This window comes from Lipophrys pholis (assembly GCF_963383615.2).
Source record: "Lipophrys pholis genome assembly, chromosome: 18".
NCBI lineage: Eukaryota > Metazoa > Chordata > Actinopteri > Blenniiformes > Blenniidae > Lipophrys > Lipophrys pholis.
The window spans coordinates 7,172,461-7,316,639 of record NC_137646.1 but is presented as its reverse complement, the minus strand read 5'-3'; the positions used below and the strand labels follow the sequence as shown (position 1 = coordinate 7,316,639).

Below are 144,179 nucleotides of genomic sequence, written 5' to 3'. Positions count from 1 at the left end.
TTTTCATTCACTTTGGTCAGGATGTGGTCATTCCAGGAGCTCTGTCAAGGCTGTCAGGAGTCCTGATCTCCTGCCTTATTTAGGACAATCAGTTGCAGTTCAATTCCCGGATGAGCCCTTGGAGTGACCATGTCGTTCCATGATCAGTCCCCAAATAGCAGGTTGAACCCACACCAGAACGCTCCGAGGAATTTATTTCAGATTGTGTCCATGTAATAATAGAGATTAGACATAAAATGTGGTTCTGATAGGTCCAGATCTAGTCTCCTACCCCGCCTCGCTCTACTCTGGCCTCAAAACTTCATTTCATCAAGGATTTTAGAAAAACTGTTGCTTCCCAGCTCATTTCTTTGATGGATTGAAATCAAACCTTTGGGACATTTCAGTCTGGTTTCCTGCACATCATAGCTCTGACACTGTGCTGGTTAAGGTCACCAACCATTTTAACAACCTTTGCTCTAGTCTTGGTAGCTCATTGAGAAATGTTTGAAAAGAGGCACACAATTTAGGTGTGGTGTTCGACTGCGACCTGTCCTTTGACTGTCAGGTGACCAAGGTAGTCCAATCCTGCTTTGCTCAGCTGAGACGACTAGTCAAGACCAGGTCATTCCTCTCCCCAGCAGACCTGGAGAAAGTAATACATGCCTTCATCTGGTCCAGGCTGGATTACTGTAACTCCCTTTATTCTGGCATCAGTAGGCTCAATGTTCAAAGACTGCAGCTGGAGCAGAATGCTGCTACCAGGTTTTTAACAGGCACCAGGAGGAGGGACCACATTTCACCAATCCCTTCTTCCTTTCACTGGCTGCCTGTCAGTTTTAGAAGAGATTTTAAAAAGCTACTGCTTGTTTTTAAAGCCTTGAATGGTCTGACTCCTCCATATATCAGAGACCTGTTATGATAATAATAATTACTAGATGTTTGTATTTCCAGAAGGAAATGCAAGTGTGAATGCTGAAGATTGAATAAAGCTGATTTCCTTTGATCTCAGCGTCTCCATGGCTCCAGCGCTGATCTCTTATCAGATCAAAGGAGATCAGTGCCTTTTGCCATGGAGATGCTCAGATCAAAGATTTCCTCCCGCATTGATCTCCGTTGATCTCCATCCGGTGCCTCTCCCATCCACTTTGTAATGAAAGTTTTGTTATTGTTCTTTTTCACAACCTTGGTGATGATGTCATCATTAGATTCAGGTATGCTGAAGCAGGCAGAGAACTAAAACATGCAGGACACTGGCACTCTAGGACCCAGTTTGGGCACCCTGATGTAGACCATCAAGAGACAGGTTAGTTTTATCCTACTGATGGTGTGTTGCTGTAATAGTCATCCTGCTCAGTTTCAAGTTTGTTCCCACAAATAGCCTGAACAGGGACTTGAACCCTGGACCCTCAGATTAAAAGTCTTATGCTCTACCGTCTGAGCTACCCAGGCCTGCCAACACAGTGTTGTGTCTCCATATGATTCTCACTTCTGAGTGAGACGAAGCAGACACTGATCCTGACCACCAAGGTGCAGAAGTGGAGACTCTTCTTGCTCGCTGTTTTGAAACTCAACAAATTGTAGTCCATTGTTCCTTCCTGAAGATGCTTAAAAGCTGGCTGTTTTGCATCATATTTTCTCACTGCCTGATTGGCTGCAGGTGAGAAGTTTTGCTTCAGGAAAACAAGTATTACTTCTTTATTTACAAAGTGACTCAAACTCAAAGTTAGGCTTCCTCCTGTTCGGTGCACATGGCTAATTTGCATAATGCAGGACTGACTCCAGCAGACTCTAACCTTCAGTTGTGGATGAAGTTCATCTGCAGATACTTCTGGACAAAAAAAAACAGAAGTGGTCTGAGTGAAAGCACTTTGGTGTCTGTTCACGCTTGTCTTCAGGACTCGCCACTTGTGATCTGATCACCTGAAACACAGTGGAAGCCTGCTGGGCCCAGAACCCAGAGCTCCATGGATCCAAACCTTCCTCTGCTACTGACACTTTCTCTACTATGCCTTCCAGAACTTTACGAGGGAGGCTGTGAAGTGTGATACCCTGATGGTTCTATCTGCTAACTCTGTCTGGTGATGTCATAGTGATGTCATAAAAGATGAGAAAAGATTAAAGTGACAACATTTCTTTCTTCACTTTGATCTCTACTCTCTCTATCTCAGCAACAACATTTCACAAATATGGTACAAATCCATCTTTTATACATTTTACACCTTACTTGGGTTTGAGGGAATCACATCCAGAACAGGATGGATCACAGAAGCCATCTTGGATGGGTCTACTGTCCTTTACAGAGATCTGGAACCTTTTGAATTACCAATCTGATTCTAGACAGACCTGAAAGCTAAAGGAACAAATCATAATGCTAAAGTCCGAGTCAAAATGAAAGATTTGCTGAAGTGCTTCAGTTTGGTTCAATCAGTTATAAAGACACAAACTGTAAATTACAACGAGGTTTCTCTGATAAAAAATCCATGAGGTGAAGAGCAGAGATCAGCCAAGCCTCCAACACAAAGTCTCAGTCTCTTTTAAAATTTAACACAAAGAGATCCTGGTTGATGACCAAAGTTAAAACCATTTGTAGGAGAGGGTGATGGTAACTCCAAGGGCTCATCTAGGAGTCGAACCCAGGACTTCTGACACCCAAAGTGAGAATCATACTCCTAGACTAACTAACCAACATGTTTAAGAAGCTAAAGGACTCAACTCAATTGAACTGCAACTGATTGTCATAAATAAGGCAGGAGATCAAGACTCCTGACAGCCTTGACTGAGCTCCTGGAATGACCACATCCTGACAAAAGTAAATGAAAACATTAGTCATGGCCGACCTTGAAGAAATGAAGCTGAAGGTTCAACTGCGATTGGAGGATTTGTAACTTTATGGTCCATTTGACCTGAAGCAGTTTTCAGGTTTGTGAGTGAGTTCTGTCAGAGCCTCTGAAGCTTGTGTGTCTCCATCAGGATTCATTTTAATACATGGCTTACTGCCATGAGGACAAGTTCTCTTTGACATTTAAAATGGAGACGGTCTGATCTGATGTGTCAGCATTGGTGCTTCAGTGGTAGAGTTGTCCCCTGCCACTCTGGAGGCCTGGGTTTGATTCCAAGTCAATGCAACTAAAAATTACAATACAGCCATTTATAATAGTGGTGCCTTGCTCATGCAGTGTGAACAATCCACCACAACAATCCCTTAACTCCATCAGGAAAGTGAACCCCAGTCCCCTGTGTGACAGGTGGAGATACTCACAAGTAGTGATGCTAAATGAAGCCTGATGAACCACATTCTTAATTTTCTCACCACCAGATGGCACTGTTGGTTTGAAGATAGATTCTGAAGGACTGGCAATGAAGTGTATTTTAAATGTTTGCTGAAGAGACAGTGCCATTAGAAAATGAAGACAGTGGTTCATGAAGCTTCGTTTGGCCAGTATGGGGATTGAACCCATGACCTTGGTGTTATTAGCACCACACCCTGTTCAACTGAGCTAACCGGCTGATGCTGATGAAAACATCTACTTTCTTTCTTCCAATATTTGTGTTGAATGTGATTTGAAATGTTTTCTATACAAGAGCAAAACAAGATGTGAAACATACAAAGAAACCATCAGTCATTCATCCAAATCTTCTGCCTCATGGATCAACCAGCAGCAGAAAACTAGTCAAGACTTTGTCTTCATGGGACAGCTTCATTGTTGACAGCTTTTTAATCACATTTCAATGATTTTGCTGCATATTTGGCTTATTTATTGTGTTTTAAGTTGCTGTGATCTTAACCAGGGGTGTTTTTACTGTTTAGTGTTTCTTACATGCAGTGGTTTTATTTCCCATTGCCCCTGAAGGCAACACACACACTCACCACTAGACCACAGAAGAACACACAATCATGTCCATACTCCACTTCTGGGTTAACTTCAGTGTTCGTTACATAACGTAACGTAACAATCCTGAAAATATCTCTACTTCTAGTGGCGGCGTTCTCCTCCTTTCCTGAAGTACTTTATGTTTCACTCCAGGAGTTCTGATCCATCTGCAGCTTTATTTGCTTTTTAATTGCTCATAGTGGAGGATGATGATTTCTACATCATTTGGACATCACTTTAATTTGAAAAAAAACCCTCGTATTTTCCCTTTGATAGTCACTTTGATTTAAAAAAAAATAAAAAAACATTTTCCAGGTGATGTTTGATTTAATTAGAAAGAAAAAATCCTATTTTCACTTTAATTTTAAAAAAATTTAATAAAGCCTCCTATCCTCCAATAGAGATCACTGAAGAATTCAAACCCATCATCCAGGACAAAGCAACACTGTTGCTGCAACAAAATCCAGGAAGGATTGCTGCAGAAAATGAGCGACTCTGTTAATGAGTCACTTGGTGAGATTCTACAATATTAATTCATGGGACAATTGAAACACTGTGATCAGTCAGTTTCACTTTATTCCAGCACAGACATTTCAGGCAGAGCTTCCTCACTGCTCTTCCTTTACTTTAGATTTTCATTGAGTTCTTTTGAGGCTCCGCCCCCCGTGTGAGCCTGTTTGTTTGTTGGAATATTAATTCCTCACTGTGACGGCAGCTTTTGTTGTCCTGGTGTTACTATGTTGTATCACTGGATCAAGGTGACTGTTACTCAATACTACACTTATTATACAGTTCTTTACATGTGTGATCAGAGTCCTGCCCTGATCAATTCAATAGACCAATATACAGTCTCAGTGATAGCGCCACCTAGTGGATGGACAGGAAGTTCTGCAGAATGATGCAGTATTTCAACTTTGTTATCATATTGTATGATGAAAAAATATCTCAACATTGTTTTTTGACTTTAAATCAAATTGCATGAAAAGAAACAAACTCTTATTTTATTTTGCCATGAGTGGCCCTAAAACTCTTCTGTAGTAACAAGTTGGTCTGAGTTTCTTTAAGAAACAAACATATCCAACAATGTTTTTACAGTTTGGATGTGATATTATCAAATAGTTCTGTCAATTCTTAAAAAAAAGAATCTAATGATGATGTCATCACCAAGGTTGTGAAAAAAAACAATAACAAGCCTTTCATTACAAAGTAGATGGGAGAGGCACCGGATGGAGATCAACGGAGATCAAAGCCGGAGGAGATCTTTGTTGTGAGCATCTCCATCGTAAAGGGAACTGATCTCCTTTGATCTGATAAGAGATCAGCACTGGAACCATGGAGACGCTGAGATCAAAGGAAATCAGCTTTATTCAATCTTCAGCATTCACACTTGCATTTTCTTCTGGAAATACATACTTCTGGTCATTATTATTATCATAACAGGTCTCTGATATATGGAGGAGTAAGGCCATCGAAGGCTTTAAAAACAAGCAGTAGCATTTTAAAATCTCGTCTAAAACGGACAGGCAGCCTGTAATGATTCTACCAATATAAGAGCCATAATACAGCTGAGCAGGTCTGCGATGGATTTCTTTATTTCTCTGCCATGTCTAGTGAACTAGAAATCAAGCTCAACACCACAGAAGCTGTTCTGCCCTTCATCATCTGCAGCCATATGGAAAGGACATACCAGTCAGTCACGAGTGCAAATGCAGAACTCAGTTTCAGCCTGAAATGAATTTAAAACTCTCTCTGGGCATGAAGGAGGCCAGACTCTCAAACCTCACTTTGCTCTCCATAGAGAGACGTTGTGCTTGATAAAAAGGAGGTGGCTGAAAGGTTTGTGAGGATGAAGGAGAGGAAGATGGTGCTATAAAATATGAGGCCACATTACTGTACATAGTTCAGAAATACCTTGGGGCCAGTTGTTCAAAGGTAATCTGATTGGATTTTGGTTATGGGATTGGATCAAATCTTGAAAATGGGTTGTTCAAAAGGGATAGGAATCAGGGTTTGGGGAGCACAGAGTGAATGCGTGTGTGTTTGCTGCCCCGTGTGGCATTAACAAGTATTGTTGCGTTGGAGTAGATGGAGGCGTGTGTGAGCGCGCTTGGGGGCGGATACGAGGCTTGAAAGGTGCACTCACCTCGGGGTGTGGTAAGGAGAGGGACAGTTTGGGTAGCCGCCAAATATTCTACAAGTCGACAAATATTCAAGCCAACTAAAAATGTTGCCAAAATGACTCTTGCACACTTTGTGTTTTGTAAAAGGCCTTAAATAGGCGCGGCTCAATGTCCGACTGGGACTTGTGGTGACTGTGCATCCAGTGCTCCCTTTAGCTCAGACCCATTGTGGTATCGCTTCTCGGCCTTTTGGCTAAGACAGCGGTCCCCTCCTTTGGGTGGTGAAATCGTTTTGCCTGTGGTGGTAGTGATTTCCTACTTGTATAGGAGGACATCTATTTTTTTCAGGAATATTATTTCTCTTTTGCATTTTGTTTGTAGTCGAGTATTTTGTCCTGAAAAAAACTGTTGTTGTGCAGACTGAGGGGAGCTGTTCTAATAGCTTTCTCTCTGTCTGCTCGACCTTTTATTGCTAACTTTTAAAGTTTATTTATATTTTTAACTATTTATTGTATTCTTACTTGGTTTTTTTGTACCTTTTTAAGCTGGTGGTGCCTCCAACATGTCGGCCAGTCATGCCGGCATTAGGAGGCACCACAGCGTACGTTTTACCTTTTTAGAAAAAGAAGGGAAACTGGTATGTATGTCACGCCTTGATTTTTCCAGGAAGCTCGTTCAAGGTGTGCTCAACTTTTCCCCGACAGACCTGAATTGTGTCCTGACCCTGCCCTTCAACAAGGGATTTGATGTAAGTTTTTGCTCTGCAGCACTCCTGCGACAGTTCTGGTTACGCTTTGAAAATGTAAAACCCCAGTTTGCTGTGTTCAATGTGGAGAAGCTTTCTGACAATGCGCTTAAAACCGTTATTGTCAGAATGTTCAATGAAACAGTGAATGCAGAAGACATCTGTGCATGGCTGGGTAGATACTGCACTGTTAAAGGCCAGGCTACCAAGGTGAGGGATGAGGACGGCATCTGGAATTGCGCTTGGAGGGTCCCCATTCAACAATGGCAGGACCCCCAGGACTTCCAGGGCCTGAAACATCTCCCACCCATGGTAGTCCTGGGTGAAAACAGGGGCTATATTCACTACCAGGGCTAGCCCAAGCTCTGCCGTAAGTGTGGTCAGCACGGCCACCTGGCTGAAGCCTGTGAGCTGGTCGTTTGCAGGAAGTGCCGAGAAATTGGTCACACCTTTGAGGAGTGTACCAATGGCAGAAGGTGCAACCTCTGTGGAGAGACCAACCACCTCTTCAGAGATTGCCCCAAATCCTTTGCCAACAAGTTGAAGGCAGCAAAACAGACGGAAAAGGAAGGAAGTGACGGACACGAGGAACAGGTGAAAGAGATAATTGAAGAGGCGGGTATTGTGAACCCTGATCCCCCACCAACCACTGTGGTTGGAGGAGAAGGATCAGTTGAGGCAGAAGGGGAGGGGCCTGCAAAGACCTCCTCAGGTGAATCCACCGGAGATGAGAGCAGGCAGGCAGGCAGCAGGTGGAGCTGTTTCCAGTGGTGAGGAAAGCCAGGGATCCAGCAATGATGCCTCCCTCCCCAATGCCCAACTCCCCAAGAGACCGGCATCAGAATTGTCCTCTGAGTCTCCCCAGGGCTCAGAGAAGAGGGGAAGAGTTGAGGTGTACTCAGACAGTTCGTCTGTGGAGGAACCCAGAGTCTTCCCCTCCAATTCACCCAATGAGGTTTCTTTTCTTTCAATTGCTCTGCAATCAACCCCAAAAGGCTCAAAAATGAATAGGAGGTTGCAGGAGAGACCAACTCCCAGAGCCCGAACGGGGAACAGAGCTCAAACCCTTCACACCTCACCTATGGAAGTGAAGGAAGAGCTCAGTTCACAAGTGATAACTTAGTCACTGTTTTTAACTGATTTTATAGTTCAAACTTTGTAGTCTTTTTAAAATGTCCTACCTGTTGTTTTTAACCATACTCATGACCCTCACCTTCTCTACCATCAATGTGAGAAGTGTGAAGTCGAGAGTTAGAGCCCAGAGTGTTTTATCCTTTTTAAGTTCATTTAAGTCAGATGTGTTTTTATTACAGGAGTGTGCTATACCGTTTTTAAATTCTTACAAACAGTGGGAGGAGGTGTGGCCACTCCCGTCAGTATGGAGTGGCTCCAACGTTAATAAAAATGATGGAGTGGCCATTTTAATAAATAACCCCCGGATCTTGGTGAAGGGCAGCACTGTGGTGAGAGACGGTAGGGCACTTTTAATACATTTGACTTTTATGGACCAGGATTTTAAGCTCTTGAATATGTATGGTTTTAATGAGAAAAATGATCGGTATGACCTTTTAGAGGACTTGCAGTCCCACATGCTAGGACGAGTGCCACTTATTTTAGGAGGTGATTTTAATTGTATTTTAACTAGAAAAGATAGGAGAGGAGCAGGGGAAGATTTTAAAGTCGACAAGACATCGGTTTTATTGCAGAATCTATGCAGGGATTTTAAACTCCAAGACTGTTTTAAAACCATGCATCCCAGAGAGGAGGGCTTCACTTGGTTCAGTAGTGATGGCACCAGAGCCTCTCGCATAGACTACCTTTTTACAAGAGACTGCCCACCAACCGATGGTACATTAACCCCTGTTTTCTTCTCCGATCACCTCATTCTGTCCTGCACCCTTTCACTGTCCTCTGGTGTGACTGTAGGAAGAGGTCTGTGGAAGCTCAACTGCTCCCTGCTGGAGGACAACAATGTTGTCAGCCAGTACAGGGAGCAGGCTGATAAAGTAAGACTTCAGTGCAGCCCAAGTTTGTAGTAGCCGGTTTATGGCTGGATTAAGGGACAGCCACCTGGTTGTGACATGTCGTAGAATTTCCTGGAACTCAACATCACAAAACCAGCAAAACTCTTTGAGTGATTCCCTCCTTTTGGCAGATGTGGAAAAATAGCCAAAGACCTTCAGTACAATATTTTCCACATCCACAGTGAGTTGGTCAAGCGCCTGCTTTACTGTATTGTGTACAATGTGGGCATGGCAGTTTCCTTTTAACAGATGTTTTTGTTTCTTCTGCAAGTTCGTGAAGACAGAATTGTGAATTCCATAATTTACATTAGTATTGTCTGCACTAAATGCTGTAACTTGATCAAATGACAAGCCACATTTGTGCAGTGACTGCTCTATGAGAGCTACAATCCCAGCAGCAGACTCATCGGGATTCTCTATGAAATCGAGCATTTTGTTGGTGACCCCACATTGTGGACTGAAATATTGCACAACAAGGGGAAACATCTTCCTGTTGCCTTTATTTGATGCATCCGTTTGTATGGAGAATGGGAGGGGTTTATCCGAAACCAGGGTCTTGAGAACATCACTCACTGCCTTTGGAGCCAGGACATCCTTAACCACTGCCTCTGCTTTTGTTCTTCCAATAGTCATTTTTTTTAGAATTTTGGAATCCGGTAGAATCTTTTGATTTAATTTATGTGAGCAGTCAGCACTGTTGTAGCTTAGGTTGTGTCTGACTGTGTGGTACACTTGTGTCACCTCGGCTGCAGTTACCTAGCGGGGAGGAGAGAGTGCCACCATTAATAGTGGTTGTAAACAATATTTTTCTGCTACCTGTCTTATGACTGGAAAGAAAGTCAAGTCATCCAAACAATAAAACCACACTAAAAAACTATATATTTTACATTGAACAGTATTTCACAAACTTTATTGCCCCATGTACCCTTTAGCTAAGGTTTTACATTATTTATTTGTGTCTGCAGGCTCGTCTAAACTCTTTCCTGTGTCTTGTCCAACCTTTAACATTCAATTGAGGCCTTTTTTATTAATTTATTGCTGATGTTTTGCTTGTTTTAGAATTTGAACATCACCTTTTGGTGTATTTTTAAAAGTTGTGCCACAATTTGTTATTGATGGATGAGGGAAAAGTATGTGCATGTAAAAAACAAAAAACAAACAAAAAAAAACAACAACTACTACTACTACTAATAATAATAATAATAACAATAATAATGTTAAATAAAATAGAATAAATATGATTATTGTATAGACACATTTTTCTGGGTACCTCCTGAGAGGTTTTAGTACCCCCAGAGGTACACGCCACTTACCCCAGCTTGGGAACCACTGAATATACAGAAATCTCTACTACAAACATTTTAACATTTTTAATCTAGGGAATATATCTATAGATGCATTTATTTATTCAATGTTAACCTATCACTATGATTAATTGATTAGTAACCCTGTAATAATAATTATTATTGTCAGACTCGAAAACCTCCACATCCTAAACATTAAATGAAATCCAAGTATATCTTATTTATCAATACAACCATGATGGTCCTTACTGTATCAGCTTCAGGGGATGCTTGAGGGATGAAAAACTGTGACACTGATGCTTGGGTCTTCTCAGACTGAATATATCGGCGGTGCTGTTCTCCTGAGGCATGCTGTTTGATATCAGACAGTCCACCGTGTGACACTGAAAACTCTCGCCGGCACACCTTGCAACTGGCTTTGTAATCGCTCCCAATGACGCTATTTAGCCAATGATGCGCCTCTTCCCACTCTCTCCTGTACTTCTGCAAACGCTTTCTTTTTTGAGGAGGACGAGGTGAGGCACTGGGTGTGCAAGACATCTTTAAAATTCGGTTTGTGCAGCGCAGGATCGCTGGTGTGTGTCATCGCTTTCTCTCTCTCTCTCCAACACTCCGTGACAGCGCAAGACGCTCTCAGTGTCCGCGTCCGGTGAAATTAGGGGTGGGGCAGACGCGCCGGAGGAGCAGGGGTCCTACGTATATCCCGCCACAACAATATTGCTGGCCTTGGCATTCCCTGCGTTTTATTTTGTTTACAATTCTCATATTTAGTGGTTTGTGTGTGTGTGTGTGCGTGCGATTGACGGCCTGATGGACATGTCTGGTTAAATTTATGCAAATACGGAACAAACAACGTTCCGTTTTAGCTCAATACGGGACGCACCATTTAATGGCCAAATACGGGACGAATCCGTATTTTAAGGGACGGGTGGCAACCCTAGGTCCTACGTATATCCCGCCACAACAATATTGCTGGCCTTGGCATTCCCTGCGTTTTATTTTGTTTACAATTCTCATATTTAGTGGTTTGTGTGTGTGTGTGTGCGTGCGATTGACGGCCTGATGGACATGTCTGGTTAAATTTATGCAAATACGGAACAAACAACGTTCCGTTTTAGCTCAATACGGGACGCACCATTTAATGGCCAAATACGGGACGAATCCGTATTTTAAGGGACGGGTGGCAACCCTAGGTGTGACTGTAGGAAGAGGTCTGTGGAAGCTCAACTGCTCCCTGCTGGAGGACAACAATGTTGTCAGCCAGTACAGGGAGCAGTACAGGGAGTGGCAGACCCTTCAAGACATGTACGATTCACAGGCACACTGGTGGGAAATGGTGAAGGGAAAGACTCAGACTTTTTTCAAACAAGTTGGCAAAAATCAAAAAGCTAAAGAAAACAGACGCATGATGGGACTGCAAAAAAGACTACAAAGATATTTTAAACTAACACAATATGGGTTGGATTTTAATGATGAAATCAAACAAATCAAAAAAGAAATGTCGGTTTTAGCAGCAGTCAAAAGTAAAGGCATCATTTTAAGAAGTAGGGAAAGGGAACTAGAGGAAGGGGAAAAATGCTCAAGATACTTTTTTTAAAAAATTATAAGTAAAACTGGCACCATGAGAAAACTGAGAAAAAAAGATGAATCCACTACTAACTCAACAGAAGAAATGAAGGAGGAAGTAGAAAGTTTTTATGAAAACCTTTACCAAAAGAAACCCGTAAATATTGATGCCATGACAGAAGTTTTAAATTTTATTGAAAAAACGGTAGAGGACAGTGTGCTTTTAACCCAAGATTTTACATTTTTTGAGTTAAATAAATGTGTGAATAGTTTTAAAAAAGGCAAGTCACCCGGACAAGACGGACTTCCTTTGGAATTTTATTTGACCTTTTGGGACCTTTTAGCACCTGACCTGCTCACCGTTTTTAAAGATTTTGATGAACATGAGCAACTTCCAGACAGTTTTAAAGTAGGGATAGTGACTCTCCTTCATAAAGACAAAGACAAGACCGACCTAAAGAATTGGAGACCTATCACGCTTTTAAACTTTGACTGTAAACTTTTTAGTAAACTTTTATCTTCACGAATGTCGTTGTTTTTAAAGGACCTGATTCACCCGGATCAAGCCTGTGCCATCCCGGGGAGGAGGATCACCGACAGCCTCCTGCTGATCCGAGACACCAACTGTTTTGCGAGAGACAGAAACATCCGGCTGGTAGTCCTAAATTTAGATTTTGAAAAAGCTTTTGATCGGGTCTCGCACCAGTACCTTTTCAAAGTGCTGCAGAAAATGGGATTCCCAGAAAGGTTTCTAGCTTGGGTGGGATTGCTGTACCGGGACATCAGCAGCAGATTTGTGGTTAATGGGCATCTAACAAAAGCAGTCAAAATCAACTGCGGTGTCCGTCAGGGCTGTCCGTTATCTGCCCTCCTGTACGTAACATGTGTGGAACCTCTGGCACAGATCTTGAGAAGGGATAAACGAATCAATGGGGTGAGTATCCCGGGGAGCGGGGGACTGACCACTAAATGTGTCCTCTACATGGACGACGTGAACATTTTATGCACTGACCTTTTATCAGTCAACAGGACATTGGACGTGACTGACTTTTATGGACAGGCCTCTGGGTCAAAGCTCAACCGAGACAAGACCCAAGCCCAGTTTTATGGACCATGGATGGAGACTGAGAAGACTGGACTTCCCCTGACCGTGACCCAGACTGAGCAAAAAATACTGGGGGTGAAATTTGACAGGGAGGGAGGGGGAGGGACAAACTGGCCGGACGTGGTAGGGAAAGTAAGACAAAGACTGGGATTCTGGGGACTTAGAGGACTGACCATGGAAGGAAAGGTTTTAATCATCAAAGCTGTGATTTTACCGTTGCTTTTATTGATCAGCTCTGTGTTTATGCCTCCTAGGAGAGTGCTTTTAGACTTGGACCGGGCCATGTTTTATTTTTTATGGGGATCAAAGTGGGACAGACTAAGAAGGGAGGTCATGAAAAAGCCTAAAGATAAAGGAGGGAAGGGAATACCGGATTTTTATCTAACACTGGGAAGCTTCTACACAGCACAGCACATGGCTGTTGCCACGGACCCCTCCAGGAACCCAAAGACGACAGCAATGGCTCGTTTCTGGATGGGGTCCTACCTTCGAAGGATTAAGATTTTACCCATTGATCTTAAAATACCAGTTTCTTTTAACCTGCCATCGGCCTATGATTTTATCAAGACATTTTTTAAACAGTTTAACCTGGAACAGGAGGAGTTGCAGATTTTAACTAACCACAAATGTCTCATTTCTGTTGTGCAGGAACGGGAAGCAGTGAGTCCAGTGCGCGGGCTTGCACTCGGTGAGCCCTCCACAGTTTGGCGCAACGTGAACCATCCTGTCCTCCCAAACAGACTCCAGGACCTGTCATGGCTGGTGGCTCACGAGGTTCTCCCAGTCAGGGCCGTCATGCACTCCCGAGGAATGGCAGCGCACTCAACTTGCCCCCGGCCTGGTTGTGGCGCTCCTGAGTCGGTGAGGCACCTCCTCTGGGAGTGCAGCGCTGCCGTAGACCAGTGGGCAACGGCCGGCTCCTTGCAATTCCCGTACTTACCAGCAGGGGGGGGTCCTTACAGCACAGCTGGTGCTATACGGGGTGAGCCACGGGTTCATGACAAAGAAGGACTTTGAAAAGATGTGGCTCACCCTGGCCGCCATCAAAGACGCCACCTGGACCTCCAGAAACCTGCTGGTGAGAAGGCATAGGCAGATCCCCCCCGTGGCTGTGATCCAGATGGCCGCAGCGACGGTCCGCGAGGTGGAAGCTGCAGGCGGCAGGCCGAGGACACAGCCACAAAGAAGAATCGCCTCCCTGCCCATTCGGACGAAGGAGCCGGAGCCTCACGAGAAAAGGTCAAGGCAGCGGCGGCCTGGCTCTCCGGGCGTGGACGGAGGGAAGGAGCAGGAGGGAGAGGACCTCCTCTGAGCACCATGGCAGAACCCCGAGAGACCAAATGTTTGAGAGAACAGGATGAGTTCCCCTTGATAGGGACTCACTGCTCTCCTGCACAACAGAATAGACCTTTTAAACTGAAGGCACTCCTATTTATTGACTTTTACAACGATGGACACTTTTTATTTCCTCATGTTTCTCATTTTACTCAACAGGTCCTGCTTTATTTGTAAATCTCTATTTATTTAAAGTACTGTATTTATGATATTTTAAAACAGAAATTTGTACCTTGTTTGCTTTTATGTTTTAAATGAGTGAAAACATCTGTGGAAGAAATGGAAGAAAATGAACTGTAAAATGTGTCAATAAAATCTTGTAAAAGAAAAAAAATCTGTTCTTATCAGTTTAATATCTGATATGTCCCCTATCTGGGGACTGTATATTAAATTGATTTTTGGAACAGGGAGATGGAATGGGAGCTTGCTCTGTCCACTCCACGCATCATCCTGGTATTGCAGTTCATCTGGGAATGGTGCACCCTCCTCTCCTGTTGAATGAAAACTAAATAGTTCTTTCTTGAAGGTCTGAACTCAAAGTTAAGCAAAGAAAGCAAGTTTCAAAAGAAGTGTAGAACAAAGATCCTGTCTGTGTCAGCAGGGGTGTGAGCCTGTCACTGTTGCTAACTTGGTGACTTTTTCACTAAATCTGGTGACTTTTCAGGTCCTGTTGGCAACTTGTTTTGTGCAAAGCGACTCGCGACAAATCTAGCGACTTTCTAGTGTGTTTGGTGACTCTGAGGTGAAAGCAGGTCTGGTTCTGCAGTCACTGTGGTCAACGAGCAGCAGGTCCTGCTGTGAGCCCCTCCCCCATCCTGAAGCATTGACAGACCTGCGGTCAGTCTGACAGTCCCTCCCTCCCTCCTGCAGTCAGACCAGAGGAGACCCTCACCACACTGCGTCCACACTGAGAAGGAACCGCGCATGCGCAAGGCCGCCGCTGGTTTACTGAGCGGCAAGTAAATCTAAATATTGTTTCAATCACACTGAGGCCTGTGGCCTGTACTAGGAACCCTGATCAACATATCCAGGATCTCTCTGTTTCCTGGGTTGACTGATCCTGATCACCGTTACTACCAAGCAGGTTATCAACTCTCTGGTTCAACCCAGACCTACGTGTGCTTGTTCACATGAAAGGGGCGGAGTTTGCAGCGTCTGACCAATCACAGACAGAGAAACTCTGCAGAGCAGTTTACAGATTACTGAAGGAGCAGTTAATCTCTGAGATTATGAAGAATTAAAACACATCCAGCAGCTAAAAGCAACACTGCTGCTGCAGCCAAAGCCAGAACATTCCTGACTTGTTAATGCTGACTTGGTGAGATTATACCAGATTAATTCATCAGACAATATAAACAGACAGCACTGTGATCACTCAGTTTCACTTTATTCCAGCAGAAACGTGTCGGGCTGAACTTCCTCACTGATCTTCTTTTAGTTTAGATTTTCCATCCAGTTGTTTTGAGGCTGAGTTTCTCTTGTGTTTTATGTGTAGGAGTTGAAAGCAACTTTTATCTTAGTGAGGAGGCCAGGTCGACCTCGTTGCCATGTATGACGCAGTCTGCTGAAAGCTGATTGGTTGTTAGAGAAAGGAAGAAAGAAAAAAGCCTCTGTGCTCCTCCTAATGAATGGAGAGTAAAATTAACCCATCAAATATCTTGGGCTCTATTAAAAATGTGTAATCATGAAATTTATTTATGTCTATTTTATGAAACTCAGACAAATTAATTGAATTTGTACACAGCTTAAGAATGATTGAACTTTCCTGGTTCACATGCCGATTATTACATTGATTTGATTCTTGTTCTCTTATTTTTACCACTTAATGTATTTGATATTAATGGTGGAGGCGACGCAGCGTCACCACTTCCTGTGATTTACCACCAATGTGGGGCTGTGAAAGAACCGTAACGGTCAGACTGACACTCTGCTGACGGAGGACTGGGACAAACCCCCGTCATCACCGCTGCACTGCTGCAGCCTACTTGTAGTGACGTAGCACAATGTTGTGATCACCTTCATCTGGGGCGTTACTGCGTTGCTTTGCTGTGGGAGAAATCAGCTTTCTCAGTTCTGCAGTGATACTTTGTGCAGATTTCATTTACCCTGCATATATTGAGTTTGTTCATAACAAGTCATTTATATTTGCCAACAACCTTTGTCCTGCATTTTATTATGGTCACAATCAACTGATAAAAGAATAAAAAGTCCCCAAATCTTTCAAATATCATGAGAAAAGCTTTATTTTTATTTTCATTCAAATTTGCATTTTGATGATGATTCGCTTCATAAATAATGAGACATTGTTCTCCCCCACATTAAAGTAGATGAGCTGCTTATCTTAGTAAAAATTATCAGTATCTACAACACTGGCCGTGTACTTCAAATACTCCTTTTCCCTCCTCCTACTCCTCATGTCTCCAAAGCTGCTTCATACTGACACCTACTGGATTTCGGGGGAACTGCAGGTCAGTATTTCTATTGCATCCATCCATTTTCCAATAAGTTGCAATAAAAGAAACTACAACTTCTTTCAACCACCTTCACAGTGTAACTATTTAAAGTGTAACTGTTCTACTGAGGAACATTATTCTTTGCTGTCAGTTTTTTAATGTGTAACTATATTCAACATTGCTAAAAATACATTTTGCTTCTCTGTATAAAATGAGTTTAAAAACTTCAGTTGTATTATCAATTATCAATTATTCTTTATTCAATTGAGTCATTTTTTTTCAGAAACATAATCAACTTATTTGATTTTAACTGGCCTGTCATTTCTGTCACATTTAGTCATAGTATTGTTGTTTGAAAATGTTTAAATTTTTGGTAAAATAGTCAATTTCCAAACAAATGATTAGCTGCAACCCTGTATTACAGTTTTAATTATTTGTGCTTTTTTGTATTATTTGTGTTCTAATATGTTCTACACTTTTGTTCTATTTCATATGTAAATATTCATAGAGGCTAGCTATCACTGCTTTTGCTCTTAATTATTATTGCAGATCAGGATGATTTAATATAATCAGCACAGAAATGGATCTACTGAGTAACACTTACTATCTTTTTGTAATACGTGGGAATGTTTGGAAATAGAACATTTTCTTGAACAAGTGATCAGGGGAGAGCGCAGAAGCAGTCCCTCACTACCAGAAATTATACAGTCGAGATTCCCACATTTGGGGAATTCACAGGGGTCAGCACAGCCAGAGTGCAATGGCTGAGCCTCGCCCTGGGTGAACCACCTTCTTGATCATGGTATCTCCCCTACCAGGTAAGTATGAATTGTACACGCTCCACACACACACTCCTTTCACACACACATACACCTCACTCATGGTCTCATTATTCACATGGGAAAAACACTAGAGTCTATCTGGGATGAAATCGAATTGTTCCTGTAGAGCAGTCATTCTCAAAGTGTGGTACGTGTACGTCATTTGGACTGTTTTCACTGCTGTTGTTTTTACGTTCATATCTCACTATATAAAGTGTTTTTCTTGAAAATTTGGTCCCAGCGTGTGAACTAATCAGTTGCGGGGTGACCAGCTGTGCCAGTCGGCGTTGTCATGCCCACCTGATGGTGGCACAGGTGGGCATCTCCGCCTATACAGCTCCGGACAACGTTTCTGAACATGAATTTCCAAGAGTTCCTCCCCTGTACCATGAATAACGACATATACAATCGAGTTCTTAAAAAGTTTTTCGTTTTTATGTGAAAACGGTTATTCAGCGGTGCTTTCTGTGGACTGACCCCGACAAAGGGACCTCATTACTGGGTTCGCGTCACGGCAACTCACGGTAGAGCGTTTATACCCGTAACTTAGTCTGTACTGCACCTGAAAACACGGGATTTAGCAGCTCTGTGAGAAAAGGCCTATCGAAGCTGATTCTAGTGAAAAAAGTGAAGTATTTTGTGTGTAAAATGACTTCACGTCGAGTCCCGGAGGTTAGCGGGTCGCTAAGCGTAGCATTACGGGCGATCGTGACACGAAGTGCCGCCACTGCCGTAACGCTGCCCGCTGATTACTAATATGGATGAATTGGACGGTGGAAGAGGAGTTACTTCGATCGCTTCTAAAGCCGTTATCTACTTCATAATATTTATCGTCTGAAATACTCAGTCCGTAAATAAAACATAATTTCCTGAAATGACAGCCATGTTTCATTTTGATTGGCTCAAGCGGGGCCATGTGACACGAGAAGGGAGGGGGGATCCCAGATCTATAGTAGAATGATGGAGAGACATTCGCTAGAATCCATTAACCATCTTTTTTATCATAGTTTTATTCTTAATCTTATTGTTCTTCCTCTGTGTGTGTGTGTGTGTGTGTGTGTGTGTGTGTGTGTGTGTGTGTGTGTGTGTGTGTGTGTGTGTGTGTGTGTGTGTGTGTTTCTGTTTCAGAAAGCAGCCATACAGCAGTGTGTGAAGTTCAGGCAGCCTGTTTAGATTATTTTTTAATCAAGTACAGTACATTGTTTACTTAACATTTAAGTACAGTACAGTTTTATTTAATCTTTAAGAACTGTTTTTTGTTTGTTTGTTTTTCATTTATTTAAGTACTTATGAGTAAGTATTTAACTTTTCTGCGCAATATATTTTAATTGAATCATCATTATTTAAGTACAGTCTTTTATTTTCCTATATTGCTGTGTAAAATGTGACAATGGCTGACAATATTAAATATACTTCTTTAGGCGTAAAACCTCTGCCTTGTTTTTGATGAATGCTGAGGCTTACTAGGCTACTGTATAGTGTTGGTCATTATGGTGGTACTTGGAGAGCCGAGTATTTTCTGAGTGGTACTTAGTGTGAAAAGTTTGAGAACCACTGCTCTAGTAGATCGTTTATCACTGTATGGTGTGAAAACTAGAGGCTCACACACATAGACATATACACTAGACGCCTCACCGACTGGCAGGAACATACGTCAGTGCGTCCGCCATCTTGGGAGGGGCATTTTTCAGGACTTCGGCAACAATACCGCATCACTGTTCTGCTTTTGGTTGTTCAAACAGACAAAATAAGGACAATGGACTGCGTGGGATTACCTTCCACAGGTAGGAAAACATATTTATTGTTGTTGTCGTTGTAACATTAACTTGGGACATAGATGAGCTGGAGCCGTGGGAAATGCTCTCTATTCCCTGGCTTAAGCTCGCCATCAAACAACAACAACAATATCAACGTCTATTGGGTTCATCTAACGGAGGCTATTTTAGTTGCAGTGTGTAGAATATTACATTTCAAAAGAAATGAGTTGCTCAGAACCAGTCAGTGTACTGTTCCCCGCCTGTTCCAGCAGGAGAACCTCAGCCTGATCCCAGTAGGAAGTACTGTCTGGCTGTGCTCAAAATGCTGAGCAACATGTCACACCTCACTCCTTTTAGACATACTAAAAACACACACAATGTGACATTTATCAACACATTGTGTGTAAATAAAGGCTTTTGCATATTTTTGTCATGGCTCCATCATGTTGCTGCTCTAAAAGGAGAGGACAGCGTCCCAATGTCCCGTCTGCAAACTTCTTCCATTTCCTCTCAATACTTTCTATTAGTATGCTACATTGAATCAATAAATAAATGAAATACTTTTTAATTTAATAAATTAAAAATGAAAGCAATGATTCGTCACAGTCATGTAAATGTATATTTGTGTGGTTTTCTTCAGAAAACACATCGCGGTCACAGAGACAAGTTTAGGCTGACTGGTCAGACTTGCCCCTCACAAGATGGCGGCCGCTCTGATGTGTCGGAGCGGTGGGCGGAGACAGGCTGCGCGGCGTCTCGTGTTTATGGTTCCTTAGCGATCGCGTGACGTCAGACCGGAAACAGGAAAGGGAGGAGCGGGGCAAGCGCGAGTGGAGTTCCAGGAGCGTGCAGAGCCACGGAGAATACGTCGATATTTTATCTCGAGCCGCCCTCCACTACTGTTTGGAGCTTGTTGGACTCTCTCGGCTGTGTTGTCGTGTCTCACAGAGGAAACATTTCATCTCGTGCAGCAACAATGAGTTCAGTTCAGGCTTTGGGAGAGTTTGAACAAACTATCGTCCAGCACGAGGAGGAGGTTGATCGTCAGCACAGACTGCTGGAAACCATCTGGAACCCTCAAATCAAGCTCCACAGAACAGGTCTGGAAAAGTGTGAATGAACACATGAATGTGACTGGAGCAGGATCTCCATTGTTCTGACTGGGTTTGGTTTATCCACCGCACACAGAAGCAGGATTTGTGTTTCTGGAGGGAAACTTGGATTGAACCCAGACTTTGACTCTTTTCCATGTTTCCAGGTTTTAATCAATACACAGTTGTAGTTGAAGTCAGAAACCGGAGAAGAGCGTCTAGAATCACCTGGAACTACCTGACAATACATTGAAACAAGGTTAAAATAATAATATGAGCAGCCATTGACAAAACATAGAGGCTATTTTTCTTAATCATTTCTGATTTCAGTGGATTTGCATTGTTTGCAACTTCCTGTGTTTGGTCACTTCCTGTCCTCTCCAGTCCAATCACAGCAGAGAATAGTCCCTCCTCTCTCCAAAGGCGGGCTCAAGCCTCCAGCCTCAGGATGCAGACACTTCCTGGCTCCAGGTTTCCATATTAAAAGACGATTGTCTCTGAGTATCAGTGAAACCAACATGGAGGAACATGGAGGCAAAAGCACCTGGAAGAATGTAAACCTCTTGTCTCTGGAACAGTGAGGCTCCAAATGGCAACATGGAAGAATTATCAAGTTAAAATACTTCAGCAACTAGAGTTTTATAAATATGAACATCTAAGATGTTTAAAAAGATTGTTGCACTTCCTTTTTTATTTATTTTTTTTCAAATAAGCATATGAGTATGGTACATGCAGTATTCTTATCTTCCAAATACATTTCCAATATCCGTTTAGAAGGACATAAAAACCAAAAGAACCAAACAACTAAATGACATCATCAACAAATGTGGGACCCTCCCTTCTCTTCCTCCTCTGTTCCTCCTATTAATCTAGTCTTTTGTCATTAAGTAAATGAAAAGATAAATAAATAGATTCTAGATCAATGAAACTTGTCTTTTCCATTCCTACTTTAAACAGCCGTCCCTCCATACAAACAGCCGTACTGAAGGTCTGTTAAAAAACCTTCCATCCAATCAAGAGAAGGAAAAAGAAAGAGAAAGATGGATGCCCTCCGTCTCCTTCCTAGAATGTCTGTCTACCTTTCTACCTCTTTATTCTTCTCCCCCTTTCACCATGTGTCCAGACACCCGCTTCTTAAATGTCTAAATAATGTAATGAAATGATCCTAAAACAAATCTGCTTAATGCAAACACAACAAGTAAATACCTTAGTTAGAGATGTTAATTCAAATCAAAACAAACAAAGCAGTAGATCTTAATGAGAGTGCTTTGTAAATAATGAAGTAAGTCCCTTGTGGGGTGATTCTGTTTGAATCCTCCTTTGTATATAGGGAGACCACAGGTCTTCACATTCCTTCACTTTGTTTTGGAACCTTGCTCTTACTTGTTCCATATTCAGCACATCTTTGATTGGGTCCCACCATTGCTTTATGCAGGGGGGGTTTGGTTCCAGCCAGCACACTCTAAGCTTTTACTTTTCTACAATAAGTAACATTCTAATCATTTTTGGCTTTAAAACCCAATAAAAATCATTTCAGGTCTAAATAAATGTTTTCATCCAAGATTCTTTTGATCTCTTTCTGTATATTTTTCCAATATTCTCTGAGTTTGGGACGGTCCCAGAATATATGTCTCTAGTCTCCTACTGGACCACAACCCCTCCAGCATTTATCACATGTTTTACTATATTAGGACATATTTAGTGGGAGCAGAAAATCTTGTGTTTTTAATTTCATTCACCTTCTTTCCATATAATGCTCCTAAACATTTGATGTCCTTCTTTAAATGATTCCCCCCAATTCTTCTTTCTTTCACTTTCCCATTTCTATTTAAAGTTCATGTTGTTGTCTTGTTCAGCTGCTTTCTAAAGCTTTGAAATGACTTTCTTCTTCTTCTCCAGCTTGGTCATTAGTACTTTCTCTACTTCATTTGGTTCTTTACCTAAGAATTCCCATCCTTTGTGTTTTAGAAGATGGCTTCTAATTTGTAAGAATTTATAAAAGTCTTGTGTTGGCAGATCAAATATAGTTTTAAGCTGCTCAAATGGTTTCATATTTTCCCTTTTTGAAAAGCCGTCCAATATAGAGCAGCCATTTGGATTCCCTCCTATGAAATCCCCCGTTTATGGTTGAAGGAAGAAAATCTAAATTCTTTCCTATTTTAGTCGCCCTGCAGATTGAACCAGACATTTTCATTCTCTTTTTTATTACTGCTCATATTTTCATTGTTCCTTTAACCCATTTGTTTTTCATCTTTAATTCATTCATTAGTTTTTGTAATAAAAAGGTAAACTTTCTAATATTACGTTCAGACATGAGATTTGTTCCATATCCCTCCATCCTGTCTCCTCATACTTATTTATGATTCTTAATTGTGCTGCCCAATAATATATTTTACATTAGGTAAATTCAAACCTTTTTCTTTAGGGCGCTGTAATAGTGTATACCTTACTCTTGGCTTTTTATTTCTCCAAATACATTTTGATATCATTTTGTCTGTTAAATGTTTCTTTTGGGAGCTGAATTGGTGAGGATTGGAACAAAAATGGCAGCTTTGGCAAAACATTCATCCGTATAGTTTCAATTCTTCCTATAAGAGAAATTTATTACATTATTCTTGCCAGAAGAGACAAAGTCACAGTAGAACCTTTGCATGATTGTCCAAGAGTTCTTCTTACTCTGAAGTCAGACAGCTCCTTCTTAAAGGCTGAATTGTTTTGAGTCTGCATTGAAGGTCAGCAAAAGTAGCACAGGGGTTCCAAAAGTGCTGACACAGGTCATCCTAGAACACAGACTGCAAAATTACACATCATTATTTATGAGACAAAACAAGATTTCTCTAACAATTAGTATCGTCTACAAAAAGGTCCTGCCAGTCGTGATTTATAAGATCTGCCTTTAATGCCATAATTGCCTCAGGTGATTTTATTGTAATCAAATTACTCGTCTGAGTCATTTTAAAGTGGGAACTGTAGAAGTAATGTAACTTTTATTTTGTACTTTTTTGTCTCTCCAGAGCTCCAACTGCACCGTGACTGTAGGGAGGAGCAGCTCTTTAAACTGGGAACAAACTCCAGTCTAGAGCAGGAAGAACCAGAACCTTCACAGATCAAAGAGGAACCAGAACAACCAGAACCTCCACAGAGCAAAGAGGAACCAGAAGAACCAGAACCTCCACAAATCAAAGAGGAACCAGACCCTCCACAGATCAAAGAGGAACCAGAAGAACCAGAACCTCCACAGATCAAAGTGGAACCAGAAGAACCAGGACCTCCACAGATCAAAGAGGAACCAGAAGAACCAGGACCTCAATGGATCAAAGGGGAGCCAGAAGAACCAGAACCTCCACAGATTGAGGAGCACCAGGAACTCGGTACCAGCCAGGAAGGAGAGCGGCTTCTACTGAAGTTTGAAGGTGATTCCTTTAGGGTTCCTTCAATTGAGGAACAAAGTTCCCTGAGTGAACCAGAAGAAGTACCAGACACTGAGCAGTTCCTCTCTCATGACTCTGAAGTCCACGATGTGAAAGAACTTGTTGACTCAGAATCAAGTAGAAATGCAGAGATGAAAAGAAGAAGCATGTTTCAGAGTGATTGTGTGGACAAGTTCCCTGTGTCAGAGAAGCAGGCTGAATGTGAAAAGCTTCTTTGTGAGGAAACATGTGGAAATATGGTCCAGAAAAAACCTCAATTACATCAGAATTTAACAACTTTCAATGATAAGAAGAAAAGTGGTGAAATCTTTGTTAAAAGTTCCACCGGACAGGATGGTTTGTTGGTTCAGAAGAGAACTCTCACAGGTGAGAAGCCATTTTCTTGTGAAACATGTGAGGAAAGTTTCAGAGGATCAAATGATTTGATGAGACACAAGAGAACTCACACAGGTGAGAAGCCATATTCTTGTGAAACATGTGGGAAAAGTTTCAGATGTTCAAATAATTTGAAGATACACAAGAGAACTCACACAGGTGAGAAGCCGTATTCTTGTGAAACATGTGGGAAAGGTTTTAGTGCATCAAATAATTTGAAGATACACAAGAGAACTCACGCAGTTGAGAAGCCGTATTCTTGTGAAACATGTGGGAAAAGTTTCAGGGGATCAAATGATTTGAAGAAACACAAGAGAACTCACACAGGTGAGAAGCCGTATTCTTGTGAAACATGTGGGAAAAGTTTCGGTCAACAGAGTCATTTGACGAGACACAAAAAAACTCACACAGGTGAGAAGCCGTATTCTTGTGAAACATGTGGGTGGAGTTTCTGTGATCGTAGTAATTTGTGGCGACACATGAAAAACCATAAAGAGATGAAATCATGAAAGACTCTATGTGAGATGTGTGGACGGATTTCACTTATATAGTGTTTTTCCAGCGTATAAAAGCCGATTCATCCTCCATAAGAACAAGAAGAACGTTGGGCACTCCAGAGTCTTGCCGTACTAAATGATGTCATGTTCTTCAGCCAGCTCCCTCTGGCCAGAGACTTTTTGTTCAGCAGTACCAACCGTCAGGACTGTCAGTTCCTGCAGTTAAAACTAGACCAACATCATGTCCTGGACACAAACTTTCTCTTTTCTTACTGAAACACTTCAGAGAAATGTATTTCTGAAAACGCTTGAAGTGAGAAATAAGCTGCAGTTGAAAAGTTAAAAGGTTTTCCAGAAGTGTCAGCTGTGAGGGGGTGAGAGTATGAACTCTCCTGCTGAACAAGCATTTTTTCCAGCAGCTGGCTGACGTCAGCGCTGAACTTTTCTTCTTCTTCTTATGGGAGGATGCAGAGGCCTTTAGCAGTCCCCAAAGTGCTTTACACTGTTAATCACATTCACCCATTCATTCACACACCAATGGAGGCGGCGACCATGCAAGGCACTCAGTCCATCCACTGGGAGCAGTTTGGGGTTCAGTGTCTTGCTCAAGGACACTTGGACATGTGGACAGGTGGAGATGGGAATGGAGCTCCAACAGATGTGGTTCAGGAAGTCCAGCTTGAGCCCAGAATCACAAGGTCTCCTCCAGTTTGAAGTCAACATTGCTGATTTAAACCCTGTTGAGACGCTTCAGGAAATCATTTAGTTTCTGGTTTGTCACCAAAATGAGAAGATTTCAATCAGTTTGGTTTCCATTTGTGTTGAACTGCACAGAGGCTGACAAAAGGTCCCTGCTTGATAATGAATGTTAAAGAAGCACATTTCATTATTAGTTCTAACAATGCTGCTTTCTGTGTTTTGAAAAATGTGAGGTTAAAAATCTTGTATGAGCAGATGTGAACTTTGAAGAAATGGAAGTAAAATGTTGACATGAATCCAATGGCTTTTGTTCTTCACTGTTTTTATTTAACATGAATGAGTCGTAATTTCATTTTTCACTCTTTTTACACTACGGAGGAAAAACTACTGTTTGTTTACCTGCAACACGTACTGAAGTACATATCATGAAAGTAAAACTCTTCAGTGGAAACATGCAATGATTTCCTCGTCTCAAACTATTTATTCTAACAACAACCACCAACAACAAAAAAATGTATGTGATGTGGAATATTTTGACTTGAGTGACATTTAAACTTCACGTTCCTTAAAGCACACTGTTGAGTGTTGAGACGTTAGATGAGGCTGTTAAGCTTGTTAAGAAACAGCAAGTTGTGCAAAAAGACCATTTTAAATGAGATCAAACCGTTAAGTTCTTTCAATGACTTTAATCTGGAAGTAACTCATATTTTAAGATTTCTATATAGAAAAGTTTCTGAATTGTACAAATCTCTCATTGATTACATGTACACTACTAAGTACCACAGTCACACCATGTTTCAGTAGATGACAAAGGGAATTAAACCTCATGTATGAGACTGTCACTTTGATTTTACATTTTAAAACAGTATTTCAATGTTTCTAGATGGAGTTTTTGAAAGTGATGTTTCAGAAGTGCACAGAAAGTTTAAAAGTCTCGTGATTCTAACAATTGATATGTCTTGTGTAAAAGATGTAATATATTGTATACTTAAGCAATTACTTATATATGCAATAGATCCTTTTTAACAGGTATTTTTCCTGACAGGATGAAAATAGCCAAGGTGGTTCCAAGCTATAAAACTGTAGACAAATACTCAATCTGATATTCTAGAATTTGTTTCCTCAGTTTGAGAAAAAAACAACAACTTTAAAACATTATATGTAAACAGACTGGATAATTTTATGGAAAATACAACTTACTGAATGATCATCATTATGAGTTGAGAAGAAAATGATCAACATCTTTGACATTAAATGGGTTTTGTTATCGGTGGATGGATGGACGCAATAGAAATACTGACCTGCAGTTCCCCCTATATCCAGTAGGTGTCAGTATGAAGAAGCAGCTTTGGAGACATGGGGAGCAGGAGGAGGGAAAAGGAGTATTTGAAGTACACGACCAGTATTGCAGATACTTTTTACTAAGATAAGCAGCTCATCTACTTTAATGTGGGGGAGAACAATGTCTCATTATTTATGAAGCGAATCATCATCAATATGCAAATTTGAATGAAAATAAAAATAAAGCTTTTCTCATGATATTTGAAAGATTTGGGGACTTTTTATTCTTTTATCAGTTGATTGTGACCATAATAAAATGCAAGACAAAGTTTGTAGGCAAATATAAATGACTTGTTATGAACAAACTCAATATATGCAGGGTAAATGAAATCTGCACAAAGTATCACTGCAGAACTGAGAAAGCTGATTTCTCCCACAGCAAAGCAACGCAGTAACGCCCCAGATGAAGGTGATCACAACATTGTGCTACGTCACTACAAGTAGGCTGCAGCAGTGCAGCGGTGATGACGGGGGTTTGTCCCAGTCCTCCGTCAGCAGAGTGTCAGTCTGACCGTTACGGTTCTTTCACAGCCCCACATTGGTGGTAAATCACAGGAAGTGGTGACGCTGCGTCGCCTCCACCATTAATATCAAATACATTAAGTGGTAAAAATAAGAGAAGAATAATCAAATCAATGTAATAATCGGCATGTGAACCAGGAAAGTCCAATCATTCTTAAGCTGTGTACAAATTCAATTCATTTGTCTGAGTTTCATAAAATAGACCTAAATAATTTTCATGATTACACATTTTTAATAGAGCCCAAGATATTTGATGGGTTAATTTTACTCTCCATTCATTAGGAGGAGCACAGAGGCTTTTTTCTTTCTTCCTTTCTCTAACAACCAATCAGCTTTCAGCAGACTGCGTCATACATGGCAACGGGGTCGACCTGGCCTCCTCACTAAGATAAAAGTTGCTGTCAACTCCTCGCTCAGAGTTGCTCTTAGAAACTTCCTGAATCACTTTGAAGCTCAGATTCCTTGCTAAGAACTTTGAGGCTAAGACAGGAGCTCCCTAAGAGGACTCTGAGACGCTTCCTAAATACGAGCACAGGAGTGGAGGATGGAGGCAATCGTGTATCACCCGCGGCCCGCCGACAGTCTCCGGACACGCAATGTGGAACGTATGGCGGGGCTGACGGAGAGGAGCTTCTCAGAGCAGCACCGTGCTGCGGGGAAGCAGCCATGATTCACATCTCAGAACTCATCTCCTGACACCACAAGGTCTGAATAATCCAACAATCGGGTCCAGCCCAAGTAGTTTGGCTGTTTTAGTGTCGCTCAGCTTGAAATGTCCCAGGACAACAAGTCCATTGTCCTCGTCAGGCAGGTTGTCCTCTCTTACCGGGTCCGCTCCTCAGAGGTTCTACTGTAGAGACATTTTGGATCATAAATGTAGTAAGAAACACATAAGAAACTGTTTTTCATGAAAAAAGAAGAAAAAGTCCCAGAGGAAAATCTTTATGGAAGAAGATCTTGACAGACATTGATTGGCAGAGAGCATGGTTATTACCATGCACACTTTGTTTTATCAATAAAATTAAGCAAGTACTTATTAATGTTTTGCACAACATATATAGAACAAATGTGTACTTATCTAAATTTGTAGAAATTGAAAATAAATGCAGCGTTTGTAACAGCGAAAATGAATCATTAAGTCATTTATTGTTTTACTGTTCTTATTCAACGACCCTATGATCTAAAAGTCAGAATTATATAATGTGTAAAACAAAAGAATAATCTTCAAATTGATTGTAAAAGTGTAATTGAATATTAAGATTACAACAATAGAATTTAGGGTTAATTTAATAATTCTAATTGGAAAATTTCACATTCAAAAATTGAGATTAGCAAAAGTAAACCCAGATTTTGTTAAGTTCTATGTTGAATTTAAAGAACACATTAAAACACTAAGTAACATGAACACAAACAAATAAATAAAACCAAAAGCCTGTTGTGTGGCCTGTACTACGAAGCTGGATTTTCTCTTATCCAGATAACTTCAAGGATTAACTCTGGGTTTCCTGTACTATGACGCTAGTTCACTTCTCACCAGGATAAATCACCATGGTAACTTACCCTGAAAGTCTAACCTCCAGAGCAGGTTATGTTCTGGATAAGAGGTCAAAGCTCCGCCTCCTGACCAATCAGATCTCTTGGAAAATGCCCCGCCCATTCTTAAATGATGGTGATTGGTGGGCAGGTTCAGCACTGAGCTGCAGCAGAGCGGAGATGAGAAATGAATTTAGAAATCTTTTTGACATAATAAAATAAATCCTGGTCTCTGAGGCTTTGAAGGATGTTTTTGTTCTTGACTTGTTCCAAGTCTGTTTATCTCCACGAGGGTTGATCTGGAATAAAGAGCTTAATGATCACACCTGACAGAACTGCAGGAACATGAATTTATGGAACCAGAACTACTCCTGTCATCACGGTGATGAATTAATATTCCAACATAAAACACAAGAGAAACTCAGCCTCAAAACAACTGGATGGAAAATCTAAACTAAAAGAAGATCAGTGAGGAAGTTCAGCCCGACACGTTTCTGCTGGAATAAAGTGAAACTGAGTGATCACAGTGCTGTCTGTTTATATTGTCTGATGAATTAATCTGGTATAATCTCACCAAGTCAGCATTAACAAGTCAGGAATGTTCTGGCTTTGGCTGCAGCAGCAGTGTTGCTTTTAGCAGCTGGATGTGTTTTAATTCTTCATAATCTCAGAGATTAACTGCTTCTTCAGTAATCTGTAAACTGCTCTGCAGAGTTTCTCTGTGTGTGATTGGTCAGACGCTGCAAACTCCACCCCTTTCATGTGAACAAGCACACATAGGTCTGGGTTGAACCAGAGAGTTGATAACCTGCTTGGTAGTAACGGTGATCAGGATCAGTCAACCCAGGAAACAGAGAGATCCTGGATATGTTGATCAGGGTTCCTAGTACAGGCCACAGGCCTCAGTGTGATTGAAACAATGTTTATATTTACTTGCCGCTCAGTAAAGCAGCGGCGGCCTTGCGCATGCGCGGTTCCTTCTCAGTGTGGACGCAGTGTGGTGAGGGTCTCCTCTGGTCTGACTGCAGGAGGGAGGGAGGGACTGTCAGACTGACCGCAGGTCTGTCAATGCTTCAGGACGGGGGAGGGGCTCACAGCAGGACCTGCTGCTCGTTGACCACAGTGACTGCAGAACCAGACCTGCTTTCACCTCAGAGTCGCCAAACACACTAGAAAGTCGCTATATTTGTCGCTAGTCGCTTTTCACAAAAAAAGTTGCCAACAGGACCTGAAAAGTCACCAGATTTAGTGACAAAGTCACCAAGTTGGCAACAGTGACAGGCTCACACCCCTGCTGACACAGACAGGATCTTTGTTCTACACTTCTTTTGAAACTTGCTTTCTTTGCTTAACTTTGAGTTCAGCCCTTCAAGAAAGAACTATTTAGTTTTCATTCAACAGGAGAGGAGGGTGCACCATTCCCAGATGAACTGCAATACCAGGCTGATGCGTGGAGTGGACAGAGCAAGCTCCTATTCCATCTCCCTGTTCCAAAAATCAATTTAATATACAGTCCCCAGATAGGGGACATATCAGATATTAAACTGATAAGAACAGATTTTTCTTTTACAAGATTTTATTGACACATTTTACAAGTCATTTTCTTCCATTTCTTCCACAGATGTTTTCACTCATTTAAAACATAAAAGCAAACAAGGTACAAGCTTCTGTTTTAAAATATCATAAATACAGTACTTTTAATAAATAGAGATTTACAAATAAAGCAGGACCTGTGGAGTAAAATGAGAAACATGAGGAAATAAAAAGTGTCCATCGTTGTAAAAGTCAATAAATAGGAGTGCATTCAGTTTAAAAGGTCTATTCTGTTGTGCAGGAGAGCAGTGAGTCCCTATCAAGGGGAACTCATCCTGTTCTCCCAAACATTTGGTCTCTCGGGGTTCTGCCATGGTGCTCAGAGGAGGTCCTCTCCCTCCTGCTCCTTCCCTCCGTCCACGCCCGGAGAGCCAGGCCGCCGCTGCCTTGACCTTTTCTCGTGAGGCTCCGGCTCCTTCGTCCGAATGGGCAGGGAGGCGATTCTTCTTTGTGGCTGTGTCCTCGGCCTGCCGCCTGCAGCTTCCACCTCGCGGACCGTCGCTGCGGCCATCTGGATCACAGCCACGGGGGGGATCTGCCTATGCCTTCTTACCAGCACGTTTCTGGAGGTCCAGGTGGCGTCTTTGATGGCGGCCAGGGTGAGCCACATCTTTTCAAAGTCCTTCTTTGTCATGAACTCGTGGCTCACCCAGTATAGCACCAGCTGTGCTGTAAGGACCCCCCCCTGCTGGTAAGTACGGGAATTGCAAGGAGCCGGCCGTTGCCCACTGGTCTACGGCAGCGCTGCACTCCCAGAGGAGGTGCCTCACCAACTCAGGAGCGCCACAACCAGGCCGGGGGCAAGTTGAGTGCGCTGCCATTCCTCGGGAGTGCATGACGGCCCTGACTGGGAGAACCTCGTGAGCCACCAGCCATGACAGGTCCCGAATCTGTTTGGGAGGATAGGATGGTTCACGTTGCGCCAAACTGTGGAGGGCTCACCGAGTGCAAGCCCGCGCACTGGACTCACTGGTTCCCGTTCCTGCACAACAGAAATGAGACATTTGTGGTTATTTAAAATCGGCAACTCCTCCTGTTCCAGGTTAAACTGTTTAAAAGATGTCTTGATAAAATCATAGGCCGATGGCAGGTTAAAAGAAACTGGTAATTTAAGATCAATGGGTAAAATATTAATCCTTCGAAGGTAGGACCCCATCCAGAAGCGAGCCATTGCTGGCGTCTTTGGGTTCCTGGAGGGGTCCGTGGCAACAGCCATGTGCTGTGCTGTGTAGAAGATTCCTAGTGTTAAATAAAAATCCGGTACTCCCTTCCCTCCTTTATCTTGAGGCTTTTTCAAAAGTTTGAACTATAAAATCTGTTAAAAACAGTGACTAAGTTATCACTTGTGAACTGAGCTCTTCCTTCACTTCCATAGGTGAGGTGTGAAGGGTTTGAGCTCTGTTCCCCGTTCGGACTCTGGGAGTTGGTCTCTCCCGCAACCTGCAATCCATTTTTGAGCCTTTTGGGGTTGATTGCAGAGCAATTGAAAGAAAAGAAACCTCATTGGGTGAATTGGAGGGGAAGACTCTGGGTTCCTCCACAGACGAACTGTCTGAGTACACCTCAACTCTTCCCCTCTTCTCTGAGCCCTGGGGAGACTCAGAGGACAATTCTGATGCCGGTCTCTTGGGGAGTTGGGCATTGGGGAGGGAGGCATCATTGCTGGATCCCTGGCTTTCCTCACCACTGGAAACAGCTCCACCTGCTGCCTGCCTGCTCTCATCTCCGGTGGATTCACCTGAGGAGGTCTTTGCAGGCCCCTCCCCTTCTGCCTCAACTGATCCTTCCCCTCCAACCACAGTGGTTGTTGGGGGATCAGGGTTCACAATACCCGCCTCTTCAATTATCTCTTTCACCTGTTCCTCGTGTCCGTCACTTCCTTCCTTTTCTGTCTGTTTTGCTGCCTTCAACTTGTTGGCAAAGGATTTGGGGCAATCTCTGAAGAGGTGGTTTGTCTCTCCACAGAGGTTGCACCTTCTGCCATTGGTACACTCCTCAAAGGTGTGACCAATTTCTCGGCACTTCCTGCAAACGACCAGCTCACAGGCTTCAGCCAGGTGGCCGTGCTGACCACACTTACGGCAGAGCTTGGGCTGGCCCTGGTAATGGATATAGCCCCTGTTGTCACCCAGGACTACCATGGGTGGGAGATGTTTCAGGCCCTTGAAGCCCTGGGGGTCCTGCCATTGTTGAATGGGGACCCTCCAAGCGCAATTCCAGATGCCGTCCTCATCCCTCACCTTGGTAGCCTGGCCTTTAACAGTGCAGTATCTACCCAGCCATGCACAGATGTCTTCTGCATTCACCGTTTCATTGAACATTCTGACAATAACGGTTTTAAGCGCATTGTCAGAAAGCTTCTCCACATTGAACACAGCAAACTGGGGTTTTACATTTTCAAAACGTAACCAGAACTGTCGCAGGAGTGCTGCAGAACAAAAACTTACATCAAATCCCTTGTTAAAGGGCAGGGTCAGGACACAATTCAGGTCTGTCGGGGAAAAGTTGAGCACACCTTGAACGAGCTTCCTGGAAAAATCAAGGCGTGACATACATACCAGTTTCCCTTCTTTTTCTACAAAAGTAAAACGTACGCTGTGGTGCCTCCTAATGCCGGCATGACTGGCCGACATGTTGGAGGCACCACCAGCTTAAAAAGGTAAAAAACAATTAAGAATACAATAAATGGTTAAAATTATAAATAAACTTTAAAAGTTAACAATAAAAGGTCGAGCAGACAGAGAGAAAGCTATTAGAACAGCTCCCCTCAGTCTGCACAACAACACTTTTTTTCAGGACAAAAATACTCAACTACAAACAAAATGCAAAAGAGAAATAATATTCCTGAAAAAAAAAAAAAGATGTCCTCCTAAACAAGTAGGAAATCACTACCACGACAGGCAAACGATTTCACCACCCAAGGGAGGGGACCACTGTCTTAGCCAAAAGGCCGAGAAGCGATACCACAATGGGTCTGAGCTAAAGGGCGCACTGGATGCACAGTCACCACAAGTCCCAGTCGGACATTGAGCCGCGCCTATTTAAGGCATTTTACAAAACACAAAGTGTGCAAGAGTCATTTTGGCAACTTTTTTAGTTGGCTTGAATATTTGTCGACTTGTAGAATATTTGGCGGCTACCCAAACTGTCTCTCTCCTTACCACACCCCGAGGTGAGTGCACCTTTCAAGCCTCGTATCCGCCCCCCAAGCACACGCCTCCATCTACTCCAACGCAACAATACTTGTTAATGCCACACGGGGCAGCAAACACACACGCATTCACTCTGTGCTCCCCAAACCCTGATTCCTATCCCTTTTGAACAACCCATTTTCAAGATTTGATCCAATCCCATAACCAAAATCCAATCAGATTACCTTTGAACAACTGGCCCCAAGGTATTTCTGAACTATGTACAGTAACGTGGCCTCATATTTTATAGCACCATCTTCCTCTCCTTCATCCTCACAAACCTTTCAGCCACCTCCTTCTTATCAAGCACAACGTCTCTCTATGGAGAGCAAAGTGAGCTTTGAGAGTCTGGCCTCCTTCATGCCCAGAGAGAGTTTTAAATTCATTTCAGGCTGAAACTGAGTTCTGCATTTGCACTAGTGACTGACTGGTATGTTCTTTCCATATGGCTGCAGATGATGAAGGGCAGAACAGCTTCTGTGGTGTTGAGCTTTATTTCTAGTTCACTACACATGGCAGAGAAATAAAGAAATTCATCGCAGACCTGCTCAGCTGTATTATGGCTCTTATATTGGTAGAATCATTACAGGCTGCCTGTCAGTTTTAGACGAGATTTTAAAATGCTACTGCTTGTTTTTAAAGCCTTGAATGGTCTGACTCCTCCATATATCAGAGACCTGTTATGATAACAATAATTACCAGAAGTATGTATTTCCAGAAGAAAATGCAAGTGTGAATGCTGAAGATTGAATAAAGGTGATTTCCTTTGATCTCAGCGTCTCGATGGTTCCAGTGCTGATCTCTTATCAGATCAAAGGAGATCAGTTCCCTTTACCATGGAGATGCTCACAACAAAGATCTCCTCCGGCTTTGATCTCCATTGATCTCCATCCGGTGCCTCTCCCATCTTCTTTGTAATGAAAGGCTTGTTATTGTTCTTTTTCACAACCTTGGTGATGACGTCATCATTAGATTTTTTTTTTTAAGAATTGACAGAACTATTTGAAAATATCACATCCAAACTGTAAAAACATTGTTGGATATGTTTGTTTCTTTAAGAAACTCAGACCTACTTGTTACTACAGAAGAGTTTTAGGGCCACTCATGACAAAATAAAATAAGAGTTTGTTTCTTTTCATGCAATTTGATTTAAAGTCAAAAAACAATGTTGAGATATTTTTTCATCATACAATATGATAACAAAGTTGAAATACTGCATCATTCTGCAGAACTTCCTGTCCATCCACCAGGTGGCGCTATCACTGAGACTGTATATTGGTCTATTGAATTGATCAGGGCAGGACTCTGATCACACATGTAAAGAACTGTATAATAAGTGTAGTATTGAGTAACAGTCACCTTGATCCAGTGATACAACATAGTAACACCAGGACAACAAAAGCTGCCGTCACAGTGAGGAATTAATATTCCAACAAACAAACAGGCTCACACGGGGGGCGGAGCCTCAAAAGAACTCAATGAAAATATCAAGTAAAGGAAGAGCAGTGAGGAAGCTCTGCCTGAAATGTCTGTGCTGGAATAAAGTGAAACTGACTGATCACAGTGTTTCTATTGTACCATGAATTAATATTGTAGAATCTCACAAAGTGACTCATTAACAGAGTCGCTCATTTTCTGCAGCAATCCTTCCTGGATTTTGTTGCAGCAACAGTGTTGCTTTGTCCTGGATGATGAGTTTGAATTCTTCAGTGGTCTCTATTGGAGGATAGGAGGTTTTATTTTATTTTTTTAAAATTAAAGTGAAAATAGGATTTTTTTTTCAAATTAAATCAAACATCACCTGGAAAATGTTATATATTTTTTTTAAATCAAAGTGACTATCAAAGGGAAAATAAGAGGTTTTTTTTTCAAATTAAAGTGATTTCCAAATGATGTAGAAATCATCATCCTCCACTATGAGCAATTAAAAAGCAAATAAAGCTGCAAATGGATCAGAACTCCTGGAGTGAAACATAAAGTACTTCAGGAAAGGAGGAGAACGCCGCCACTAGAAGTAGAGATATTTTCAGGATTGTTACGTTACGTTTTGGAACGAACACTAAAGTTAACCCAGAAGTGGAGTATGGACATGATTGTGTGTTCATCTGTGGTCTAGTGGTGAGTGTGTGTGTTGCCTTCAGGGGCAATGGGAAATAAAACCACTGCATGTAAGAAACACTAAACAATAAAAACACTTCTGGTTAAGATCACAGCAACTTAAAACACATTACATAAAGCCAAATATGCAGCAAAATCATTGAAATGTGATTAAAAAGCTGTCAACAATGAAGCTGTCCCATGAAGACAAAGTCTTGACTAGTTTTCTGCTGCTGGTTGATCCATGATGCAGAAGATTTGGATGAATGACTGATGGTTTCTTTGTATGTTTCACATCTTGTTTTGCTCTTGTATAGAAAACATTTCAAATCACATTCAACACAAATATTTGAAGAAAGAAAGTAGATGTTTTCACCAATGTGGGCCGGTTAGCTCAGTTGGTCAGAGTGTGGTGCTAATAACACCAAGGCCATGGGTTCAATCCCCATACTGGCCAAATAAAGCTTCATAAACCACTGTCTTTATTTTCTGAAGCCACTAGATGGTGCTGTCTCTTCAAAAAACATCTAAAAAACACTTCATTGCCAGTACTTTAGGATCTATCTTTGAACCAGGAGACTGTGGTTCACTTTCCTGATGGAGTTAAGGGATTGTTGTGGTGGATTGCTCACACTGCATGAGCAAGGCACCACGATTATAAATGGCTGTATTGTAATTATTAGTTGCATTGACTTGGAATCAAACCCAGGCCTCCAGCGTGGCAGGGGACAACTCTACCACTGAAGCACCAATGCTAACACATCAGATCAGACCCGTCTCCATTTTAAATGTCAAAGAGAACTTGTCCTCATGGCAGTAAGCCATGTATTAAAATGAATCCTGATGGAGACACACAAGCTTCAGAGGCTCTGACAGAACTCACTCACAAACCTGAAAACTGCTTCAGGTCAAATGGACCATAAAGTTACAAATCCTCCAATAGCAGTTGAACCTTCAGCTTCATTTCTTCAAGGTCGGCCATGACTAATGTTTTCATTTACTTTTGTCAGGATGTGGTCATTCCAGGAGCTCTGTCAAGGCTGTCAGGAGTCTTGATCTCCTGCCTTATTTATGACAATCAGTTGAGTCTTTTAGCTTCTTGAACACGTCGGCTCGTTGGTCTAGGAGTATGATTCTCACTTTGGGTGTCAGAAGTCCTGGGTTTAATTCCCAGACGAGCCCTTGGAGTTACCTTGACCCTCTCCTACAAATGATTTTAACTTTGGTCATCAACCAGGATCTCTTTGTGTTAAATTTCAAAAGAGACTGAGACTTTGTGTTGGAGGCTTGGCTGATCTCTGCTCTTCACCTCTTGGACTTTTTTTATCAGAGAAACCTCGTGGTAATTTCCAGTTTGTGTCTTTATAACTGATTGAACCAAACTGAAGCACTTCAGCAAGTCTTTCATTTTGACTCAGACTTTAGCATTATGATTTGTTCCTTTAGCTTTCAGGTCTGTCTAGAATCAGATTGGTCATGCAAAAGGTTCCAGATCTCTATAACGGACAGTAGACCCATCCAAGATGAAGATGGCTCCTGTGTTCTATCTTGTTCTGGATGTGATTCCCTCAAAACCCAAGTGAGGTGTAAAATGTATAAAACCTGGATTTGTACCGTGTATGTGAAATGTTGTTACTGAGAGAGAGAGAGAGAGAGAGAGAGAGAGAGAGATAGTGGAGATCAAAGTGAACAAAGAAATGTTGTCACTTTAATCTCTTTCATTCTTTTATGACATCACTATGACATCACCAAACAGAGTTAGCAGATAGAACCATCAGGGTATCACACTTCACAGCCTCCCTGGGAAAGTTCTGGAAGACATAGTAGAGAAAGTGTCAGTAGCAGAAGAAGGTTTGGATCCATGGAGCTCTGGGTTCTGGGCCCAGCAGGCTTCCACTGTGTTTCAGGTGATCAGATCACAAGTGGTGAGTCCTGAAGACAAGTGTGAAAAGACACCAAAGTGCTTTCGCTCAGACCACTTCTGTTTTTTTTTGTCCAGAAGTATCTGCAGATGAACTTCATCCACAACTGAAGGTTAGAGTCTGCTGGAGTCAGTCCTGCAATATGCAAATTAGCCATGTGCACCAGACAGGAGGAAGCCTAACTTTGAGTTTGAGTCACTTTGTAATTAAAGAAGTAAAACTTGTTTTCCTGAAGCAAAACTTTTCACCTGCAGCCAATCAGGCAGTGAGAAAATATGATGCAATACAGCCAGCAGTCTGCTCAGATGTTTCCTGATTGTTTTCAAATCCAGAGGGGAGCTTTTCAGCATCTTCAGGAAGGAACAATGGACTACAATTTGTTGAGTTTCAAAACAGCGAGCAAGAAGAGTCTCCACTTCTGCACCTTGGTGGTCAGGATCAGTGTCTGCTTCGTCTCACTCAGAAGTGAGACTCATATGGAGACACAACACTGGGTTGGCAGGCCTGGGTAGTGTGGTGGAGTTAATCATGGCACGTGGATCTGGGCCAGGCATAGTGCTGGATGATCCCACCTGCATTTTCTCTAATTCTCCAACTCTAAAGGTAAAAAACTTCACTCGTGAAGCAAAAAGCAGATGAGAAGTTGGACTTGGATGCAAAAGAGTCTTTATTCTCCAGAACAAAGACTCTGAGCCGCGGTTCCCACCGAAGACTGAACTCCTTTGGCTGTTTCTCCCTTTTAGAACCTGTAGTGTCCCTCTTCACTTGGTCCCCCTGTCTTCAGAGGACACGTCTCTGTCTTACCTCAGTCAGAGGTCTTCATATCACACACATTTTACCACACTAGTGCTCTGACCTTGTTCCATTGATCATCCATAAATGTCTGCTTATACAGGTCCACTACTACGTCTATGTGCAGCTGGTGTCTGTCTTACTTCTTTGTTCCATCAGAGGACCTCAGCTGATGTCAGGACATTGTCTGCAGGTGGTTGACCTCCGTTTGAACTCACTCTCTCTGCACTTCTCCTCACTGACTCTGCTCAGCTCTGTACGTCTCTCCAGGCTGTAGATCACATCAGCCGTCTTCACTCTGCTATGCTCTTTGTCCTTCTCCACAGTAGCTCAGACGCTGGAGCATCAAACTTTCAATCTGGGGGTTGAGGGTTCAAATCCTTGTTCAGGCTCTTTGTGTAATTGTCATTACAACAAGTACAATGAAATTTCTTTTAAGCTGAGAGAAAAGAGAGAGACAACGAGAGGAGAGGAGAGGAGAAGAAAAAGCAGATTCCAAACTGCTCTATAAGGGAGAACAGTGTGGAATTAGGAGAAAAAACACCTCCGCACATTTAAAGCATCAACACAGGTTACAACATGTCTCCAAGACAAAGCTCATGTGGGCAAAGGAGGGGAGAGTGAGAATTCTGAGCCGTACTAATAGGAGGACTCACATGTCCCCGGTTCTAAAAGAACTTCATTGGCTGCCAGTGTCCTATAGGATCCAGTTTAAAGTTCTGGTCCTGGTCTTCAGAGCCTTGCATGGTCAGGCTCCTTCTTATATCAGTGATCTGATCCAGCCTTACACCCCTGAACGGCTCTGAGGTCTGTGGATCAGAACCTGCTGAAGGTTCCACGCTCTCATTTTCTCACTAGAGGTGACCGATCCTTCCAGGCTGTTGCTCCGAGGCTTTGGAATGATCTTCATCCCTCTTTGTGCTCAATTGACTCTGTTGACACCTTCAAGAGCAAACTTAAGACTCATCTATTAGTTCAGGCTTTTAATTAACTCCCTTTGTGCTGCTAGGATTTTGTCTTGTCTTGGCCTTTTATATTCTGTGTACTTTCTGATGTTTTTGAACTGTGTATTGAAGTACTTTGTGGCTTTTTGTCTGTGAAAGGTGATATATAAATAGGCATTATTATTATGATATGATTATGGTTTGGGTGAGTGGTCCAAGGCTCTGGATTTTGGCTCCAGTCTCTCAGGAGGTGTGGGTTCAAATCCCACCACTGTCAGTTAAAAGGTTTTGGGTTGTTATATTTGCTTATGTAACAAGACGTCATTGTCCATTGTGCTCCTAATATGTTGGAAACTGTGTTGATGAATTTCAAAACCTTCTCTTTGTGTTTCCGCCCGGTTTCGAACAGGGGACCTTTTGCGTGTTAAGCAAACGTGATAACCACTACACTACAGAAACTCTGCAGGAGGTTAACAGGGTCGTGTGAAAACATTTGACTACAAGCAGCAACTCAATCCAGAAGAGACTGGAACAAGAACACAGCTCCTTGGACCGCTTGGTTTCCTCACTCAGCTCATCTCACTCTGAGGGAAAAGTTGTTTTTGATGATAAAGAAGCTCTTCTGAGAACATCAGTCCTCATCACTTTCTGCAGAGGAACATAGAGAGTGAGCTACCAGCAGCTGCTCTCTGAGGAGGAGAACATCAGTGTGTGTGTGTGTGTGTGTGTGTGTGTGTGTGTGTGTGTGTGTGTGTGTGTGTGTGTGTGTGTGTGTGTGTGTGTGTGTGTGTGTGTGTGTGTGTGTGTGTGTGTGTGTGTGTGTGTGTGTGTGTGTGTGTGTGTGTGTGTGTGTGTGTGTGTGTGTGTGTTCAATGACAGTTGGATCTATTTGATGTTTCACATTGTGGATTTGCTGTGAGATTCTCTGAACTTTAACACTTGAATTGTGAATCTCTTTGTTTAGTGTTAAAGGTAAGATCAGAGTCTTCAATAGATCAGATCAAAGTACTTTAATAGAATGTATTCAGTCCTCCTGACTGTCCTTTTGGAATGCCAACAGTTGCACCTCTTTGTGGATCAGTGAAGCCTGGAGCAGCCGCGGTAGAAAAGATGCTCTCTCAAACTGATGCTTCTCAACTTTATTGAGCCTTGCAGGTGAACACACCGTAAGAACTACAATGTACACAGAAAAATACCATTAGCAGCTCTTAACAGCATGTTTTACCTTTAAACTTTTACCATATTTACTACCTTTAACTCATGTGTGAGTAACAAACATGGCAGCCTCCGTAGTGCTGCTGTCCTGTAAAAGCTTCACTTTTCCTTAACGGACAAGTTGTTGTCACTTGGAATGTTGTGGTGTAAACGGAGCCGAAGACTCAGATCAAAACTGAGCCGTTAACATGTGACTGGGTTGTGAAAGCTCACACAGGAGGAGGGTTAAAAACTATATGCTGCATTGGCCGGGAATCAAACCCTGGACTCCTGCATGGAAGGAGAGAATTCTACCACTGAACCACCAATGTTACACTTCCCTTCATTCCAACCAGGAAATGTGAAGCGTTCCACCTTCAGTGCTCCATGAACCCCTCCCCCACAGTTTGAGTGATTCTCACTGTCGCTGTCACTCAAACTGAACCAGACTGTCAAACTGTGACCTGACAGTGTCAGAGTCTTGATCTCCTGCCTTATTTATGACATCACTGGAGTCCTTTAGCTTCTTCAACATGTCGGCTCGTTGGTCTAGGAGTATGATTCTCGCTTTGGGGGCGAGAGGTCCTGGGTTCAATTCCCGGACTTTGGTCATCAACCATGATCCTTTGTGTTAAATTTCAAAAGAGGCTTTGACTTTGTGTGTGAGAATCCTCCTCCCAGACCAACCAGCAACATCTTCAAGAAGCAAAAGGACTCAGCCAACAGTATCGGGGCTTTATTCACTTTGAGGAGCTTTCAAACAGCAATGCTGACACATTTTGTGATTTTCTCCTAAAAACACTCGATGCTCTGGGTCTGGATGTTAAACTGATCCTGGACCAGGAACATGATGGAGCCAGAACAATGTCTGGGCTCATTTATAAAGGTTGATTATGACAAAACAGGTCCTGAAAGATGTGTACGCCACTTTCCACACTAAGTTTGTGATCTAAAATGAACTTAGGAGGAGACTGTGCGTACTAGTATGACAACAATGGACCTGGACCAGGAACATTTTTGTTACAGGGGAAAACTGGTAGAGCTGATGGTGAAGTGGTGAAATGAACCAGATGATGAAGTGATGAATTGAGTCCAGATTCATCTCATACAGTGAATGTCATTACATATCTTGCGGTCTTGCTACATCTTGTATTTTGATTTGTTAATAGGGTTAGGAGAAATAAGTGTTTAACTTCAGCCTAAAACCTTTAGATCTGTAAAATTGTCCATTTTTGCTCTTGCTTGTTTTATTTTGTTTTAATTTGTTGACCACCGACCAAAGAAGTAATAATAAAAAAAAAAAAATAGCAGACTTATTGATCTAGGTAATAAGAAAGAGCCGAGCCTTAGTGTTCTAGATGTTCCTTTATTGAGCTGTAGTGTTCTCGATGTTCCTTTATTGAGCTGCAGTGTTCTAGAAGTTCCTTTATTGAGACTTTGGACTGAATCCTGAATTTGCAGCACGATGATCATCTGTCAGACTTTCATCTCCAAATGATCCAGAGCGGTGGATAGAACTGATTGACGATCAACTGTGACAAGGTGTGGAACAATCAGTCTCATTTCAAAGTGAGCACATAAATAGAGCGGTGACAGCCGTGTGTAAAGCTGCTCTGTGGATGCTCTGGTACCGGCATGCGCTCTGGACGCTCTGGTGCTGCAGACAGATGAGCTCCTCGTCACCCACCGCCTCCAACTCTAGTGACAGAGGATAAAACACAAAGTCCACTGAGCCTTTTTACAACTTCCTGTTGAAATATTTCATTTGTACATTTAATAAACAGATCAAAGTGTATTTTATCAGTCTGGTCTCCACTGTGGTCTCCTACAAATCTGTCTCCTTCCCTCTCCGACACTCTGACACACGCTGACCCTCACAACCATGGAGGCTGTTTTGATGTCCAGAGGTGATGACCTCATGATGTCGCTCTCCTCTGACCTCCATGATGTCGCTCTCTTCTGACCTCATGATGTCACTCTCCTCTGACCTCCATGATGCCACTCTCCTCTGATCTCCATGATGTCACTCTCCTCTGGGCCGTATGATGTCGCTCTCCTCTGACCTCTATGATGCCACTCTCCTCTGATCTCCATGATGTCACTCTCCTCTGGGCCATATGATGTCGCTCTCCTCTGACCCCCATGATGCCGCTCTCCTCTGACCTCCATGATGTCACTCTCCTCAGTGATGTCACTCTCTTCTGACCTCCATGATGTCACTCTCCTCTGACCTCCACCTTCAGATCAGGCTCTTCTTCTCCCACACATGATGGACCCAGACAGGACAACAAACCAGTGTTGCAGCAACATGGTTGCCTGTCGTTAAAGCAATAACCAAGCAGACACGGCGCTCCACCACACAGACAGCAATGAAAACAAGGCTCTTTAAGTAAAAGGCCAGACAGCCAGCATCTATGACAAGCTGAGCCTCTGTCATCACTAATAACTTGCTGATGATGTTTTCATCCAGTGGTGGGTAGTTTGAATCCCATCCAGAAGAAATGACAACAAGAATGTCTCCAATCCAGTAAAACATCCATTGTAGCCAACATGAAGTGTCCAGAGTCCAAAATGTCCAATATAAAACCCTCCAACAGTTTGAACATCCAGTCTCCAAGGTATTTCTGAACTAAGTACAGTAACGTGGCCTCATATCTTATAGCACCATCTTCCTCTCCTTCATCCTCATAAACCTTCCAGCCACCTCCTTCTTATCAAGCACAACGTCTCTCTATGGAGAGCAAAGTGAGCTTTGAGAGTCTGGCCTCCTTCATGCCCAGAGAGAGTTTTGAATTCATTTCAGGCTGAAACTGCGTTCTTCATTTGCACTAGTGACTGACTGGTATGTCCTTTTCATATGGCTGCAGATGATGAGGGGCAGAACAGCTTCTGTGGTGTTGAGCTTGATTTTTAGTTCACTACACATGGCAGAGAAATAAAGAAATCCATCCCAGACCTGCTCAGCTGTATTCTGGCTCTTATATTGGTAGAATCATTACACATTACACTCAAGACTCAATACACTCCTATGATAATAATCTTTGTGTCTCCATTTTGTCTCTTGCTGCCGACTCGTATCGTCTCCATTATAGAGGACAGATGCTGCAATGTTTTAATTTTTAAGTTTAGAGGCTTTTTTTGTGTTTTTCATCAAACTCCCATCCACTTTGAATGGGAAGATTTTCATAGTTTTTTTTTCCAGAAACAATTAGCCAAATCGTAACAAAAGTCACACTATTCCTGAATGTTCTGAATGTTTTGATGTGCTTTGTGAATCCGTGCAACCAAGCTAACATGCTAACATGTTTTTTTTACATGCTAATATGTATGTGAGCTAATGTGTGCTATGTGACGATGTTTCAATAAAGTATTCGTAAAAGTGAAAAAATATCAGAAGATAATAGTAACAATGAAATATCAATAACATACCAGCTAGAACTACACTCGGTAGAGCGCAGATTTTCACCAAAGCCACATTTGTTTAAGGAACCAAGTTAGCAACACTAGCATGATATATTTTAGCTCATCGCAATGCTAACTAGGTAGACCAAGTTGCGACAACACTGAGCAGGGAGCATCTCCATGGTAACAGACACTGATCTCCTTTTATCTTGTTTGATCCTTTGATCTCCATGAGGTGCCACTCTCATCTGCTGAATTAAATCCACAGGTGGTAATGAGACATTGATGGACTCTGTCGCTCTTTGATTATACAACTATACACACCTGTGAGCTACAAGCTTTAAATACTGGAGTTTCAATCACAGCTGGAGGTAATAACTCAAGGTTTTTTTTATCCAGAAGTATCAAATCATTTCTATTAGTTTCGGTGGCTTCAAGGAAGCCCAACTGGTGGACAGAATGACAACATTGCTTGATTCAAATGTTTGTCATTGACATTGTTTGAAAGCTGTAAGTTGTCACAAGAGATTTTGAAATGTTGTGCTGATGGTTCAGGCCATGTACTTGAAATCCATTGGGTTCAAATCCTGCTGACAACACTTCCCAACAAGGAGTGACAGTCACATTGTCACGTTGTCCACACCTCACCCTGTGAGGACCTTACATCTGACCAAGTTCTTCCAAAGCTTCTTCAACTTGTGGATAAAGCAAGAGAAGCAAGTTTTATTGTGAAGGAGAAGTTTCAGTAAATCTCAGCAGGGATTTTCTCTTCCCAGTAAAAAAACAAGGCCTGATGACAAGTAGAAGACCAAACTCTCTTTGTTTCAATTTGCTTATTTAAACTCCAAGTTGAGATCACAACACAGAGGTTGAAGAACAGTGAGCTTATAGAAAACCTCAGAAGACGAGGAACCTTAAAGGATTGAGCTCAGAGAAATGTTTCAGCCAGTTGAAGCTCACATTGTGTTGAACTTGTCTATTTTTCAGCAGGTGTTGCTTGATTGTGTTTCCTCTCAAACAGCAGCTCCTTCTCTCCTCTGAAGAATCAATCCAAGTGCTATTGTTTCTTTAGAAATGAGGCTTTCTGCAATATCAGCTGTTCTTGTGATGATGTCATGGTTCTGAAAGAGTTCTGCTTCTGGTCCTGTATCCGCAGTAATGAGTTCCGTCAGTTCACACAGCGTGTCCATACTCAGCTAAACGCTGGGCGCTCACTGCCAGGGGCCAATGAGTTCCGTCACTTCAAAGACATTCTAACAAGAAGAGTGGCGACGTTCACCAGGAGCCTTGGTCAACTCCTCTACAACAACATGTCAGCGGGGATCAAGCCTCAGAAAGCATCACAAACACTTGCTGAGCCTTCCACAACACAACTGCTTTCACAGACACGCCATGGTTTGCTTGCTGACACTGAAGACAAGCTGTGGCGTTTCCGTGGACTCATGCAGTGGTGGTTGAGCACTCAAGGGGCTTTTCCACCGGAAAGAACCAGGTGCTAGTTCGGAGCCAGGGCCAGACTTAGCACCAGTTCTTTGTCTTTCCACTGCCAAAGCCCCGGCCAAACAGGGGCTAAACTGGTGCTACGCTGGCCCCACTTCGTTGCTGGGCCAGAGAGGAGCTAGACTGGGATCCGATGCGTCATCAGCTGGGGGCGGAGTTATCTCTGGAGTTATCGCTGCCTAAGAGGCGGAAGCGGGCTGTACCGGCTTTCTAAAAACTACAGCGAACACGGAGCCCCAGTGTGGTTAAAGAGAAAAGAATAAAAACTACGCATGGGAACGATATAACAAGTTGCTTCCTGAAGTTAATAATACGAGGGAACGGGATTATTTAATTCGCGTTCGCGGAACCGCGGCTCTCGAGAGCGCTGCCGCGCTCCTCCGGTGTCAGTCAGCTACATCGGCTATAATTTAGAAGCAGTTTTCCATTGTCATTTATTTTTCACACTTTTCATGGTAACACTATTTTAACTAACGTCACGTCCAGGTCTTATTTCGCGTTCTGACTGCCGGCTGAGGAGCTGCAGCCGCTCCGAGACGCTCCAATATTATTTTATAACCACAGAACTTCTTAATAATGAATACTTTTGGTTCATCAGCAACTAAAAAACAAACTACATACCACTGTAAATGAAAGCTGGATTTTATAGGCATAAAATGAGCCTTTTAACATAGCTTCATGTGAAAGAGCTTTAATCAGTGTGTTTACGGAGGTTGCCATTTGAAACAGTTGTTAGAGCTTCGTTTTATCACTGTAAACCTCCATTCCTCCATGTTGAAGCATTTGATTCAGACACTCCCAGAAATAAAGTGAAAGGCGCAGAAATTCACTATATAATGCCCAAATGTTGAAAAATAAGCCCCAAACTCATACATGCGTTATTTTTTTCCCCTCAATGACCACTCCGGGGCTCCGGACTAAAACAAGACGGACGCGAAAAAACACCAATGGAGACAAGAAGAGAAGTAATGTCTTCTTTCTCTTTGGTGCATCTGAGGTTCAGGCCAAACTAGATGGAGCGACCCGGACTAAACCAACGAATACAGTCCGTCTCCTGGTACCTGGATGAGCGCTGTCAGCGCGAAATTGTTGAAATCAGTGACGTATCACGTTTTGGAGTGACGCAATGACGTGGCTCCCACTTGGCTCCGGTAATGGTGGAAAAAGAACCGGTTCTTTGGTGGTGCTTATTTAAGAACGGGCTCTGGCACTGGCCTCAAACTAGCTCCTGGTTCTTTTTGGTGGAAAAGCCCTATCAGACTCTCAGCCACAGTAATGCTGTGCTGCTGCTTTACAGGATGCTGTGTTCCAGCTCCAAGCACAGTTTGACACAGTGGCTCCTCCTGCTCAGGCCCTCCATCACACAGAGGAGGAAACAGAGCAGGAGGAAGCTTCCAGAGCCTGTGTTGAAGAAGTGCTGCACAAGCTGATGTCACCCAGCTTTAAAGCAGCCAACCAGATCTGGAGTCAACTTCCTCTCCAGAAAACTCTGAACCAGCTGCTGCAAGACGTCTGGCCTCAAGTCCAGGCTGCAGCATGTTCTGTCCCACCTCAACATGTTGAAAAGACGGACAAGCACATTCTCAAAGTGTCCTGCAAACAGTGGCGCTCTAGAGACAAAGTCATGATAGCGACGGCATTCCAGGAGAAAGACGTTTCACAATGTGTCTCCTCTTCTCTGATTGCCAGAGTCACTTCCCAAAACAGACCCAACGTCTTCAGGAGGTTCTTCTCTGCTCTGACAAAGGTCGTCTGCTGGACCTGATAATGAAAATTACTCACCACTTGTCCTCAATCATTATTTATTGTCCATGTAAAGTTCTTACTATGGTGGTGAATGTTAACCACAGCAGACCAGCACCTGTAAAGTCTGGTTCCACTGAGATTTGAACTCAGATCACTGGATTCAGAGTCCAGAGTGCTAACCATTACACCATGGAACCACAGAGAGCAGCTCAGCTCTGTGATCAGCCGTGCATCGTATAGTGGTTACTACTCTGTGTTGTGGCCCCGGTTCAAACCCGGGTTATGGCAGTGGCTCCTGAAGTGTTGATGTTGGTGTCACTCATGAACCTGCTCTATCATCAACTTGTAGACTGAAGGAATGTCAAGAAGATTCTAACTCTTTTAAAATCTACCATCAGTGTGTCTCTCTCTCTCATAGTTTATCTAGAATAAAATAGTTACTCTCTATCTATCACATCTTGTTGTTTCTGTTCATATTTATTTATGTTCTTAAATTCTATTAACATTTCAGTACAAATATTTGGGGTCCATATATTGTGCTGTGGAAAATGGACCTCGGGGTTCAGATTCTATGATGGTCCTTTTACAATCTTACACCGGCACTGAGCCTCGATGGAGCCTTGGCCAAAGTGGATGGGAGATGCACCGGATGGAGATCAACAGAGATCAAAGCCGGAGGAGATCTTTGTTCTGAGCATTTCCATGGCAAAAGAAACTGATCTCCTTTGATCTGATAAGAGATCAGCACTGGAACCATGGAGATGCTGAGATCAAAGGAAAGCAGCTTTATTCAATCTTCAGCATTCACACTTGCATTTTTTTCTGGAAATACAAACCTCTAGTAATTATTATTATCATAACAGGTCTCTGATATATGGAGGAGTCAGACCATTCAAGGCTTTAAAAACAAGCAGTAGCATTTTAAAATCTCTTCTAGAACTGACAGGCAGCCTGTCAAAATAAAAAACACTTAAAGTGTCCCCATGTTGGCTCTTCTACCTGTTGTTCTTTACATTGCTGGTAGCCCACATTGTGATATGTTGTCCCATTTAGAGCACTGGTAATCTGGATTTGGTCATCTTGAAAACTGTGTATCTGGATCAGGTTGATCCAATCCAATGTGGCTTTGAAAAACCGGCATAAAAGTAAGATGGATTACCTGATCCTGGAAAGCAACAAATGAGATTTTCAAATCCGGATCATTTTGATCCAGATCACATTTTTTTGAACAACTGGCCCCTGGTGTTCTATAAATGCAGCTTACAATTACATTCTTTTTTTTTCATACAGAGTTCAACTGTGTTGCATTCAAACACATCTTTCATTGCTCTTGTCATTTTCTCCACCACTTTATATTTCAGGTCTACACCCACATATATAGCTCCCCCTCCACCCGCCTTCCCCTCTCTGTTTAAGGAGTTGAACTCGTATCCATCAGGTCAAATCAGCTCCCTTCTCAGTGCTGATCCATGTTTCAGAGATGGTGACAATACTGAATGGTTGTTTGAACTGACCTACATACTGTTTGATTTGGCTGAAGTTTGAATAGAAGCTCCAACTATTGAAGGTAGAATTGAAAGTTTATTGTCCCTTTGAATTGTCCTGTTGAATTCATCCTGAGAGTAATAGCAGCAGTTGTCAGTGATGTTGTAGTGGAAGTTATTGTCCGGGTCAACATCATCCTCCATGTCCTGATGTTTGTATTCAGTGTAATTGAATGTTTTTAATTGTGGAGGTTCAGTGTTTACAGTCATAGTAGCTGATGATGCCTTGTTTCTGGAGTTGTGTTTCATGTGGTTCCTTCATGTAGTTTAACCTTATTCCAGTACTCAGCTTAATCTCTCCAGCTCCTCCATGTTGTGGATAGGTCTGTCGTGATAATCAATAAATCAATTAATTGCACAATAATTAAAAATGAGCTTGATAAGTTTGCCAGGCTCGATGATGTTTCATTTACCAAAGACGTCACTGTGAGCGGCGCTCATTCTGGTGTTAGCGAACGGCGCTCTCACAGTTTAATGTTGTTTTAGAGAGTTGCCAGATTTCTGAGCCTCCAGTGGAAAACCCGGGTCAGGCTCACTGTAAACGTGCCTTAACATGTAGGGAGAAAACAGCCAATCTGGCAACAGCAGCCACCAGAGTCGCACCACCGCATACGTCATCAAACTGTGAAGCATCACGACAAAACCAAGTAGAAGACAGCAGCTCTACCTCAGACTCTGTCTCCACCATTAATACTTCATCTTCATATGGTTACCGTACTTTCCAGACGACAAGCCACTACTTTTTTTTTCTTTACATGCTTTGAACCCTGCGGAGGACGACTCAGCTTTTTAAGGGTTAACAAGCTTAATGCTGCTGATACTGGGTGATGCGTTCAGGTGCATGCCGTAACTCCAAAGCTCGCAGCAACATATTGAAAAAATATAATTATGAACTCGTTAATTTTTGGAACTCTGAATTTAGAACTATGAACTGAACTAGTTCATATTAAAATTTGTTAACTGAACTTTGAACTAGTTCATGTAGAAACTGAACCTTCCCAACACTGCCTGTCAATCACTCTTGTGTGGGAAGGCGGGGCACCTGGCACACCTGAGAGCAGCATGAGAGCCCCGTGAGGAGGAGAGGGAGAGATGAGGTTGTTTTGATTATTTACTTTGGATATTTACAATCTCTTTATTTCATAATACAATTCCAATTTTAAATATTCTTAAGAAATAAAAGCTTATTTATCATACTTGCATTATTATACCATTATTAATATATTAGTGGAAAAATGGTATGAAAACAGAAATATTATCGTTTATCACTATTATTTGCTATCATGACAGGCCTAGCGCTACGTTCTGTGCACACTCTCGAAGTCTAAAGGTGCAGCTCAAGGACCGAACTTCCCAGTCGCCGGCTGGCTGGCCGAGGTCTGAGTTGTTTTGTTTTTTGTTCCCGCGATTTGAAATGACTTTTATCAGTAAGATGGAGCAAAATCGCACGTCTGCGTCAAACTGCACCTCCTAGTGCCTAAAGTTTAAAATCCACACAGACAGAATATGATTCCCAAAAACCTAAACTGATATACATTCTCGATATTAACTTCATGAATGGATATTGTGGCTTCGTCTTTTAGCAACAAAACAATCAATATACTCACTTCTCCAGTTAAAACACTCGTGGACAAAGTTTAGAAGTGGCACTTCAAAAATAGTTGAATTCTGGTTGAAAAAGTTCCTGGACTGGTGTCTCCTGAGGTTAACTGATGAGTGAAGAGCCAACTGGTTCTGTAAACTCTGTTGGGTGATTCTACAAAGCTCAGTGTGACATCACAAAGCGACTTAACCAACTTCAAGGCTCGGTGTGGTCACACGGGATCAAAGGAGTTAAGCCCCGCCCCCTTGGGCCTGCTGCCATGACTAAGATCAAGCTTAGAAACTAATTTGTAGACCTGTGACTGTTTAAGCAAAACTTTAACACCTATCTTATCTTCAATATTTCTCAAATAAATAACAATCCAATGATGGATGAACAAAAGTAAACCTCTCCAGTCTGAAGTCTCACTGTTACTTGGAATTGTATTTTTGCCATCAACCAGCTCAACCATCACTTCCAGTTTTATAAATTCTGCTATTTTGCTCACAATAAATGACCTTACATCTGATTTAATCTCAAACTGCTCAGGCCTGAAAGTCAACAGGTGCTAAATCAGCACCGCGTAGTACAGAAGATCAGTTTGTGATCTGTAGTCGTCTGTTTCTGTAAATATATATTTTGCTGACTGATTGTGTGGCACTGATGTGAAAACTCAGTGAGTGAGGATGGTGCTACGTAAATCCCCCCCAAAAAACACACATCAGCAACACATCATGGACTTTATAGGTCAAAGTAGTGACGAGAAGAAAGAAGATTCCCATGTAGCGTTATAGTATCCAGTAGTCATTCTGACAATATTCTCGCTCTCGGTCCATGTCCTTTCGTCCGCTGTGGAAGCAGTTTGTGCGCGACAATAAATCCATATCAACACACATCCTGGATCCAGCGTCTCTGTAAAGGCTAAAAGCGCCTCATTCAATCTACAGGACCCAAAACTAATCTCTGGCGGCTAGTACAGGAATCAGCTGAGAAAGAAGCCGCTACACCCCCTACGTAAATAGCCTGGGATTACTGCAAAAAGTGTCCAAATTAAGCATCACCAACAAATATTCAAGCCAACTAAAAAAGTTGCCAAAATGACTCTTGCACACTTTGTGTTTTGTAAAATACCTTAAATAGGCGCGGCTCAATGTCCGACTGGGACTTGTGGTGACTGTGCATCCAGTGCTCCCTTTAGCTCAGACCCATTGTGGTATCGCTTCTCGGCCTTTTGGCTAAGACAGTGGTCCCCTCCTTTGGGTGGTGAAATCGTTTGCCTGTCGTGGTAGTGATTTCCTACTTGTTTAGGAGGACATCTATTTTTTTTTTTTTCAGGAATATTATTTCTCTTTTGCATTTTATTTGTAGTTGAGTATTTTTGTCCTGAAAAAAAGTGTTGTTGTGCAGACTGAGGGGAGCTGTTCTAATAGCTTTCTCTCTGTCTGCTCGACCTTTTATTGCTAACTTTTAAAGTTTATTTATAATTTTAACTATTTATTGTATTCTTAATTGTTTTTTTTTTTACCTTTTTAAGCTGGTGGTGCCTCCAACATGTCGGCCAGTCATGCCGGCATTAGGAGGCACCACAGCGTACGTTTTACTTTTGTAGAAAAAGAAGGGAAACTGGTATATATGTCACGCCTTGATTTTTCCAGGAAGCTCGTGCAAGGTGTGCTCAACTTTTCCCCGACAGACCTGAACTGTGTCCTGACCCTGCCCTTTAACAAAGGATTTGATGTAAGTTTTTGTTCTGCAGCACTCCTGCGACAGTTCTGGTTACGTTTTGAAAATGTAAAACCCCAGTTTGCTGTGTTCAATGTGGAGAAGCTTTCTGACAATGCGCTTAAAACCGTTATTGTCAGAATGTTCAATGAAACAGTGAATGCAGAAGACATCTGTGCATGGCTGGGTAGATACTGCACTGTTAAAGGCCAGGCTACCAAGGTGAGGGATGAGGACGGCATCTGGAATTGCGCTTGGAGGGTCCCCATTCAACAATGGCAGGACCCCCAGGGCTTCCAGGGCCTGAAACATCTCCCACCCATGGTAGTCCTGGGTGAAAACAGGGGCTATATTCATTACCAGGGCCAGCCCAAGCTCTGCCGTAAGTGTGGTCAGCACGGCCACCTGGCTGAAGCCTGTGAGCTGGTCGTTTGCAGGAAGTGCCGAGAAATTGGTCACACCTTTGAGGAGTGTACCAATGGCAGAAGGTGCAACCTCTGTGGAGAGACCAACCACCTCTTCAGAGATTGCCCCAAATCCTTTGCCAACAAGTTGAAGACAGCAAAACAGACAGAAAAGGAAGGAAGTGACGGACACGAGGAACAGGTGCAAGAGATAATTGAAGAGACGGGTATTGTGAACCCTGATCCCCCACCAACCACTGTGGTTGGAGGGGAAGGATCAGTTGAGGCAAAAGGGGAGGGGCCTGCAAAGACCTCCTCAGGTGAATCCACCGGAGATGAGAGCAGGCAGGCAGCAGGTGGAGCTGTTTCCAGTGGTGAGGAAAGCCAGGGATCCAGCAATGATGCCTCCCTCCCCAATGCCCAACTCCCCAAGAGACCGGCATCAGAATTGTCCTCTGAGTCTCCCCAGGGCTCAGAGAAGAGGGGAAGAGTTGAGGTGTACTCAGACAGTTCGTCTGTGGAGGAACCCAGAGTCTTCCCCTCCAATTCACCCAATGAGGTTTCTTTTCTTTCAATTGCTCTGCAATCAACCCCAAAAGGCTCAAAAATGGATTGCAGGTTGCAGGAGAGACCAACTCCCAGAGCCCGAACGGGGAACAGAGCTCAAACCCTTCACACCTCACCTATGGAAGTGAAGGAAGAGCTCAGTTCACAAGTGATAACTTAGTCACTGTTTTTAACTGATTTTATAGTTCAAAATTTGTAAATGTCCTACCTGTTTAACCATACTCATGACCCTCACCTTCTCTACCATCAATGTGAGAAGTGTGAAGTCGAGAGTTAGAGCCCAGAGTGCTTTATCCTTTTTAAGTTCATTTAAGTCGGATGTGTTTTTATTACAAGAGTGTGCTATACCGTTTTTAAATTCTTACAAACAGTGGGAGGAGGTGTGGCCACTCCCGTCAGTATGGAGTGGCTCCAGCAGTAGTAAAAATGATGGAGTGGCCATTTTAATAAATAACCCCCGGATCTTGGTGAAGGGCAGCACTGTGGTGAGAGACGGTAGGGCACTTTTAATACATTTGACTTTTATGGACCAGGATTTTAAGCTCTTGAATATTTATCGTTTTAATGACGAAAATGATAGGTATGACCTTTTAAAGGAACAGCACATGGCTGTTGCCACGGACCCCTCCAGGAACCCAAAGACGACAGCAATGGCTCGTTTCTGGATGGGGTCCTACCTTCGAAGGATTAAGATTTTACCCATTGATCTTAAAATACCAGTTTCTTTCAACCTGCCATCGGCCTATGATTTTATCAAGACATTTTTTAAACAGTTTAACCTGGAACAGGAGGAGTTGCAGATTTTAACTAACCACAAATGTCTCATTTCTGTTGTGCAGGAACGGGAACCAGTGAGTCCAGTGCGCGGGCTTGCACTCGGTGAGCCCTCCACAGTTTGGCGCAACGTGAACCATCCTGTCCTCCCAAACAGACTCCGGGACCTGTCATGGCTGGTGGCTCACGAGGTTCTCCCAGTCAGGGCCGTCATGCACTCCCGAGGAATGGCAGCGCACTCAACTTGCCCCCGGCCTGGTTGTGGCGCTCCTGAGTCGGTGAGGCACCTCCTCTGGGAGTGCAGCGCTGCCGTAGACCAGTGGGCAACGGCCGGCTCCTTGCAATTCCCGTACTTACCAGCAGGGGGGGGGTCCTTATAGCACAGCTGGTGCTATACGGGGTGAGCCACGAGTTCATGACAAAGAAGGACTTTGAAAAGATGTGGCTCACCCTGGCCGCCATCAAAGACGCCACCTGGACCTCCAGAAACCTGCTGGTGAGAAGGCATAGGCAGATCCCCCCCGTGGCTGTGATCCAGATGGCCGCAGCGACGGTCCACGAGGTGGAAGCTGCAGGCGGCAGGCCGAGGACACAGCCACAAAGAAGAATCGCCTCCCTGCCCATTCGGACGAAGGAGCCGGAGCCTCACAAGTAAAGGTCAAGGCAGCGGCGGCCTGGCTCTCCGGGTGTGGACGGAGGGAAGGAGCACGAGGGAGAGGACCTCCTCTGAGCACCATGGCAGAACCCCGAGAGACCAAATGTTTGAGAGAACAGGATGAGTTCCCCTTGATAGGGACTCACTGCTCTCCTGCACAACAGAATAGACCTTTTAAACTGAACGCACTCCTATTTATTGACTTTTACAACGATAGACACTTTTTATTTCCTCATGTTTCTCATTTTACTCAACAGGTCCTGCTTTATTTGTAAATCTCTATTTATTTAAAGTACTGTATTTATGATATTTTAAAACAGAAGCTTGTACCTTGTTTGCTTTTATGTTTTAAATGAGTGAAAACATCTGTGGAAGAAATGGAAGAAAATGACCTGTAAAATGTGTCAATAAAATCTTGTAAAAAAAAAAAAATAAAAAAAATCTGTTCTTATCAGTTTAATATCTGATATGTCCCCTATCTGGGGACTGTATATTAAATTGATTTTTGGAACAGGGAGATGGAATAGGAGCTTGCTCTGTCCACTCCACGCATCAGCCTGGTATTGCAGTTCATCTGGGAATGGTGCACCCTCCTCTCCTGTTGAATGAAAACTAAATAGTTCTTTCTTGAAGGGCTGAACTCAAAGTTAAGCAAAGAAAGCAAGTTTCAAAAGAAGTGTAGAACAAAGATCCTGTCTGTGTCAGCAGGGGTGTGAGCCTGTCACTGTTGCCAACTTGGTGACTTTGTCACTAAATCTGGTGACTTTTCAGGTCCTGTTGGCAACTTTTTTTGTGAAAAGCGACTAGCGAGAATTCTAGCGACTTTCTAGTGTGTTTGGCGACTCTGAGGTGAAGGCAGGTCTGGTTCTGCAGTCACTGTGGTCAACGAGCAGCAGGTCCTGCTGTGAGCCCCTCCCCCGTCCTGAAGCATTGACAGACCTGCGGTCAGTCTGACAGTCCCTCCCTCCCTCCTGCAGTCAGACCAGAGGAGACCCTCACCACACTGCGTCCACGCTGAGAAGGAACCGCGCATGCGCAAGGCCGCCGCTGCTTTACTGAGCGGCAAGTAAATATAAATATTGTTTCAATCACACTGAGGCCTGTGGCCTGTACTAGGAACCCTGATCAACATATCCAGGATCTCTCTGTTTCCTGGGTTGACTGATCCTGATCACCGTTACTACCAAGCAGGTTATCAACTCTCTGGTTCAACCCAGACCTACGTGTGCTTGTTCACATGAAAGGGGCGGAGTTTGCAGCGTCTGACCAATCACAGACAGAGAAACTCTGCAGAGCAGTTTACAGATTACTGAAGGAGCAGTTAATCTCTGAGATTATGAAGAATTAAAACACATCCAGCAGCTAAAAGCAACACTGCTGCAGCAGCCAAAGCCAGAACATTCCTGACTTGTTAATGCTGACTTGGTGAGATTATACCAGATTAATTCATCAGACAATATAAACAGACAGCACTGTGATCACTCAGTTTCACTTTATTCCAGCAGAAACGTGTCGGGCTGAACTTCCTCACTGATCTTCTTTTAGTTTAGATTTTCCATCCAGTTGTTTTGAGGCTGAGTTTCTCTTGTGTTTTATGTTGGAATATTAATTCATCACCGTGACGACAGGAGTAGTTCTGGTTCCATAAATTCATGTTTCTGCAGTTCTGTCAGGTGTGATCATTAAGCTCTTTATTCCAGATCAACCCTCGTGGAGATAAACAGACTTTGAACAAGTCAAGAACAAAAACATCCTTCAAAGCCTCAGAGACCAGGATTTATTTTATTATGTCAAAAAGATTTCTAAATTCATTTCTCATCTCCGCTCTGCTGCAGCTCAGTGCTGAACCTGCCCACCAATCACCATCATTTAAGAATGGGCGGGGCATTTTCCAAGAGATCTGATTGGTCAGGAGGAGGAGCTTTGACCTCTTGTCTAGAGCATAACCTGCTCCGGAGCAGGTTAGAATTTCAGGGTACTCGCTTTCTGAACCCATAAGAACAAGAAGAAAATTCCACATAGTTCTGCCAGGGCAGTTGGCACAGCCCAAACAAATTCCTTCCTCATTTTGTTCGGCAGGACCTGCACTGCTGAACCTTCATCTTGTTCTTATGGAGGATGAAGAGGCCTTTAGTGTTGTGACGTCTCCATCCCTCATTAGCAGTTAATTCCACTAGTCATACTAGTAGGATGTTTTTATGTTACTAGTAGTACTCATAAGCATCGAATTAGCTACTGGTAGTACGAGTGCGTCTTTTTAGTCCATGAATTTCCCTGGACTAAGCCACTTCACCTCAGTGTGTAGCAACAACAACAGCAACTTTTATCTTAGTGAGGAGGCCAGGTCGACCCCGTTGCCATGTATGACGCAGTCTGCTGAAAGCTGATTGGTTGTTAGAGAAAGGAAGAAAGAAAAAAGCCTCTGTGCTCCTCCTAATGAATGGAGAGTAAAATTAACCCATCAAATATCTTGGGCTCTATTAAAAATGTGTAATCATGAAAATTATTTAGGTCTATTTTATGAAACTCAAACAAATTAATTGAATTTGTACACAGCTTAAGAATGATTGAACTTTCCTGGTTCACATGCCGATTATTACATTGATTTGATTCTTGTTCTCTTATTTTTACCACTTAATGTATTTGATATTAATGGTGGAGGCGACGCAGCGTCACCACTTCCTGTGATTTACCACCAATGTGGGGCTGTGAAAGAACCGTAATGGTCAGACTGACACTCTGCTGACGGAGGACTGGGACAAACCCCCGTCATCACCGCTGCACTGCTGCAGCCTACTTGTAGTGACGTAGCACAATGTTGTGATCACCTTCATCTGGGGCGTTACTGCGTTGCTTTGCTGTGGGAGAAATCAGCTTTCTCAGTTCTGCAGTGATACTTCACTGTCATTTATATTTGCCTACAATCTTTGTCCTGCATTTTATTTTGGTCACAATCAACTGATAAAAGAATAAAAAGTCCCCAAATCTTTCAAATATCATGAGAAAAGCTTTATTTTTATTTTCATTCAAATTTGCATATTGATGATGATTCGCTTCATAAATAATGAGACATTGTTCTCCCCCACATTAAAGTAGATGAGCTGCTTACCTTAGTAAAAAGTATCAGTATCTACAATACTGGCCGTGTACTTCAAATACTCCTTTTCCCTCCTCCTACTCCTCATGTCTCCAAAGCTGCTTCATACTGACACCTACTGGATGTATATGTCTATGTCAGGAACATTTTATGGTTACTCATACAGTATTACATTTTGAAAAGAACCGGAGAACTATATTCTGTACAAAACAACACATGAAGTTAATGTTGAAGAGAAAAACTTTATTACCTGTTTTGAATTCAATGACAAGAAACTCTGCACTATTGTTAATCTCTATATTTTATTGTGGTAATTCCCACTTTCATCCACAATAAACACTTGGAGGACAGGCTTCAAGACCTGAGTTACATTACACTGCCCTTTTAGGTGAAACATCTACTTTGCTTAATGAATCTGAAGACATACATACATAATGCTAAATCCATCAGGATTCTGAATCTGAAGTCAAAATGCTCAATCTCTAATCACTTACAAGATACATGAGTTTGAATATGACAACCTCAGAGGGACCCCAAATCTGCTTTTGCAAATATTAAAAATGTTAGCTCAGTTGAAACCTTTAAAAGTGTCACTAAGGTACTCAGATTACTTCTCTGTGGTTTATCTTCCATGATATTTAGTGTTTGAAGGAGGATCAAGCAAAGCTCAGCTCAGCCACACTGGGCCTGGACTTCTACATGGAGGTCAGAGTGATCGGCTGGAATCACTCCTTTCAATTCATTGTGCATCGTCCAATCAGCTCCCAGACAAAACCAAACTGTGTTCTCTCATGCTGGACTGGACACTAGTTGATTCCAGTAAAATATGTCAACACATCTCCACATTTCTGTAACGGGGGAAAATGTTTTTTTAAATGCTGGTGTGAATCTCTCTTTTTTTTTTTAAGAAGAGAAATATGTCTGAATCAAGGTGACTTTGCTGTAGCCAATAATAATAGGTATATTAAAGTAATATTTTCACTGCTTATTGGGAAAAACACTTATTTTTTTCACACTGCCAGGAATTTCCTGCCCCGCTTTACTTCTGCCTTCACTGTGCTGACGCTTTGTAAATGTTGATGTTTTAAATGTTGTTCGATTTTTTTTCCACAGTTGGAAATGAAACGGAACTCAGATAAGCCAATGTGTGGATCGCCCTGAGAAGGAGCTGCACTCTGCCTGTGGCCTCAGCAGAGAGGAACTTCTCAAAGCTGAAGCTCATCAAGACCAACCTGAGGTCAGAGGTCATCCAGGGACGGGATGGCCTCACTGCTCTTACAATAATCAGCATCAACCACAAGAGGACAAGCAGCTGTTATATGAGGACATCACTGATGACCTGGAAAGTTAAAACAAGGCAGGAAGCAGACATTGTGGGGGGGTGACAATGTTTTTTTTGAGAATTAAGAAACATGTGGTCACCAGTGGAAAAATTCCCCATTGGTCACGTGACCCCCACCAGGGGGTCCCCGGCAACCCCTCCCTGGAAGCTGCATTCCTTCCACCATCACAGTAGGAACTTGGGTTCCCCACCGCAGGAACCAGAGAACCAGGTGAGCTTCCAGAAGCTCCTTCAATCTCTGTGAGGAGGAACCGAGGTTCAGAACCGAACCTCAGAACCGAACCTCACCAGAACTCTGTCCTTCTCTTCTCTCCCCCTCTCCCTCGCTCCCTCCTTCACTAACCAGACTTCTGCGTCCCTCTGGTGGTTATTACATCCACTCACCCGCATCACTCCAGACTTCCTACACACACACACACACACACACACACACACACACACACACACACACACACACACACACACACACACACACACACACACACACACACACACACACACACACACACACACACACACAGTCCACTACTACGTGTTCTAATCAGGGTGGAGGAATGACTTTAACATTGGGGGGGGGACACATATTGGAAACCTGACAGATCCATAAATAGTTTGAGCAGAAATATGTCATGAATGAACGACACTGGAAAACATTCACCAAATACTCTTCTTTTACTTTCTTCTTTTTCAAAAGTTTCTTGTACAAATACTGCTCACCAATATTCATACATGTATATCTGTATGTAAATGTTTTATGATCTTAAGATGTGGGCAAGCCTCCCAGAGAAAACTCTTCTCCCTCTTTGGTCAAAGCACAGTGATGATGTCATCACAGGACAGTACTCTTACTTTATCAGGTGCAGTACTGGTACTAGAAACGTCCATTTGATATATCAGTAAAAAAATACATTTACTCAAGGTGACTGAAAATGGAATTGATTCTTTTGACTTTCAGTCACTGGCTGAAGCTAAAGAGCCAAAATGTTTGTCCTCCTGTCCTCTGCAGTCACACTTTTCTTGCAACTTGACGTCTTGTTGATCAACTGAACATTTACAGGAGGACGTTCTTGTGCCGTCACAGACACAGCATGACGGTGTGTAGGACTGTTCTCATGTGCTTTACATTTGTCTAAAGCCCTTTTCCAGTTTGTAAATCCAGAAGTGATAAAGGTGGGCTCTGATGTCCCAGTGAAGACGGTGCGTCTGTCCTGCTAAATTGTCTTGTAACAAAACACAAAAAACCTTCAGTACTGCATCATGATGAAGCCATGGAAAGTCCTTGTACCACTTTTCTTGGAAACTTAAAAGTTTCTGTTTGACAGAACTTGAGTCTCAATGAATTCTGGGCGTGGCTGATATGGTGCTGTCCTCTGTCCTTTGACGTCAGAGTCTGCCCGCTGTCTGTCCCTACTCTGAACACCATAAAAGGAAAAGTCACAAAGTCACACAGCGCCAGGGGACGGCACTTACTACAAGCAAGCAATTACTATTGTTGTGAACTCTTGTCAAATATCTCCTGTTAGATGTCCCTGTCTCATACCTGTTGCTCTGCTCGTGTCTGTCCCTCAGTTTCATTCTCTGCCTTGAGTCCTTGATGTCCCTGCATGGAATTCATGTGTTTACAACAGACAGTATTACTTATGGTCATATACACTATCAGTATTTGACTTACAAAAGCTTAAAATATATATGTTGAGGTTTTTGTCCTACAGAATAAAGACTTTTAAGAACAGGGTTGCAGATGTATATTGTCCCGGACACATGAACTGTGTTTAGAGTAGAACTTGGCCCTGACAGTAAAGGTTCTCACTCTATTAGAAGAGCTCTATGTTCTATCATTCTCCTGATGAGACATTTTACACATAATGTCTCATATAAAGTCAAACTCGTTGATAAATGTTGGAGTGATTCGATGTTCTCCTTGTGTAGAGTAACGTTACTCATACTGACATTACTCTTTAAAAAAACAAAGCAAGTCTTGCTGCAGTTTCCTCCTTTTCTTTGGTGGGGACGTTGTACTGGAATAAGAGGACAAAACACTTTGAAAAGCTTTGACGATACTTGGGAACACTGACAAAGTTTGCAGGTAAATAAAGGAGCAATGAGCATCTCAGGATTAAGAGGATTTCATTCAGAAGATCTACTTTCTAAATATGAATGTAAACAACAACATGATGTTATAAACAAGCCATATTCGTGGGAAGGTTCCCTGCAGACCGTTTGACCTCCTTCATAAGAAGTCCCCTTATTAAATATCTGAGGGAGTGGGTGAGGGAGGGGGCGGTGCAGTGGCAGATAGGTGTGCTGCACCGTCAAAATGAAAGCACACCAAATATTTTTCTCCTCCGCGGGATGATTATTGGGCAGGACAAATGTACAAGTCTCCAATATTGGTGGGGACGTCCCTCCCGGTTCCTACGCCTATGTGTCTCACTAACAAAGTTGGTACTGAGTTCTGTTCAATGTGTTTGATTGTTTCTTGAGCTGGAAACACGAATATCTATTACAACATTCAGGAGCATCATTAGAATTACACCTGAGGACGTGTTTTGTTGGGATTCATAAGACATCTAAATAACAAGATTTGATTATTTTGGCGCTCGTAAACATGTTTTGTTGTGTCTTTAGGGTTTAGCCACGATGTCTTATTTGGCCGGTTTCCAGTGTGAAAGAAATCTCTAACTTGTTGACACTTCCTGGTAAAATGAGGGACATGTGAGACACGCAGGACGGTGGACCACCAGGACAAAGACTGCTACTTTATTGTGAAAAACGCCCCCTTGTGGCCGCTCAGCATCAGACACTCTCTGTTGACTCTCTCTCTCCCCTTTGGAAGACGCCTCGCTTCACCTGGACTTTTAGCCAATCACAAGATGACTCAGGCTCGCTGCTCGCGGGCTGCTAACATCCGGTCCCAGACTTTAGCCAGTAGTTCCTGTTCTCAGCACGGACTAGCTGCCTGCTTACATCTGTCCTGTTTTGTGTGTCTTTAAAAGTAAGAAGGGCTATTTTGTTGTTCCTTTACTGTCGGTGCGAGATTGGAAGTGTTTTGTCTGCTTAGCGTTGCTAAATGTGAGCTCAGGCTTTGCCTGCCTGGCTCGGCCTCGTGCCGTGACTTTCCTTTCTGGAGATGCTATAGTTTGTCATTTATCTCTCTTATATTCGCTGTAAATCCAGCTAATTGGCGATAAGGCACCGCCTCCCGCATGGCCACCCGTTGTCACGTGACACCTCCCGGTGCGGCCTGTTGTAGTTATTCATGCGACCAGCAGAGGGAGCCATTGTATTGCGGATGGTTTCTTTTTCCCCATTTGATGGTTGAAGCTGTTTCGGCCCACAGAGCAGCCTTGTTTCATTATTTAATGCCAGTTTCGGCCATGTTTATACTGTATGGTTATTATTTCAGCTCTATTGCTATACTAGCATATAGTGAAGACAAATGGATGTTTCTTGCATTATAGACCATTTGTGTTCTGCTAGTTATGTTTTAATTCTCTTTCTCTGTTTCAGAACCACACTAACGCACATGTAATTATACATATTAAATCATACAGTTGTGAACTCAATAAATCATCATCCAATGAGGAAATCTCGCGTGATTCTGAGCGATCCCCCGCTGTGAGCCCTACCTAACGATCCACCCCAGCCAAAGACAAAGCCAGCATGGTTTCTTCAAGGAGAACCGAGGCGATCCAGTCCTTATGGTTTGATCCAAACTTAAAATGATTTAATGTAGAAGTTTGATCCTGTGATGTCTATTGTTGCCCGGTGCAGGTTCCGTTTGCCTGATCAGCATCTCTCAGTGACTGATGAGAATTTAATGCAATGATATTTTGCCCACAGGGTGTAGAATTGCTCTGAAGGTCAGAGAACAGAAGATGACCTCACAAGACACTCCTCCGACATTCTTGAGCCACTGGAAGGCCCCATGAGCCGACCAACCCCATTCACACCCTGAGCACAGACAGGAGACGGAACGAGACCTACACAGTGATCATTTCACTCCAAAACAGGAAGTCACACTCGAACTCATGTCACCATTCACTATTTATTCTGATAAAAATTCTTTCTGAACTGGTCAATCTTTCTTTAAACTTGCTATTTAAGGATCCACACACCTTCAGAAAATCTGTAGAATTTAACAAAACATCAATTGTAAAAAAATAAAATAAATCCAATAAAATTCCAGAAGAAATGTGTTCCTGCTTCTTGCTGGCAACATCCTCTGATCTCCTCCATGAGGTGCCTCTTCCATCCACTTTGTATCAGACTTTTATTTTGATGTTTTTTGCTTTTTATCCAGAAAGTGTTTGCGGAATCGTTAAGAAAAGTCATAGCAACCTATTGCTGAACGTTGATTCTGAGGTCTTGAAGAAAAGTCAATGTAATTTTATCTCCAGTTTCCTCGTCCTTTTCTTGAAACTGGGAACTGTTCCAATAACACACATTTCCCACGTCATGTCATTACACAACATTTAGCTCAAGAGTATGAACGACACACCAAAAAATACAAACTCTTTGTACAAAGTATCAAGTGACAAATTCAATGGAGATTGTTTGTGATGAATAAAGTGAATAAAGTCTTAATTCCTTCCAAATCTAATATAATTCCAGTAATTCAAATGCACCATTTCTATAAGAAACCTAAAGAACAATAACTGTATTGTGACAAATGAGAAACCTTACCCAGTTCAAATCACACTTTCATTAGAGATGAGGGGCTTTTATTTTACAAGAAGAATAACTAGTCAGTGATGTTCTACTTTCTTCTGTTCAAACCAACAGCTGCACCTCTTGCACCACCAGCTGCCAAGAGGTTCAACCAGATCCTCATTGAATACTTTCATACATATTTTAAAGAAGGCTTTTCACCTCATACCAGGAAGTAGAGTATTGAATTGAAATCACAAGGGAATCTTCCAACACTTATTGTTTCTGCTGGAAGTTTTGGGAGCTGTTACTCATGATGGCGTCTCCATCACCATCAATGAGCCTGGAACGCTGTCCAGGACGGTCTCTGTGGGCCCTGTCAGACCTGGGGCTTGAATATGCTAAAAGAAATGACAAACATTCATCCTCAAGAACAAAACATAGAGATTTCTAATGAATTCAAGTTAGCTGCTTTGATTTGCAAAGGATAAGCTGAGGGATAATGAAGCCTGACACTTTCATATACACTCTCTTGGTTTGACTAATTATTTGGATGAATGTACTTAAAGTCGGTTTTGCATTTTTGGCTCTTAATAATTAAAAATTTTAAATGAATCATCCTCTTCTTTGACAATTACCTTTCCTGTTTGCAAGGTTTCAGCTGTTATTTGGCTGCGATTTATTTTTCTCCACGTTCCCTGAGGTGGAAGTTTGGTTCTGAATTCCTAAGCCTGGAGTCACAATCCTGAATTACAACATTGGGCTGTCCTAACATAAACATTGAGCACTCATGAGATTTAAAATCAAATCTTAGCACTAAGGTAATCTACAAACGGAGGAAAATATAGGAAGGGTTGTTAAATATATAATTTCCTACAAAATAATGGAAATGGTGATGGTTCCAATAAAGCCCAAGATTAAACACGAAAACAGATTTTCTCTTATTGGCCTCAGCCTTTTGTTTCTTCTCATTATCAAACTGAGCATCTGATCACCAAAAAACCATTTTCTATTGTGACTGTCAAGCATGGAGCTCATTAGGTGACATCATGAGATCGCAGAGTCCTGGACACAATGTTACTTACCTCTTCGAGTCATGATATCGGTGCTGCTGACTTCTGTTCTCACAGTGAGGTCAATTAATATGTTGAGTCCAAGCAGGGAGAACTTTTCTTGTGCTTTAATAGACAAAATATCCTCTTCTAGCTTGGTTTTGCAAACGCATGTGCCATTGACAAAGGTATTTTTGAGTTATTTTAGCACTCAGAGATCAAAGGATATCAAAGGATATCAAAGGAGAGCAAAGGAGAGCAAAGGAGAGCAAAGGAGATCAAAGGACAGGCTCTTTACTCAATGTTTGACCTACCTCAAATGTATTTTGGACGTGTTGAAAAACCATAATCTACGAAAGAATGCTGTCTTGTGTCTTTTCTGTCAATAGACTAGATCCTGTTTGAAAGGTGAGAATAACTTTACACACTTGTATGAAACCCACAGCCTGTTACCTTTTGATTATATACATTGTGTCATTTAAGGTGTTTCTTCCAAAAAGATATTGGCATACACACAATAGAATTTTACAATCAAGTCATAATATGCAACAGGACATCATTTGAAATTCATGACCCTCAATTCCAGTCACCAGTCACATTTAAGTTATAATTTCATTATATGTATGATTATCAGAGTATCCTGACCCACATTTGCAAAACTATTTGACTTTCACCATTATTTGGTTCAGGATTCCCATTGTAGCATTGATGCAAGAATTCATGACTGAGCAAGATCATGACACTGGCTGGTTCTTTGCCCAGTCATGAAAGGTCTAGTTCATTAAATATATTGTTTCACATAGTAAATATTAGCACAGTACTATAAACTCAATCGAAAACACGATCATGACTTTATCTTTGGTGTATCGTTCAGAAAAAGTTATCAAAATGAAAGAGGATGAATATACAGACGGTTTGGCAACTCACAAAAAGACCAGGATGCTGTGATGTGCCTCAAACTAGGAGATTATTCTATATATACATTTCATCCATCTTCTTTACATGCTGCCTTCAGTTTGTCATAATTAGACTAAAATATCAACAAAACAACAGATTTTTATTTCCTGCATGTCAACCTCTCTTCTGTTTATCAGACATTTTGAATTGATGCCAGTTGATTTGATCTGATCTCAGGTCTGCAGAGTTAGAATTGATCTTGAAATACTCTCTTCTGTCTGATGTTAACACTGACTACAAGGTGTGTGGAGCGGCTTAAGGTTATCAACTGAGGTTTGACTGCTCTATTTTGTATCCTGGTCTAAATGAGCTGGACCTGTTGCTTGCAGTGTCAATATGCTGACAAGTTACATCACGGCCAAGTCTCTACTTTAACTCTGCCGAGATCCTCCTCACCAGTCTTTGACCCAGGGTAGAGGCTCCAGGGAGTGAGGCCTCACTGCCATGTGCGATGACGCTGGGCGTAGCCCTGTGTTGCCCTCCGTCATGTCCTGGTTTCAGATGGTGACTAAAAGCAGCAACTCTGTGCTCAGTAGTGGAGGTGATTTCATGCAGCCCCTCGCTGACACCAGCTTGTAGTTTCACTCCATGTCTGAGCGCAGACATTTCACTCTGGAGCCGCTCCATGTTACTCAGCAAGTTGGACTAATCTATGCTGTTAGAGGTGACAGGCGGTAGCTCATCCAAATAGTGGGAGACGAACCGAGGGAGGTTTTCTCTGCACTCATTCAAAACCTTGAAGCAACTTTTAATGTAGCTGATGTTTTTCTGATCTCCTTTAAAAGCCACACATCTTTGTTTGGTGTCAGGACAGAGTTCAAACAGCCTCGTTCTTCAGGATTCAATCCATTTCAAGTCCAACGTGTTGGAAGCTGTTAGAACCAGATGGTCCTGGCTCATTGTTCTCATTCTGACCAGGAGAAAGTTTAAAAACTGGTCCTCAACTAGAAGCTTGCCGTCAACAGTCTCATAAACCACAGGTTTTAAACCTGGCCAGTTAGATAGTGGAGGAGCCGTCACTCTGAACTCCCGCTCAGCCATCTTGCTCAACTTTTGTTGTTGCTGTAGGTAAAGGAAGAAATAGGTGTTATGAGTTATCAACGCACTAGCTTACATACCAGTATAATCAGCTTGTCTCACTTCTGTTCAGAACTGTTAATAACATGACCATATATGGGAGGATGCAACTACAAACACACCAGTTTGCAACATATGTCGAGGTGACAACCTCCTTGTCTGAAGAAAGTACGATTGTGATATCTAAAACTTCTCGGGACAGAACACGAGATATAGTCAGTTTCGATAAAGACAACATGTGATATCCACACCATATGTGCAGGGAGAGGTGAAAGAAATGCTTATAAACCAGCGTTTTCCTGTACTCTGGGCTCTTGACCATTGAAGCCTGGTCCTCCAGAACAGACTGGTGCTTGAGCCCGAGATCTCGTTTTATTCCATGTAGTCTGCTGAAGGTAATTATCTGTGAAACTGTGTGATTAATTCCACTCTTGTTTCCTCATCAATAGAAGAATAAATTAATGACTGTTTTTCCTTCAAGGTCATAGTCAACATTTCTTTGTGGATAAACATTTGTACACAGAACTAGTTTAGAATGATGATTTTTTTTCTTCACAATCAAATAAAATTATATATCATCATCATCTTTATCTTTATTGCAGACACAGGAGTCCATAAAAAAACATTCACAAATACATAAAACAAATATATAAAACAAAATATCAGAAATAGGATAATCACAGATAAGTCAAATATGACCCTATTTATAAAAGACATCCATACCAATACAATAATACCATACACAAGGATGAGTGGTTTTTTACAGGACTATGACTGAGATTATTCAGCAGCATTATAATGATGTTCTGAGAGTCCTCAAGCCTGCGTATAAATGTATACATCAGATTCCTCATGAGAGCCTGAAATGTAGAAACACCTGCTTGACAGAACATCTCACTTCCTGTTTCCCAGCCAGGTTTTTTTCAGCAGGATCCTCAGAGCATCATTGTAAGCAACCTTGAGTCGTCGTGGGCTTGATTTTCTATATTTAATCCACAAGGGGGCAGTATACAAGGGAGTACAATAAGCTCTAAAGAGAGTCATTTTCACATTATCAGAGCACATAGAATCTGGGTGACAGTGCTCAGACTGCCACCCCCGCGACCTGGAAACGGATCAGTGGGAGAAAATGGATGGATGGATGGATGGATGGATGGATGGATGGATGGAGCACATAGAAAATGTCCTTGCTCGTATGTTGACTTGAACATACAGCGTACGGCATCGTCTATCCAGATCATCATCATCACACATTTTATCAGAGATGAGATGTCCCAGATATTTTGTTTTGCTACTGACAGTGACTTCCTGTTCTGACAGGTAAAAATGAGGGAAGTTGAGATCCTTCTCCTCCTTAGTTCTACATATCAGAACTGTGCTCTTTCTGGCATTATATTTAACATTATATTTAACATTATATTTAACATTATATTTAACATCAGATTTTAAGCCATACTCAGAACAGATATTTAAAAGCTGCTGAAACCTGCTGGGAGAGAGAATGACCAGATCACCAGCAGACATGAGATGATTAATTATCTTGTTACCCAGCACACATCCACTTTTACAACTATTCAGTTGTTGAGATAACTCATCCATGGACAAGTTAAAGAGAGCAGGCGAAAGCCCCCCCCCCACCACTGGCCTCATGAAGCAGCTCAGGAAGATGATCAACATTAAGAGTCATAGCAATGGTCCATGATCAGCTAGAGACGTGTCATACAGCAGGCTCATCCACTGTAAGATGCTTCAATACTAGTAGAGATCAAGGTGCAAATATCTTCTCAGAACTTGTTAGAAAAGGGGCGAGACAAAAACACATGAAATATAATTTCAGGGAGTTCTTTACAGAAAGAGCAATTTATATCTATGTCTTTTTTTTAAACGCTCTAAGAAAACACATGAAATCTGTGGATTACTTTAAAAGATACTTCTTTTACTTTATTGTTTATCATATATCTAGCTGGCAAATTACCCCCCCCAAAACAAATGGAGGGAGGAGGAGGGGAATCCCCAAACCACTACTGGACCCCGGCACAGAGACAGCAGTCACTGCCAGAGGCCTTTGAGCAAGGCAGCAATATCCAGGGAGCTGATTTATAGAAGGAAAGTTAGATTTAATCATCTCCAGCATTAGTTCATGTTGTTCTTCTCAGTGTAATTGGTCATCGTCTTCATAGTAGTAATTACAGTAGACTGATTAACTCTAGCCTATTCAGAGAGACGTGTAATATATTCAGTCAGTTGAAATAAATCTACATGAATTATTTTACTGGAACTGAAAGATAAATACCTGTATAAAGATATTTACTTATAATATAAATCTGGCTGAATAGAAAAACCCTTTTGTGTTCACTGTCAAAGTAACATTACTCTTCTTATATTTAGGTTACATGTATTTTATCGAGTTAATTATTTTGTTAACTCACCTAGATTTGCACTGTTGCCTTTATTTTCACAAACAACTGTGTAGTGAAAGTACATTTGTTGTTTTAGGTTGATGTTATTCTCTTGTTGATATTGTTTGTGAACAAATACTTTCTCAGTTCTGCAGTGATACTTTGTGTAGATTTTATTTACCCTGCATATATTGAGTTTGTTCATAACAAGTCATTTATATTTACCTACAAACTTTGTCCTGCATTTTATTATGGTCACAATCAACTGATAAAAGAAAAAAACTCCCCAAATCATTCAAATATCATGAAAAAACTTTATTTTTATTTTCATTCAGATTTGCATATTGATGATGATTCACTTCATAAATAATGACACATTGTTCTCCCCCACATTAAAGTAGATGAGCTGCTTTTCTAAGTAAAAAGTATCTGCAATACTGGCCGTGTACTTCAAACACTCCTTTTCCCTCCTCCTGCTCCCCATGTCTCCAAAGCTGCTTCTTCATACTGACACCTACTGGATATAGGGGGAACTGCAGGTCAGTATTTCTATTGCGTCCATCCATCCACCCATAACAAAACCTATTTAATGTCAAAGATGTTGATCATTTTCTTCTCAACTCATAATGATGATCATTCAGTAAGTTGTATTTTCTATAAAATTATCCAGTCCTCCTCGTGCTGGACGATAGTTTGTTCAAACTCTCCCAAAGCCTGAACTGAACTCATTGTTGCTGCACGAGATGAAATGTTTCCTCTGTGAGACACGACAACACAGCCGAGAGAGTCCAACAAGCTCCAAACAGTAGTGGAGGGCGGCTCGAGCTAAAATATCGACGTATTCTCCGTGGCTCTGCATGCTCCTGGAACTCCATTCGCACTTGCTCCGCTCCTCCCTTTCCTGTTTCCGGTCTGACGTCACGTGATCACCCAGGAACCTTAGATATAAACACGAGACGCCGCGCAGCCTGTAGAGCGGCCGCCATCTTGTGAGGGGCAAGTCTGACCCGTCAGCCTAAACAAGTCTCTGTGACCGCGATGTGTTTTCTGAAGAAAACCATGCAAATATACATTTACATGACTGTGAAGAATCATTGCTTTCATTTTTAATTTATTAAATTAAAAAGTATTTCATTTATTTATTTATTTATTTATTCAATGTAGCATACTAATAGAAAGTATTGAGAGGAAATGGAAGAAGTTTGCAGACGGGACATTGGGACGCTGTCCTCTCCTTTTAGAGCAGCAACATGATGGAGCCATGACAAAAATATGCAAAAGCCTTTATTTACGCACAATGTGACATTTATATACAATGAACATGTACATTAGGGCACAAGTTATAACTTTTTGTGGAACAAATTTCGATTTTGTTTTTTACATATTTACACACAATAACATATTTACCAATTATACTTTCATTTATTTTTACATAGTTACCTTTAATGTTACATAGAAAATAATTGTTAGATATTTACCCTTTACATATTTATTTATTGTTACACATTTATCTGTTATTCCATATTATATGACATATTCTCTTTCAGCTCTTCATTTATTAGATGTTTCACTCTCAGTTCCTCCAGAAGACCACACACTGTGCTCTTTGCCCTCTGTTCTCCATCTTTTCATTCCTCTTCTCTCTTCTCAGACTCTCCACCTCAGCCATGGCTTCACTGAGTCTGGCTGTCAAAGCATCAGGACATGTGGGCAGTGCATAGGAGAGGTCCTAGTGAAGAAAAAGATTTACATGTTCAGAGTCCTGTGTTATCACATTAATTCACTGCTTGTGCAACGTGCAATTAATTGATCTGCTATCCTAATCAATATATATAATACTCATGTTTGTGTACATGTCAGTATGTCTAAAAGGAGTGAGGTGTGACATGTTGCTCAGCTGTTTGAGCACAGCCAGACAGTACTTCCTACTGGGATCAGGCTGAGGTTCTCCTGCTGGAACAGGCGGGGAACAGTACACTGACTGGTTCTGAGCAACTCATTTCTTTTGAAACGTAATATTCTACACACTACAACTAAAATAGCCTCCGTTAGATGAACCCAATAGAAGTTGATATTGTTGTTGTTGTTTGAGGGCGAGCTTAAGCCAGGGAATAGAGAGCATTTCCCACGGCTCCAGCTCATCTATGTCCTAAATTAATGTTATATGAGCTAAACACAACGACAACAACAATAAATATGTTTTTCCTACCTGTGGAAGGTAATTCCACGCAGTCCATTGTCCTTATTTTGTCTGTTTGTACAACCAAAAGCAGAACAGTGATGCGGTATCGTTGCTGAAGTCCTGACAAATGCCCCTCCCAAGATGGCGGACGCACTGACGTATGTTCCTGCCAGTCGGTGAGGCGTCTAGTGTATATGTCTATGTTGTGAATGGCTGCATAATGACGCAGGTATGTGACATCATCAGCAGAGAGAGATGAGACTTGAGTTACTGGTCCGTCTCCATCTGGTGCTCTGATGTTTGTCTCGGTACCATTAAACTGGAGGATGAAGCTGATGTTGTTGTTCACTTTGTTCCACTGCAGAGTGACACTGGTCTCACTTTGTCCTGAAGTCTTCTACATGAGCTGGAGCTGAGAACCACAGAACAACTTACTTACTATCAAAGGCAGAAGTGAAATGGAATGACCAAACATGTCTGTATCTCGTGTTTATAGTAGGCACTAATTTAATAAAACTTTTACATTGTAATCCAGTGACGTGCCGTGATATGATTCACTGATTCTTTTAAATCATCGTGAAAACAGTATCTGACAACAATAAAATCGGTTTCATTTGTGGAGGACAAACTATTGTTTTTGCAAAGATAATTTGGAAGGATGGAATTTATCTCCTTGTTGGATATCAACCCCACATGCATGCAGTATTTAGTAATAAAAACAACATATATTACATATTACATTTTATGTCAGTAAAAATAATAACCTTTAAATATACTGGACTCACCATTGTCTCTGTAACCTACGGAGCTCTTGGGAACACCGACAGTGGCTAAAGGCTGGTTTGGCTCATATCAGTTTTCAGCAGCTGTGACTGAACAAAACAGTCAAAATGGTAACAAACAGTTGAAGTGTAAATATACAAAACACACACAAATAAAAAATAAGATGGTAAAGACCATGGAGCAGGAACAGTTTTGTTTTAATTTGCTTTTCTCCGATCAAGTTCATCTCACATCTGAAAGTGTTTCCTGATGGGTTCATGAGCATTCAACACAGAAGTACATTCTACTTTCAGCTGTGTGTGTGACTGCTCAAAAAAATAAAGGGAACACCTGAACAACACAATGTAACTCCAAGTATATGACACTGGTGTGAAATCAACCTGTCCAGGTAGGAAGCAACACTAACTGTGAATCAATTTCACCTGCTGTTGCTCAAAACTCATTCATTACACAAGCCTACTTATACCCCACTGAGCCAAAACTGGTGTCCAGTTGTGCCTTCAGGGCTACAATCTGACACGTTAAAGTTTTTTGTATGAATTTCCAGGACATTGCATGGATGTCTTGTCTGGAAGTCATATGAACGTCAATGAAAAGAAAAAGAAAAAAGTGCGACTCAACCATGGAATCAAATCCACATTAACAGGCACAAAATAACCTCTGAACACGCATCAACAAACCAATAATTGACACCAAACACAAATGATCATCAGCTTTAGGAAAAAGAAAAAGGTCCAGACGACCAGAGATCCAGTCCTCAGCACCATCATATACAACGCAGTGCTTAATATTAATAATACAGTTAATCGATATTACCTTCAGACAGAAGCAACACAGACCTGGATCAGCTTCTGTTGCTGCTCCTCAGAGTCCCCCAGCTTATTTTATTTTACAAAAGCCGACATTTACCAGGTTTCCCTGTTTCAAATTGAGCGAATGTATGATTTAAAGGGGACATATCATGCTAAATCCACTTTGTTAGCCCTTAAATGCATTTTGTTGTATATTTAGAGTGTTTAGAAGTACAGAAAAGTTCAAAGTAGTCTCTTCAGGTGCTCCGTTGATATCTTTATATTCTGTTTTGGTCATATTTTGCGATCGGTTTCGATTTTTCTATTCTCTATTACGTTTTTTGAACAATGACGTCACAGTATTCGCAGCGGAACTGCCAAATTAGGACATCGACATTTCGAGTAATCCGTCATTTTTGTTTCTCGCTGCGATTTTGTAGTCTAACCGAAGTTACGAGAGGATAAGTCGAAATGTTCGGTTGTTGGATGTAGTAACCCACAAGCTTCGTTACACCGTCTCCCAGCATCAGAACCTTTTCCAAGTGCCTGGTTGAGTTTTATTTTTCACAGAAATGTACCCATATCTGTGGGTAAGGTCATTTTTGTGTGCGCGAATCACTTCAAGAATGACTGCTTCAGCAACCTCCGTCAGTATAAAGAAGGATTTGCCGAAAGACTTGGTCTGATTGAGCGGTCAGTTCCTTCTATCTATGGAGACGACGAACAGAGCACTTCGGTAAGCTGTATATAACGCTAAAAAGTGTGATGATAAGACGTCCCTGTCATTGTTTTGTTAGCATTAGCAGTTGCACCGTCTTCATATGTTAGCGCTGTGTGCTCGTTTTAGATTATAATGTAACTTTTGTGTTAAATAGTCGTTGTAATACAGGCAGTATTGTAGTAGTGGGCATGGATGGAGAAGTTAGTGTAAATATAGTAACACACCATTGCGTTACATCCATATGAAGACGTTGTTCTTCAGGTGCATCATCGTCATTTTCATCTCGCTCCGCCGGGTCCGACTCTGGCTCCAACATGTATGGCTGGATGGACAGATCTTCCGTTGTTGACATTTTGTAAATAATGTGTGAATAGAAAGTTTCTGCGCCGCTAGATAATTGTATCTGTTCTATCAAACTACAAAGATGGCCGAACAGGGTGACGTTGAACCGAGTGTCACCTCTGCAACCTGGAGAGGAGGCGGGGTATGAAGTGTCTCATTTGCATTTGAAGAGACCGCCCCGAAACGAGTTGCTCTCAGAAGCACATCAGAAAAGGGGTAGAAAAGGGGCCTGTGGAGCTCTAATAATGAGGAATTCAGACCCAAGCATTGCAGTTCCGCTTTATATAGACCACAACTGTATGATTTATATGTAAAAAGGAAGGATTTAAAAGCATGATATGTCTCCTTTAATGACGTTTAAGACTAGCGCCCCCACACTTCAATGGTCAGGACAGGAATTGCATGCAGGCTGGCAACTTTATTAAAGTGAAAGAGTGAAAATTCACCCTCATGCACAAATAAAAATAAATGAAAATAGCCTAGTTTAACACATGGTCATGACAAAACTGAAAACAAACAACAAACAAAAAGGATTGCACTGATGCTTTGATCCAAGTCTGGGAGGGGATCCCTCAGGAGAACATCCCTCAGGAGAACATCCCTCAGGAGAACATCCCCCAGGAGAACGTCCCTCAGGAGAACATCCCTCAGGAGAACATCCCTCAGGAGAACGTCCCCCAGGAGAACATCCCTCTGGAGAACATCCCTCAGGAGAACATCCCCCAGGAGAACATCCCTCAGGAGAACGTCCCTCAGGAGAACATCCCTCTGGAGAACGTCCCTCAGGAGAACATCCCTCAGGAGAATGTCCCTCAGGAGAACATCCGTCGGATGTGTTATTTTAGTCTTCCCTTTATTTTTCTGAGCGGTGAAAATGAGAAGATCCTTCTTCCTTCTGCCTCATACAACACGTTTGGCACAAGACTGCTTGTACATGCTTCATGCTGCATCTTTTGACTCTAGTTTTTCTATTTGTACATAAACATTTCTTCACCTATTCTTGCACCACTTTCTATTTATGTATTGTAGATAGTCATTGACTTATTTTGCACCGTTTTCTTTCACATGCTATTTTGCTGCTGGCATTCTCTGTGAACAGCAGAAAAAGAATTTCCTCGTACAGGGGAAACAGGTTTGGTGATTTGCATATGACAATAAACTGGAATTTAATTTAAACTCTGAATAAGGATCTAGAAGAGGGAAGTTGTTCATTGCTGTATAGCTTCATCTTTTTTCTTTTTCTGTCCTCGCTTGCTTTTGACTTATATGGTTGTATATGGGTATAAATGATCAATACTGTAATTGAAGAACAAAGTTTGCAAGTTCTTTCATTCTACAGCATTCCTAAAGTGACTTTACCTGGTGTTAAGAGATTCTATTCTTAAAATAACTGCTCTGCCTTAAAACTGTGTGAAAGATACTAACTTGCTCTGAGGAAATTTGCTTAGCGCATGACTAACAATCTGCTGAGGTCAGCTCTAATGAGAAACAACTTTAGTTTATGGTTGCAGGATGCTGCCTGTAAAATGTGCTTATCTCAGTGTTTGGAGGAGACAAAGCCTGTGAAACAGGAACTTGAGTGGGGGGATCGAAACCTAGACTACAATCGGAGGAAACCCGTCACAACTGGTCCCTTTTGATGACCGCCCTCAAGTACCCCTTGACCCCAGCCTGGCTTCGTGACATCCTGCAAACCTCAGCTAACCCTGCGGTGACCCCGTGACTCACCATCTGGACCGTCCTGCCCCTGTGGGCAGAAGAATGCATAAATACACATGTTGCATCGGCAGACATGCTCGCAGTTCACGTCGCTCGGTTTAGAGTAGGAACCAGGACCCAGAATTCTGTAAATTGAGAATATTGCTTGCTTACCGCACTTCAATATAGTTTGATAATCAATTTTTAAGAAACCTGACTCGTGTCTTTCTTTAGTTAGACTGGCAACAAAAGGACTTGTGGTGCGAATTGAAAGCACCCAAAACTGGTAACTTCTGTTGAAAATACTGTCATTTCTTTATTGATGAAGCAATCAGGCCTTGGCATGCAATGATGTAACGCTGCATTTCTTTGATGGTGGAAAACAAATGAATGACTGACAGATAAAAAGCATAAAAAAAAAAAAAGGATACCTACAAAAAAGTTTGTTTTGGGGGATCAGCATTGGCAGTATTCCTCCACACTGACTCTGTGCACCGTTTGCAAGTTATCCCTGTGTATGTGTGGGTTTTCTCACATAGCCAGAGCAGTATAGTGAGAAAAGGTGTCGGCCAGAGTGAAAGACTGTCGAAGTTATTCTTTAGAAAATAAAGATCTTCAATGTGATTTACTACAGTGACACAAGTTTGGTTGGAAAACAACTATTTATTTATTTTAAATCAAGAACTGAAATGAAAGATGAAAGGATGAGACCAGTCACAGTCATGAAATTATGATCCCTGGTCAAAGCTTCCTCTGACGTGCAGTACATACAAAACTCCAGCAGATGTCACTATAATCACGCTCAAGCGCTTGTCAATCGCTTTCAAGGAAGCTTTCTCAAATTTCACCACCACCATGCAAAGGTGCAACAATCCACAGAACAAAATCAAAATGGCAAAGCAAAATCACAAATCCAAGAATCCACGAGACAAACAGACAACATCCCTGCATAATGTCGCCTTTTTTAACTTGTGTGAACAATATAGAGAGTCAGGACGAGAGGACAGCCCTGAGCAATAATATGGAAATGATTTAACGATGACAGAAAAGTGGAAATAGCTTCATCAAAACTCATCCCTGCCACTCTTGCAGTGACATTAATTACACAAAGGGATGCTATGCATTTATTATATATCATATAATTCCCCTGGAAAGTGACTTTGAATGTAAAAGGTTGAAATCCTTCCATGTGCGTCTCCAGTTGGATCCAGTAGTTTCAAGTAATAGACTTATTCCTCACAGACTGGGGTGGCAGGCCGTACTTCTCGATGAGCTGAACAACAACAACACACGCAGAAAATATGTCCATATTAGGAATTAAATTTTTTATTTTTTTTCAAAAGAATAATGAAAGATAAATGATAGTTAATACTAAAATGTTAACTGATATTAGTCCCACCTGGTCCAAAAGAGCCTCCTTTTCATCTTGTGATAGTTCACCACTTGAACTGAAACTGACTTTGAACCTATAGACATAATCTGTTGACAGAAAAACAGAGAAGCTCACAAAACAAAACCCAACGCGTTCACATTGTGCCTAGATAAAACACATCAGGTTGCACTTTGTAGGTGTATGGTTTGAGGTATTCCTGTGATCAGGAGCCGATGAAAAGATTCTGGAAAAGAAAAATCCCAATTACAAAGAAAGAAAAGCATACTTACAGGGTCCCTCTGTTGTAAGAAGTGTCAAGCAGTTAGGTTTACATGGAATGAAGTAAACGGAAAGACGGCATTCATTATACTTAGAAATTCTGTATGTACATTTAACAGTAACTTAACTTTAACATGTGTTGCTTGACTGTATAACTCAGGGATGAGGGAAGAAAAACAACAAAAAAAACAGTTTTTTCACTAAAGTATTTTGTTTTTCTATCGTTCATCTGTTTGATGACACGAGTCAAGACGTCTTACCAGTGACTGCATTAATGCTGACTCCGCTGCTTCTGACGCTCCCAAACACAGAGAAGACAGTGAATGTGTACTCAGTTGCAGCAGAGAGAGATGAGACTGTGTGAGTTACTGGTCCGTCTCCATCTGGTGCTCTGATGTTTGTCTCGGTACCATTAAACTGGAGGATGAAGCTGATGTTGTTGTTCACTTTGTTCCACTGCAGAGTGACACTGGTCTGATTTTGTCCTGTTGACCTGAAGTCTTCTACAGGAGCTGGAGCTGAGAACCACAGAACAACTTACTTACTATCAGTGGCAGAAGTGAAACAGAATGACCAAACATGTTTGTATCTTGTGTTTATAGAAGCACCAATTTAATACAACATACATATAAACTATTGTTGCATAGCAGGTTTATGTAAATCATTCAAACATTTGCATTGTAATCCAGTGACGTGCCGAGAGATGAGTCACTGATTCTTTCAAATATTTGTAAATGGAGTTTATGAAAACACTGTTTTTGCAATAAGAATTTGCGAGGATGGAATAAGTCGTATTGTGGGATCTCAACGCCACAAGCATGCAGTATTTAGTAGTAAAAATAACATATATATTACTTGCTGTGTAACAGACAAAAGGCCGTTGGATGGAGCAGTCTTCATCTGACCACAGTCCTGACTCCAATGATGAAGCGACGCACGTCTCGCCTGAAGTGTCGGGCTGGTTGTTCTCCCAGTTTCGATATAGAGAGTCACTCCCATCAGACCAAACTTTTCGCCGATACAGACCAATCCACACAAAGTTGTCACCTGCAACTCTCTTGACCATTTCATGCTCGGGCTCGTTTCGTATGCTGTGGAGGGAAGAGTAGCAGATCTGCATCGTACTGTATGGAAAACAAATTCACAGATTCATGGATGGAATGAACAAATTAGTGAGTTCATACGGTACCTGGCCAGATCGACATAATTCTCTCTGCAGAACCTCTGAGCTTCTGTCCAATTTCTTAATGTTTCAATCCTAACAAAGGTTGCTTTTCCATTCCATGGACCTGGAAATATAGACACTTTTTTTTCTTTAAGAAACAAAGAATGAGTTCTTCTACTATTTGCTGTGAATCAAAATAAAAGAAAAAGCTGAATATTTGACAGTAGTTTCTAAGGCAGTGACTTATTCTACACATTTACACACAGCCTGAAGTATTGACATTTCTGGAAGCTCTTGTCAAAAAGTAATGCTTTTAAAATGTTACTCTTTAAAAAAACTCACCACTGAAGCACACAGACTGAAGTTTGTAACTGCAAGGCCAGTCATCCCATTGGCCATAGTATGAACTCCAAAGTACTCCACAGTTTTCTCTTCCAGCATAATTGTTCGGCTGACCACTGTACCAATTTCTATACGTCGCCTCTCCCTCGCCATAGAAGCTGCTGTCATTTAAGGACCACATCCAGCTGTTTTGCAAGTCTTCATGAAGACCAATCCAGGCTTTTCCTGCTCAAATAAAAGATGTTGATTCGGTCAAAAACAAGACAATTGAAACTTGCCATTGTGGATTATTCTGTGTGTGTTGGAGCCATTTGAGACTATAAATGTTCTTTGTCAAATTGGTGCAAACTTAAGTGATGATAAGAAATACTATTTAAAGTTTTCCTATTTTTGTGTTTTTTAGTTATTTTGATCATTAGAAATGTGTGGATCTCTCCTCCTCCTCGTCAGGCCTTCCTCCTTAGAATCAGGAGGAGGTGAAGCTGTGAGTGTGGAAGGAGGAGGGAGTGATGGTTTTTCTACCGCAGGCACACAAGCCTGTACAAACTAGAATTTATATTAAGTGTTTGTATTATTTAAGAAAGTAAACCACTGAGAATATTTTTTGTTTGTTTAAATAAATAGTACATCTTTATTGTGAAACCTGGAAAATCTCTCTGCCAGTGTTTTTTACTTTCTGCGAGTCGAAAATCTCCTCAATGTGCAACTCTAAATTTAGATGTTTGGGACGAAAGACGCCACAACAGTGTGTGTCAAATACGGTGCAAGTATTCAGGACTCACCAGTATCGCTCGAAGCTGTGTTTCCAACTGCATCAACGTCAGCTGCACTTTCAATAGTGGCCAGATCAGTGAAGTCATCCCTGCACACACGCTGAGCGTTTGTCCAGTTCAGAGGAGTATTTACAAAGTTGTAGTGAGTTTGGCCAAAACCTACATTGGTGATCACTCCTAAAGCAAAACAGAATATACAATGTATTAATCAAAAGTATGCTCCGTTTGATTTGCTCTTCATCTGTCACTATTTTCCTGTTTGGATGTTTTTCTTTCCATCCCCTTTGCTTCCTGTTTTCTCCTGAAACACACCAATCCTCCTCAGGGGCCTTGTCATCCTAACAAGGTGCAGCAACACTTTAGAAACATGAGCTACAGATGTAATTGCCTTTTTAAAATTGCACCAACCTGTGAGAACAAAAAGCACCAGTCCTCTCTCCATGAGGTAAACCTTTGAAAAGATGCAAAAATAAAGTATTCTTTCATTTTAAAGTTTAATTCCTGATCACATTATTCATGTACACGCCACATCTGATATGGAACATTAGGAAACGTGTCATAAAATAATTAATATTAATCTAAAAATAACCTTTAACATATACTGGACTCACCATTGTCTCTGTAACCTCCGGAGCTCTTGGGAACACCGACAGTGACTAAAGGCTGGTTTGGCTCCTATCAGTTTTCAGCAGCTGTGACTGAACAAAGTGTCGCTCTGCTGCTATATATTCTGTGTTTTTTCTTCTTCCTCGTGTGTCTGTGTGCTGGGCGGAGTCAACAAGACCTGCACTGGAGCTGAGCTGCACACCTGAGAGTATGTAAATAAGTAAGTACGTAAGTAAGTAAGTAAATTTTATTTCTTTAGCGCTTTTCACAGATATGGAGTCACAAAGTGCTTCACAGTAAAAACAAATAAAAACAGAGAAGAGAAAAAAACATCTTAAAAACACAACAAATGTCGACAGTCGGCAGCGTGGGTCGATCAGACGAGAATGTTTTGGCAAACAAATGTGTTTTTAGGCACTTTTTAAAGATGTCCGCTGAGTCCAGGGAGCGCAGGTCAAGTGGGAGTTCATTCCAAAGTCGGGGTGCGGCAGCTTTGAATGATGGGTCTCCCCGGGTTTTAAAACAAGTACATGGAACTTTTATTAGGTTCTGCCCAGACGATCTCGAGGTCCGAGTCGAGCTGTAGGGCTTTATGAGGTCAGCAATGTAAGGAGGAGCTGGACCATGTAGGGCTCGAAAAGTTAGCACCAAGATTTTATATTGAACACGAGACTCAACAGGGAGCCAGTGAAGAGATCTTAACACAGGGGGGGGATGGGCCCTCCTGTTGGTGCTGGTCAAAAGTCTGGCGGCTGAGTTCTGGACTAACTGTAACCGAGCCAGCTCTTTTTTGTTGAGTCATGTAAAGAGGCATCATAGGCCTCGTTTCCACTGCACGGTACCGCACGGTACGGTGAACAGCGTACCCACACCCAACTCTGTTGCTCCGTCCCACCGCAGAGAGTCGGGGTTGTGAACGGCTGCATGATGACGCAGGTATGTGACATCATCACGTGACAGTAAACACTGCGGGACCAGCCACAACAAACACATTTGTTCCGTTGCAGCTGAGACGTCTGAGTAAAGGCCCCTGCATCCTCCTATTAGAACCCATAAGAACTGAAGAAAAGCTGGTCGATGTGCCAACGTTTGTTGTTGTTGTTGTTCGGCAAGATGCTGGAGCGGCAAACATTTTCAAATTGATTTTCTATTTTGAAGGAGCTCAGTGGTATGTGAGTACTGCAGTGTGTACTCCATATAAAATCATGTTCTGTGTTCCTCGATGCTCGTGTTGCAAACATCATAGGTCTTGTTCTAACGTGTGAAATTCTGTTAGTTAAATCACATCACAAAGCAGGAATACAGGTACTAAGTTGATATATTCTTTTCATTTAGCCCAGGGTCAATAACCTGAGAAGATGACTATAGACTTCTACACTGAGTATTATGAACTTTGTACTATGTGATTACAAAACACCTTCACCAACAGCAGGTTCCTCATTATTTCTGCTTATTTGCATCTTTTGATGCAACATGTCATGTCGTGCCATCAGTCAAACAAATGTCTCTCATGTCCACACACTGTTAGTATCACAGATCAGATCATTTCCTCACCTCTCATTTGAATAACTAGGGAATATTTCCTGTTTGCCGTGTAGGTATATTCTACAAGCTTTTCATTGTGTAACGTCTCCACCATTGATGAGGCTTTTGTGTTCTATGTTTCTGTAGCTCTCACTTCTACAAGCTGCTCATAGACAAAGTTTATCACATTAACTAACAATATTTCTGTCAGATTGACTGGATTCTTCAACCCTTGAGGAGAACAAACACACCACATAAACGTATTCAGTCGGTCCTATGCTGTACGGTAGAAGGTGAAACTATAGTTCAACTGCAGTTAGTGAGCCGTAAATTCATTGTAGTCCAGCGAGGCTAAAACAGATTATTGCCTCTGATTATACAAATTAAATATATAAGTTGTTGGTGACAAGTATTCATAAAAGACTGGGACACTGCCCTTTCTGAAATGTTAATTTGAGCTTTAACCTAAAACTAAACCTTTAGGTACGATCAAACACATGGCAATCCTTCGCTCAGGTATTTCACTTAAACACAGGCTCATCATGAGGTGGAGATGGAATTGCATTTTTGCAATCTTTCATTTTAAAGCTTTTTTTTTTTTTTTTTTTTTTTTGCCCTTGTCCTGTTCGGCAGCTTGGGCCAACAATATGATGTGATCTAGAACCTTCGGAGTCAGAACAGTTTTTGGTCTTGCAACAGGGAGAGACCTGGAGTCTCCTCCTGTTGCCTCCTCCGTCAGAAGTTGGCATGGCTGCTGTACACGACCGGGGGGGAACGCTCAAAGAGAGAGAGAAGAGAAGAGAAAGAAGAAAGTTGAGGGGGGAGGGGGGAGGGGGAAAGGGGATAACATACAATATCCTTGTTGTGCTACATATATTATTTGCCGTTATCACACTGATCCAAATTCTTTCCAACTGTTTTTGGATTAAACCAGCCTGAGCAGCTCTATCTAGACAGTAAGATGATTTCTTAGATTAACCAGCCTGAGCAGCTCTATCTAGACAGTAAGATGATTTCTTAGATTAACCAGCCTGAGCAGCTCTATCTAGACAGTAACCTGATTTCTTAGATTAACCAGCCTGAGCAGCTCTATCTAGACAGTAAGATGATTTCTTAGATTAACCAGCCTGAGCAGCTCTATCTAGACAGTAAGATGATTTCTTAGATTAACCAGCCTGAGCAGCTCTATCTAGACAGTAACGTGAAGCAGGAACATGAATTCACAAAGAGGCAACAACAAAAGAGGAACATGATTTGTAAAGTTTGAGCAAATGATGACAGAGAACAAGCAACTTCAGAAGCACCTTTCGTGAGGAGTGAAAGTGTGTGTGTGTGTGTGTCTGTGTGTGTGTATGTGTGTGTGTGTGTGTGTGTGGTTTGTCCACTGGGTGTGACCGGAACTGTTGTGGGGGGAACCGTAGCGACACCCCGGGGTCTGAGGCCATCGGGCCCGGACACCGCCACCCCGGCAGACGGCAGCCCCCCAGGCCCGGGGAGACCCCAGCGAACCACCCCAGAGAGCCACGCCCCCGCCCAAAAAGCACCCGACGGAGAATGCAGAGAGGAATCCCCCCCAGGCAAGAAGAGCCCACAAGAGAAGGATAAAGGGCACAGGGACCCCAGGCCCCGACCCAAGCCGCCAAGCCGAGAAAAGGCCGGAGCAGGGCCCCCGGGCCGAGAGCCCCCCCAACCCCGGCGGCGAGTCCCGCAGCACCCCCGGGAGCCGGCCCACCCACCACCACCCCCCCCCCCCCCCCCCCCCCCCCAACCCGGCAAGGCAGAGACGGCCCCAGCCGCCGCGCCCCGGACCAGCCCCGCCCCAGACCCGCCCCCAGACCCAGGAAAGCGAAGGCCCGCGCCGGCTCCGGTCGGAGGACAGTCAACTCTACACCCCAAGGAGCCTCATATCCCACCCGCCCCATGATTCTCCCCCGCCGATCTTCATTGATAAACCCAACCCCCCACCCACCCCCCACAGACGCAGACGCAGACGCAGACGCAGACGCAGACGCAGACACAGACACACACTCACACACTCACACACTCACACACTCATACACTTGGGGGGGGGGGGGGGGGGGGGGGGGGGTGATGACTCTCGCCCCCCAGGCCGCCGGCCGGGCTCCCACCCGGCCCCCGCAATATCCCACCCTCCACCAATCCAACAGTAAATGGAGAAGGAGCACCCAACCCCAGCACCCCCACGAGCGCCACGCCCGAGGGAGCGCGCCCCCCGCATTCCAGCCGCACTCACCCCGGGCCGGGGCGGGACCCCAGCGGGAGGTGCTGGGGGGAGCCACGTCTCCCGCCCTTCCCCTGCCCTATATGTGTGTTGGATGTATGTAAGGGTGTGTCTTTGTGTTTTGAAGAGGTGGATGCAATGTGTGTGTCTATGGTGCAGTTTAAAATTGGGGGGTAGCGGGGCCTGGGCGTTCTACCGCTGACAAGCGGCAGAACCCCGAAAGCGGCTTACCCCTCAACACCCTGCGTGACTAAATGTGGTTAAAATTGTGGGTGGTGCAAAGTCGGTGAAGGACCCAGACCGCAGTTAAGTAGCCAGGACCCCCCACCTAGGCACCGCCCCACTGTTCCCTATTGTGGAGTAATATAAGGTGAGGTAAGGCAGGGAGGGTTCTGAGGGAGGGGGTCCCCCCGTCGCTAGGACCTTGGCCCAGCTGGACCCCCCGCTCTGCCCTACCCCACCCCCGAGCGGCCGGCCTAGGACCCGGGGAGCCACACCCCCCCCAACAAGGCGCTGCAAGGGGACCCGGGCAGGGAGCCCCCACCCCACCCAACGGCCAGACAGCAGAGTCTGAGACCCGCAGGGCCCAGTGCGAGCCCAGCCGGAGGCCAGTGGTCACGGCACCCCCCCTCCTTCGCGCACACACACACACACACACACACACACACACACACACACACACACACACACACACACACACACACCCATATATCAGGCCCTGGAGGTCAGTCTCAGTCAACCGTCCATCCAGAACCCGGAGCCCCCCCGTCCCCAGCTCCCCCCAATCCGGGAACGAGACAGACCCGGAGCGCGGCAGCAGGGGCCAACCCGCCCCACCGGGGGAGGGGGCCAGAGGGAGGACCCACCACCAGCGCCGCAGCGGGCACCCCCACCGGAAAGGGGGAAGCCCCGCACCCCCACAGGGCTACATGGTGTATTTAATTATTGGAGACCATGTGGACTCAAATTGTGTCAAATGATCTTTCCTACAAGCAGACGTTCTCTCCAATGTGATGTGGTCTAGAAGTAAGTTTTTAAATAACTTTATATTCAGATTACTTTTGGATTTCCAGTTCATGAGGATCGCCTTTTTTGCGACGCTTAGGGAAACCAGGAGCATGCAGGACTCATTTTTTTCTCTTTTAATTTCTGCGAGATCTCCTAACAAGCAAAGTGAAGGTGAGACCGGAATTGGGTAGCCCAGGCATAACGATAAGTCTTCACAAATCTTTTGCCAGAACGTTTGGACTGGCGTACACAGCCAAAGTGCGTGTAAATAGGTATTGGGGAGATCACCTGTGCAGTTTGAACATATGTTAGTGGGAGTGAGCCCCATCTTGAACATCCTTTGTCCCGTGTAATGAACTCTATGAAGGACCTTGTATTGTATGAGCTGTATATTGGGGTTTTTGTTCATTTTGAATGTATTTTTACAGATTTCTGACCAAAACGTTGGGTCTCTGTTGATGTTGAGATCTTCTTCCCATTTGAAGGTGGGAAGGGATATTGAGATATTTGAACCTGACAGGATTGAGATAATTTTAGAAAGAGGTTTAGGAGCTGAGATCTTCAGGAGATTTGTCACTGTCTGAGGTAAGTTCAGGTTAATCTGTTCTAGTTTGAACTTAGTTTGTATTATTGACTTAAGCTGAAGATATTCCAGATAGTTGCTTTGACTGATGCCATATGTTTCTATTAGCTCATTAAATGGAATAAAAGAGTTATTGGAGATAAGTTGTTCTAAGTGTCTTATTCCTTTATTTTGCCATCTTGGGAAGTTTATTGGTTTCTTTCTTTGCAGGATGTCGGGATTGTTCCAGATGGGTGTGAGTTTGCAGGGAATGAGTGAAGATCCATTTATTTTAAGAAATTCCCACCAAGCTGTCAGCGATGTGTTTATATTGATGCTTTTAAAGCAGCTGTGCTTTTTAATGACAGGACTGAAGAAGGGAAGATCTCTGACTTGGAGATCTTCACAGAATGTTTTTTCAACGTCTAGCCAGCCTTCATCTAGGGGTTTCTGATTGATCCATTTTACAACATAAAGTAGTTTATTGGCCAGATAGTAATTATAAAAATTTGGGAGTTCTAAGCCACCTTGGTCCTTGGTGTTCTGTAGTGTTTTTAAACTTATACGTGATGGTTTGTTTTTCCATAAGAATTTTGAGACATGAGAATCAAGAGTGTTAAACCAGGTTTTTGGTGGTTTTGCTGGGATCATTGAGAAGATGTAGTTAATTTTAGGCAAGACCATCATTTTGATTGTTGCTACTCTCCCCATAAGTGAAATTATGAGTGTCCTCCATCGAATGAGGTCCTCCTCTATTGCTTTAATAAGGGGGGGTAGTTTAAGTGTACCAAGTCTGAGAGTTTGCCTGAAACGTTAATGCCGAGATATTTGATGTTCCCTGGTTTTAGTGGGGTGTTCGGTGTGTGCTGAAATGTAGCGTTTATAGGCAAGACGACTGATTTGTTCCAATTTATAGAATATTCTGAGATTGAGGAGAATCTATCTATTAACCCTATTGTTTCTGGAAGAGAGGTCTGTGCGTTTTGCAGGAAAATTAGCACATCATCTGCATAGAGACATATTTTATGTGTTACATTTGCTGTTCGTATTCCTTTTATGTTATTGTTCTGTCTGATGGCTGCTGCTAGTGGTTCGATAAAGATTGCAAAGAGAGATGGTGAGAGTGGACACCCCTGTCTGGTGCCTCTCTCAAGATTGAACCTTGAGGACATTTGGTCATTGGTTTTAACACAGGCACTGGGTGAGGTATACAGTATTTTTATCCAGGAGAGGTAATTTTCTCTAAATCCAAATTTCCGTAGTGTAGCAAGTAGAAATTTCCAATTTACCCTATCAAAGGCTTTTTCTGCATCTAAGGAGGTGATAATGGCTTTTTGTTTATTGTGGTGGCAGTGGTCTATAAGATTAATTAATCTACGTGTATTGTTAGTGGAGTGTCGTCCTTTAATAAACCCAGTTTGATCTGGGTGTATGATGTGGGGTGTGATTTTTTCCAGTCTGCTTGCTAATGTTTTACTAATTATTTGAAGATCTACATTGATTAGTGATATCGGCCGATAGCTAGATGGTAGTGTGGGATCTTTATCCGGTTTTAGAAGAAGACTGATATTTGCACAGTTCATATGTTGGGGGAGAGTTGAAGATTCTTTAATTTCCTCAATTATTCTGAAAAAAATAGGTGAGAGTAAAGACCATAATTCTTTGTAAAATTCAGTGGGGTATCCATCAGGTCCTGGAGCTTTACCATCAGGCATGTGCTGGAGAGCTTCCTGCAGTTCTTCAATTGAGATGGAAGCTTCTAGACCTTGGAACTGTTCTTCTTTTAATTTTGGTAGGTCAACTGTGCTCAGAAAGCTCTCTATTTCAGATTGTGAAGGATCAATTTGTGAAGAGTAAAGTTTTTTGTAGAATTCTCTGAAAGTATTGTTTATTTCTTGTGGGTTAAAGGTGATTTTACCATTTTGAGTTTGGACTGAGGGGATTGTACATTTTTCTTTATTTCGTTTTAACTGATTGGCTAAAAGTTTGCTGGATTTATTACCATGTTCAAAGTTCTCCCAGCGTAGTCTCTGCAGTTGAAATTGTGTTTTATTTTCGATTATTTTGTTTAACTCTATTTTAAATTTTCTTAGTTCCATTAATAGGCTGTCGTCTTTGCAGGCAGCATGAGCTGTCTCCATGGTTTTGATTTTATCTTCCAGTTCTTTCTCCTTTATTTTTTCCCTTTTGGTCTTGTATGAGGAATAAGAAATGATTTTACCTCTCATGACAACTTTAGCCGTCTCCCAGAGGACACAGGGAGAGACACCAGGCAGGTCATTTGTTTCTAAAAAATTTGACCATTGTTTTTTAAAGAATGTGCGGAAGTCTGGATCCTTAAGCAGTGACGTGTTAAATCTCCACTGTCTAATAGGAGGGGTGATTGTTCTATTAGTAACTGTCATAGTGACAGGTGCATGGTCACTGATAGTAATGGGGTGAATCTGTGTGTCCAGGATGTCTTTAATCACTGATTTACTCACCAGAAAGTAATCTAAGCGTGAATAGGATTGGTGCACTGCTGAGTAGAAGGTGTACTCTTTAAGGGTGGGATGAGAGGTGCGCCAGGCGTCGCAAAGACCATAGTCACTCATGTACTGCTGGACTACGTCTGTAGATTCCCAGTGTCGGGTGTTTGCTGCTTTACTAACTCTGTCTACTTGTGGATTGAGGGCCTTGTTGAGGTCTCCTCCCACTATCAGTGTTTTATCAGAGTGTGTTGAGAGGGTGGTGAAGAAATTATGATAGAAGGAGGGGTCATCAACATTTGGGCCATAGATGTTTGCGATACACATCTCTATGTTCTGCAGAGAGATGTGAATAATTATAAATCTTCCCTCTGGATCTGTGATTGTGTCTTTACAAGAGAATTGTATTTTATTGTTGATTAATATAGCTACGCCTCTCTGCTTGGAGTTAAAACAAGCTGAGTATGTGTGAGGGAATTGTGGTGATATCAATTTGTGATGTCCTGTTGTAGGTGTGTGTGTCTCTTGTAACAAGACAATGTCTGCCTGTAGTTTGTTTAAGTATTCAAAAACTTTTTGTCTTTTTATTTGCGTGCCCATTCCTCGTACATTCCAGGTGACAAACTTGAGCGTGTTCCTAGCTACACTCATCTTCTAGGTGGGTTCTCTAATGCTGTATGTGTGGGTGTGTGTGTGTATGTGTCCGCGTGCGTGCGTGTACGGGTGTGTTTGTATGTGTGTGTGTGTGTGTGTGTGTGTGTGTGTGTGTATATGTGTCCGCATGTGTGCGCGACTATGTGCATGCGTTTGTGGGCATGCGTGCATCTTTGAATGTGTCTGTCCGCATGTGTGTGTGTGTGTGTGTGTGTGTGTGTGTGTGTGTGTGTGTGTGTGTGTGTGTGTGTGTGCATGCGTGAGTGTGTGCGTGTATATGTGTCCGCATGTGTGCGCGACTATGTGCATGCGTTTGTGGGCATGCGTGCATCTTTGAATGTGTCTGTCCGCATGTGTGTGTGTGTGTGTCTGTGTGTGAGTGTGTGTGGATGCATATATCTGTGCGTGTGTATTTAGGATCCCTAAGTCTGACTGGTTATTCAAACGTAGGAGTGTGTGTCTGCCAATATATGAGTGTGTGATATCGTGACAGTTGGATTGTGATGTTGAGGTTTTAATGTAGTGAAAACAGTGGAAATGTATTGTTATCAAAACAAGGGAGGGGGTGTGGAAATAGAAAAGAAAAGTGAGAAACCAAAAACAGAAAAAGAACCAATTCAAACCCATAGGTGACATTTAGCGGTGACGTAACGAGTGCTTTTTTTTTTTTTTTTTTTTTTTAAATAATATCCCAGTGCTTTTTTTTTTTTTTTTTAATATCCCAGTGCTGACAGTGCAAGTCCATTATAATTATTACTACAGCAATATAGCAAACATCGTGTATATTAATGATGTAATATTAATTCGCTTCGCTTTAATATACGTTGTTCATGATGTTCACTGATGTTACAGTTAAACTCTTACCTGGACCTGAGTAAACCTGTGAAGTGTGTGTGTTAGAGTGGTTATACTCAGCTTGTGAGGACCATCAGTACAGCCAGGGAGTGACGGCGGGGTCTCGGAACAGCTGGCCGTTGACATAGAGCCTGTCCACGGTGATGACGCCTCGGGATCCCTCAGCGATTAACTTCTTTCTTACCGGAGAAAGAAACATTTTCAAATTGATTTTTATTTTGAAGGAGCTCAGTGGTATGTGAGTACTGCAGTGTGTACTCCATATAAATTCATGTTCTGTGTTCCTCGATGCTCGTGTTGCAAACATCATAGGTCTTGTTCTAACGTGTAAAATTCTGTTAGTTAAATCCCATCACAAAGCAGGAATACAGGTACTAAGTTGATATATTCTTTTCATTTAGCCCAGGGTCAATAACTTGAGAAGATGACTATAGACTTCTACACTGAGTATTATGAACTTTGTACTATGTGATTACAAAACACCTTCACCAACAGCAGGTTCCTCATTATTTCTGCTTATTTGCATCTTTTGATGCAAAATGTCATGTCGTGCCATCAGTCAAACAAATGTCTCTCATGTCCACACACTGTTAGTATCACAGATCAGATCATTTCCTCACCTCTCGTTTGAATAACTAGGGAATATTTCCTGTTTGCCGTGTAGGTATATTCTACAAGCTTTTCATTGTGTAACGTCTCCACCATTGATGATGCTTTTGTGTTCTATGTTTCTGTAGCTCTCACTTCTACAAGCTGCTCATAGACAAAGTTTATCACATTAACTAACAATATTTCTGTCAGATTGACTGGATTCTTCAACCCTTGAGGAGAACAAACACACACATAAACATATTCAGTCGGTCCTATGCTGTACGGTAGAAGGTGAAACAATAGTTCAACTGCAGTTAGTGAGCCGTAAATTCATTGTAGTCCAGCGAGGCTAAAACAGATTATTGCCTCTGATTATACAAATTAAATATATAAGTTGTTGGTGACAAGTATTCCTAAAAGACTGGGACACTGCCCTTTCTGAAATGTTAATTCGAGCTTTAACCTAAAACTAAACCTTTAGGTACGATCAAACACATGGCAATCCTTCGCTCAGGTATTTCACTTAAACACAGGCTCATCATGAGCTGGAGATGGAATTGCATTTTTGCAATCGTTCATTTTAAAGCTTAATTCCTGATCAGGTTATTCATCTAAATGGAACATTAGGAAAAGTGTCAGTAGGAATAATTCCCTTTAGAATATACTGGACTCACCACTGTCTCTGTAACCTCCGGAGCTCTTGGGAACACCGACAGTGGCTAAAGGCTGGTTTGGCTCATATCAGTTTTCAGCAGCTGTGACTGAACAACATGGTAACAAATAGTTGAACAAACCACACGCAAACAAAAAAGCTGGCAAAGACCACGGAGCAGGACTGAGGAACCGACAGCAAAAAGTGACAATGTGACCTGTTTATTTTTTTCCTTTCTTTTGCAGTGTTTTGACTGAATGGTACGGAAACATGAGCTGGGGAATGGGGACGCTTTCCTGTGTGTTTATCCTGATGATTCCATAACCACAAGTGGCCTTCAGATGACACGGGGATTCTCACTGTCTTACCTTTGAGTTTGTTCTCTGGCAATGTAACTAACAAAATGGAATCATCTGATCCTTTCCAGTTGCAGTTATTCCCGTCAGGTAATACATTTTATGTTTTCATTTTATTCATTTCATTTTGAATTGCTTAACATATTAAGATTTTAATTCATAAAATTGAAATTCATGAATGAAACTTTGACATGTTGCTGCAACATTGTGTTTAACTATTGTGTACAAATAAATACAGTTTTCATTTGAATTTGCTTGTGTTTCCTGATGGCTTCATGAGCATTCAACACAGAAGTACACGCTACTTTGAGCTGTGTGTGTGCCTATATTCTATTCAGACTGTTGTGTCCACGGTTTTCTTGTTATTTCCCCTCACAGTACCAAAAACATACATTTTAGGCCAATTGGTGACTGTGAATATGTGTGGGTATATATGTGTGATTGACTGTCTGTGTCCGGACTGGTAACCTGTTCAAGTTATACAGTAGTGCCCTCACCCAAAGTCAGCTGTGATCGGCCCTGTAGCCAATGAAGACCATGGATGTAAAGTCTAATAATAAATAATTGATGCTCATATTCAGATGTACGTCGTGTGTTTCTGACACTAATGTCTGACAACTGTAAGTAAAGATACTTCTGAATCACACTAATCCGTTAATTGTTGCTTTCATCTTAAACGGCTGAATGTTGAAACCAATGTAACGTCAAGTAAACCGAGAAGAAATAAATATCCTGAGAATGGGAATCAATGCAAAGGGTCAGTGGGAATAAACAAAATGGAAGAAAAAATGTAACATTATTTTAACTCTGCCGGTATTATTGGTTTTTATTGTGTTGTGTTTGGTGTCAGTTACTATCATTTATACATTTAATACAGCACCTGCAATGCAAACCCGGATCACCGTAACTGAATTCAAGTAAAAAAGAATACTAAAAAGAACATTTTAGTGACAAAAGATGGATTAAAAAACTGATTTGAAATCAAAGTGACATAGGTTTTCTTCTATGAAGATATGAGGTTGACCTATTGAGAGCAAGAAGTCAGACAAGGTGTAATTAAATGTAACTCCAGCAAGGGGCGCTCTGAAATAGGTAACACACACATACACACACACACACACACACACACACACACGCTTCCATTGTGCTTGTGCAGACTTGACTCAGATGCTGCGTTCAATGCGATGGGAAATGTGAATAATGTGAAAAGACAATGGAAAGGTAAAAGCCACTTGCAAAAATTTCACCATAAAACAAATAAAAACAAACATTACAATACCTGTTTAGTTTTTTTTCCCCACAAACCTTAAAATAAATGTACCAAAACATTTTCAGTACTGAATTGGTTTTTATGCGATACATTGTGAATTGCCTCTGGAATAAAAACAGTAATTGCATACTGAATTGCATGTGAACAAAAGCAAAGGAAACAGACGACTTCATATATACTTGTGTTTTTATCTTAGCATTTTTTTAATGTATATTTAGTAGTGCTGTCAATCAATTAAAAACATTGCATTGTTTTTCTACTTAAGACTGAAACTTGTAATGGATATTTATTCAGGGAAAACCATGAAATTAATGTCGACTCAACAAACAATATTAGACTATATTTAAATCCAAAGACTATCTTTATAACGTCCTTTTAGCCAGACTTATGTTAGATGTTTATTAATTTATGTTTTACCGGGTTTTGTTAAAGTCCACCAATTTGAATATTTCTAGAAACAAAGTTGTGAACTGATTACATGAACAAAGTGGCACTGCACTCACACGTGAGAGAAAGAGGAGAAATTAATATTTTACCTGCAAGTATTTCCTTCAGTTTTAGCAGTTTGGTGGCTGCTGGATCAATACTTGCGAGGCTCTGAACGCTGCTCGAACATCACGTCACTCGTGTTTGCTCCGCCCCTCCTTTTCCTGTTTCCGGTTTGATGTCACGTGATTATGTGATTTTTTTTATTAAACTTTAACAAACATTCCAGGCAATGATAATAACTCTGATAATACTGTAAGTGGTGACTTACAGTATTGTTTTTCCTTTGTTGTCATTCATGTTCTGGGGTTCACCACACCGACAATTCATGTTTCCGGAATGTAACTTGCCTACAAATTGTGACGTCACATGCGGGTTTTGACAGTTGACGCACACCGAAACTGACGGGCCTTGACAAGGAGCGACTGCTATAAAAACATAATCGGTATGTAATCCCAAAAGATGTCACAGAAACTAGTTAAATTATACTGTGACATACATGTTCATTCAAGATTTTTGAGGCGTTACAATGGAAGGAAAGTAGTCCTTAGGACTACGTCAACCAGGTGGATGGAGAGTCTTCACAGGTAGTTGAGGAAGTAGGAGTGAGCACAATGGAAACCAAGCTGATCCTGTCGTGATCCAGTAGTTAGTACAGGGGTTCTGATGTTAAATTTCCATACCTTCATGAAAATTCAGCTCATCAAGGCTGAAATGGCTCAGCTGGGAGAGCGTTAGACTGAAGATATGAAGGTCTAAAGCCTTAACCAGCCGTCAGTACCTGTAGGCCACAGTGACGACCAAAGAGCTTGGTCTTATGACAGGTCTTCGTCAAAGAGAACTCCCAAGGTTCTAAGACTTGGCTTAGCAGACGGGCCTCAGTCACCCAGGTACTGTTTAATCCCAGGGATTGAATCATCAGGGGCAATAACCAGTGTTTCTGTTTGGTCTGCATTGAGCTGCAGAGAGTTATCGCTGAGTCATTGTTTTATTTCCACCAGACAATGGAGCAAGTTTAGCTTCATGATCTCAGACGGCTTAAAGGAACAGTAACGCTGATATCATCAGCAAATAAGTGGAAAGAAACATCACTGAACCTTTGGAGGATCTTCCCCAAAGGGATCAAATACAACAAAAATACAACTCATCCTGAACCTCATCCTGAACCTCCTTCTGCACCTCCTCCTGCGCCTCCTCCTGCACACATCCTACGCCTCCTTCTGCACCACTTCCTGTGCCTCCTCTTGCTCCTCCACCTGTGCATCCTCCTCCTCCTCCTCCTGCACCTCCTCCTGTTCCTCCTCCTGCGCCTCCTGCACCTCATCCTGTACCTCCTCCTGCACAATCCTGCGCTTCTTCGTGCATCTCCTCCTGGACACATCCTGCAGCTCCTCTTGCACAATCCTGCGCCTCTCCTGCACAATTATGCGCCTCCTCCTGTGCCTCCTCCTGCACACATGCTGTGACAACTCCTGCACCTCCTCCTGCGCCTCCTCCTGAAACTCCTCATGTGCCTCCAACTGTACCGCCTCCTCCTGCACCTCCTTCTCCACCTCCTCCTGCACACATCCTGCACACATCCTGCAGCTCCTCCGGCACCTCCTCCTGCACATCCTTCTGCGCCTCCTCCTGCAGCTCCTCATGTGCCTCCTTCTTTGCTGCCTCCTCCACCTCCTCCTGCGCCTCCACCTGCACCTCCTCATGCACACATCCTGTGCCTCCTCCTACACCTCCTCCTGCGCCTCCAGATGCAGATCATCCAGCGCCTATTTCTGCAGCTCCCCCTGCACATATCCTACGCCTCCTCCTGTGCCCCCTCCTCCACCTCCTCCATCACCTTCTCCATCACCTCCTCCTGTGCCTCCTTTTGCGCCTCCTCCTCCACACATCCTGCAGCTCCTCTGGCACCTCCTGTTGCACATCCTGTGCCTCCTCCTACACCTCCCCCTGCGCCTCCTGCACCTCCAGATGCAGATCATCCAGCGCCTATTTCTGCAGCTCAGACAGGATTACTTATGTTAGTATTAAATTGAAATCACAAGGGAATCTTCCAACACTTACTGTTTCTGCTGGAAGTTTTGAGAGCTGTTACTCATGATGGCGTCTCCATCACCATCAGTGAGCCTGGAACGCTGTCCAGGACGGTCTCTGTGGGCCCTGTCAGACCTGGGGCTTGAATATGCTCAAAGAAATGACAAACATTCATCCTCAAGAACAAAACATAGAGATTTCTAATGAATTCAAGTTAGCTGCTTTGATTTGCAAAGGATAAGCTGAGCGATAATGAAGCCTGACACTTTCATATACATTCTCTTGGTTTGACCAATTATTTGGACGGATGTACTCGAAGTCGGTTTTGCATTTGTGGTTCTTAATAATTAAAAATTTCAACTGAATCATCCTCTTCTTTGACAATTACCTTTCCTGTTTGCAAGGTTTCAGCTGTTATTTGGCAGCGATTTATTTTTCTCCACGTTCCCTGAGGTGGAAGTATGGTTCTGAATTCCTAAGCCTGTCGTCACAATCCTGAATTACAACATTGGGCTGTCCTAACATAAACATTGAGCACTCATGAGATTTAAAATCAAATCCTAGCACTAAGGTAATCTACAAATGGAGGAAAAAATAGGAAGGGTTGTTAAAGATATAATTTCCCCCAAAATAATGGAAATGGTGATGGTTCCAATAAAGCCCAAGATTAAACACTAAAACAGATTTTCTCTTATTGGCCTCAGCCTTTTGTTTCTTCTCATTATCAAACTGAGCATCTGATCACCAAACACCATTTTCTATTGTGACTGTCAAGCATGGAGCTCATTAGGTGACATAATGAGATCGCAGAGTCTTGGACACGATGTTACTTACCTCTTCGAGTCATGATATCAGTGCTGCTGACTTCTGTTCTCACAGTGAAGTCAATTAATATGTTGAGTCCGAGCAGGGAGAACTTTTCTTGTGCTTCAATAGACAAAATATCCTCCTCTAGCTTGGTTTTGCAAACGCATGTGGCATTAACAAAGGTATTTTTGAGTTATTTTAGCACTCAGAGATCAAAGGATATCAAAGGAGAACAAAGGAGAGCAAATGAGTGAAAATTCTATCAAAGGATATCAAAGGAGAGCAAAGGAGAGCAAAGGAGAGCAAAGGAGATCAAAGGACAGGCTCTTTACTCAATGTTTGACCTACCTCAAATGTATTTTGGACATGTTGAAAAACCATAATCTACGAAAGAACTCTGTCTTGTGTCTTTTCTGTCAATAGACTACAAGTGCCATTAACTTCGATCACGAGACTTTGCACCTCTTGAGCCGCCTCTCTTAAGACTGCACAGCAAAGAAAATGGAGTCTCTGTTTGGCCATCCCGCAGTCTCAACATCATCCCAGAAGCCTTCCTCAGCTTTAACATGGAATGGAACTCAGTATCTGCCTGCATCACCAGCACCCAGCCCGCCCTCCTCCAGGCCCTGTCAGCCTGATCACCTGCTCAGGCAGAGCATCCAACGCTCCCTCTCACACATCCTGTTTGAAAGGTGAGAATAACTTTACACACTTGTATGAAACCCACAGCCTGTTACCTTTTGATTATCTACATAGTGGAATTTAAGGTGTTTCTTCCAAAAAGATATTGGCATACACACAATAGAATTTTACAATCAAGTCATAATATGCAACAGGACATCATTTGAAATTCATGACCCTCAATTCCAGTCACCAGTCAAATTTAAGTTATAATTTCATTATATGTATGATTATCAGAGTATCCTGACCCACATTTGCAAAACTATTTGACTTTCACCATTATTTGGTTCAGGATTCCCATTGTAGCATTGATGCAAGAATTCATGACTGAGCAAGATCATGACACTGGCTGGTTCTTTGCCCAGTCATGAAAGGTCTAGTTCATTAAATATATTGTTTCACATCGTAAATATTAGCACAGTACTATAAACTCAATCGAAAACACGAGCATGACTTTATCTTTGGTGCATCGTTCAGAAAAAGTTATCAAAATGAAAGAGGATGAATATACAGACGGTTTGGCAACTCACAAAAAGACCAGGATGCTGTGATGTGCCTCAAACTAGGAGATTATTCTATATATACATTTCATCCATCTTCTTTACATGCTGCCTTCAGTTTGTCATAATTACACTAAAATATCAACAAACAAACAGATTTATATTTCCTGCATGTCAACCTCTCTTCTGTTTATCAGACATTTTGAATTGATGCCAGTTGATTTGATATGATCTCAGGTCTGCAGAGTTGGAATTGATCTTGAAATACTCTCTTCTGTCTGATGTTAACACTGACCACAAGGTGTGTGGAGTGGCTTAAGGTTATCAACTGAGGTTTGACTGCTCTATTTTGTATCCTGGTCTAAATGAGCTGGACCTGTTGCTTGCAGTGTCAATACGCTGACAAGTTACATCACGGCCAAGTCTCTACTTTAACTCTGCTGAGATCCTCCTCACCAGTCTTTGACCCAGGGTAGAGGCTCCAGGGAGTGAGGCCTCACTGCCATGTGCGATGACGCTGGGCGTAGCCCTGTGTTGCCCTCCGTCATGTCCTGGTTTCAGATGGTGACTAAAAGCAGCAACTCTGTGCTCAGTAGTGGAGGTGATTTCATGCAGCCCCTCGCTGACACCAGCTTGTAGTTTCACTCCATGTCTGAGCGCAGACATTTCACTCTGGAGCCGCTCCATGTTACTCAGCAAGTTGGACTAATCTATGCTGTTAGAGGTGACAGGCGGTAGCTCATCCAAATAGTGGGAGACGAACCGAGGGAGGTTTTCTCTGCACTCATTCAAAACCTTGAAGCAACTTTTAATGTTGTTGATGTTTTTCTGATCTCCTTTAAAAGCCACACATCTTTGTTTGGTGTCAGGACAGAGTTCAAACAGCCTCGTTCTTCAGGATTCAATCCATTTCAAGTCCAACGTGTTGGAAGCTGTTAGAACAAGATGGTCCTGGCTCATTGTTCTCATTCTGACCAGGAGAAAGTTTAAAAACTGGTCCTCAACTAGAAGCTTGCCGTCAACAGTCTCATAAACCACAGGTTTTAAACCTGGCCAGTTAGATAGTGGAGGAGCCGTCACTCTGAACTCCCGCTCAGCCATCTTGCTCAACTTTTGTTGTTGCTGTAGGTCATAGTCAACATTTATTTGTGGATAAACATTTGTAGCACACAGAACTAGTTTGGAATGATGATTTTTTTTTCTTTACAATCAAATAAAACTATATATCATCATCATCATCTTTATCTTTATTGCAGACACAGGAGTCCATAAAAAAACATTCACAAATAAATAAATAAAAAAAAAAAAAAAAAAAAAAAAATATCAGAAATAGGATAATCACAGATAAGTCAAATATGACCCTATTTATAAAAGACATCCATACCAATACAATAATACCATACACAAGGATGAGTGGTTTTTTACAGGACTATGACTGAGATTATTCAGCAGCATTATAATGGTGTTCTGAGAGTCCTCAAGCCTGCGTATAAATTTATACATCAGATTCCTCATGAGAGCCTGAAATGTAGAAACACCTGCTTGACAGAACATCTCACTTCCTGTTTCCCAGCCAGGTTTTTTCCAGCAGGATCCTCAGAGCATCATTGTAAGCAACCTTGAGCCGTCGTGGGCTTGATTTTCTATATTTAATCCACAAGGGGGCAGTATACAAGGGAGTACAATAAGCTCTAAAGAGAGTCATTTTCACATTATCAGAGCACATAGAATCTGGGTGACAGTGCTCAGACTGCCACCCCCGCGACCTGGAAACGGATCAGTGGGAGAAAATGGAGGGATGGATGGATGGATGGATGGATGGATGGATGGATGGAGCACATAGAAAATGTCCTTGCTCGTATGTTGGCTTGAACATACAGCGTACGGCATCGTCTATCCAGATCATCATCATCACACATTTTATCAGAGATGAGATGTCCCAGATATTTTGTTTTGCTACTGACAGTGACTTCCTGTTCTGACAGGTAAAAATGAGGGAAGTTGAGATCCTTCTCCTCCTTAGTTCTACATATCATAACTGTGCTCTTTCTGGCATTATAGTTAACATTATATTTAACATCAGATTTGAAGCCATACTCAGAACAGATATTTAAAAGCTGCTGAAACCTGCTGGGAGAGAGAATGACCAGATCACCAGCAGACATGAGATGATTAATTATCTTGTTACCCAGCACACATCCACTTTTACAACTATTCAGTTGTTGAGATAACTCATCCATGTACAAGTTAAAGAGAGCAGGTGATTTATGTCTTTGTCTTTTTAAAAACGCTCTAAGAAAACACATGAAATCTGTGGATTATTTTAAAAGGTACTTCTTTTACTTTATTGTTTATCATATATCTCGCTGGCAAATTACCCCCCCAAAAAACGGAGGGAGGAGGAGGGGAATCCCCAAACCACTACTGGACCCCGGCACAGAGACAGCAGTCACTGCCAGAGGCCTTTGAGCAAGGCAGCAATATCCAGGGAGCTGATTTATAGAAGGAAAGTTAGATTTAATCATCTCCAGCATTAGTTCATGTTGTTCTTCTCAGTGTAATTGGTCATCGTCTTCATAGTAGTAATTACAGTAGACTGATTAACTCTAGACTATTCAGAAAGACATGGAATATATTCAGTCAGTTGAAATAAATCTACATGAATTATTTTACTGGAACTGAAAGATAAATACCTAGATAAAGATATTTACTTATAATATGAATCTGGCTGAATAGAAAAACCCTTTTGTGTTCACTGTCAAAGTAACATTACTCTTCTTATATTTAGGTTACATGTATTTTATCGAGTTAATTATTTTGTTAACTCACCTACATTTGCACTGTTGCCTTTATTTTCACAAACAACTGTGTAGTGAAAGTACATTTGTTGTTTTAGGTTGATGTTATTCTCTTGTTGATATTGTTTGTGAACAAATCCTTTCTCAGTTCTGCAGTGATACTTTGTGTAGATTTTATTTACCCTGCATATATTGAGTTTGTTCATAACAAGTCATTTCTATTTACCTACAAACTTTGTCCTGCATTTTATTATGGTCACAATCAACTGATAAAAGAAAAAACTCCCCAAATCATTCAAATATCATGAGAAAAGCTTTATTTATTTATTTTCATTCAGATTTGCATATTAATGATAATTCGCTTCATAAGTAATGACACATTGTTCTCCCCCACATTAAAGTAGATGAGCTGCTTATCTTAGTAAAAAGTATCTGCAATACTGGCCGTGTACTTCAAACACTCCTTTTCCCTCCTCCTGCTCCCCATGTCTCCAAAGCTGCTTCTTCATACTGACACCTACTGGATATAGGGGGAACTGCAGGTCAGTATTTCTATTGCGTCCATCCATCCACCCATAACAAAACCAATTTAATGTCAAAGATGTTGATCATTTTCTTCTCAACTCATCATGATGATCATTCAGTAAGTTGTATTTTCTATAAAATTATCCAGTCTGTTTACATATAATGTTTTAAAGTTGTTGTTTTTTTCTCCAACTGAGGAAACAAATTCTAGAATATCAGATGATGTATTTGTCTACAGTTTTATAGCTTGGAACCACCTTGGCTATTTTCATCCTGTCAGGAAAAATACCTGTTAAAAAGGATCTATTGCATATATAAGTAATTGCTTAAGTATACAATCTATTACATCTTTTACACAAGACATATCAATTGTTAGAATCACGAGACTTTTAAACTTTCTGTGCACTTCTGAAACATCACTTTCAAAAACTCCATCTGGAAACATTGAAATACTGTTTTAAAATGTCAAATCAAAGTGACAGTCTCATACATGAGGTTTAATTCCCTGTCATCTACTGAAACATGGTGTGACTGTGGTACTTAGTAGTGTAAATGTAATCAATGAGAGATTTGTACAATTCAGAAACTTTTCTATATAGAAATCTTAAAATATGAGTTACTTCCAGATTAAAGTCATTGAAAGAACTTAACGGTTTGATCTCATTTAAAATGGTCTTTTTGCACAACTTGCTGTTTCTTAACAAGCTTAACAGCCTCATCTAACGTCTCAACACTCAACAGTGTGCTTTAAGGAACGTGACGTTTAAATGTCACTCAAGTCAAAATATTCCACATCACATACTTTTTTTTGTTGTTGGTTGTTGTTAGAATAAATAGTTTGAGACGAGGAAATCATTGCATGTTTCCACTGAAGAGTTTTACTTTCATGATATGTATTTCAGTACGTGTTGCAGGTAAACAAACAGTAGTTTTTCCTCCGTAGTGTAAAAAGAGTGAAAAATGAAATTACGACTCATTCATGTTAAATAAAAACAGTGAAGAACAAAAGCCATTGGATTCATGTCAACATTTTACTTCCATTTCTTCAAAGTTCACATCTGCTCATACAAGATTTTTAACCTCACATTTTCCAAAACACAGAAAGCAGCATTGTTAGAACTAATAATGAAATGTGCTTCTTTAACATTCATTATCAAGCAGGGACCTTTTGTCAGCCTCTGTGCAGTTCAACACAAATGGAAACCAAACTGATTGAAATCTTCTCATTTTGGTGACGAACCAGAAACTAAATGATTTCCTGAAGCGTCTCAACAGGGTTTAAATCAGCAATGTTGACTTCAAACTGGAGGAGACCTTGTGATTCTGGGCTCAAGCTGGACTTCCTGAACCACATCTGTTGGAGCTCCATTCCCATCTCCACCTGTCCACATGTCCAAGTGTCCTTGAGCAAGACACTGAACCCCAAACTGCTCCCAGTGGATGGACTGAGTACCTTGCATGGTCGCCGCCTCCATTGGTGTGTGAATGAATGGGTGAATGTGATTAACAGTGTAAAGCACTTTGGGGACTGCTAAAGGCCTCTGCATCCTCCCATAAGAAGAAGAAGAAAAGTTCAGCGCTGACGTCAGCCAGCTGCTGGAAAAAATGCTTGTTCAGCAGGTGAGTTCATACTCACCCCCTCACAGCTGACACTTCTGTAAAACCTTTTAACTTTTCAACTGCAGCTTATTTCTCACTTCAAGCGTTTTCAGAAATACATTTCTCTGAAGTGTTTCAGTAAGAAAAGAGAAAGTTTGTGTCCAGGACATGATGTTGGTCTGGTTTTAACTGCAGGAACTGACAGTCCTGACGGTTGGTACTGCTGAACAAAAAGTCTCTGGCCAGAGGGAGCTGGCTGAAGAACATGACATCATTTAGTACGGCAAGACTCTGGAGTGCCCAACGTTCTTCTTGTTCTTATGGAGGATGAATCGGCTTTTATACGGTGGAAAAACACTATATAAGTGAAATCCATCCACACATCTCACATAGAGTCTTTCATGATTTCATCTCTTTATGGTTTTTCATGTGTCGCCACAAATTACTAGGATCAGAGAAACTTCTCCCACATGTTTCACAAGAATACGGCTTCTCACCTGTGTGAGTTCTCTTGTGTATCTTCAAATCATTTGATCCTCTGAAACCTTTCCCACATGTTTCACAAGAATATGGCTTCTCACCTGTGTGAGTTCTCTTGTGTTTCTTCAAACTATTTGATGCACTAAAACTTTTCCCACATGTTTCACAAGAATACGGCTTCTCACCTGTGTGAATTCTCTTGTGTATCTTCAAATCATTTGATACACTGAAACTTTTCCCACATGTTTCACAAGAAAATGTTTTCTCACCTGAGTGAGTTTTTTTGTGTCTCATCAAATTGGCCTGTCGAATGAAACTTTTCCCACATGTTTCACAAGAATACGGCTTCTCATCTGTGTGAGTTCTCTTGTGAGTCATTAAATCTCTCTGTTGAGCGAAACGTTTTTCACATGTTTCACAAGAAAATGGCTTCTCACCTGTGTGAGTTCCTATGTGGCGTTGAAAATTACTTTGTGAAGAGAAACATTTCCCACATATTTTACAAGAATACGGCTTCTCACCTGTGTGAGGTCTCTTGTGATGCATCAAATGACTCACTCGAATGAAACTTTTCCCACATGTTCTACAAGAATACGGCTTCTCACCTGTGTGAGTTCTCTTGTGAGTCATTAAACCTCTCTGTTGAGCGAAACGTTTTCCACATGTTTCACAAGAAAATGGCTTCTCACCTGTGTGAGTTCTCTTCTGCACCAACAAACCATCCTGTCCGGTGGAACTTTTAACAAAGATTTCACCACTTTTCTTCTTATCATTGAAAGTTGTTAAATTCTGACGTAATTGAGGTTTTTTCTGGACCATATTTCCACATGTTTCCTCACAAAGAAGCTTTTCACATTCAGCCTGCTTCTCTGACACAGGGAACTTGTCCACACAATCACTCTGAAACATGCTTCTTCTTTTCATCTCTGCATTTCTACTTGATTCTGAGTCAACAAGTTTGTTCACATCGTGGACTTCAGAGTCATGAGAGAGGAACTGCTCAGTGTCTGGTACTTCTTCTGGTTCACTCAGGGAACTTTGTTCCTCAATTGAAGGAACCCTAAAGGAATCACCTTCAAACTTCATAAGAAGCCGCTCTCTTTCCTGGCTGGTACCGAGTTCCTGGTGCTCCTCAATCTGTGGAGGTTCTGGTTCTTCTGGCTCCCCTTTGATCCGTGGAGGTTCTGGTTCCTTTTTGATCTGTGGAGGATCTGGTTCCTCTTTGATCTGTTGAGGTTCTGGTTCTTCTGGTTCCTCTTTAATCTGTGGAGGTTCTGGTTCCTCTTTGATCTGTGGAGGTTCTGGTTCTTCTGGTTCCTCTTTATTCTGTGGAGGTTCTGGTTCTTCAGGTTCTTCTTTCATCTGTGGACTTTCTGGTTCCTCTTTGATCCGTGAAGGTTCTGGTTCCCTGTTGATCTGTGGAGGATCTGGTTCCTCTTTGATCTGTTGAGGTTCTGGTTCTTCTGGTTCCTCTTTAATCTGTGGAGGTTCTGGTTCCTCTTTGATCCGTGAAGGTTCTGGTTCCTCTTTGATCCGTGAAGGTTCTGGTTCCCTGTTGATCTGTGGAGGTTCTGGTTCTTCTGGTTCCTCTTTGATTTGTGGAGGTTCTGGTTCATCTGGTTCCTTTTTGCTCTGTGGCCATTCTGGTTGTTCTGGTTCTTCCTGCTCTAGACTGGAGTTTGTTTCCGGTTTAAAGAGCTGCTCCTCCCTACAGTCACGGTGCAGTTGGAGCTCTGGAGGGACAAAAAAGTAAAAAATAAAAGTTACATTACTTCTACAGTTCCCACTTTAAAATGACTCAGACGAGTAATTTGATTACAATAATATCACCTGAGGCAATTGTGGCAATGAATAAAAGATCAAAAACAAATGTGTTAAAGGAACAATGAAAATATGAGCAGTAATAAAAAAGAGAATGAAAATGTCTGGTCCAGTAGGAGACTAGAGACATATATTCTGGGACCGTCCCAAACTCAGAGAATATTGGAAAAATATACAGAAAGAGATCAAAAGAATCTTGGATGAAAACATTTATTTAGACCTGAAATGATTTTTATTGGGTTTTAAACCCAAAAAATGATTAGAATGTTACTTATTGTAGAAAAGTAAAAGATTAGAGTGTGCTGGCTGGAACCAAACCCCCCCTGCATAAAGCAATGGTGGGACCCAATCAAAGATGTGCTGAATATGGAACAAGTAAGAGCAAGGTTCCAAAACAAAGTGAAGGAATGTGAAGACCTGTGGTCTCCCTATATACAAAGGAGGATTCAAACAGAATCCCCCCACAAGGGACTTACTTCATTATTTACAAAGCACTCTCATTAAGATCTACTGGTTGGTTTGTTTTGATTTGAATTAACATCTCTAACTAAGGTATTTACTTGTTGTGTTTGCATTAAGCAGATTTGTTTTAGGATCATTTCATTACATTATTTAGACATTTAAGAAGCGGGTGTCTGGACACATGGTGAAAGGGGGAGAAGAATAAAGAGGTAGAAAGGTAGACATACATTCTAGGAAGGAGACGGAGGGCATCCATCTTTCTCTTTCTTTTTCCTTCTCTTGATTGGATGGAAGGTTTTTTAACAGACCTTCAGTACGGCTGTTTGTATGGAGGGACGGCTGTTTAAAGTAGGAATGGAAAAGAGAAGTTTCATTGATCTAGAATCTATTTATTTATCTTTTCATTTACTTCATGACAAAAGACTAGATTAATAGGAGGAACAGAGGAGGAAGAGAAGGGAGGGTCCCACATTTGTTGATGATGTCATTTAGTTGTTTGGTTCTTTTGGTTTTTATGTCCTTCTAAACGGATATTGGAAATGTATTTGTAAGATAAGAATACTGCATGTACCATACTCATATGCTTATTTGAAAAAATAAAATAAAAAAAGGAAGTGCAACAATCTTTTTAAACATCTTAGATGTTCATATTTCTAAAACTCTAGTTGCTGAAGTATTTTAACTTGATAATTCTTCCATGTTGCCATTTGGAGCCTCACTGTTCCAGAGACAAGAGGTTTACATTCTTCCAGGTGCTTTTGCCTCCATGTTCCTCCATGTTGGTTTCACTGATACTCAGAGACAATCGTCTTTTAATATGGAAACCTGGAGCCAGGAAGTGTCTGCATCCTGAGGCTGGAGGCTTGAGCCTGCCTTTGGAGAGAGGAGGGACTATTCTCTGCTGTGATTGGACTGGAGAGGACAGGAAGTGACCAAACACAGGAAGTTGCAAACAATGCAAATCCACTGAAATCAGAAATGATTAAGAAAAATAGCCTCTATGTTTTGTCAATGGCTGCTCATATTATTATTTTAACCTTGTTTCAATGTATTGTCAGGTAGTTCCAGGTGATTCTAGACGCTCTTCTCCTGTTTCTGACTTCAACTACAACTGTGTATTGATTAAAACCTGGAAACATGGAAAAGAGTCAAAGTCTGAGTTCAATCCAAGTTTCCCTCCAGAAACACAAATCCTGCTTCTGTGTGCGGTGGATAAACCAAACCCAGTCAGAACAATGGAGATCCTGCTCCAGTCACATTCATGTGTTCATTCACACTTTTCCATACCTGTTCTGTGGAGCTTGATTTGAGGGTTCCAGATGGTTTCCAGCAGTCTGTGCTGACGATCAACCTCCTCCTCGTGCTGGACGATAGTTTGTTCAAACTCTCCCAAAGCCTGAACTGAGCTCATTGTTGCTGCACGAGATGAAATGTTTCCTCTGTGAGACACGACAACACAGCCGAGAGAGTCCAACAAGCTCCAAACAGTAGTGGAGGGCGGCTCAAGCTAAAATATCGACGTATTCTCCGTGGCTCTGCACGCTCCTGGAACTCCACTCGCGCTTGCTCCGCGCCTCCATTTCCTGTTTCCGGTCTGACGTCACGAGATCACCCAGGAACCATAGACACAAGACGCCGCGCAGCCTGTCTCTGCCCACCGCTCCGACACGTCAGAGCGGCCGCCATCTTGTGAGGGGCAAGTCTGACCCGTCAGCCTAAACAAGTCTCTGTGACCGCGATGTGTTTTCTGAAGAAAACCACGCAAATATACATTTACATGACTGTGAAGAATCATTGCTTTCATTTTTAACTTATTAAATTAAAAAGTATTTCATTTATTTATTTATTTAATGTAGCATACTAATAGAAAGTATTGAGAGGAAATGGAAGAAGTTTGCAGACGGGACATTGGGACGCTGTCCTCTCCTTTTAGAGCAGCAACATGATGGAGCCATGACAAATATATGCAAAAGCGTTTATTTACACACAATGTGACATTGATGTACAATGAACACGTGCATTAGGGCACAAGTTATAACTTTTTGTGTAACAAATTTAGATTTTTTTTAACATATTTATACACAATAACATATTTAACTATTGTACTTTCATTCATTTTTATATATTTACCTTTAATATTACATAGAAATAATTGTTAGATAGTTACCTATCCCATATTTATTTATTGTTACACGTTTATCTATTATTCCATATTATATGACATATTCTCTTTCAGCTCTTCATTTATTAGATGTTTCCCTCTCAGTTCCTCCAGAAGACCACACACTGTGCTCTTTGCCCTCCGTTCTCCATCTTTTCATTCCTCTTCTCTCTTCTCAGACTCTCCACCTCGGCCATGGCTTCACTGAGTCTGGCTGTCAAAGCATCAGGACATGTGGGCAGTGCATAGGAGAGGTTCTAGTGAAGAAAAAGATTTACATGTTCAGAGTCCTGTGTTATCACATTAATTCATTACTTGTGCAACGTTTAATCAATTGATCTGCTATCCTAATCAATATATATAATAATAATGTTTGTGTACATGTCAGTATGTCTAAAAGGAGTGAGGTGGGACATGTTGCTCAGCTGTTTGAGCACAGCCAGACAGTACTTCCTACTGGGATCAGGCTGAGGTTCTCCTGCTGGAACAGGCGGGGAACAGTACACTGATTGGTTCTGAGCAACTAATTTCTTTTGAAATGTAATATTCTACACACTGCAACTAAAATAGCCTCCGTTAGATGAACTGAATAGACGTTGATATTGTTGTTGTTGTTTGATGGCGAGCTTAAGCCAGGGAATAGAGAGCATTTCCCACGGCTCCAGCTCATCTATGTCCCGAGTTAATGTTATATGAGCTAAACACAACGACAACAACAATAAATATGTTTTTCCTACCTGTGGAAGGTAATCCCACGCAGTCCATTGTCCTTATTTTGTCTGTTTGTACAACCAAAAGCAGAACAGTGATGCGGTATCTTTGCTGAAGTCCTGACAAATGCCCCTCCCAAGATGGCGGACGAACTGACGTATGTTCCTGCCAGTCGGTGAGGCGTCTAGTGTATATGTCTATGTGTGTGAGCCTCTAGTTTTCACACCATACAGTGATAAACGATCTACTAGAGCAGTGGTTCTCAAACTTTTTACACCAAGTACCACCCAGAAAATACTCGGCTCTCCAAGTACCACCATAATGACCAACGCTATACAGTAGCCTAGTAAGCCTCAGCATTCTTCAAAAACAAGGCAGAGGTTTTATGCCTAAAGAAGTATATTTAATATTGTCAGCCATTGTCACATTTTACACAGCAATATAGGAAAATAAAAGACTGTACTTAAATAATGATGATTCAATTAAAATATATTGCACAGAAAAGTTAAATACTTACTCATAAGTACTTAAATAAATGAAAAACAAACGAACAAAAATCAGTTCTTAAAGATTAAATAAAACTGTACTGTACTTAAATGTTAAGTAAACAATGTACTGTACTTGATTAAAAAATAAACAGGCTGCTTTCTGAAACAGAAACACACACACACACACACACACACACACACACACACACACACACACACACACACACACACACACACACACACAGAGGAAGAACAATAAGATTAAGAATAAAACTATGATAAAAAAGATGGTTAATGGATTCTAGCGAATGTCTCTCTATCATTCTACTATAGATCTGGGATCCCCCCTCCCTTCTCGTGTCACATGGCCCCGCTTGAGCCAATCAAAATGAAACATGGCTGTCATTTCAGAAAATTATGTTTTATTCACGGACTGAGTATTTCAGATGATAAATATGATGAAGTAGATAACGGCTTTAGAAGCGATCGAAGTAACTCCTCTTCCACCGTCCAATTCATCCATATTAGTAATCAGCGGGCAGCGTTACGGCAGTGGCGGCACTTCGTGTCACGATCGCCCGTAATGCTACGCTTAGCGACCCGCTAACCTCCGGGGCTCGACGTGAAAAGTCATTTTACACACAAAATACTTCACTTTTTTTCACTAGAATCAGCTTTGATAGGCCTTTCCTCACAGAGCTGCTAAATCCCATGTTTTCAGGTGCAGTACACACTAAGTTACGGGTATAAACGATCTACCGTGAGTTGCCGTGACGCAAACCCAGAAATTAGGTCCCTTTGTCGGGGTCAGTCCACAGAAAGCACCGCTGAATAACCGTTTTCACATAAAAACTTTATTTTTTATAAGAACTTGATTGTATATGTCGTTATTCATGGTACAGGGGAGGAACTCTTGGAAATTCATGTTCAGAAACGTTGTCCGGAGCTGTATCGGATGAGATGCCCACCTGTACCCACCATCAGGTGGGCATGACAACGCTGACTGGCACAGCTGGTCACCCCGCAACTGATTAGTTCACTTGCCGGTACCAAATTTTCAAGAAAAACACTTTATATAATGAGATATGAACGTAAAAACAACAGCAGTGAAAACAGTCCAAATGAGCTTTAGGGCCCAAAGGGTTAAAAACCTCCACCTCTTGCCATCAATTCCTGCCTGCTACCGTGAATAACTGTTGATGTCAGCGCATTTCTATTTATGTCAGTGATCCTTTGGGGTACCACTAGAGGGAGTCCCGAGTACCACTATTGGTACGTGTACCACGCTTTGAGAATGACTGCTCTACAGGAACAATTCGATTTCATCCCAGATAGACTCTAGTGTTTTTCCCATGTGAATGATGAGACCATAAGTGAGGTGTATGTGTGTGTGAAAGGAGTGTGTGTATGGAGTGTGTACTTTACATTGTTTACTTAACATTTAAGTACAGTACAGTTTTATTTAATCTTTAAGAACTGTTTTTTGTTTGTTTGTTTTTCATTTATTTAAGTACAATGTTTATTTAACTTTTCTGTGCAATATATTTTAATTGAATGATTATTTAAGTACAGTCTTTTATTTTCCTATATTTAAGCGTAGTGTTACTAATCTAACTGTGTAAAATGTTACAATGGCTGACAATATTAAATATACTTCTTTAGGAGTAAAACCTCTGCCTTGTTTTTGATGAATGCTTAGGCTTTTTCCACTTCCAATCCCATCCCAATACCTGAATTTGGATATCTGCTGATACTGATACTATTCCGATACCAGAGCTCTGTTTGCTTTATTATTATTATCATTATTGTTGATTTGGTATGAGGCTGTAATAAACTCCTGTTTACTGGAAAGTATGAAATGTATGAAATTAACTCTAATTTTCGATTCTGTGAATGATGAGACCATAAGTGAAGTGTATGTGTGTGTGAAAGGAGTGTGTGTGTGGAGTGTGTACAATTCATACTTACCTGGTAGAGGAGATACCATAATCAAGAAGGTGGTTCACCCAGGGTGAGGCTCAGCCATTGCACTCTGGCTGTGCTGACCCCTGCGAATTCCCCAAATGTGGGAATCTCGACTGCATAATTTCTGGTAGTGGGGGACTGCGTCCGCGCTCTCCCCACATCACTTGTTCAAGAAAATCTTTTATTACCAAATATTCCCACATCTTGCAGAAAGATAGTCTGTTACTCAGTTAATCCATTTCTGTGCTGATTATATTAAATCATCTCCATCTGCAAGTAATGCAGAGAAAAGCAGTGATAGCTAGCCTCTATGAATATTTACATATGAAATAGACCAAAAGCGTAGAACATATTAGAACACAAACAATACAAAAAAGCACAAGTAATTAAAAAAGTAATACAGGGTTGCAGCTAATCATTTGTTTTGAAATTGACTATTTTACCAAAGATTTAAACATTTTTAAACAACAACACTATTACTAAATGTGACAGAAAAGACAGGCCAGTTAAAATCAAATTAATTTATTATGTTTCTGAAAAAAATGACTCAATTGAATAAAGAATAATTGATAATTGATAATACAACTGAAGTTTTTGGCTTAACTTTGTCCTTTTCAGTAAAAACACATGAACCTTTAAATGTAAAGTAAATGAATTGATAACAGAAATACAACAAGCGAGTGAAGCCCATTTGGCCTCAATGTCCTTTCCTCTGCAGTGACAGTCTCACAACTGCAACCCAGATTTGAGAAGATCTGCAGCAACAAGCAGCCTCACACCATCACTGGAAAGATGTGTGGATTAAAGGTCTCATTTTAGCACAACAAACCTTTTTTTCGTTTTTCCTCAGAAAGTTTTTAAGTTTTTAAACTCATTTTATACAGAGAAGCAAAATGTATTTATAGTAATGTTGAATATAGTTACACATTAAAAAACTGACAGCAAAGAATAATGTTCCTCAGTAAAACAGTTACACTTTAAATAGTTACACTGTGAAGGTGGTTGAAAGAAGTTGTAGTTTCTTTTATTGCAACATATTGGAAAATGGATGGATGCAATAGAAATACTGACCTGCAGTTCCCTCTAAATCCAGTAGGTGTCAGTATGAAGCAGCTTTGGAGACATGGGGAGCAGGAGGAGGGAAAAGGAGTGTTTGAAGTACACGGCCAGTATTGTAGATACTTTTTACTAAGATAAGCAGCTCATCTACTTTAATGTGGGGGAGAACAATGTCTCATTATTTATGAAGCGAATCATCATCAAAATGCAAATTTGAATGAAAATAAAAATAAAGCTTTTCTCATGATATTTGAAAGATTTGGGGACTTTTTATTCTTTTATCAGTTGATTGTGACCATGATAAAATGCAGGACAAATATTGTAGGCAAATCTAAATGACTTGTTATGAACAAACTCAATATATGCAGGGTAAATGAAATCTGCACAAAGTATCACTGCAGAACTGAGAAAGCTGATTTCTCCCACAGCAAAGCAACGCAGTAACGCCCCAGATGAAGGTGATCACAACATTGTGCTACGTCACTACAAGTAGGCTGCAGCAGTGCAGCGGTGATGACGGGGGTTTGTCCCAGTCCTCCGTCGGCAGAGTGTCAGTCTGACCGTTACGGTTCTTTCACAGCCCCACATTGGTGGTAAATCACAGGAAGTGGTGACGCTGCGTCGCCTCCACCATTAATATCAAATACATTAAGTGGTAAAAATAAGAGAACAAGAATCAGATCAATGTAATAATCGACATGTGAACCAGGAAAGTTCAATCATTCTTAAGCTGTGTACAAATTCACTTAATTTGTCTGAGTTTCATAAAATAGACATAAATAATTTTCATGATTACACATTTTTTATAGAGCCCAAGATATTTGATGGGTTAATTTTACTCTCCATTCATTAGGAGGAGCACAGAGGCTTTTTTCTTTCTTCCTTTCTCTAACAACCAATCAGCTTTCAGCAGACTGCGTCATACATGGCAACGGGGTCGACCTGGCCTCCTCACTAAGATAAAAGTTGCTGTTGTTGTTGCTACACACTGAGGTGAAGTGGCTTAGTCCAGGGAAATTCATGGACTAAAAAGACGCACTCGTACTACCAGTAGCTAATTCGATGCTTATGAGTACTACTAGTAACATAAAAACATCCTAGTTTGACTAGTGGAATTAACTGCTAATGAGGGATGGAGACGTCACAACACTAAAGGCCTCTTCATCCTCCATAAGAACAAGATGAAGGTTCAGCAGTGCAGGTCCTGCCGAACAAAATGAGGAAGGAATTTGTTTGGGCTGTGCCAACTGCCCTGGCAGAACTATGTGGAATTTTCTTCTTGTTCTTATGGGTTCAGAAAGCGAGTACCCTGAAATTCTAACCTGCTCCGGAGCAGGTTATGTTCTAGACAAGAGGTCAAAGCTCCGCCTCCTGACCAATCAGATCTCTTGGAAAATGCCCCGCCCATTCTTAAATGATGGTGATTGGTGGGCAGGTTCAGCACTGAGCTGCAGCAGAGCGGAGATGAGAAATGAATTTAGAAATCTTTTTGACATAATAAAATAAATCCTGGTCTCTGAGGCTTTGAAGGATGTTTTTGTTCTTGACTTGTTCCAAGTCTGTTTATCTCCACGAGGGTTGATCTGGAATAATGAGCTTAATGATCACACCTGACAGAACTGCAGGAACATGAATTTATGGAACCAGAACTACTCCTGTCGTCACGGTGATGAATTAATATTCCAACATAAAACACAAGAGAAACTCAGCCTCAAAACAACTGGATGGAAAATCTAAACTAAAAGAAGATCAGTGAGGAAGTTCAGCCCGACACGTTTCTGCTGGAATAAAGTGAAACTGAGTGATCACAGTGCTGTCTGTTTATATAGTCTGATGAATTAATCTGGTATAATCTCACCAAGTCAGCATTAACAAGTCAGGAATGTTCTGGCTTTGGCTGCAGCAGCAGTGTTGCTTTTAGCTGCTGGATGTGTTTTAATTCTTCATAATCTCAGAGATTAACTGCTCCTTCAGTAATCTGTAAACTGCTCTGCAGAGTTTCTCTGTGTGTGATTGGTCAGACGCTGCAAACTCCGCCCCTTTCATGTGAACAAGCACTGGGTTGAACCAGAGAGTTGATAACCTGCTTGGTAGTAACAGTGATCAGGATCAGTCAACCCAGGAAACAGAGAGATCCTGGATATGTTGATCAGGGTTCCTAGTACAGGCCACAGGCCTCAGTGTGATTGAAACAATATTTAGATTTACTTGCCGCTCAGTAAACCAGCGGCGGCCTTGCGCATGCGCGGTTCCTTCTCAGTGTGGACGCAGTGTGGTGAGGGTCTCCTCTGGTCTGACTGCAGGAGGGAGGGAGGGACTGTCAGACTGACCGCAGGTCTGTCAATGCTTCAGGACGGGGGAGGGGCTCACAGCAGGACCTGCTGCTCGTTGACCACAGTGACTGCAGAACCAGACCTGCTTTCACCTCAGAGTCGCCAAACACACTAGAAAGTCACTAGATTTGTCGCTAGTCGCTTTTCACAATAAAAGTTGCCAACAGAACCTGAAAAGTCACCAGATTTAGTGACAAAGTCACCAAGTTAGCAACAGTGACAGGCTCACACCCCTGCTGACACAGACAGGATCTTTGTTCTACACTTCTTTTGAAACTTGCTTTCTTTGCTTAACTTTGAGTTCAGCCCTTCAAGAAAGAACTATTTAGTTTTCATTCAACAGGAGAGGAGGGTGCACCATTCCCAGATGAACTGCAATACCAGGTTGATGCGTGGAGTGGACAGAGCAAGCTCCTATTCCATCTCCCTGTTCCAAAAATCAATTTAATATAGAGTCCCCAGATAGGGGACATATCAGATATTAAACTGATAAGAACAGATTTTTTTTCTTTTACAAGATTTTATTGACACATTTTACAGTTCATTTTCTTCAATTTGACACAGATGTTTTCACTCATTTAAAACATAAAAGCAAACAAGGAACAAGCTTCTGTTTTAAAATATAAATACAGTACTTTAAATAAATAGAGATTTACAAATAAAGCAGGACCTGTTGAGTAAAATGAGAAACATGAGGAAATAAAAAGTGTCCATCGTTGTAAAAGTCAATAAATAGGAGTGCCTTCAGTTTAAAAGGTCTATTCTGTTGTGCAGGAGAGCAGTGAGTCCCTATCAAGGGGAACTCATCCTGTTCTCCCAAACATTTGGTCTCTCGGGGTTCTGCCATGGTGCTCAGAGGAGGTCCTCTCCCTCCTGCTCCTTCCCTCCGTCCACACCCGGAGAGCCAGGCCGCCGCTGCCTTGACCTTTTCTCGTGAGGCTCCGGCTCCTTCGTCCGAATGGGCAGGGAGGCGATTCTTCTTTGTGGCTGTGTCCTCGGCCTGCCGCCTGCAGCTTCCACCTCGCGGACCGTCGCTGCGGCCATCTGGATCACAGCCACGGGGGGGATCTGCCTATGCCTTCTTACCAGCAGGTTTCTGGAGGTCCAGGTGGCGTCTTTGATGGCGGCCAGGGTGAGCCACATCTTTTCAAAGTCCTTCTTTGTCATGAACTCGTGGCTCACCCCGTATAGCACCAGCTGTGCTGTAAGGACCCCCCCCTGCTGGTAAGTACGGGAATTGCAAGGAGCCGGCCGTTGCCCACTGGTCTACGGCAGCGCTGCACTCCCAGAGGAGGTGCCTCACCGACTCAGGAGCGCCACAACCAGGCCGGGGGCAAGTTGAGTGCGCTGCCATTCCTCGGGAGTGCATGACGGCCCTGACTGGGTAGAACCTCGTGAGCCACCAGCCACGACAGGTCCCGGAGTCTGTTTGGGAGGACAGGATGGTTCACGTTGCGCCAAACTGTGGAGGGCTCACCGAGTGCAAGCCCGCGCACTGGACTCACTGCTTCCCGTTCCTGCACAACAGAAATGAGACATTTGTGGTTATTTAAAATCGGCAACTCCTCCTGTTCCAGGTTAAACTGTTTAAAAAATGTCTTGATAAAATCATAGGCCGATGGCAGGTTAAAAGAAACTGGTAATTTAAGATCAATGGGTAAAATATTAATCCTTCGAAGGTAGGACCCCATCCAGAAACGAGCCATTGCTGTCGTCTTTGGGTTCCTGGAGGGGTCCGTGGCAACAGCCATGTGCTGTGCTGTGTAGAAGCTTCCCAGTGTTAGATAAAAATCCGGTGCTCCCTTCCCTCCTTTATCTTTAGGCTTTTTCATGACCTCCCTTCTTAGTCTGTCCCACTTTGATCCCCATAAAAAATAAAACATGGCCCGGTCCAAGTCTAAAAGCACTCTCCTAGGAGGCATAAACACAGAGCTGATCAATAAAAGCAACGGTAAAATCACAGCTTTGATGATTAAAACCTTTCCTTCCATGGTCAGTCCTCTAAGTCCCCAGAATCCCAGTCTTTGTCTTACTTTCCCTACCACGTCCGGCCAGTTTGTCCCTCCCCCTCCCTCCCTGTCAAATTTCACCCCCAGTATTTTTTGCTCAGTCTGGGTCACGGTCAGGGGAAGTCCAGTCTTCTCAGTCTCCATCCATGGTCCATAAAACTGGGCTTGGGTCTTGTCTCGGTTGAGCTTTGACCCAGAGGCCTGTCCATAAAAGTCAGTCACGTCCAATGTCCTGTTGACTGATAAAAGGTCAGTGCATAAAATGTTCACGTCGTCCATGTAGAGGACACATTTAGTGGTGAGTCCCCCGCTCCCCGGGATACTCACCCCATTGATTCGTTTATCCCTTCTCAAGATCTGTGCCAGAGGTTCCACACATGTTACGTACAGGAGGGCAGATAACGGACAGCCCTGACGGACACCGCAGTTGATTTTGACTGCTTTTGTCAGATGCCCATTAACCACAAATCTGCTGCTGATGTCCCGGTACAGCAATCCCACCCAAGCTAGAAACCTTTCTGGGAATCCCATTTTCTGCAGCACTTTGAAAAGGTACTGGTGCGAGACCCGATCAAAAGCTTTTTCAAAATCTAAATTTAGGACTACCAGCCGGATGTTTCTGTCTCTCGCAAAACAGATGGTGTCTCGGATCAGCAGGAGGCTGTCGGTGATCCTCCTCCCCGGGATGGCACAGGCTTGATCCGGGTGAATCAGGTCCTTTAAAAACAACGACATTCGTGAAGATAAAAGTTTACTAAAAAGTTTACAGTCAAAGTTTAAAAGCGTGATAGGTCTCCAATTCTTTAGGTCGGTCTTGTCTTTGTCTTTATGAAGGAGAGTCACTATCCCTACTTTAAAACTGTCTGGAAGTTGCTCATGTTCATCAAAATCTTTAAAAACGGTGAGCAGGTCAGGTGCTAAAAGGTCCCAAAAGGTCAAATAAAATTCCAAAGGAAGTCCGTCTTGTCCGGGTGACTTGCCTTTTTTAAAACTATTCACACATTTATTTAACTCAAAAAAAGTAAAATCTTGGGTTAAAAGCACACTGTCCTCCACCGTTTTTTCAATAAAATTTAAAACTTCTGTCATGGCATCAATATTTACGGGTTTCTTTTGGTAAAGGTTTTCATAAAAACTTTCTACTTCCTCCTTCATTTCTTCTGTTGAGTTAGTAGTGGATTCATCTTTTTTTCTCAGTTTTCTCATGGTGCCAGTTTTACTTATAATTTTTTTAAAAAAGTATCTTGAGCATTTTTCCCCGTCCTCCAGTTCCCTTTCCCTACTTCTTAAAATGATGCCTTTACTTTTGACTGCTGCTAAAACCGACATTTCTTTTTTGATTTGTTTGATTTCATCATTAAAATCCAACCCATATTGTGTTAGTTTAAAATATCTTTGTAGTCTTTTTTGCAGTCCCATCATGCGTCTGTTTTCTTTAGCTTTTTGATTTTTGCCAACTTGTTTGAAAAAAGTCTGAGTCTTTCCCTTCACCATTTCCCACCAGTGTGCCTGTGAATCGTACATGTCTTGAAGGGTCTGCCACTCCCTGTACTGCTCCCTGTACTGGCTGACAACATTGTTGTCCTCCAGCAGGGAGCAGTTGAGCTTCCACAGACCTCTTCCTACAGTCACACCAGAGGACAGTGAAAGGGTGCAGGACAGAATGAGGTGATCGGAGAAGAAAACGGGGGTTAATGTAACATCGGTTGGTGGGCAGTCTCTTGTAAAAAGGTAGTCTATGCGAGAGGCTCTGGTGCCGTCACTACTGAACCAAGTGAAGCCCTCCTCTCTGGGATGCATGGTTTTAAAACAGTCTTGGAGTTTAAAATCCCTGCATAGATTCTGCAATAAAACCGATGTCTTGTCGACTTTAAAATCCTCCCCTGCTCCTCTCCTATCTTTTCTAGTTAAAATACAATTAAAATCACCTCCTAAAATAAGTGGCACTCGTCCTAGCATGTGGGACTGCAAGTCCTCTAAAAGGTCATACCGATCATTTTTTTCATTAAAACCATAAATATTCAAGAGCTTAAAATCCTGGTCCATAAAAGTCAAATGTATTAAAAGTGCCCTACCGTCTCTCACCACAGTGCTGCCCTTCACCAAGATCCGGGGGTTATTTATTAAAATGGCCACTCCATCATTTTTATTACCGTTGGAGCCACTCCATACTGACGGGAGTGGCCACATTTCCTCCCACTGTTTGTAAGAGTTTAAAAACGGTATAGCACACTCTTGTAATAAAAACACATCTGACTTAAATGAACTTAAAAAGGATAAAACACTCTGGGCTCTAACTCTCGACTTCACACTTCTCACATTGATGGTAGAGAAGGTGAGGGTCATGAGTATGGTTAAAAACAACAGGTAGGACATTTTAAAAAGACTACAAAGTTAGAACTATAAAATCAGTTAAAAACAGTGACTAAATTATCACTTGTGAACTGAGCTCTTCCTTCACTTCCATAGGTGAGGTGTGAAGGCTTTGAGCTCTGTTCCCCGTTCGGGCTCTGGGAGTTGGTCTCTCCTGCAACCTCCTATTCATTTTTGAGCCTTTTGGGGTTGATTGCAGAGCAATTGAAAGAAAAGAAACCTCATTGGGTGAATTGGAGGGGAAGACTCTGGGTTCCTCCACAGACGAACTGTCTGAGTACACCTCAACTCTTCCCCTCTTCTCTGAGCCCTGGGGAGACTCAGAGGACAATTCTGATGCCGGTCTCTTGGGGAGTTGGGCATTGGGGAGGGATAAGAACAGAAACTACACTTGATCTTAGCCAAAAGGCCGAGAAGCGATACCACAATGGGTCTGAGCTAAAGGGAGCACTGGATGCACAGTCACCACAAGTCCCAGTCGGACATTGAGCCGCGCCTATTTAAGGCATTTTACAAAACACAAAGTGTGCAAGAGTCATTTTGGCAACTTTTTTAGTTGGCTTGAATATTTGTTGGTGATGCTTAATTTGGACACTTTTTGCAGTAATCCCAGGCTATTTACGTAGGGGGTGTAGCAGCTTCTTTCTCAGCTGATTCCTGTACTAGCCACCAGAGATTAGTTTTGGGTCCTGTAGATTGAATGACGCGCTTTTAGCCTTTACAGAGACGCTGGATCCAGGATGCGTGTTGATATGGATTTATTGTCGCGCACAAACTGCTTCCACAGCGGACGAAAGGACATGGACCGAGAGCGAGAATATTGTCAGAATGACTACTGGATAAAATAAAATAAAACCAGAAAATAAGGCAAAGCGCTCCACAAAAATTGTGGCTCCCCAAACGGTCTCTCTCCTTACCACACCCCGAGGTGAGTGCACCTTTCAAGCCTCCTATCCGCCCCCAAGCGCGCTCACACAAGCCCCCATCTACTCCAACGCAACAATACTCCTTCATGCCACACGGGCCAGCAAACACATACGCATTCACACTGTGCTCCCCAAACCCTGATTCCTATACACCAGCCCCTAATTATTGATTTTAGCAATAATTCATCCAACATTAAAAGTAGGAGAAATAATTATCACACAAACAATCTGAAATGCAAATGGCACAAGAACATTAGAGTCCATGATAACGCCACATGGGAATCTTCTTTCTTCTTGTCACGACTTTGACCTATAAAGTCCATGATGTGTGGCTGATGGGTGTTTTTTTGGGAGGGATTTACGTAGCACCATCCTCACTCACTGAGTTTTCACATCAGTGCCACACAATCAATCAACAAAATGTATATTTACAGAAACAGACGACTACAGATCACAAACTGATCTTCTGTACTACACGGTGCTGATTTAACACCTGTTGACTTTCAGGCCTGAGCAGTTTGAGATTAAATCAGATGTAAAGTCATTTATTGTGAGCAAAATAGCAGAATTTATAAAACTGGAAGTGATGGTTGAGCTGGTTGATGGCAAAAATACAATTCCAAGTAACAGTGAGACTTCAGACTGGAGAGGTTTACTTTTGTTCATCCATCATTGGATTGTTATTTATTTGATAAATATTGAAAATAAAATAGGTGTTAAAGTTTTGCTGAAACAGTCACAGGTCTACAAATTAGTTTCTGCACTTGATGGTAGTCATGGCAGCAGGTCCAAGGGGGCGGGGCTTAACTCCTTTGATCCCGTGTGACCACACCGAGCCTTGAAGTTGGTTAAGTCGCTTTGTGATGTCACACTGAGCTTTGTAGAATCACCCAACAGAGTTTACAGAACCAGTTGGCTCTTCACTCATCAGTTAACCTCAGGAGACACCAGTCCAGAAACTTTTTCAACCAGAATTCAACTATTTTTGAAGTGCCACTTCTAAACTTTGTCCACGAGTGTTTTAACGGGAGAAGTGAGTATATTGATTGTTTTGTTGCTAAAAGACGAAACCACAATATCCATTCATGAAGTTAATATCGAGAATGTATATCAGTTTAGGTTTTTGGGAATCATATTCTGTCTGTGTGGATTTTAAACTTTAGGCACTAGGAGGCGCAGTTTGACGCAGACGCATGATTTTTCTCCATCTTACTGATAAAAGTCATTTCAAATCGCAGGAACAAAAAACAAAACAACTCAGACCTCGGCCAGCCAGCCGGCGACTGGGAAGTTCGGTCCTTGAGCTGCACCTTTAGACTTCGAGAGCGTGCACAGAACGTAGCGCTAGGCCTGTCATGATAGCAAATAATAGTGATAAACGATAATATTTCTGTTTTCATACCATTTTTCCACTAATATATTAATAATGGTATAATAATGCAAGTATGATAAATAAGCTTTTATTTCTTCAGAATATTTAAAATTGGAATTGTATTATGAAATAAAGAGATCGTAAATATCCAAAGTAAATAATCAAAACAACCTCATCTCTCCCTCTCCTCCTCACAGGGCTCTCATGCTGCATTCAGGTGTGCCAGGTGCCCCGCCTTCCCACACAAGAGTGATTGACAGGCAGTGTTGGGAAGGTTCAGTTTCTACATGAACTAGTTCAAAGTTCAGTTAACAAATTTTAATCTGAACTAGTTCAGTTCATAGTTCTAAATTCAGAGTTCCAAAAATTAACGAGTTAATAATTCTTTTTTTTCAATATGTTGCTGCGAGCTTTGGAGTAACGTGATGCACCTGAACGCATCACCCAGTATCAGCAGCATGAAGCTTGTTAACCCTTAAAAAACCGAGTCGTCCTCCTTCAAAGCAAAGTAAAGAAAAAAAAAGTAGTGGCTTGTCGTCTGGAGTGTATGGTAACCATACGAAGATGAAGTATTAATGGTGGAGACAGAGTCTGAGGTAGAGCTGCTGTCTTCTACTTGGTTTTGTCGTGATGCTTCACATTTTGATGACGTATGCGGTGGTGCGACTCTGGTGGCTGCTGCTGCCAGATTGGCTGTTTTCCCCCTACATGTTAAGGCCCGTTTACAGTGAGCCTTACCCAGGTTTTCCACTGGAAGGCTCAGAAATCTGGCAACTCTCTAAAACAACATTAAACTGTGAGAGCGCCGTTCGCTAACACCAGAATGAGCGCCGCTCACTGTGACGTCTTTGGTAAATGAAACATTATCCAGCCTGGCAAACTTATCAAGCTCATTTTTAATTATTGTGCAATTAATGGATTTATTGATTATCACGACAGGCCTATCCACAACATGGAGGAGCTGGAGAGATTAGGCTGAGTACTGGAATAAGGTTAAACTACATGAAGGAACCACATGAAACACAACTCCAGAAACAAGGCATCATCAGCTACTATGACTGTAAACACTGAACCTCCAGAATTAAAAACATTCAATTACATTGAATACAAACATCAGGACATGGAAGATGATGTCGACCCGGACAATAACTTCCACTACAACATCACTGACAACTGCTGCTATTACTCTCAAGATGAATTTAACATGACAATTCAAAGGGACCATAAACTTTCAATTCTATCTTCAATAGTTGGAGCTTCTATTCAAACTTCAGCCAAATCAAACAGTATGTAGGTCAGTTCAAACAACCATTCAGTATTGTCACCATCTCTGAAACATGGACCAGCACTGAGAAGGGAGCTGATTTGACCTGATGGATACGAGTTCAACTCCTTAAACAGAGAGGGGAAGGCGGGTGGATGGGGAGCTATATATGTGGGTGTAGACCTGAAATATAAAGTGGTGGAGAAAATGACAAGAGCAATGAAAGATGTGTTTGAATGCAACACAGTTGAACTCTGTATGAAAAAAAATTATGTAATTGTAAACTGCATTTATAGAACACCAGGGGCCAGTTGTTCAAAAAAATGTAATCTGGATCAAAATGATCCCGATTTGAAAATCTCATTTGTTGCTTTCCAGGATGAGGTAATCCGTCTTACTTTTATGACGGTTTTTCAAAGCCACAAGCCACATTGGATTGGATCACCCTGATCTCGATACACAGTTTTCAAGATGACCAAATCCAGATTACCAGTGCTCTAAATGGGACAAAATATCACAATGTGGGCTACCAGCAATGTAAAGAACAACAGGTAGAAGAGCCAACATGGGGACACTTTAAGTGTTTTTTTATTTTGAGACAAAACACAAAAATAACATAAACATAAACATCCACTTCTATTTATGATTTCTTTTATGACCATGCATCTGAGCCACAACAAATAACAAGTGTACATAAACAAATACATTGTGGATATTTTTAAAAAGTCTTAAATTTAAAAAAAAGGCTAAATGTCCAATAGTTAACACAATAAAGAAGGTTCAGGGTTCTTCATCCGAGTAGGACAGACCAGACGAGTAGGACCTAAAAGCAACCTTGAAAATCAAGCCTTGCTTTTAGGAGGCAGATGTGAAGTTTTGCCCTGGATTGCTGCAGTTTGGCCAGCTTGATTTGTTCCTCTGCCAGGAGTATCTGTGCTTCTCACCTCCAATAATGTCCAGAACCACATCTGTGTATTCACCTTTCTTAAAGACTTTGTTGCCCGTTTGGGTGTTTTTTGTTTGAGCAAGGTCCTTTGTGGCTCTGGCCCTCAGATTCTTCCATCTAAAGTTCACCTGCTCCAAAATCATCTTCTGGCCAGACCCCATTGCATTCACATTCTGGGGGATTTCAACCCAAATGTCTTTCTTCCTTTTGTTCCTCAACATTCCAGCCACAACAGAACGTCCTACTATTGAGGTATAATGGCACTTTACACCCTCCAGCAGTGCATCGGTTTCTGCAACAGTGAAATTAGGTCATTTTGAGTCCATGGTTCCACCTGATCTGCAGTGAGCATAGTATTTATAGGTAGTGGACACGATTGACTTAATTGATCACAAGCCAAAAGATGTCAGCTGATGAGTGGGCGGGTTTTTGAGGGCCATCTTATATTAAGCCTTTCTCAGAGGACTTACAGAGAGACACTGACATGGCAGGTATTGTCCATCGCCACCACCATTTTGGTGGAAGAGGACACCATCAAAGGGTGTCTGTTGAGTGTGCAAAACCACTGGAGCAATACACCACTGAAGAACTGTACGCTTGCTTCCCCTTTGGGAATGCTGATATTAAGTACATTGCAGACCTGGTCAGGCCAAAACTTCAACGCAGAACCCAAAAGAGTCACAGTCTGTGGAAGAACAGGTCCTCATTGCTCTGCACTTCTATGCATCTGGGACTGAACTATGTTCTGCTCGGTATGTTAAGTGACTCTGCAACTGTAGGATCATTATCAGCCACCATAAGATATTTGGTGGTTGGTCCATTTTGGTCCTCATGACGAGACCCTCTGAAGAGGAGAGCCTGTCTTCAGGGGACTCTTGTCCTTGGATTTCCGGGGGTCTCTACATCTGAGTTTTTACTGTACAAAATAATCCACAATAAGAGTTTTTCTTTAACCTTCACAGTGAATTGAGCAGCGTTGTTGGCAGGATTCGAACCTACGCAGGGAGACCCCAATGGATTTCTAGTCCATCGCCTTAACCTCTCGGCCACAACAACATGCTTCAGTGCAGTTTTACATCAGGAATAACCCACTGTATTGCCTTTTGAGGAGACCAGGGTTCAATTCCTCAAAGGGCAGGGTAAGGTTTTCTGTGTGTTGTTCCTGATAACCTTCAGGCCAGACGTTCTTCCCAATCACTCCCTCTCAGGTCACTTCAGGTGTGTTTCCACCGCACAAAAAGTGCCGGAATGGACTGGTATAGTCCGTTATGGTTTAGGTTTCCATCGCAAGAATTTCCGGAAAATGCTGTTCCAAATGCCTCGGTTGGCTCAGTTGGTCGAGCATGAGAGTCGTCATCTCAAGGTAGTGGGTTCATGCCCCTTGCTGGCTGCCACCTACCCATGGTCTCTTAATCAGTGCAATGTGATTCCCACGACCTGGAAAGGGATAAGCGGGAGAAAATGGATATACTGAAAGGCTCAATTGGTAGCTTATGTCTTCTTAATCACTACAACAGATGAACAAATCAAGTGCAAAATAAAAATAAAAGTATATATACAAATAGATTTTTGACCAATTTTAAAGTTTTGCTACATTTTCTTCCTGAAATCCATATTGAAATCCTGCCCCCTGTTGGGACCAGAATAATCCTATTTTTGGGGATCAAAGTTATCCAGATCCTACTGAAATGTTTTGAACAACACAAACTGAAGGTTCGATCCAGATTAAAACTAAGATTGGATTACATGATCTAATCCGATTTCAGAATCTTTCTTTCCCTTTTGAACAACCCATTTTCAAGATTTGATCCAATCCCATAACCAAAATCCAATCAGATTACCTTTGAACAACTGGCCCCATAGTATTTCTGAACCGCGTACAGTAACGTGGACTCATATCTTATAGCACCATCTTCCTCTCCTTCATCCTCACAAACCTTTCAGCCACCTCCTTCTTATCAAGCACAACGTCTCTCTATGGAGAGCAAAGTGAGCTTTGAGAGTCTGGCCTCCTTCATGCCCAGAGAGAGTTTTGAATTCATTTCAGGCTGAAACTGCGTTCTGCATTTGCACTAGTGACTGACTGGTATGTCCTTTCCATATGGCTGCAGATGATGAAGGACAGAACAGCTTCTGTGGTGTTGAGCTTGATTTCTAGTTCACTACACATGGCAGAGAAATAAAGAAATCCATCCCAGACCTGCTCAGCTGTATTATGGCTCTTATATTGGTAGAATCATTACAGGCTGCCTGTCAGTTTTAGAAGAGATTTTAAAATGCTACTGCTTGTTTTTAAAGCCTTGAATGGTCTCACTCCTCCATATATCAGAGACCTGTTATGATAATAATAATTACTAGAGGTTTGTATTTCCAGAGGAAAATGCAAGTGTGAATGCTGAAGATTGAATAAAGCTGATTTCCTTTGATCTCAGCGTCTCCATGGTTCCAGTGCTGATGTCTTATCAGATCAAAGGAGATCAGTGCCTTTTGCCATGGAGATGCTCAGATCAAAGAACTCCTCCGGCTTTGATCTCCGTTGATCTCCATCCGGTGCATCTCCCATCTACTTTGTAATGAAAGGCTTGTTATTGTTCTTTTTCACAACCTTGGTGATGACGTCATCATTAGATTCTTTTTGTTTAAGAATTGACAGAAGTATTTAATAATATCACATCCAAACTGTAAAAACATATTTGGATATGTTTGTTTCTTTAAGAAACTCAGACCTACTTGTTACTACAGAAGAGTTTTAGGGCCACTCATGACAAAATACAATTAGAGTTGTTTCTTTTCATGCAATTTGATATAAAGTCAAAAAACAATGTTGAGATATTTTTTCATCATACAATATGATAACAAAGTTGAAATACTGCATCATTCTGCAGAACTTCCTGTCCATCCACCAGGTGGCGCTATCACTGAGACTGTATATTGGTCTATGGAATTGATCAGGGCAGGACTCTGATCACACATGTAAAGAACTGTATAATAATTGTAGTATTGAGTAACAGACACCTTGATCTTGTGATACAACATAGTGACACCAGGACAACAAAAGCTGCCGTCACAGTGAGGAATTAATATTCCAACAAACAAACAGCCTCACACGGGGGGCGGAGCCTCAAAAGAACTCAATAAAAATATCAAGTAAAGGAAGAGCAGTGAGGAAGCTCTGCCTGAAACGTCTGTGCTGTAGTAAAGTGAAACTGACTGATCACAGTGTTTCTATTGTCCCATGAATTAATATTGTAGAATCTCACAAAGTGACTCATTAACAGAGTCGCTCATTTTCTGCAGCAATCCTTCCTGGATTTTGTTGCAGCAACAGTGTTGCTTTGTCCTGGATGATGGGTTTGAATTCTTCAGTGGTCTCTATTGGAGGATAGGAGGGTTTTTTTTTTTATATATATATATATTAAAGTGAACAAAAAGGTGAAAATAGGATTTTTTTTTCCAAATTAAATCGAACTTCACCTGGAAATTTTATTATTTTTTTTAAATTAAAGTGAACATCAGGGTAAGAATGGGATGTTCTTTATAAAATTAAAGTGACAATCAAAGGGAAAATAGGAGGTTTTTTTTTTAAATTAAAGTGACTATGAAAGTGAGAATAGGAGTTCTTTTTAAAATTAAAGTGATGTCCAAATGATGTAAAAATCCTCATCCTCCACTATGAGCAATTAAAAAGCAAATAAAGCTCCAGATGGATCAGAACTCCTGGAGTGAAAGATAAAGTACTTCAGGATAGGAGGAGAACGCCGCCACTGGAAGTATATATATTTTCAGGATTGTTACGTTACGTTATGGAACGAACACTGAAGTTAACCCAGAAGTGGAGTATGGACATGATTGTGTGTTCATCTGTTGCCTTCAGGGGCAATGGGAAATAAAACCACTGCATGTAAGAAACACTAGACAATAGAAACACTTCTGGTTAAGATCACAGCAACTTAAAACACAATAAATAAGCCAAATATGCAGCAAAATCATTGAAATGTGATTAAAAAGCTGTCAACAATGAAGCTGTCCCATGAAGACAAAGTCTTGACTAGTTTTCTGCTGCTGGTTGATCCATGATGCAGAAGATTTGGATGAATGACTGATGGTTTCTTTGTATGTTTCACATCTTGTTTTGCTCTTGTATAGAAAACATTTACAATCACATTCAACACAAATATTGGAAGAAAGAAAGTGGGCCGGTTAGCTCAGTTGGTCAGAGTGTGGTGCTAATAACACCAAGGTCATGGGTTCAATCCCCATACTGGCCTAATGAAGCTTCATAAACCACTGTCTTTATTTTCTGAAGCCACTCGATGGCGGTGTCTCTTCAAAAAACATCTAAAAAACACTTCATTGCCAGTACTTTAGGATCTATCTTCGAACCAGGAGACTAGGGTTCACTTTCCTGATGGAGTTAAGGGATTGTTGTGGCTGGATTGCTCACACTGCATGAGCAAGGCACCACTATTATAAATGGCTGTATTGTAATTATTAGTTGCATTGACTTGGAATCAAACCCAGGCCTCCAGCGTGGCAGGAGACAACTCTACCACTGAAGCACCAATGCTAACACATCAGATCAGACCGTCTCCATTTTAAATGTCAAAGAGAACTTGTCCTCATGGCAGTAAGCCATGTATTAAAATGAATCCTGATGGAGACACACAAGCTTCAGAGGCTCTGACAGAACTCACTCACAAACCTGAAAATTGCTTCAGGTCAAATGGACCATAACGTTACAAATCCTCCAATAGCAGTTGAACCTTCAGCTTCAGTTCTTCAAGGTCGGCCATGACTAATGTTTTCATTTACTCTTGTCAGGATGTGGTCATTCCAGGAGCTCTGTCAAGGCTGTCAGGAGTCTTGATCTCCTGCCTTATTTAGGACAATCAGTTGAGTCCTTTAGATTCTTTAACACGTTGGCTCGTTGGTCTGGAAGTATAATTCTCACTTTGGGTGTCAGAGGTCCTGGGATCAATTCCCAAATGAGCCCTTGGTGTTACCATGACCTTCTCCTACAAATGGTTTTAACTTTGGTCATCAACCAGGATCTCTTTGTGTTAAATTTCAAAAGAGACTGAGACTTTGTGTTGGAAGCTTGGCTGATCTCTGCTCCTCACCTCATGGACTTTTTTCTTATCAGAGAAACCTTGTTGTAATTTCCAGTTTGTGTCTTTATAACTAATTGAACCAAACTGAAGCACTTCAGCAAGTCTTTAATTTTGACTCAGACTTTAGCATTATGATTTGTTCCTTGAGCTTTCAGGTCTGTCGAGAATCAGATTGGTCATGCAAAAGGTTCCAGATCTCTGTAACGGACAGTGGACCCATCCAAGATGGCTCCTGTGTTCCATCCTGTTCTGGATGTGATTCCCTCAAACCCAAGTGAGGTGTAAAATGTAAAAAACCTGGAGTTGTACCGTATAGCTGAAATGTTGCTGAGCGAGAGAGAGAGGCTGGAGATCAAAGTGAAGAAAGAAATGTTGTCACTTTAATCTCTTCCATTCTTTTATGACATCACTATGACATCACCAAACAGAGTTAGCAGATAGAACTATCAGGGTATCACATTCCACAGCCTCCCTCGTAAAGTTCTGGAAGACAAAGTATAGAAAGTGTCAGTAGCAAAGGAAGGTTTGGATCCATGGAGCTCTGGGTTCTGGGCCCAGCAGGCTTCCACTGTGCTTCAGGTGATCAGATCACAAGTGGCGTGTCTAGATGACAAGTGTGAACAGACACCAAAGTACTTTCACTCAGACCACTTCTGGGTTTTTTTTGTTCAGAAGTATCTGCAGATGAACTTCATCCACAACTGAAGGTTAGAGTCTGCTGGAGTCAGTCCTGCAATATGCAAATTAGCCATGTGCACCGAACAGGAGGAAGCCTAACTTTGAGTTTGAGTCACTTTGTAAATAAAGAAGTAAAACTTGTTGTCCTGTAGCAAAACTTCTCACCTGCAGCCAATCAGGCAGTGAGAAAATATGATGCAATACAGCCAGCAGTCTGCTCAGATGTTTCCTGATTGTTTTCAAATCCAGAGCGGAGCTTTTCAGCATCTTCAGGAAGGAACAATGGACTACAATTTGTTGAGTTTCAAAACAGCCAGCAAGAAGAGTCTTCACTTCTGCACCTTGGTGGTCAGGATCAGTGTCTGCTTCGTCTCACTCAGAAGTGAGACTCATATGGAGACACAACACTGTGTTCGCAGGCCTGGGTAGTGTGGTGGAATTAATCATGGCATGTGGATCTGGGCCAGGCGTGGTGCTGGATGATCCCACCAGCATTTTCTCTAATTCTCCAACTCTAAAGGTAAAAAACTTCACTCGTGAAGCAAAAAGCAGATGAGAAGTTGGACTTGGATGCAAAAGAGTCTTTATTCTCCAGAACAAAGACTCTGAGCCGCGGATCCCACCGACCACTGAACTCCTTCGGCTGTTTCTCCCTTTTAGAACCTGTAGTGTCCCTCTTCACTTGGTCCCCCTGGGTTCAGAGGACACGTCTCTGTCTTACCTCGGTCAGAGGTCTTCATATAACGCACATTTTACCACACTAGTGCTCTGACCTTGTTCCATTGATCATCTATAAATGTCTGCTTAAACAGGTCCACTACTACGTCTATGTGCAGCTGCTGTCTGTCTTACTTCTTTGTTTCATCAGAGGACCTCAGCTGATGTCAGGACATTGTCTGCAGGTGGTTGACCTCCGTTTGAACTCACTCTCTCTGCACTTCTCTTCACTGACTCTGCTCAGCTCTGTACGTCTCTCCAGGCTGTAGATCACATCAGCCGTCTTCACTCTGCTATGCGCTTTGTCCTTCTCCACAGTAGCTCAGACGCTGGAGCATCAGACTTTCAATCTGAGGGTCGAGGGTTCAAATCCCTGTTCAGGCTCTTTGTGGGAGGAAACTGAGAAGTGAAATCAATCAACTTTATTGTCATTGCAACAAGTACAATGAAATTTCTTTTAAGCTGAGAGAAAGGAGAGAGACAATGAGAGGAGAGGAGAGGAGAAGAAAAAACAGATTCCAAACTGCTCTATAAGGGAGAACAGTGTGGAATTAGGAGAAAAAACACCTCAGCACATTTAAAGCATCAACACAGGTTACAACATGTCTCCAAGACAAAGCTCATGTGGGCAAAGGAGGGGAGAGTGAGAATTCTGAGCTGTACTAATAGGAGGACTCACATGTCCCCTGTCCAAGCTCTCATTTTCTCACTAGAGGTGACCGATCCTTCCAGGCTGTTGCTCCGAGGCTTTGGAAGGATCTTCTTCCCTCTTTGTGCTCAATTAACTCTGTTGACACCTTCAAGAGCAAACTTAAGACTCATCTATTTGTTCAGGCTTTTAATTAACTCCCTTTGTGCTGCTAGGATTTTGTCTTGTCTTGGCCTTTTATATTCTGTGTACTTTCTGATGTTTTTGAACTGTGTATTGAAGTACTTTGTGGCTTTTTGTCTGTGAAAGGTGCTATATAGATAGGAGTTATTATTATTATTATATGATTATAGTGTGGGTGAGCAGTCCAAGGCTCTGGATTTAGGCTCCAGTCTCTCAGGAGGTGTGGGTTCAAATCCCACCACTGCCAGTTAAAAGGTTTTGGGTTGTTATATTTGCTTATGTAACAAGACGTCATCGTCCATTGTGCTCCTAATATGTTGGAAACTGTGTTGATGAATTTCAAAAGCCTTTCCTTGTGTTTCCTCCCAGTTTCGAACAGGGGACCTTTTGCGTGTTAAGCAAACGTGATAACCACTACACACCAGAAACTCTGCTGGAGGTTAACAGGGTCGTGTGAAAACATTTGACTACAAACAGCAACTCAATCCAGAAGAGACTGGAACAAGAACACAGCTCCTTGGACCGCTTGGTTTCCTCACTCAGCTCATCTCACTCTGAGGGAAAAGTTGTTCTTGATGATAAAAAAGTTCTTCTGAGAACATCAGTCCTCATCACTTTCTGCAGAGGAACATAGAGAGTGAGCTACCAGCAGCTGCTCTCTGTGGAGGAGAACATCAGTCCTCACCTCCACCCGTTCTGGCAGGGTGTCTGATGTTGAAGTGTGTGTGTGTGTGTGTGTGTGTGTGTGTGTGTGTGTGTGTGTGTGTGTGTGTGTGTGTGTGTGTGTGTGTGTGTGTGTGTGTGTGTGTGTGTGTGTGTGTGTGTGTGTGTGTGTGTGTGTGTGTGTGTGTGTGTGTGTGTGTGTGTGTGTGTGTGTGTGTGTGTGTGTGTGTGTGTGTTCAATGACAGTTGGATCTATTTGATGTTTCACATTGTGGATTTGCTGTGAGATTCTCTGCACTTTAACACTTGAATTGTGAATCTCTTTGTTTAGTGTTAAAGGTAAGATCAGAGTCTTCAATAGATCAGATCAAACTACTTTAATAGAATGTATTCAGTCCTCCTGACTGTCCTTTTGGAATGCCAACAGTTGCACCTCTTTGTGGATCAGTGAAGCCTGGAGCAGCCGCGGTAGAAAAGATGCTCTCTCAAACTGATGCTTCTCAACTTTATTGAGCCTTGCAGGTGAACACACCGTAAGAACTACAATGTAAACAGAAAAATACCATTAGCAACTCTTCACAGCATGTTTTACCTTTACACTTTTACCATATTTACTACCTTTAACTCATGTGTGAGTAACAAACATGGCGTCCTCCGTAGAGCTGCTGTCCTGTAAAAGCTTCACTTTTCCTTAACAGACAAGTTGTTGTCACTTGGAATGTTGTGGTGTAAACGGAGCCGAAGACTCAGATCAAAACTGAGCCGTTAACATGTGACTGGGTTGTGAAAGCTCACACAGGAGGAGGGTTAAAAACTATATGCTGCATTGGCCGGGAATCAAACCCTGGACTCCTGCATAGAAGGAGAGAATTCTACCACTGAACCACCAATGTTACACTTCCCTTCATTCCAACCAGGAAATGTGAAGCGTTCCACCTTCAGTGCTCCATGAACCCCTCCCCCACAGTTTGAGTGATTCTCACTGTCGCTGTCACTCAAACTGAACCAGACTGTCAAACTGTGACCTGACAGTGTCAGAGTCTTGATCTCCTGAATTATTTATGACAATCACTGGAGTCCTTTAGCTCCAGTGATTGATCGACAATTTAACGTCAACTCCAAGGCACGCAGCATAAGGCTCGTCAACATGTCGGCTCGTTGGTCTAGGACAGGGGTCGGGAACCTATGGCTCGCGAGCCAGGTGTGGCTCTTTTGATGATTGCATCTGGCTCGCTCGCAGATTTCGGCTTTTCAGAGAAATCATAAAATATCACTCGTTTTAATCCATCTATCGATGTTCCACTGCTCATGTCCTGTTCAGGGATGCAGTTGGCTGCAGGAGCAATTGTACTTTATTTTAATTGGATGATAATTGTTTACGTTGGCCGTTGCTGGGTAAACAGGTAAACGCACCATTTTGAACGAGTCCGCTAGGTTATTAGCTCAAAGCTAACCCTTCGACAAAGGAGATGGCGAAAAGAAAAAAAGATGAGGAGTATCGTACATTTCAGGACGAATGGACTGAAGAATTCGCCTTTGTGGAGAGAGCAGGTGCTGCGGTGTGCCTAATTTGCAATGACAAAATTGCATCGATGAAGCGGTCGAATGTAAAGCGACACTTCGACACGCGTCATGCTACCTTTGCATCAAAATACCCTGCGGGAGACAGCAGGAAGAAAGCGTGCCAAGAGCTACTGAGCAGGGTGCAAACGAGCCAGCAGCAACTCCGCGAATGGACCCGGCAAGGTGACTATAATTCCGCTAGTTTCGCTGGATCTTTAGCAATAGTGAAGAATGGAAAACCATTCACAGATGGCGAGTATGCTAAAACGTTCATGCTGGATGTAGCCAATGAACTTTTTGATGATCTTCCGAACAAAGACAAGATAATCAAACGGATACAAGACATGCCTCTGTCGGCAAGAACTGTTCATGATCGTACCATCATGATGGCAAACCAAGTGGAGGAAACGCAAGTGAAGGACATAAATTCAGCGCCGTTCTTTTCCCTGGCGTTGGATGAGTCAACAGACGTAAGTCATCTGTAGCAGTTCAGTGTGATTGCAAGATATGCTGCTGGTGACACACTGCGTGAAGAAAGTCTTGCTGTTTTGCCAATAAAAGGGTCCACAAGAGGTGAAGATTTATTCAAGTCTTTCATGGAGTTCGTTCATGAAAAAAATCTGCCTATGGATAAACTTATCTCCGTGTGTACTGATGGTGCTCCGTGTATGGTGGGGAAAAACAAAGGATTTGTGGCGCTTCTCCGTGAACATGAAAATAGACCCATCCTAAGTTTCCATTGCATTCTACACCAGGAGGCACTTTGTGCTCAGATGTGTGACGGGCAGCTTGGCGAAGTGATGTCGCTGGTCATTCGTGTGATCAACTTTATTGTTGCTCGAGCCTTAAATGATCGCCAGTTTAAAACGCTGCTGGATGAAGTTGGAAATAACTATCATGGTCTGCTTTTGCACAGCAATGTGCGTTGGTTGTCAAGAGGGAAGGTGCTCAGCCGTTTTGCGGCTTGCCTGAACGAAATCCGGACTTTCCTTGAAATGAAAGGCATCGAGCATCCTGAGCTAGCCGAAACTGAGTGGCTCCTCAAGTTTTACTATCTCGTGGATATGACTGAACATCTAAACCAGCTCAACGTGAAAATGCAAGGCATTGGAAATACAGTGTTATCCCTTCAACACGCTGTGTTTGCTTTTGAAAACAAGCTGGAGATCTTCATCAAGGATCTGGAAACAGGTGGTTTACTACATTTTGAAAAACTGAGACAATTTAAAGATGCATGCACAGCAAGTGAGCCCACTCAAAACTTTGATCTCCGCCAGCTAGCTGGCTTCACATCCGGTCTCCTACAGTTGTTCAAAGCACGCTTTGGAGAATTTCATGAGCACACTGGTCTTTTTAAGTTCATCACCTATCCAACCGAGTGTTCACTGAACACAGCCGACCTGAGTTACATTCCTGATGTCTCCCTCAGAGATTTTGAAGCAGAAGTGGCTGACCTGAAGGCCTCAGACATGTGGGTGAATAAGTTCAAGTCACTGAATGAAGATTTGGAAAGAATCGCACGACAGAAAGCAGAGTTGGCCAGCAAGCACATGTGGACAGAAATGAAAGAACTTCAACCCGAAGACCAGCTGATTATCAAAACTTGGAACGCGCTTCCTGTCACATACGACACACTGAAGCGTGTGAGTATTGCTGTATTGACCATGTTTGGATCTACGTATTCATGTGAGCAGTCATTTTCACATCTTAAAAACATCAAGTCCAACCTACGATCACGTTTAACGGATGAAAGCCTCAACGCCTGCATGAAGCTTAACCTCACCAAGGACCAACCAGACTACAAAGCCTTCAGCAAATCCATGCAGCACCAGAAGTCGCATTAATGGTGAGTATGATGACAATAATATTTAAAAGAATAAATTCAAAGGCTTATTATACTCACATTTAGTTGAATTCAGTCTTAAAATATATTATATGGCTCTCACTAAAATAAATTTCCAAATATTTTGCTTTCATGGCTCTGTGAGTCAAAAAGGTTCCCGACCCCTGCCATATACAGTAGTAATCGATCTACTAGAGTATGTCTACTGTGTAGACATACACAATCTAGTAGAGGTAACTACTGTATGTCTATGTATTAGATCATTCTGTGTTGAATATCCCCCCAAAAAAGAACCACCACAATATGAAAACACAGCATTCCCTGCAGACCGAGAGAACTTGTTCCTCCTCGTATGTCACTTCCTCATTCCTCTCCAGTCTCCGACCTCCCGGAGAGGCTTAACTTGTCAACAGCGCAACATTTGAAAAAGTGTAATTTCCAGGGGGCAATGAAGGCAAATACACATTTGACTGTTCTTTTTTAAGGGAAAAATTATAATCCAAGTTTCATGTTTGGAAAAAATAAAATTGTTCCTTTGGTGCAGAAAACTGTGTAAAACTACTTTTTTCCGTAAAAAAAATACTCAGGAATCTTTAGGAGAATAAATAAAATCTTATCAATTCTCACCCCGAGTAATCTACCTGTTAATTCTCATTGAAAAAAAAAAAAAAAAAAAAAAACTCGATAAGAGAATCGATAAAGAATTGAATCGTTAAACGAATCGAAAATGGAATCGAAATCAGAAAAATGGTATCAATTCCCATCCCTAATGTTCAGACACAAAAAGATGAAAGATGGACTGACCCTCCACCATTGATATGTTTACTCTGAAATGAGACTGATTGTTCCACCCCTTTTAATCAATCAGTGCTATAATCCACCGCTCTGTATCATTTGAAGATGAAAGTCTGACAGATGATCAGAGTTCTGAAGATCCAGTATTCGGCCTCACGTCTCATTAAAGAAACATCTAGAACAGGGTTCCAGTGTGTTCTGTTCAGTGGGAAACTGGTCCAAATGGCTCATTGAGTGTTGAAGGTTGTCGACCTTGAGGAACCACAGGAGTTGTCTCAAGACATAAAGGACAAGTTTGTCCTTCTCTTCTTAAAGTTGGAAAACATTTTCAATGGGCCCAACAAATGTATTGATGAACTAGTTGATGAGCTCCTGTTCATCTCCTCCAGGTCATCAGGTCCAGTTCTACGGGATGTGGTCCAGTTATACATTCACATAGGTTTACATACAAAGCAAAAGACAGGGGATGTAGCTCAGTGGTAGAGTGCATGCTTTGCATGTATGAGGTCCTGGGTTCAATCCCCAGCACTTCCAAGCTTTATGTCTGAAATCAACAGCACCAAGTAGATTAATTACACAGTAGATTGTCCTGGGGAGCTCAGACAGTAGAGAATCAGACTTTTAATCTGAAGGTCCAGGGTTCAAGTCCCTGTTCAGGCACTTTGTGGGAAGAAACTTGAAACTGACCAGGATTCCTATTGCAGCAACACATCATCAATTGAGTAACTATGTCAATGCAGAGCAGTTCTCTGGAGTCTCCATCCAGAGGAGTGTTGCTTTCCTGATCTACACCCAATTGTCAAATGACTGATATCCTGAGGAGCTGCTGTCCAGTAGAGAAATACTCTGGTGGAGCTGCTGTTTATCTTGATCAAGTATGAAAAGTCTCTGAGGTTACATAACCAGCAAACATAATGACTTTATTTCTATAGCACTTTTCTAAACTCAGTTACAAAGTACTTTTACATTAAAACCACAATAAAATTTGAACAATGAAATACAGAGCATACAAAGTTCTTGGTACCATTAGTAGACCCCTTCAGAGGAACGGTCTGGCTTATTTAACTCTGTGAGGTGACCTTGAGTGGTTTGAAAGGCGCCATAAATATGCATTATTTTGTTAATGCTGAAGGCAGTCACACATTAGTGATACAAAATCTTTAGTATTTTTATTACTATGACTTCTTTGCCATTCAAATAAAAAAAAAGTGCAGCTTGTTCATGAGATGACTGCTGTGCTGTTTGCTTTTTATATCTTTCACTGTTTCTGAACAAATCATAAAAAACTTTAAAAAATGTCCCAAACAAAGCAGATGGGAGAGGCACCTCATGGAGATCAGAGCAGATCAAAGCAGGAGAAAATCTTTGATCTTAGCATCTCCATGGCAACCGGTGATGATCTCCATCAATCTGATATGATCTCAGCACTGGAGCCATGAAGATGCGGAGATCAAAGGAGATCAGGTTTGTTCAACCTTCAGCATTCACACTTGCATTTTCTTCTAGAAATACAAACCTCTAGTAATTATTATTATCATAACAGGTCTCTGATATCTGGAGGAGTCAGACCATTCAAGGCTTTTAAAACAAGCATTAGCATTTTAAAAACTCTTCTAAAACTCCCTCTGCTTCATCTGATGATGTCATCACCAAGGTTGTGAAAAAGTGCAAAACAAGAACCTTCATTGTGATCAGGTGTGGTGCAACCCCGCGGGACGCTAGCGCTCCAGGACCAAACTTGGACACCCCTGTCCTAGACAAATGTGCTGACATGTTCAAAAAGCCAAAGGAATCAACTCATTGTCATAAATAAGGCAGGAGATGAAGACTCTGGATGGTCTCCAGTCCATCACAGGACAAACATCAGGACAAAAATTGCCTCCAACATCTTGAGGTAATTTATCATCATCACTTAAACTCACATTCTTGTTTTTGGACTGTGGAAGGAAACCAGAGTACCTGGAGGATGGATGGATCCATGTAAAGTTTCTTGTTCAGTGTTTTAAACCAAACCTCAGCAAGGAGCTAGTGGCGCAATGGACAACGTGTCTGACTATGGATCAGAAGATTCCAGGTTCAACTCCTGGCTAGCTCGATAATGTTCTAGTGAACTTCAACAACATTTCATTTATTTTTGTTGGAACTGTCACATTGTTCTACAAAGACCCCAAAAAGCCTTAAAAGTCATGGAATCTTTAAAAAGTTGAAAAGAAAAACTTTCTTCTATCATTTGTTCCCATGATTCACACCAATACTGAGTAAAGGAAACTTTTTCCTAGTGAACATAAGTCATGTCTGTATATTCCATCCATCCATCCATCCATCATCCATCCATCAATCCATCATCCATCCATCATGTGATCCAGTAAACATGTCCAAGCAGTAGTGTTGTGTTGTTGCTTCTCATTGTCAATAGAACCATGAGAAAGTATCAGAGTGACTGATACTCTTGTATGATCACTGGACCTTTTGAAAGCAGTCAGACTCTGATACTGTACCAGGAGCATCTGTGTCCTTCACAACCCGCCTACATTTTAACTGGACTTTCTGTGGTGGACCAAACAACACAGTTGGGTCTGGGTGAGCTTTGCTTTACCTGACCGTCCTGGTCCTCTCTGGAATGTACGACTTGGTAGAACCACGGCTAAACTAAGCTTTGAAAAGTCATGAACGTTATCAATGAATGCTCTTTAATCTGAGCTTCCTCCATTAAAATCCCTAATCAGGTTTGATGTAAAACCAAGCAGTTCTTCATTCCAGCTTAAAATTGAGAGAAAACTGGTTTTCCTGAAGCAAAACTTCTCAGTGAGAAAATATGATGCAATACAGCCAGCAGTCTGCTCAGATGTTTCCTGATTGTTTTCAAATCCAGAGCAGAGCTTTTCAGCATTTTCAGGAAGGAACAATGGACTACAATTTGTTGAGTTTCAAAACAGCGAGCAAGAAGAGTCTCCACTTCTGCACCTTGGTGGTCAGGATCAGTGTCTGCTTCGTCTCACTCAGAAGTGAGAATCATATGGAGACACAACACTGTGTTGGCAGGCCTGGGTAGCTCAGACGGTAGAGCTGACTCTTAATCTGAGGGTCCAGGGTTCAAATCCCTGTTCAGGCTGTTTGTGGGAACAAACTTAAAACTGAGCAGGATGACTATTGCAGCAACACATCATCAGTAGGATAAAACTAATCTGTCTCTTGATGGTCTACATCAGGGTGTCCAAACTGGGTCGTAGAGACGCTGAGATCAAAGGAAATCAGCTTTGTAGAGTTGTAACATGCTCGTACTCATCCTTGCATTTTTCTAGAAATTTGTCTTCAATCACCTTTTCTCTATCTACACCCTCTCCTGAACCTTTACCTGTTTATTTATTTCATATTTTCCAAATATCATGATTTTGGTTTTACCTAGATTTAATGAATTAGAGTTCATCTCTCTGAATGTATCTAGTATGTCGTTGAAGAGTTTTTCTAGGATTTGGGAGAATTGTGAGTCTGTAGTTTGTGAAGTGTGTCTGTTGATAATAACAGTATCCTTACTGGAAGCCTGTTGAATGATACTATGTAGAACCTTCTATGTACTGCTGACATCGTCTATATTGTTTTCTGGTACTTTCTTAAAATAATTCTTCCTACATTTTCTCATCATATGAGTGAACTTATTTTTACAATTCTTGTATTTATTTTCCATCTCCTTCGTTCTACATTTATTGGATTCTCGATGTCATGTACTCTTCTTCTTGGAAGCATTTTTTAAGCCCTTTGTCATCCATTAAACATCTTTATATTTCACTTTCTCTTGCATTGTTTGATTGTATACTCATAGTTACAGGACGTATTTTCCTTTATAAATGAGTTCCCAGTCATCTGATTGTACCTCAATAACTAGTTTTTCCAGGGATTCCTCTCTTCTGACTCATTTGTACTGATATCTATCTGTTGTCTGTTTTAATGTTTCTGTGGTTTTTATTGTAAATAGTAAAAAAAACAAAAACAAACAGACATGAAATCACTGATATCATTGACTAATACACCCTTATACGTTTTCTTAATTTGACTTATATTTGCTGATTGTTTCATCTGAATGTTTAATCTGCTCCACCTCTTTAAGCTCCATCAATAACCAATGTAATTCACTCCTTGGATTTGGTCACCACAGTCACACGGTCAAAGGGCAAGTCAGCCTCGCTGCTGCCCCCTGCTGGCTGAGCCCCGTCACTATCTGTCAGATCCTGTTACAGAGTGCTCTCAAGCTGGGTCCTGGAGGGCCGGCGTCCTGCAGGGTTCAGCTCTCTCTCCCAGTTGTAGCACACCATTAGAGCTCTAGAAAGACAAACGAAAGACACACATTGAAACCCATAATGAATATACACAATAGTTTTTCTTAACTGAACATCAATGCTGTTATATCCATACTCCCAAATATCTACAGTGGCAGTTTGTACAATTAATTAAACAGTGGCAGCTGCTGATAAAGTCCTTAGGTTGACTCCTCATTATTATTCAGTTTCAGACCATGTTAACTTCATTTCAATACTTCATATTAGTCTTGAGTCTGCTTTTAAATTCCGTAGCTCTTATTTCTCAAACTTATAGAGCAGAGGTCTCCAATCCTGGTCCTGAGGACCTCTGCCCTGCATGTTCTAGTTCCTCCCTGCTTCAGCATACCTGAATCTAATGATGATGTCATCACCAAGGTTGTGAAAAAGCCCAATAACGAGCCTTTCATTGAAATCAGGTGTGTTGAAACTGGGAGGAGCTAAACCTGCAGGACAGGGACCCTGGAGGACCAGGGACCCTGGAGGACCTGGGACCCTGGAGGACCTGGGACCCTGGAGGACCTGGGACCCTGGAGGACCTGGGACCCTGGAGGACCTGGGACCCTGGAGGACCAGGGTTGGAGACCTCTGATCTAGACAATGGAAACATCAATAGTGATTCTGTGGAAGCCCTCCAAAGTTTAATTCTTACCTTTCAATGAATTATGTCAGAAAAAAAGGCGACATTACAAATGATGAACATAAACATTAATATCAACAAGAGTTTTTCCCCTCAAGAAAAAACAGGTGAGAGTTGATAGAAAAATAGGAATGTTGATAAAAACCACCCAACGTTTGAGGTTCAGCATTTCACATTCAAATGAATAAAAAATGACTCGATTAGAGGTCTGGAATAAAAATGCATCTTTTATTAAAACTTATTCAAATATTGTCAAATAATACAAATACTTGGAAAAAACTTCTCCTCTCTCCCCCTCTCCTGCGCACACAAAGCCGCTCCTCCACCCAACAAAACAAGCTCCTGGTATGACTCCAGGAGCACACCTGGAAGGAGGGAGGGAGGGAGAGAGGGAGGGAAGGAGGGAAGGAGAGAGAGGGAGGGAAGGAGAGAGAGAGAGGGGGGGAGGGAGGGAAGGAGGGAGGGATAGGGAGGGAGAGAGGGAGGGAGAGAGGGAGGGAGGGAGGGAGAGAGGGAGGGAAGGAGAGAGAGAGGGAGAGGGAGGGAGGGAGGGATAGGGAGAGGGAGAGGGAGGGAGGGATAGGGAGAGAGGGGGAGGGAGGGAGGGAGAGAGGGAGAGAGAGAGGGATAGGGAGAGAGGGGGAAGGAGAGAGAGAGAGAGAGGGAGGGAGGGAAGGAGGGAGAGAGGGAAGGGGAGAGGGGGTTAGGACACATATCTGGGAATGAAAGCCGTTGGAAGTCTGCACCAAGACCTCACTTCCGAATGGAGCCCGAAATCGTCTCTGTAAATGGAGCATCACTGACGGCCACTTACCTGCTAAAAGTAGGAGGCCCGGCCCGGCCCAGAGTGGGGATATGGAGTCAGTCCGGCTGAGATCCGGCTGGGATGGAACCCGTAGCAACCAGGTTTGGAGACGGAGGCGTTGCTAACTGAGCCGGCTGTCAGGAGCACCTGGTGCAGAGCGGCAGAGGCCACACGCTGCTGGTCAGATGGCAGGACATTCTGCTACAGGGCTCTGATATTACTGGCCTGCTGCTTTGAGAAGGTTGGACCAGTTTCAGCCCGGAGCCCCACCAAGTACTCTGCCAGGCTGTCCACTCGGTCCATCCCCGGGAGATTCTGCTCGTCCACAGCCTGCTAATAGAACAGTAAAAAAAATAAATAAAGAAATAAAAACAACATTAGCACAAGCAAAAACCTAAGATTGAAGTAGAATAGAAGATGTTAGTGAGACCGACCTCTTGCTCAGGTGCTGCTGGACACATAGCTGGTGGCCCAGGAGGAGGATCAGCTGAAGCAGTGGAGACAGAGGTTGTGATGGTGGCGGGGAGAGGCGCAACAGAGGTGGTGCTGGAGGTGGAATGTGACCCACCACAGGGCTGTTACACAAGACAAGATGAGCATTAGAAATCTACCACTGGAATGAAATAATAACAATGCCACTCTATGTTACTCATGGATTAACAAGAGTGCCCCCACCTGTCTGTCATATTGTGTCTGGCTCCTGGCAGGTGGAGCAGTGGGAGCAGCAAGTGGGGCAGTGGGAGCAGCAGAAGGAGCAGTGGGTGGAAAAGTGGGTGGAGCAGTGGGAGCAGCAGGTGAAGCAGAGGGAGTAGTGGGTGGAGCAGAGCGAGTAGTGGGTGGAGCAGTGGCAGCAGAAGTGGGAGCAGCAGGTGAAGCAGAGGGAGTAGTGGGTGGAGCAGTGGGAGCAGTAGTGGGAGCAGCAGATGGAGCAGAAGGTAGAGCTGTAGCAGTAGCGACAGCAGTGGTGGCAGTGGGAGGGAGAGGAGGAGCAGAGGCTGGGCTGCTCCAATCCACAGTCTGAAAAATATTACAAGACAAATAAAGTTCCCTCTTCAAAAGAATCCTTCCTAGAATGAAGTTTAGAATCTTACCAAGGTTTTTCAGACCAGAACATTCTACTTAGAGAAAGTGGAGTGGCCAGCAGAGGAGCTGGATCTTTAGATCTGCAGTCTAACTCTCTCCCAGCTGAGCTATTTCGACTTATTATAAGTGACTTTTCATGAAGATATGGAAATGTAATATCAGAACCCCTGTACTAACTACTGGATCACCACAGGATCGGCTTGGTTTCCATTGTGCTAACTCATACTTCCTCAACTACCTGTGAAGACTCTCCATCCACCTGGTTCTGGGTCTTAAGACACCCAATGAGTGTCAGTGATACAGTCGACATGGTCCAGCAGTCGTGTTATTGCTGCTTCTTGTTAATGGAAGATCAAACAGATATAGAACTGTGACAGTAGAATTCCAGTAGAAAGCAATCGGACACTGATACGTCACCAGAACAACAAAAACAACTTCATGACAATTTGAGAGTCAAAGACTTTTTCTACTGTTTCTTCTTCAGTATTATAAATATAAACAGATACAAACATGTGAAAACTTACCTTACCAGTATTTTAAACCAAACTTCAGTAGGGAGCTACTGGTGAAATGGAGAACATGTCTGTCTACGGATCAGAAGGTTCGAGGTTCAACTCCTGGTTAGCTTTAAATCCTTCAGCTAACTTCATAGACAACATTTCTCTTGTTGTTGTTGGAACCTTCACATTCTTCTACAATAATGTATGCAAAAGGTTCCAGATCTCTGTAAAGGACAGTAGACCCATCCAAGATGGCTCCTGTGTTCCGTCCTGTTCTGGATGTGATTCCCTCAAACCCAAGTGAGGTGTAAAATATCTAAAAGCTGGATTTGTAAATTTGTTGTTGCTGAGAGAGAAGCTGATGAAGGTACAGCTCCTCCTATGATCTTTTAATGGTCATTTTTTTTTAAATAATATTCAGGTATATCTATGTGTGTGTGTGTGTGTGTGTGTGTGTGTGTGTGTGTGTGTGTGTGTGTGTGTGTGTGTGTGTGTGTGTGTGTGTGTGCGTGAAAGAGAGAAGGGAACGATTGTGTGTGTGATTGAGTGGGGAATGAATGTAATGACCACAAATGTCCACCAGAGGGAGGTAGACGTCAGTGACCTCCATTGCACATCCTGTTAAGATTTTATTACGTTTAAATAAATAAAAAACTGAGCCAGCTTCACTGGTGTTTCTTTATAATTTAAGGAAACCAAATTCCTTCTCAATTATGTCTTTTTGGGTTAACCAAATGAAAAATAATAGAATTACTGCAACGCAAATAATTAGTTGAAACAGTCATGCAGTGAAAACAGCAGATTTGAACCTTCAAGCAGATTGACTCATGTGGCAGGATGTGGAGGACACAATGTCAAATTCAACATCAAATCCATAAAGGAGCTAAAACCAGGATCACATGTTGAGACAATAGAGAAGTGTGTATAAATGTATGAACTGTCCACCTTTTGACATTATTGAACACACCTGACACTTTATCAAGGAAGTGAGTTTGTCAGTGTTTGGTTGAAAGGTTGGACTCATTGGACCACGTGGCCAAATGGATAAGGTGTCTGACTTCAGATCAGAAGGTTGAGGGTTCAAGTCCCTTCGTGGTTAAAATTATCCATCATGTAGGTTGTGAAGTACCATTAGACAGTCTCATCATGGTTTCACCACCTTTACTAGACTTCATCTGGAAAAGCTGCTTCTGCTAACATCACATATGAAATTACTCAACAGTCATTGTGTCAAAAACTTGATCTTCTGATAGCATCTTAAGTTTACATGGACTGACTTTCAGTGGACGCTCCGTCCTCATTGTCCTTTTTCATCGTCTGCTGTCCCTCCCTTTACCTCCTGGCCTGCTGCTCATTGGTTGGTTGGTTGCTGCTTGGCTTTGGTGAGTGTGTCTGTTGCCAATGGGAAATAAAACCACAACATAAAAGAAACACTAGACCAAACATTTGTAGGAGGGGGTCATGGTAATCCTAAGGGCACATCCGGGAATGCCAGGACCTCTGGCACCCAAGTGCAAATAGTGAATAGTGAAATAGGATTTTTTTTTTATTGAAGTGGATTGATGTTCACTTTAATTTGAAAACAACAAATTGCTCAATCCACACTCTCTCTGTTCTGCCTTCTGTCTCTGTTTCCATTATTAATCCTACTAATTGATCAGTTGTGTCTTTATTTTTATTTTTGAAATGAAAGCTGTTGATCCAGTCTGTTTTTAGCAGCGACCAAATTCAGTTCAGATCCACATCAGAATCCTAATGTGATTTGTTAACAAGTGAAAGAACCAATAGGTTGTAAGGGCCCATGACTCCACCCCTCTGAAATGTGACACTTCATGCAAGTAGTTAAAACACGTACATACAGTACATTCATAACACATAATACATACATACATACATACATACATACATACATACATACATACATACATACATACATACATACATACATACATCCGAGTCGATGTCTGCCTTCGTTTTCTGTTGAACAGCGTGCATTTTTTGTGAATCAGTTATATTTCTGTTGTGAGATTTTTCTGATTCTTGAAGTTTTGGGTTTGTTCCTTTCAATGTTGGAACCATGTCATCATCTGAGGCCTCAGAAGACAATGGGACATAATCACTGTCCTCATCATGACTGCTTTCTGAAGAATTATCTGCTGATATGCAATCCTCCTGAAATAATACCAAAATATGATGTTTGTCAGATGTTCAATTCAATTCCACTTTATTAATATAACTCAGGGGTGTCCAAACTGCGTCCTGGAGGGCCGGCGTCCTGCAGGTTTAACTCTCTCCCAGTTGTAACACACCTGATTGCAATGAAGGGTTCCTTATTGGGCTTTTTCACAACCTTGGTGATGACATCATCATTAGATTCAGGTAAGCTGAAGCAGGGAGGAACTAAAACATGCAGGATACCGGCTCTCCAGGACCGGAGCTGGACACCCCTGATATAACTAGTTAAGTAGGATGATTCAGTCACATTTGTGGTCTTTGTTGTTGCATTTTGAGTTTTTACTGTTGTATTGTGGCTTTTCCTGTTGTATTGTGATGTTGGCCCTTCTGGGACACCGTGAATTTATTAAATAAACTCTATGTCCATTATTTTGCTATGATCCACGTCAAAATGAGAAATGAGACTTAAAAACAATACATACCACTTCATCCACTTCTTGCTCCTTTTCCTTGTTCTTCATCTTCTCTGAAGACAAATTGGGAACATTTCACATATTAACAAAAAACAATGTTTCAAATAAAACAAAAATAAACATCAATTTAACTGGTGGTGTTATCCTGAAACACATTCAGAAATAAGTAACCACACTCT

General features: G+C 42.0%; 1 protein-coding gene across 1 annotated transcript; it reads right to left on the bottom strand.

Annotated features, from left to right (window-relative positions):
• Positions 1–75,939: 75,939 nt before the first annotated feature.
• LOC308123768 (C-type mannose receptor 2-like) lies at positions 75,940–79,951 on the bottom strand. The gene is made up of 9 exons (XM_080486429.1): positions 79,836–79,951; positions 79,633–79,675; positions 79,234–79,401; positions 78,452–78,676; positions 78,134–78,233; positions 77,800–78,035; positions 77,205–77,462; positions 76,693–76,772; positions 75,940–76,566 (listed from the first exon to the last, which is right to left on the bottom strand). The coding sequence occupies exons 1-9, from the start codon at positions 79,836–79,838 to the stop codon at positions 76,510–76,512; spliced, it is 1,170 nt and encodes a 389-aa protein (XP_080342555.1). The 5' UTR covers positions 79,839–79,951; the 3' UTR covers positions 75,940–76,509.
• Positions 79,952–144,179: the final 64,228 nt, after the last annotated feature.

What these genes read in the sequence shown, in the direction of transcription:
- LOC308123768 (XM_080486429.1), bottom strand. An exon ending in AATTATGTCGATCTGGCCAG is followed by an intron (nt 78,036 to 78,133) that starts GTACCGTATGAA and finishes TTCCCTCCACAG; the next exon opens with CATACGAAACGAGCCCGAGC. An exon ending in CAGCATTAATGCAGTCACTG is followed by an intron (nt 76,773 to 77,204) that starts GTAAGACGTCTT and finishes TTCTGTCAACAG; the next exon opens with ATTATGTCTATAGGTTCAAA.